The sequence below is a fragment of the Procambarus clarkii genome, chromosome 55, assembly GCF_040958095.1.
Source record: "Procambarus clarkii isolate CNS0578487 chromosome 55, FALCON_Pclarkii_2.0, whole genome shotgun sequence".
Lineage (NCBI taxonomy): Eukaryota > Metazoa > Arthropoda > Malacostraca > Decapoda > Cambaridae > Procambarus > Procambarus clarkii.
Window position 1 is genome coordinate 17,389,552 of NC_091204.1, and position 144,179 is coordinate 17,533,730.

General features: G+C 40.6%; 4 protein-coding genes across 4 annotated transcripts in view; 2 read left to right on the forward strand and 2 right to left on the reverse strand.

Annotated features, from left to right (window-relative positions):
* LOC123756168 (extracellular matrix protein A-like) overlaps nt 1-19,099 on the reverse strand; it is a 34,219-nt gene extending 15,120 nt beyond the window's left edge. The window contains exons 1-17 of the mRNA XM_045739250.2: nt 19,054-19,099; nt 17,230-17,358; nt 16,289-16,417; nt 15,379-15,507; nt 14,771-14,899; nt 14,138-14,266; nt 12,449-12,577; nt 11,483-11,611; nt 10,641-10,769; nt 9,034-9,162; nt 8,076-8,204; nt 6,615-6,743; nt 5,055-5,183; nt 4,111-4,239; nt 2,952-3,080; nt 1,466-1,594; nt 290-418 (exon numbers count right to left, since the gene is read on the reverse strand). Coding sequence (XP_045595206.2) covers nt 290-418; nt 1,466-1,594; nt 2,952-3,080; nt 4,111-4,239; nt 5,055-5,183; nt 6,615-6,743; nt 8,076-8,204; nt 9,034-9,162; nt 10,641-10,769; nt 11,483-11,611; nt 12,449-12,577; nt 14,138-14,266; nt 14,771-14,899; nt 15,379-15,507; nt 16,289-16,417; nt 17,230-17,358; nt 19,054-19,099 — 2,110 coding nt within the window. The remainder of the gene's footprint in view (nt 1-289; nt 419-1,465; nt 1,595-2,951; nt 3,081-4,110; nt 4,240-5,054; nt 5,184-6,614; nt 6,744-8,075; nt 8,205-9,033; nt 9,163-10,640; nt 10,770-11,482; nt 11,612-12,448; nt 12,578-14,137; nt 14,267-14,770; nt 14,900-15,378; nt 15,508-16,288; nt 16,418-17,229; nt 17,359-19,053) is intronic.
* A 3,043-nt stretch (nt 19,100-22,142) lies between these two features.
* Nucleotides 22,143-35,439, reverse strand: LOC123756162 (uncharacterized). The gene is made up of 10 exons (XM_069305616.1): nt 35,311-35,439; nt 33,885-34,013; nt 31,947-32,075; nt 30,405-30,533; nt 28,978-29,106; nt 27,434-27,562; nt 26,250-26,378; nt 24,105-24,233; nt 23,333-23,461; nt 22,143-22,327 (listed from the first exon to the last, which is right to left on the reverse strand). The coding sequence occupies exons 5-10, from the start codon at nt 29,099-29,101 to the stop codon at nt 22,143-22,145; spliced, it is 825 nt and encodes a 274-aa protein (XP_069161717.1). The 5' UTR covers nt 29,102-29,106; nt 30,405-30,533; nt 31,947-32,075; nt 33,885-34,013; nt 35,311-35,439.
* Nucleotides 35,440-68,739: 33,300 nt separating this feature from the next.
* LOC138352823 (uncharacterized) lies at nt 68,740-120,589 on the forward strand. The gene is made up of 3 exons (XM_069305393.1): nt 68,740-69,388; nt 109,084-109,117; nt 118,779-120,589. Exon 3 carries the CDS (start codon nt 118,779-118,781, stop codon nt 119,202-119,204), a length of 426 nt encoding a protein of 141 aa, XP_069161494.1. The 5' UTR covers nt 68,740-69,388; nt 109,084-109,117; the 3' UTR covers nt 119,205-120,589.
* On the forward strand, nt 79,504-84,228 carry LOC138352956 (PWWP domain-containing DNA repair factor 4-like). The gene is made up of 3 exons (XM_069305617.1): nt 79,504-79,518; nt 79,691-80,215; nt 83,200-84,228. Exons 1-3 carry the CDS (start codon nt 79,504-79,506, stop codon nt 84,226-84,228), a joined length of 1,569 nt encoding a protein of 522 aa, XP_069161718.1.
* Nucleotides 120,590-144,179: the final 23,590 nt, after the last annotated feature.

Here is a 144,179-nt window from a genome sequence, read left to right on the forward strand (position 1 = left end):
CCCTTCACCTTCTAGTGTGTGGTCTGGTCAACATACTTTAGCCACGTTATTGTGATTCATTGCCTGCACATTTAGGAGTTGGGTCGATGAAACTGCCGGTGTTGGACATGAACAGTCCAACTGTTGGTTGGACTGTTCATGAACTATTGGTCGGTGAAACATAACAGGGTTGCAGTGATGGAATTTGTATTCATATGTACTCAAATGAATGTTATACATGCCTCGACTACTCATTGGTCTGATCTTTTAGAGCTCATATATAAAAGGAAGAAGTCGAAGTAAAACTTACTTTGAACGCAGCAGGAGCAGTCTGGAGTGTTGCAGAGATTGTCAAATGAATTCTCATTTGCGCCGCATGTGTCACTACAGCGGCCTCTCAGGGCTGTACATGCACTGGTGGGAATGTTGCATGAGGGTTCTGTTGGTTCCCGAAAATATGAACATAAGCAGATGCGGTAAATTATAAAAATAAATTTAGTAAATTATAAATTAAATTTTGTACATTCAATTTAAAATTCAGTTTTCTTTCTAATGACAACTCATAATAATATAATTAAGAAACTGAGGAAATAATGGGTGTTAAAACATATAAATTAAACATCATCATCTGAAACATACAAAAATTATATTTATCATATTTAATCCATAAAGACCGTTACAATAACCAAACAATTTACATACTGAAAGTAATTGATAATCAAAACATCACAGTAAATATAAAAGTCAAGAATTACATAATAAATGACAGACATGCATCCGAACATGAAAATATAATATTTAACAATGATCATGAATAGAGTTGATATATGAACAACTTATTACCAAGTTGTGTGCTAGAAGTGAATAAACTTGAATAACGGGATTGTTTACACCACTACACAAAGTAATTGATAATTACAACATCACAGTTATTGCATAAATCAAGAATAATATGATAAATGGCAGATATGCTGCTGAAACATGAGAATGTAAAATTAAACATGAATCAGAAATAAAGTTGCAGATATGGGCAACTTATCACCAATTAGTGTCATCAAAAGCAAACTTACTTTAAATATTTCTCTTAGTCTGGACAATTTCATAAATGGTATCGTACATATATAAATATCACTATCCATGAACTGAATTTAATCTGTTAAACCGGCTTGAACTACCCAGCAATCACATCTTTTAGAGCACATCTATAAAATTGCGAATTTGGAGTAAGTAAGTAAGTAATTATCAAAAGAAGGCACCAAACCGGGAAGGCTATGTAGCACCATCAAATGCGCAAAATAATCAGAGGACGCTAAATATCACCAAGGATGCCAATACGAGAACAGAAACGCATAAGGCGAACGATATCAAAAGTATCCGAGTCACCTATTGAGGGGACAGGTGACCGCAAGGGGCGGTCGGAATGCAGGACACACGCTCGTCCTGGAAGTCAGGACATTCAAGAAGGAGAATTAGGAGTAAAACTTACTTTGAACGCAGCAGGAGCAGCTTGCAGTGTTGCACAGATTGGAGAGTGGATTCTCATTTATGCCGCATGTGTCGCTACAGTAGCCTCCCTGTGTTGAACACGCCCGGGTGGTAGTTTTGCACGAGGGCTCTGTTGGATCCCATGCCGTTAATTATAATAGCATATTTTGTATATTAAAATATAAGTTTTTAGATCTAATTTAAAACTGACAATTTTCTTACTATTGACAAGACCATCACTCCATTAGCGATCATTCATTTCTAGGTTCCATCGCATCCTATTGGCCAATGGTTAACTGGCCAATTGCATGCTTGTATATCCTTAATATGTACAATAAGTTACTCTTCAGATAGGGTTGATATCAACACAGGCTGTCTGAGCAAGGTTTGAGACTGGGTTCTTGCGGTTAGATTCACTAAACTTTCTATGATGATTGCTATTTCATAGAGAGTATCACATAGAGAGTAATTATGTTCAAATATGTCGTTACAGGGTGAGGTAATTCCTCATATTTCAGTAAGTTTTTATTAATCTTGTAGCGACTGAAGCTTTTCAATTCATCTAAACACTCATGAGGTAAACACCCTCATGAGTGTCCTTGTCATTGAAGAACAACTGCTTACTAGTTAGGTTTAATTTATCATGTATGTTTATCATATTGAATTTAATCTCTTGTACTTAGTTACCATTACTTGGACCACATTTAACGTTATTTTATTGTATATTCATAGATATCAAACCTCTATAATACAAATTGGTGTGTTTATACGAATATTGGCTGTTATAGTTACGGTACTAGGCTCGATTGTGTTCATGTTTAGATCCCTGATTTAAACAGAAGAAGTGTTCAGTTATGGAGCTGAATTTATTCAATCTTATCCTTGTATTAACAATACAAGCTGATGTTGACCAGACCACACACTAGAAGGTGAAGGGACGACGACGTTCCGGTCCGTCCTGGACCATTCTCAATCGACTTGAGAATGGTCCAGGACGGACCGAAACGTCGTCGTCCCTTCACCTTCTAGTGTGTGGTCTGGTCAACATACTTTAGCCACGTTATTGTGACTCATCGCCTGCAATACAAGTTTCATGCCCGAAACGCTTTGCGTAATAGTGGCTTTAGGCATTGTATGTACTAGCTATACCTATAAGTTAAACAATCCTTGTAAATATTTATTGTATGTATGTACCTTACCTAAATAAAATTGTATTGTATTGTATTGTATTGAAGTGTAAAATTGTCTGCAGGTGGACTGTGGATCTTTAATCAACTTCTCAATTCATCCTTCGAGACCCCACCTGCCCCTTACAGCCCACAGTCTGTCGTTAGGAAAGAGGATCTAGGTTTTACGACCCTACCTGGGGACTTTAGTTGAATTAATTTGCATACAGTAATTTTTTAATTTAGTACAGTACAAGTCCCTAGTAGTTCGCCTCTCATATCTATCCCGACAATTTTCATCACAGGGAGAGCAGAACTTACGTTGAACACAGCAGAAGCAGTCTATAGTATTGCAGAGAGAGTAGTGTGGATCCTCATTTACACCACATGTGTTGCTACAGTAGCCTCCCAGGGCTGAACACGCACTGGTGGAATTGCTGCACGATGGCTCTGTGTTCCGGTAAACATGAGCATAAGCAGATGAGGTTAATTATATAAATACATTTTGCAAATGGTAATTATATTTTTTTATATATCCAATTTAAAACTGAGATATTTCTCATTGGTGACAAGTCTCATGATAATAATTAAGAAACATCAAACACTTATTTAATTATTTTCATCTGCAATATATCTATCTCATGGAAGAATTATATTTGTCTTATTTAATCTATAAACGTTTTTTTCGGTAACGATATTATTACGCACATATGCAAAGTAATTGATAATCAGAACAAAGAAGTTAATATATAACTGAAGTATGTGATATATATATATATATATATATATATATATATATATATATATATATATATATATATATATATATATGTCGTACCTAATAGCCAGAACGCACTTCTCAGCCTACTATGCAAGGCCCGATTTGCCTAATAAGCCAAGTTTTCATGAATTAATTGTTTTTCGACTACCTAACCTACTTAACCTAACCTAACCTAACTTTTTCGGCTACCTAACCAAACCTAACCTATAAAGATAGGGTAGGTTAGGTTAGGTAGGGTTGGTTAGGTTCGGTCATATATCTACGTTAATTTTAACTCCAATAAAAAAAAATGACCTCATACATAATGAAATGGGTAGCTTTATCATTTCATAAGAAAAAAATTAGAAAAAATATATTAATTCAGGAAAACTTGGCTTATTAGGCAAATCGGGCCTTGAATAGTAGGCCAAAAAGTGAGTTCTGGCTACTAGGTACGACATATATATATATATATATATATATATATATATATATATATATATATATATATATATATATATATATATATATATATATATATATATATATATATATATATATATATATATATATACATATATATATATATATATATATATAAGCGATCAACCATGGACAATTCAGAAGGCCCAATAGAACTATATATGCATATGAACTCAAATGAATGTTATACTTGCCTCGGCTACTCATGGATCTGATTTGTTAAGAAGTAAAACTTACTTTGAACGCAACAGGAGCAGTCTGCAGTGTTGCAGAGATTTTCAAATGAATTTTCATTTGCTTTGCACGTGTCACTACAGTAGCCTCTTATGGCTGTACACGCGTTGGTGGGGATGTTGCACGAGGGCTCTGTTGGTTCCCGAAAAGATGAACATACGCAGATGCAGTTAATAATAAAAATAAAATTTGTAAATTATAAATTAGTTTTTTTACATTCTATTTAAAATTTACAGTTTTCTTTCTACTGACAACGCATAATAATATAATTAAGAAACTGAGGAAATACTGGCTTAATTCTATTTATATCTAAAATATACAAAAATTATGTTTATCTTATTTAATCCATAAATATTTCAGTAACAAAACTATTTACACACATACTGAAAGTAATTGCTAATCAAAACATTACAGTAAATTTAAAAATCAAGAATTATATAATAAATGACAGACATGCAGCTGAATCTTGAAAACATAATATTAAACAAGGATCATGAACAAGAGTTAATATATGAACAACTTATTACCAAGTAGTGTGCTAAAAGTGAATAAGCTTGAATAACGGCATTGTTTACGCATATACACAAAATAATTGATAATTAGAACATCACAGTTATTGAATAAATCAAAAAGAATATGATAAATGGCAGATCTGCTGCTGAAACATGAGAATGGAAAATTAAACATGGATTAGAAATGAAGTTGCAGATATGAGCAACTTATTACCAACTAGTGTCATCAAAAGCAAACATGCTTTGAATAGTTCTCCTAGTCTGGACAATTTCACAAATGGGAGAGTAGAGATATCCATGAACATTTCAACAGGGCCCCTACAAGACTTTTTATTCATCTGTACTGAATTGAATCGGTTAAACCTGCTGGATCCTCCCAGCAATCACATCTTTTAGAGCACACATATAAAATGGCGAATTAGGAGTAAAACTTACTCTGAACGCAGCAGGAGCAGTTTGCAGTGTTGCACAGATTGGAGAGTGCATTCTGATTTACGTTGCACGAGTCGCTACAGTAGCCTTCCTGGGCTGAACACGCACTAGTGGTAATTCCGCACCAGGGCTCTGTTGGATCCGATGCCGTTAATTATAATAGCATATTTTGTATTAAAAATAATTTTTTTACATATAATTTAAAACTGACAAATTTCTTACTGGTGACAAGACCATCACTCCATCAGCGATCATTCATTCCTAGGTTGCATGGCATTCTAAACTTGTTTGCTCAATAGGTTGATCCACTGGAGATCAGGTTAACTGATCGCATGAAGGCTTAAGGACACAGTCGGCTTCAAGCTCATCCTGCTCGTTATGTGATCTTTACTTAGAGTTAAATAAAGTTTATTCCTGATGATGCAGATAATAACTTATGAAATAAATGGGTCTCTAGGAGCAGATTTATCTGAGCAGAGGAAGGATTACAGCTCCTGCTTGCAGTTTTACCAGGTTACTGTTCCTTATATGATAGTTAATTAGTTTCAAAGAACATTCCAATGAAATAAATGAGTCTCTAGGTGCAGGATTCAGATGAGCTGAAGTAGGATAACAGCTCCTGTTTGCATGTTCATTAGGTTTTTCAATCGACAGCCCTTATGAACCCTAGACTTAATTAAAAAAAAGATTCATGATAATATAATTATTTACAAAACAATATATATATATATATGATTTCATACACAATATATATATCTCATGAAAGAAAAATGTCATTTAATACGTAAACACTGTTTCAATAACTTTATCGCTTACGTACGAAGGCAAAGTAATTGAATATCAGAACATAACAGTAAATTTAAGAACCAAGATATATATTATATATGATAAACATGCTGCTGAGGGATGAGAATATAATGTATCTATCAAACAAAAAACATATTTATCATATTTAAATCATAAACACAGTTTTCAGTAACGATAAAGTTTATGCATATACGCAAAGTAATTGCTAATCAGAATGTTAAAGTAATTTTAAGAATCAAGAATTAAATTGTATATGATAGACATGCTGCCGAAGCATGAAAATATAATATTAAACAATGATCAGAAAAACTGCTTCAGAGAAAAATAACTTATTACCAATTAGTGTTTTCGAAGTAAACTAGCTTGAAAATATAACCAAGTATCCTGGTGTGAACAAATTTACAACTGGGAGAGTGCCGGGCATAAATTGGCCAGCTAGGATAATCCAGATGACCTTTTCAGGACTTTTTATTCATATATTATATAATAAATCTGGTAAACCTGCCTCAAATAATCTGTAAAGTGATACCCAAGTCTTTCCACTATGCATACACTCCATATTCGTTATATGACTGATATCAAAGATATTCTTTTACTTTGATTTTTCTCAATACTCTTTGTTCGATTTCTGAACCTTGATTTTGTACGATGAAAACAAGAATTTACAATTAAACCCACATTCAGATTATCTTTCTTTACAGGGTTCAGATTTAATGAAGCTTGTATATAAAATGTTGAATGGAAAGTAAAACTTACTTGCAACACAGCAGGAGCATTCTTTACTATTGCAGAGAGAGTAGTGTGGATCCTCATTTGGAGTGCATGTGTTGCTACAGTAGCCTCCCAGGGCTTTACACGCACTGGTAATATGGTCGCATGAAGGCTCTGTTGGTTTCGGTAAATATGAGCACAAGCAGATGAGGTTAATTATAAAAATACATTTTGCAAATTATATTTTTCAAATATTAAATTTTAGCTTGAGATTTCTTACTAATGACAAGTCTCATGATAATGTCATTAAAAAAACACAAAATCTTATTTATTTTCATACGCAATATATCTAATTTTTTTATTAACACATTTAGGTACATATGCATTTGGTAGCTACCCTAGACTATATGATGGGGAGTACAGCGAGTTAAAAAACTAGCTACGCGATGGAAAAAAATCTCTCATCACACAGGATGGTCAGTCATACAGAGGCCTGGGATAAGTAGTCTGCACTCGCAGACTCTGAGGTGCATTATGAGGATATCATAAACACAAGAGTGAATAAGGTAATAGTGGTATTGAGTCTTCATCTCACAGAATGGTTAGTCATACAGGGCCATATGTTAAGTGGCCTGCACTGGCAAACTTTGGGTGAATTATGAGGATATCTTCAAGAACACGAGAGTGAATAAAGTAATTGCAAAGCTCAAGGTACCTCATGCCAATGGGTCTGAATAGTCTGATAACTGGGCATTCAGTAATGTAGTGTGGGAGATCATGTCTCAGTTCCTGGTCACAGAGTTTGCACCTGGAGTGCTCCGGATTGGGAGACCCATCACCTATTGCCCGCTGCCACAGGTAACAGTAACCCAATCTGATCGTGGCAACCACTGTGTCGCACAGTCTGGTAGACGTTTTGTGCTGCCCATAAACATAGGTTTCAGATCTATTTATCATAAACTCAGCCATTTATCATAAAAGGAGTGAGTTGGTATGTTGGCACCAGTCAATAGGGTGTTAACAGCACTGAATAATTTGTCTTTGAGCATGGAAAAACTATATTTGACATGTATAATCAATAAACACTTCCGGTAACGATATTATTACGCACATATGCAAAGTAATTGATAATCAAAACATCGAAGTTAATAAAAAAATAAAGAAGTATGTGATATATGGCAGACATACTGCTAAAGCATGAGAATGTAATATTAAATATGGATCAGAAATCGAGTTTTAGATGTAAGTAACTTACTACCAATTACTGTGGCAAAAACAAACTTATATATATATATATATATATATATATATATATATATATATATATATATATATATATATATATATATATATATATATAAGACCAGCCATGAACAATTCAGAAGCCCCCCCAATAGGACTTTATATTCATATGTACTCAAATGAATGTTGTACTTTGCTCAACTACTCATTGGTCTGATCTTTTAGAGCTCATATATAAAAGGAAGAAGTCAAAGTAAAACTTACTTTGAACGCAGCATGAGCAGTCTGGAGTGTTGCAGAGTTTGTCAAATGAATTCTCATTTACGCCGCATGTGTCATTACAGTAGCCTCCCAGGGCTGTACACGCACTAGTGGGAATACTGCACGGAGGCTCTGTTGGTTCCGGAAAAGATGAACATAAGCAAATGCAGTCAATTATAAAAATACATTTTGTAAATTACAAGTTAAATTTTTTACATGCAATATAAAATTTACAGTTTCTTTCTACTGACAAGACTTATAATAATGTAATTAATAAACTGAGGATGTACTGATTTAATTCTATTCATATACAATACAGTATACATAAAACAAACATCATATTTATCATTCAATCCATAAAGACTGTTTCAATAACGAAACTACTTTTGCATATACTGAAAGTAATTGCTAATCTGAACATCACAGTATATTTATCAATCAAGAATTATATTATAAATGACAGACATGCTGCCGAAGCTTGCAAATATAATATTAAACAAGGATCAGAAAAAGAGTTTGTGATATGAGCAACTTATTACCAAGTAGTGTAGTAGAAGTTAATTAGCTTGAATAACGGTATTGTTTACGCATATACACAAATTGATAATTAGAACATCACAGTTATTGTAAGAATCAAGAATTATATAATAAATGGCAGACATGCTCATGATATATGAGAATGTAATATTAAACAGGGATTAGAAATGAAGTTGCAGATATGAGCAACTTATTACCAGTTAATAACATAAAAACAAACTTGCTCTGAATAGTACTCCTAGTCTGGACAATTTCACAAATGGGAGAGTACATATATAAATATCACTACCTATGGATAATTCAGAAGGCCTCCAACGAGGTTTTTCACATCTGTACTGAACTGAATCTGTTATACCTGATGCTATATCCAGCAATCACATCTTCTAGAGCTCATATGTAACTACGAATTAGGAGTAAAACTTACTTTGAACGCAGCATGAACAGGTTGCAGTGTTGCACAGATTGGAGAGTGCATTCTCATTTACGCCGCATGTGTCGCTACAGTAGCCTTCCTGGGCTGAACACGCACTAGTGGTAATGTCGCACGAGGGCTCTGTTGGATCCCATGCCATAGTTATAATACCATATTTTGAATATTAAAAAAATATTTTTATATCTAATTTAAAATTTATAATTTTCACTAATGACAAGACCATCACTCCATCAGCGATCATCATTCCTAGGCTGCATCGCATTCTATACATGTTTGGTCATTAGGTTGATACACGGGAGATCAGGTCAACTGATCACATGAAGGCTCTGGCAGGCAATTGACTCCGGGCTCATCCTGTTCCTTATATGATTGTTACTTAGAGTTAAAGTTTATTCCTGATGATGCTCGAGAAATAAATGGGTCTCTAGGAGCAGGTTTCAACTGAGCTGAGGTCGGATTACAACTCTTGCTTGCTACTTCACCAGGTACCTGTTTCTTATATGATAGTTAGCTAGTTTTAAAGAACATTCTAATAAAATAAATGAGTCGTCTCTAGGAGCAGGCTTCAGATGAGCTGAGGGAGGATAACAGCTCCTGCTTGCACGTTCACTAGGTATTTCAATACCCTAATGAACCCAAGACTAAATTAAAAAAAAGACTCATAACAATATAATAATTTATGAAACAGCAAATAAATATTGAATTCTCATCAGACAATATATCTATCTCATAAAAGAATTATGCCATTTACTCCGTAAACACAGTTTCAATAACTATATTGTTTACTCGTGAACGCAAAGTAATTGGTATTCAGAATATCCCAGTCAATTTAGGAACAAAGAGTTATATTATAAATGATAAACATGCTGCTAAAAGAAGAGAATATAATGCGTCTATCATTATAAAAAATACATTTATCATATTTAATCCATAAAAACAGCTTCAATAACAATAAAGTTTATGCATATACGCAAAGAAATTGCTAATCATAACCTCAAAGTAAATTTAAGAATCAAGAATGATAATATTTTTGAAAGACATTCTGCCGAAGCATAAAATATAATGTTAAACAAGGATCAGAAAAATCATCTTCAGAGGTGACCAACTTACTACCAATTAGTGTTTTAAAAGTAAACTTGCTTGAAAATATAGCGAAGTATTCTAGTCTGTACAAAATCTCAACTGGGAGAGTGCTGGGCATGAATTGACCAGCCAGGATAATGCAGATGACATTTTCAGGACTGTATTCATATGTACTGTACATATGTACAGTAATATTTATATGTATTATATATGTACAGTAATACTTTATACAGTAATAAAGCAATATTCTGGTAAACCCGCCGCAGATACCCTGTAAAGCCATTCCCATTTCTTTCCACTATCCATACACTTAATTTTTATTACATTTTACTGATATCAAAGGAATTTTTTTACTTTGAGTTTTAACAATATTATTTCTTCGTTTTATAATCCTTGTTTTTGTACGATAAAAACGTGAATTTACAATAAAACCGACATTAAAACTACCTTTCGTTTACAGGATTCAGATTTCATGCAGCTCATATATTAAATGTCGAAGAGAGAGCAAAACTTACTTTGAACACAGCAGAAGCAGTCTTGTGTATTGCAGAGAGAGTAGTGTGGATCCTCATTTACATCACATGTGTTGCTACAGTAGCCTCCCAGGGCTGAACACGCACTGGTGGACATAGTGCACGAGGGCTCTGTTGGATCCGGCAAATATGATCATAAGCAGATGAAGTTAATTATAAAAATACATTTTGCAAAGAGAAGGGAGTACCACCTCTGGTTGGAAGAAGGGGGTCCCTTAGCCTCGAAGGAAATCACTCATAACGCATTAGAGGGAATGTATTTTGCATTTTCCAAATTTTCTCTAATATCCATTTTAAAATTGAGAGATTTCTTACAAGTGACAAGTCTCATGATAATATAATAAGAAACAGCAAATATTTATTTATTATTTTCATATGGAATATATCTATCTCAAGGAAAAAAAAAATGTCATATTAATCTATAAACACTGCCTCGGTAACGATACTGTTAACGCATATATGGAAAGTAATTGATAAATCAGAACATCGAAGTAAATATAAAAATAAAAATTATGTAATATATGGCAGACATACTGCTAAAGCATGAAAATTTAATATTAAATATGGAGCAAATCGAGTCGCAGATATGAGTAACTAATTACCAATTAGTGGGGCAAAAAACAAAGTTGGTTATATGTGAAATAGTCTGGACTATTTCACATATTAGAGTACTGATATATATACGACCAGCCATGAACAATTCAGAAGTCCCCTATAGAACTTTACATTCATATTAACTCAAATGAATGTTATAATGACCTCAACTACTCATTGATTTGATCTTTTAGAGCTCACATATCAAATGAAGTCGAAGTAATACTTACTCTCAACACAGCATGAGCAGTCTGGAGTGTTGCAGAGTTTGTCAAATGAATTCTCATTTGCGCCGCATGTGTCATTACAATAGCCTCCCAGGGCTGTACACGCACTGGTGGGAATGCTGCACGAGGGCTCTGTTGGTTCCAGAAAATTTGACCATAAGCCAATGTGGTTAATCATAAAGATACATTTTGTAAATTACAAGTTAAATTGTTAATATCAAATTTAAGATTTCCAGTTTGTTCTTAGTGACAAGACTGATAATAATACAACTAATAAACTGAGGAAATACTGATTTAATTCTATTTATATATATCTAAAACATAAAAATATATATTTATAATATTTAATCCATAAAAACTTTCATTAACGAAACTACTTACGTATATACTGAAAGTAATTGCTAATTAGAACATCACAGTATATTTATGAATCAAAAATTATATCATAAGTTATATCATAAATAACACTCATGCTGCCGAAGCTTGAAAATATAATATTAAATAAGGATCAGAAAAAAGAGGTTTGAGATATGAACAACTTATTACAAAGTAGTGTGTTAGAAATAAGCTTGAATAACGGTATTGTTTACGCATATACACAAATTAATAATCAGAACATCACAGTTACTGCAAGAATCAAGAATTATATAATAAATGGCAGACATTCTCATGATATATGAGAATGGAATATTAAACACGGATTAGAAATAAAGTTGCAGATATGAGCAACTTATTACCAATTAGTGTCATAAATGCAGACTTGTTTTGAATATTTCTCCTAGTTTGAACAATTTCACAAATGTGAGAGTACAGATATTAATATAATTGGCCATAGGTAATTCAGAAGCCCCCTACAACCATTTATACTCATCTCTACTGAACTGAATCGGTTAAACCTGCTGGAACTACCCAGCAATCACATCTTCTAGAGCGCATATATGAAATGACTAAATGAGGAGTAAAACTTACTTTGAACGCAGCAGGAGCAGTTTGCAGTGTTGCACAGATTGTAAAGTGGATTCTCATTTATGAGACATCTCTCGCTACAGTAGCCTCCCTGGGCTGAACACGCACTCGTGGGAATGCTGCACGACGGCTCTGTTGGATCCAATTCAGTTAATTATTATAGCATATTTTGAATATGATTTTTTTTACATCTAATTTTAAATTTACAATTTTCTTATTCGTGACAAGACCATCACTCCATCAACGTTCATTCATTCCTAGGCTTCGCATCTGGGAAATGTTTGCTCGACACGTTGATACACTGCAGATCAGGTTAACTGATCACTTGAAGGCTCTGGGACACGGCTTACATAATAATCATATTTGACTCATTCTGTTCCTTATATGATATTTACTTAGAGTTAAATAAAGTTTATTCTTGATAATGCATATAATAACTCAAGAAATAAATGGGTCTCTAGGCACAGGGTTCAACTTAGCTGAGGAGTGATTACAGCTCATGCAGTTTCACCAGGCACCTGTTCTTTAAATGATAGCTAATAATTTTCAAAGAACATTCTCTTGAAATAAATGAGTCTCTAGGAGCAGGATTTAGATGAGGTGAGGTAGGATAACAACTATTTTTGCAGGTTCACTTGGTACTTCAATCGACAGTCCTAATGAATCATAGCCTAAGTTAAAAAAAAATCATGATAATATAATAATGAAATAAAGCAAATATTTAATTCTTTTCATACACAATATGTATTTCATATATCTCCTAAAAAAATTATGTCATGTAATTTGTAATCACTGTTTCAATAACGAAACTGTTTACGCACGAACGCAAAGTAATTGATAAACAGAACATTACAGTAAATTTAAAAACCAAGAATTATATTATAAAGGATGAACATGCTGCTTAGGAATGAGTAGATAATTAGTTTATCACACAATTTTTTTTAATCACATTTAATCCATAAACAGTTTCAATAACGATACTGTTTAAGAATACACGCAAAGTAATTACAAATCAGAACGTTAAATTTAAGAATAAAGAATTACATTATAAATATACTTTATTTGTTAAATATTTCATTAAAACCGCTTTAGAGACGACCAGGTTATTACCAATTTGTGTTTAGACTTAAACTAGCTTAAAAATATAACCAAGTGTCCCCCCTTTACATCATGCACACACAATCGACTTGAGAATGGTTCAGGACGGACCGAAACGTCGTCGTCTCTTCAGTTTCTAGTGTGTGGATTGGTCAACATACTTCAGCCACGTTATTGTGACTCCTCGTCTGCAAGTGTCCTAGTGTGGACAAATTCACAACTGGGAGAGTGCCAGGCATAAATTGACCAGCCAGGATAATCCAGATGATCTTTCGGGACTCTTTATTCATATGTACTATAATGAATCTGGTAAACCAGCCTCAGATACTCTGTAAAGTGATACCCAATTCTTTCCACTGTGCATACACATCATATTTGTTATATATGACTGATGTAAAAGGGAAATTTTTACTTTAATTTTTGACACTATTATTTGCTCGGGTTATAAACCTTGATTTTTTATGATAGAAACAAGAATTTACAATAAAATCGACAATCAAATTATCATTCGTTTAAAGAGTTTTAAAATTACCTTTTGTTTCGTTTCAGATCAACAGCCCGTATGTAAAATGACGAAGGGAGAGTTAAACTTACTTTGAACACAACAGGAGCAGTCTGCAGTATTGCAGAGAGAGTAGTGTGGATCCTCATTTTCACCGCATGAGATGCTACAGTAGCCTCCGAGGGCTGTACACGCACTAGTGGGAGTATTGCACGAAGGCTCTGTTGGTTCCGGTAAATATGACTATAAGCAGAGGAGGTCAATTATAAAAAATACATTTTGTAAATTAAAAGTTTATTTTTTATATCCAATTTAAAACTGATAAGTTTTAATTTGGATAATATAGTGAGAAGATAATATAATTAATTAGGAAACAGAGCGGGATGATTTAAGTCTTTTTCATGTTTAAGAATCAATAATTATATGATAAATGGCGGACATGCTGCTGAAGCACGAGAATGTAAAGTTAAACATGGATCAGAAATACAGTTGTAGATATAGACAACCTATTTCTGAAGAGTGTATTCAAACAAACTTGTTGAAATATTTGTTCTAGTCTGGAGTATTTATGGCAGAGTACTGACAAAAATACGACCAACATTATAATTCAGAGGGTCCCCTATAAGTGTTTTTATTCACATGATTTGAAATATATCTCTTAAACCTGATTCAATTACCCACCGATCAGCCTATATGTAAAATGACGGTTTAGGAGAAAAATTTACTTTTAACGCAGCAGAAGCAGTTTGGAGTGTTGCAGAGATTCTCAAATGAATTCTCGTCACCGCCGCATGTGTCACTACAGTAGCCCCCCAGAGTTGTACACGCACTGGTCGGAGTGTTGCACGAGGGCTCTGTTGGTTCGGAAAAAATATGAACATAAGCAGATGTAGTGAATTATATAAATACATTTTGTAAATTCAAAGTTAATTTTTTATATCTAATTTATATTTGACAGCTTGCTTATTAGTGATAAGACCTATGACAACATATCTATCTTGTATAATTATTATATTTGTCATATATAATCCATAAACAGTTTTAATAACAATACTGTTTTCGCACATACGCAAAATAATTGATAATCAGAATAACAGGATAAATTTTAGAACCAAAAATTATTTATAAACGACAGAGATTTAACTGAATTTATCTGAGGGCTAATAACACAACTGGCTTCGACGAGGACAAGAAGCCGGCGGCTTGTCAAAGATCCCTACCTTTCCCATTTGTCCAGATGATTGTTTCAAGTTGGATATTAAAATTCACCAGAGTTTTGGCAGTTGCGGTTAGGCAGTTAAATGTAAAATGACGATAGGAGAGTGAAACTTACGTGGAACGCAGCAGGAGCAGTCTACAGTATTGCAGAGATTGTAGAATGGATTCTCATTTCCGGCACATGTTTTGCTGCAATAGCCTCCCTTAGCTGAACACGCACTGGTGGTCATGCTGCATGATGGCTCTGTTGGTTCAGAGTAAAAAAGTAGTATAGACAGTAAAAAATATGCACACACTCATTTCATGTGAGCAGACTTCTCGACATGTCAGAATCTCATGTCAGCTATGTCGCAAGATTATTTATTTGAGTTTTTTATGCAGGAGACGTATTCATAAGTTATTAATAACCAAATTATTAACACAGTGGTAATCTGATATCAATATTGAGAAAATATCAAAATATTACAGCTTGCAGTTTGGTTAGCAACTCAAATGAAAAGCGTGTGAGCTACTGCCTCACACACGTGAAGTCCAGGGTTCGAGACCCATACAGCCCAGGGGCCAGATTCACGAAGCAGTTACGCAAGCACTTACGAACCTGTACATCTTTTCTCAATCTTTGGCGGCTGTGTTTACAATTATTAAACAGTTAATGAGCTCCGAAGCACCAGGAGGCTGTTTATAACAATAACAACAGTTGATTGGCAAGTTTTCATGCTTGTAAACTGTTTAATAAATGTAACCAAAGCCGTCAAAGATTGAGGAAAGATGTACACGTTCGTAAGTGATTGCGTAAATGCTTCGTGAATCTGGCCCCAGGTAAATGGAATGAAATGAAAAGATATGATGTAAGAACTGTATTTTGTTACTTGATGATAATGAGCCATATAATTTATCAAATGAATTTGTATTCTTGTACTTATAAGTTTACTGAAGAAGTGTTTTACTCCAGTGGGATAATGGGGTTAGCAGAAGTTAAGTTGCTTCTGGACTTAAGAACATTGGGAGTGCAGCAGTAAGCTTACGTTGAACACAGCATGAACAGCCTGCAGTGTTGCAGAGATTGTAGATTGGATTCTCATTTGCGCCGCATGTGTCGTTACAGTAACCTCCGATGGTTGTACACGCACTGGTGGGAATGCTGCACGAGGGCTCTGTTGAATTACGAAAATATGAACATTAGAATACTCGTAAAAATTATAAAAATACAGATTGTAAATAGTCTATTTTTTTACATCCAATTTAAAACTTGTTGTTTTTTCACCAGTGATGAGACAATAACATAATTGAGAAAGATAAAATCTTATTTTAATCATTATTATATACAACATATTTCAGAAAAAATAAGTCTAATGTAATCCAGAGATACTGTTTCAAGAGCGTTACAGTAAATGAAAAAATCAAGAACTATATTCGATACATGAAGCTGAGGTATAATATAATGTTAAACACAGATGAGAAATAGCGTTTCAGAAATGAGCAACGTATTGCCAATTAGTGTCATAACTGAATATAAATATATATTTAGCTTGAATGTTAATCATAGCATATTCATAATATTCCTATTCATATTCAGAGTTAATCATAAACAAAAAGGAAGCCTTGTCGAGGACCGGGCCGCGGGGAACGCTAAGCCCCGAAATGATCTCAAGATAACCCTCAAGATAGCCTGGACAAATTCACAAATGAGAGAGAGAATAAGTTAAACCTCCCTGTAAGCGTTTTCAGGACCCTTTATTCATGTGTTCTCTAATGCATCATCTAATTCTGCCTCAGCTATTCTAGAAAGAAATGCCTAATTTTGTTCATAATGCAAAACATATAATATATGTTATATAATTTTTAATAATTTTCTGAGGAATATTTTGCATTTGACTTTTCTCAATATTGGTTTTTCAGTTTATAAACCTTGATGTATTTTGAGTTCGCACTAACATACAATAAATATGACATAAAAATTACTTACTCTGAACGCAGCAGAAGCAGTTTGCAGTGTTGCAGAGATTGGAGAATGGATTTTCATTTACACCACATGTGTCACTACAATGGCCTCCTCTGGCTTTACACGCACTGGTGGGAACGTTGCACAAGGGCTCTGTTGGTAGATGCAATAAAATATACAAATAAAGTTTATGTATTCATGAATAATTCTATATTGATATCCCGTTGAAATCGAGAGTTTTACCCCCTTTCATAATATATTATTGATAACGTAAAGTATGTTTAAAGACATATTAGACGGCCGGAAAGAATGTTAAAGTATGCACATATCTACAGAATACACTCGGCTGTATACTGTAGATATGTATACAGTATACAACCGAGTGCATACTGTAGATATATAGACAACATATTCCTGCATGTATCTGATATTAAGAACTTGCTACGGCTTAAGAATGCATTCAAACTAATGAATGCAGAGGTTCACATACGAGTTTGAGAGTGGGGATTGACTACCTTTCCTAGACGTAAAAGTGTCTGAACGTAATGGAGGCTTTAACACTGCAGTCTACACTAGCAGAGCTAACATGCGAATGTGCCTTAATGCTAATAGCGAGTGTCTTGATAGATACAGAGTGTTGTTGATGCCTCGGTCAACTGCGCCCTTACACAAGGTTTCTACCCGTCCTCCTAAGGTTTCCCAACGTAAAAATACTGTCGTACTAAATTGCCCTCTCCTAACCTACCAGAGGACCCAAAACAGAAGACGGGACAGTATGTCAATTACTCCAGCCGCTATCATTTTCTAGTACGACGATTTATGGCTTTAGGTAGAGTATAAGTTGTCAAGTAATTCCCCATAATAGCAGAGGATACTGCCTCTTCCTACTCACATTCATGTACATCACTCTGCATTTCACCTTTACACGACAGCTGCCCCAGACGATCTTCGGTTTTCGGGCTCACTATAGCCCGTGCTACATGGACATTTCGTTTTGAGTAGCTAAATCTACAACAATAATAACCAGGAGCCAGATTCACGAAGGAGTTACGCAAGCACTTACGAACGTGTCCACCTTTTCTCAATGTTTGGCGGCTTTGTTAACAATTATTAAACAGTTAACGAGCTCCGAAGCACCAGGAGGCTGTTTATAATAATAACAACAGTTGATTGGCAAGTTTTCATGCTTGTAAACTGTTTAATAAATGTAACCAAAGCCGTCAAAGACTGAGGAAAGATGGACACGTTCGTAAGTACTTGCGTAACTGCTTCGTGAATCTGCCCCCAGACGTTCAAGCCAGACATACGTCTGAAATGCACCACCAGTCACCCTCCATCCAGCCACAGAGCCCCAGTCAGGTCTTCCTGTCGGCTTTTGTTATCTGGGTAACTAGTAGTTTCGCTGCCGGCTTCCAGTTCCAAGCCTCAGTGACAAAAGATGGTGACATCACCATTAGGGGTGTAAGTACCCCCTGTCCTCGCTCACCACGGCAGTCTCTTTTGGTGCTCAGGTGCCAGATTCACGAAGCATTTACACGGGCACTTACGAACCTGTACATCTTTCCTCAATCTTTGACGGCTTTGGTTACATTTATTAAACAGTTTACTAACATGAAAACTTCCCAATCAACTGTTGTTATTGTTATAAACAGCCTCCTGGAGCTTCGGTGCTCATTAACTGTTTAATAATTGTAAACAAAGCCGCCAAAGATTGAGAAAAGTTGTACAGGTTCGTAAGTGCTTGCGTAACTGTTTCGTGAATCTGGTTCCTGGTTCTCAACACTGTTCCTCTATACGACGTGTGCCGCCCCGCCCCTTTGCATTCAGGTCTCAGTGTCTTTTAAATACTTTCGCTGTCATCTATATTTTCTTGTATTAAAGTCAGTTTATTCATGTCTTAATGTTATTCTTTTATAAACAAATGCTTTCATGTTTTCTTTTATATAAATCTTTCCTTTATATATATGCTTTCCTTTATATAAATGCTTTCCTTTCATATAAATCCTTTATATTATTCTTTTATGCTTTCTCTTGTTTTAGCCAAGTGTATGTTAATAGGATTCCAGGAATTTTTCATGAGTTCATATTTAACATTAAAGTAAATAGTGTTATTTTTTTATCTGTTTATTCTTTATATCCTGTGCGACTTTCACACTGCAATTGGGCACTTTTTTTGCTTAATGAAATTTGCGAGTCATATTACACCAGCCCAGTACAGCCGCGATACGTCACGTCACAACGTCAAAATGCGACGTTCTATTAGGATGACGGATTGCCACATAGGAGTTACGGGGTGAGTGTGATTTGGAGAAGTTTAGGTGGATGTATATGGCAGGAGACTAAGAGTGGATGTGGGCAGAGATGGGGAGATTATAAAGATTATGGGGATGGAAATGGTGAGGGGTGTGTTTAGGGGGAGATAAGAGAGGGTGAGAGCAGGGGAGAGACCTGGGAGGGTATGTGAAGTGGGAGATAGGGAGGGTGTGTTGTATAAGGTATATTTTGAGAATGGGGAGGATTCTCTAGGGTGTATATGTGAGGGTGTGTGTATATGTGTGTGAGGAGGGGAATGGAGAAGATGTGTGTGAAAGGAGACCTGTAAGGGTGTGTGGGCTAGGCCTGGAGACAGGGTCAAGTTATCTTGAGGTTATCTCGAGATGATTTCGGGGATTAGCGTCCCCGCGGCCCGGTCCTCGACCAGGCCTTCTTTTTGTTGCATCCCCCCCCCCCCCGGGAAGCAGCCCGTAGCAGTTGTCTAACTCCCAGGTGCCTATTTACTGCTAGGTAACAGGGACATCAGGGTGAAAGAAGCATTTTGCCCATTTGTCTCTGCCTCCACCGGGGATCGAACCCGGATCCTCATGACTACGAATCCAAAGCGCTGTCCACCCAGCCGTCAGCCGTCCTACTCGGGCTCTGCCACGGACCCCATCTAATATATATATATATATTTATAAACTAGGTATAGATTAACACATTCTTACCATATACTGCATAATGTTGAAAGGTATAAATTAAGAGCTTCAAGATTGCACTGCATAAAAGGAAACACAAATAAAACTTGCTTTTAACGCAGCAGGAGCATTCTATAGTGTTGCAGAGATTGTAGAATGGATCCTCATCTGCGCCGCATGCGTCGTTACAGTAGCCGCCCTTGGCTGTACACGCACTGGTGGGAATAGTGCACGGAGGCTCTGTTGATTTGTAAACATATGCAAATTAGTAAAGACGATATTTTATATAAATTCTTTTTTTTTAAATGATTTGATATTTTCCCTGTTGAAAATCAACTGTTTATTCACCAGTGACGAGACTCTTGATTACGTAATTAATTGCTGAAAAGAGCAAATATTTTATATTAATTATTTATATTTAAGGTTTAATTTACGACAAACATTCAGTGTTTCTCTGAATAGAAGAGTACTTGTCATCTTCGGTCTATAAACACAGTATCGATACTATTTATGCATGCTAACAATGTAATCGATAATTAGAACATCTAAATGACAATCACTTTAAGAATCAAGAATTAAATAATAAATGAGAGGACGTGTGGCTCAAGCATGTGACAACTTTATCAATAATCATATTTGAATATTGTTTTATAGGAAATTTTCCCTAATGAAAAATGGTTTGATGGTTTGATGGCACGTGGTTTGATGTTAGAGAAATCATCGCGAATTATTCCACTTGAAGACGCTATATCTACTAGCGACAGTAGAGGGTGATATGTTATATATGATAAAATCTGATCCACTGTCAGATCCCTCATGGAGTATGCCTTATCAATTTGGTTATCGTACAAAATTTATGTTGCTTATAACTAAATCATTAAAAAAAATATTCGGAAAGCTAATCACGCATTTAATCAAGCTGTTTTAAGTGACTCAGATTTTGAATTCACGCAAAGAAAAAAGTTGAGAGCATAGAAATGTTATAACTCAAAGAAACTTTGTAATCAGCGGGTAAGAATTCGCTTCTTAAATATTAATATGGAATGCAATGCAAAAGATTCCACAAAAAGAGGAACAGCATAGAATTTAAAATGCAATATTAAACATGAATCAGAAATACGGTTGTAGACATGAGCAACACATTACAAATCAATATTATAAAAACAAAATAGCTTCAATATTTATTAGTCCGGACAAATTCATAATGAGAATGCAGCTATAAATTTGATCTGGCAAAAGGTCTATGGTTTGGTGTTGGGCTTAGTGCCTATCATCCTTTAGAGAGTTATTAAGACCACCATAAATGCTCATTGACCAACCACTAAGAATACAGTAGTCCTGTACATAGTCTGGGACTAAAGCAGTCTCAGTGTATATTCACCGAGAAACTTTATATACCAATCAGTGCATATAACGATCACCAAATACCATTTTTAGGCCCCCCTAAAAGAAGAGAAAGCACAACATATTTCTCATATACAATTATTTCTTAATTTTATAATACTTGATTATTTTGTTTCTCGTGGTAAACTACGAATTTTTAATAACAATTATGTTAAAATTACTCCATTGAATTCTTCTACAGTAAGAATACTTTTCATTTACTACGTTCAGAGTTTCTCCTGTCCATATATAAAATGACGAAAAGGGGAGGGAAAACGTACTCTGAACGCAGCATGTGCAGTTAGCAGTGTTGCAGAGATTGTAGAATGGATTCTCATTTGTGCCACATGTGTTGCTACAGTAGCCCCCTCTAGCAGTACACGCACTGGTGGGAATGTTGCACGAGGGCTCTGTCGGGACGTGTGATATAATATTGAATAAGATATGTTCTTTCATGATTGTCGTGTTCTTAATCTCCCACTGATAATCGAGAGTTTTCGCCCTTGTCGAAATATTCTTACCAACCTAATTTATGTTTGAACAATGCAAAACGTTTTATTATTATTTATTATAACATCTACTACATAAAATTGAAACGTATTAATTAAGAGCTGGAGCCACTTTATATATATAGGTGACATACACATTAACCTTACTTGGAACGCAGCAGGAGCAGTCTGCAGTATTGCAGAGGTTGTAGAGTGGATCCTCAGTTGCACTACACTTGTTGCTACAGTGGCCTCCTTTGGCTGTACATGCAGTGGTGGGAATGCTGCACGAGGGCTCTGTTGGTTCAGCGATATATGAGAATTCGTATAGAGAATATACTTTAAAATACCTTTTTTCAATCATGATTTCTTTTTTTATTGATATATTATTGGATATCGACAATTTTCTTGCTAGGTAATTTCAATTATTTTTGTGTTATTCTGAGAACAAATGTGGAATTTTTGGACAACAATTATTAATGAATAATTATATTATAAGCTCAAAATAAAGGCTTAGTTTAACACACAAACATTATACTGAACTGGATGTCTTATTCATGTGTTTTAAAAAAGTTATTTAAACTAATAATTAGAGGCCTATCGTGATTTTAATTAATATATATATATATATATATATATATATATATATATATATATATATATATATATATATATATATATATAACAAATACTCACAAATTCAGACCAATGGTGTTCGTCTAATATTTATTCCTTTCAATCACAAAATAAGCAAGATTAAGCAATATATCTATACCTGACTCCCCCAGTTACTTGTTTATTGAATGATGAGAAAAATCCTAGTTATCAATTACTTAATTATTCACGAACCCTGGTCTGAAGGTTATCAGATTAGACATACTTCTGAAAATCTCAATCACTTTATACACTTCCAGCAAAGTCCTTTTTCGTTTGAACGATTTTTGGCGGTATCTGACTAACACCTACATGGAGTATCGTTAAGTATTAGTTTAATTTTATGCAAAATTGGTAAAGCAAGTTACGCTCTAGAATCTATAGAATATTAGTAATAGTTCAATTCACACTAAAATTATAATTTCCACAAAAATTTTGACCTATATTCGAAATATGTAGTTTTACTAAAATATCAGTTTGATTAACAATTAACAATTGTAATTTCTTCATACCACGTGATTTGTATATTATATCGCTAAAAACATGAATTTAAATTTATATTAAAAAGTAAATATATAAAATTTGAGAACAATAGATTAAAATTTCTTGATTCCCTTTATAAAATGACGAATGGAGTGCATAACCTACTTTTAACACAGCAGGAGCAGTCTATAGAGTTGCAGAGAAAGTAGAATGAGTCCTCATTTGCTGCACACGTGTAGTTACAGTGGCCGCCCTTGGCTGTACACGCACTGGTGGGCATAGTGCACGAGGGCTCTGTTGGATCAGCATACATACGATATTTAGTAGAGACAATAAATTATAACAACATACTCTTTGTGCATTAATAATTTAACATTTGTTTGTGTTATTGAAATTCGAGAGTTTCTATTGAAAGATTCTATTGGTAGCCGAGGGATATAGCCTCGGCTACCAATGTCTTTTGTACGGTCACGAGTGGTCGAGTGGTTAAGGTACCGGGTACGCCAGCTGCATAGTGCTCCTGGATGTCTGGGTTCGAATCCTTGTGGGGGTGTGGAGTTTTCTGTTATGTATATTAATATATATATATATATATATATATATATATATATATATATATATATATATATATATGTGTGTGTGTGTGTGTGTGTGTGTGTGTGTGTGTGTGTGTGTGTGTGTGTATAAATCACGAAAATTAACCCGTGATAAAAAATGTGACCGTGTCAGACCACGGAGGAAGAATTGAAACAGGAATTTCCCCAAGTACTTTCGAATATTAATACATCTTCAGAAGGAATTCCTTCCGAAGAATTTAGAATCCTCGCCATGGCCTTTGTGGTTTTGTTCACTAAAACATTACTTCTCATTTATTGTATAAAGTTGACATTAAAGCAAAAGTTTCAATAACCTTTGACGAGGGGCGAATAACACTTACTTTGAACGCAGCAGAAACAGAGGTTAGTGCTGCAGAGATTGTAGAATGGATCCTCATTTGAGCTGCATTTGTCGCTACAGCGGCCGCCCTTGGCTGTACACGCACTGGTGGGAGTGTTGCACGAGGGCTCTGTTGGTACAACAATATATGAACAATTAACAGAGGCGATAAACAATAAACTAAATATCAATTGGCTTCAACCATTATTGGATTTAATTGTTTACTTTTCCATTGTATTTCGACGGCTTTCATATAAGACATGATAAAATAATTGCTGGATGGACAATACTAAGTTTTTATTAACTTTGTATTGTATAGGTTTATTATTTTCAGTCAACAGACACTTTAATCATCAAAACCAGCCAAACTAGTTACTTATATTCATAAAATTAGCGATAATCTGAACATCCACTATCGCATTTATTAAGGAATCAAGAGTTATTTATCTATTGTCGACGTGTATCTGAAGCTAACTTACTACATATGAGAATGTTTTCTTAAGTAATATTTTTAAAATGACGAGTTTGATGCCGAGGAACTCATAAAAAATTCTCGAAATGCGACTATTTATTTATATAAACGGGCAGAATAATAATAAATGCATATACTGGATTTAACATTCAATAAGCTAGGTGTGAAGATGACTAAAGAGGTTTTTCCGTAAGCAAAGAAGATATATTTGTAAAAATTGTAAGATAAGTACAGGCAATAAATACCAAGAAATTCAGAAAAAAGAAGTCGGTCACTCAGTAAACAGATTTTTCTTTTTCTTCGTATGTAAACAATCTGAAAAACTTCTACGAGTTAAATTGCTCGATTTCGGCCAAATCGATAAAAACATTCAGGTTAAAAAAAAAATTAATACTGGGTGAAAAAAAGAAAACTGGAAATCTCGAACTGGGTATTCCCAGACACGCTCCTGTGGATTTGTTCATTGATTTATGACGATAATGTGAGTTTTCTGTTTAGATAAGATAATTTTATGGAATAAAATCTAAATCCAAACTTAATCTAATAGTAACTTTGCCGGCAGGAAGGTGTTGATCCAGCGAGTTCTTCTACGTGGTGGATTATTGTTATTTTAGATTCAGCTACTTGGAACAAAAGTTCCAAGTAGCACGGGCTATGGTGAGTAGCCCGTCCTCCAAACAAAGACCCGAAAGTGTTTCCATGCACCCGCCAAACCCCCTGTTTATGAATGAAAAACGACTCACAACTGATTACGTTTGAACATTTCCGGAACAAGTGCTTCACTGACGAATTTTTTCGAACCACAACGCTATAAATGCTTCACCCACGTACTACAAATACAAATAATCGCCAACAGAACCTAAACACCTACCCCTAACCTATGCCTATATAGGCACAGTATGCTAATTTATTATAATATTAATTTATATTTGAGAAAATTTCCGTTTTGAATGAACAGCAAGTAAAAATTTACGAACGCGTCTGTGGGGTCGACCGCTGGATGGAATGGACTTGAGTCGAGAACGGGTTGATGGTGAGCCCGTCTACACTGAGCATCCATATTATATGTTGAGGTCTGCGTATTCTACTTGCCAGCTAACGCTTTCAAATTACAAATTGAAAACTATAGTTTAGAATTTAAACAGTCCAGTGATCATATATCAATTAAATAACTATAAATAGGAACAAATTTTGATTTACCCAGGGGTAATAAATTAAATATCTAAATCAGCTCTGAGTCTAAGCTTAACACACAGAACGGTCTAAATATTAATTAAATGATGGCATTAAACAAACACGATTTAATTTGTGGCGAAACTAAACAAAATGTAATACTTCATACAATCTGTTCTCTACTAATTAAACAAACAATAATAATTTCCCCACACTCGCAGAGCTACACAATCACAGAGCCACATACTTAAAAACACACATTCATAGTCCCATAGACACTTTCACTCACAGACACAGAACTATACACGACCGCTAAAAATTGTAAGAAGTTTAATTTGAGTTGAAAAATGGCCGAAGTAAACACTTTTTTACTAAATTAGTGTTCTTACAATTATAGATGTTTAACAACACGATAATTCTCGCCGAAAATGTAAAGTTGACAAGTACAAAATGAGACCATTTAGAACCCTGTCTAACTTTATGAAATCGAAAAACACTTACTTGTTACGCAGCAAGAACAATTGCTGCTCATGCAAAGATTCGGAAATGCATTCTCATTTGAGCCACATGTATTGCTACAGTAGCCCCCCTTGAGGGTACAGGCGGTGGTCGGAAGGCTGCACAAGGCCTCTGCCAGATTAGTGCGAAATCAAGATGAGTAAAGCGAAAATATGCTTCATTGAGCTTACAGTAAATTGATTTGCCAATGAATTTCAAGTAAAATAAAACAAAGAATTTAAATTGATGTTAAATTATAAAACTGGACTTAGTTTACTGAGAAAAATTTATTTACCATCTATAGATAGTTTGCATTCATCACTAGTGTAGATGCACTCGGTACAAATATTAAATAGAGAGTAAGAGAGATTTACAGACCTTGCCGAAACACAATTTTGTTTCACATTGTAGAGGGAATCACATTTAAATTACTCCCGACGGGAACATTTCCCCTCATGTCATACCCGGGAGGTGATTTACGGAGCGGCCGTAAACATTACATCAGAAAATGAAGAAATGACGTTTCTGTTGACCAAACCACACACTAGAAATTTAATCGACTTGAGAATGGTTTAGGACGGACCGAAACGTCGTCTTCTCTTCAATTTCTAGTGTGTGGTTTGTTCAACATTTTTTAGCCACGTTATTGTGACTTTTCACCTGCAAATTACGTTTCGGTCCAGGACGGACCGAAACGTCGTCACTCATTTTCTGATGTGTAGTTTGGTCACCATATTGTGAAATTTAAAAACGCATGCATTGGTCATTCAGTAAACTACAATATATTTTCATTTAATCGATTTGCCCTAAAATCTAATCTCCTCCTACAATTCTTATCATTAAGCAATGATTCGGTTTCCTGCAAACTTTGCGAAGCCACTGAAGCTTTAAACTAGAGTAATAATACAGACCGACAGACTCGTAGGCTCAGAGATGCGAAATACTAAATTGTATTATTTATGCTAAACAATGATAATCTTGTTTACTAAACTATCACCGTTTTTCACACAACAAATATGTTTGTTAACACTTCGTTTGGAAATTATCACACTGAAAACATTAATTCACATTAAAAATATAACTTCGTGTAGACCGTTTTGCATTCTTAGAATACCAATCTTTCATTGCATAAATTTAAAAAATATAACTCAAGAGCTAGATTTCTTGTATAAAACTCCGAAACTCACTTGGAACGCAGCAGGAGCAGACGCTAGACGAACAGAGATTGAAGAATGCATCCTCATTTGGGCCACATGTGTTGCTACAGTAGCCGCCCTTGGCATTACATGCATTGCTGGGAGTGCTGCATGATGGCTCTGTCGAATCAATAATAAATAAAAATTAGTCAAGGTGATATAAAAGAATAAAGTTATCAAAAGTGCAGAGACTATTGATAACTTTATTATTTAGCTCAATAGAGCAGAAGATTCTCTAATTATTATTGAACAATTAATATTTAGAATGCCAAAAGATTTTTTCAGATTAGAAGTATTATCATTAATCGAAAGACATTGCTTCACTAACTTCACTGTTAATGTCTTCTGAACTCAATTTAGTTGTATTGCTTCACTGGGCTTCTTTTTTGTATTTATAGCTATAGGATTAATCTCGACTTCTCATCGCAAACAGTTACGAATAATTATCTATAATCTTACCAAATCACATCAAACAAGTGGTACGTAAACTCTAAGCAAAGACGTTCGTGCAATAATTGGTTAAATGTAGATAAGCATATGAAGCTTTGTCCCTATGCATGTCTTCATAAATTTAGGTTTACTTAATAGTGAGAATGCTAAATAAAGACTAGATTAATCTCACAAGCAGCTGTGATGAACTAATTATTGGATAGAATTCAGCAATGTGAATACGATAACAGAAAATGTGAATCTCTCTTACAATTCAATTTAGATACACGTTAACGTTATCTTATAAAGACACTTCTATAATTTGAAGATTTTTTTTATCTTAGATACACGAGAAAAACAGTGTGATGGTTCCTTCAGGCTTCAAGATATTAAATACAAAAAGGTGATAAAAATTCTGATTAGTTTAATTAAGCAAAACCTAGTAACACTATATTTGTCAAAAATAAAATCATGACAAATGCATAAATTGTTTAGTACAATAATTACTTATTGGTAAATGTGTATAATTCATTAGGTATATTACTGGAATACCGCCTAGAATATTAATGTGGGTTTTGATTACCAAATTCAAAGAATATGAAATAAAAAAGAATATATAAAAGTGATATATAAAAGAATATATAAAAGAATATATAAAAGAATATATAAAAGTGATATAGTACCTCCAGTCTATCAAATACTACTGGCCTGAAGCTAATCTAGGATAGTTTTAATTTCTTCGCAATTTCAGGCAATTTTATACACTAACTTTTGGAAAATTCAGATAAAAAAAGTATATATTTGCTCTCTTGGTAAACAGCTTTTACTTTTGCCGGATTGTCTCCGATATTTATCACAGGAAAACATTTTTTGTTATCAATTTAGTTTTCTGCAAGTTCGTTTACACCGATAAAATTCTAAAGTGATGCCTCAGGCATTCTCAGTCACTAAACATAATAAGTATTATTTAACATCAAACATACATTTACATAAAGTCAATGTGTAACTTCAGACAGTAACAATATTTCTAATTTGCTGTAAAAATTTGAGAAGTTCAGATTAAAATTTAGATCAAATGTTTTTTACGAAAGCGAAATAAAATTTACTTGGAACGCAGCAGGAGCAGTCTATAGTATTGCAGAGATTGTAGTAAGGAACCTCATTAATGGTACATGTGTTGCTACAGTGGCCGCCCTTGGCTGTACACGCACTGGTGGGAAGGCTGCACATTGGCTCTGTTGGTTCAGCGATACATAAAAATTAATATTAGTGACACTAAAAGCTAAGCAATGATGATGTTATAATAGTTGTTAAATATCGATTTAAAACTAAACTAAATGAAGCTCATTTTCTGCACTTGACATTTCAACTTTCCCTTTAATGAAGGGTGAAAATGTTTCATTGATGCTTTAGACCGATCTCACAAGCAGCTTTAGTATAAAAATTAGTTGACAGAATGCACGCATAATGTGTGAGATAACGGAAAATTTATAAACTCTGTACACTTTTGCTGAAAAATTTTGAGGCGTCTCCAGCAAAGCCAAAAGTAACCTAAAATTAAATTTTGTATTATTACTGAAGAAGTTTATGTTCAAAATTTGAAATATTTATAAATTTAAAAGTCCACTGGAATTTGTTGACCAAACCACACACTAGAAATTGAAGAGACGACGACGTTTCGGTCCGTCCTGGACCATTCTCAAGTCGATTGTGATAATGGACTTGATATTGATCCAGGACGGACCGAAACGTCGTCGTCTCTTCAATTTCAAGTATATGGTTTGGTCAAAATTTTTCAGCCACGTTATTGTGATTCTTCATCTCCACTAGAAATTATTAAAATTTTATTAGATCTAATTCAAGCACTATAAATTGAACGAACGTAGACAAATCATAAATTATATATTATGAATTGACCCTTCTAAATAATGGTCGGAGATAATTTAGTGAGTCTGAAAGCATATGATAAACAACGTGCCAAAATTATTCTAAATTTTCATAAATAACATACAAAAATTTTCTAGAAATATAGACGATAATACGAACTTGTCTCTCAGTTGGCTTGATTTAATTTTGCCCTATTTTTATATATTTATTTTAGCAGCAACTGTCAATCTTAACGAAAAATAAAACTTTAAAAATCTTCGAAATTGATATAGCCGTCTAAAATCTAGTGATAACAGACTCTGTAATGCTAAATGAATCACAGGCACACAAACATAAGAAAGGATATATAGTGTTTTTTTCATGTTGAACGTTAATCGATATATGTATTTTACAAAAAAATATCAGGGTTTCTTTTTCATTTATATTTCATCAGTTTATAACACCTATATATATTTTCAATTAATAAAAATATAAATTTACTTGAAAAATTAAGTGCGAAACTTTGGCACGATAAAATCTCACATTATATGCTGCCTAAAGTTAAGTATACATTGAGAGCGTATAGATTCTCTTTTAAACAAACCTAAACAACCCTTTTAAAAAAACATAAATAACCCTTTTAAACAAACTAAGCCAAAAAACCTACTTTTAACGCAGCAAGAGCAGTTTGCACTGTTGCAGAGATTGTACAGTGCATTCTCGTTTGTGGTACATGTGTCGCTACAGTAGCCGCCCTTGGCTGTACAAGCACTGGTGGGCGTGTTGCACGAGGGCTCTGTTGGTTCAGAGATATATGAAAATTAGTATTAGTGATACTAAAAGCTAAACAATGATGATCTTATAATTGTTAAATATCGATTTAGAACTACACTAAATGAAGCTCAATTTCTGCCTTTGACATTTAACTTAACGCTTAATGAAAGGTGATAATATTACTTTAATGCTCTAGACCGATCTCACAAGCAGCTTTAGTATAAAAATTAATTGGTATGATGCACGCGGAATGCGTGAGATAACGGAATACTGATAACATTCTGTACATTTTGCTGAAACTTTTGAGGCATCTAACTTATCCAAGACTTTTCTAGCAAAGCCAATAATAACCTAAACTGAAATTTTGTATGATTACTGAAGAATTCTATTATAAGATTTCGATAAATATATAAGTTTATAACTCTACTGGAAGTGATTAGAGAGTAAAATATCATGAAGAACTCTCCAGACACCAAACAGAGCGCCTTGAAAGACACCAACGTCGTCTATGCCTTCACATGCCCACTTGGGGACTGTCAGCCCCAAAGATCTCAGTATATAGGCAAGACAACAACGTCTCTTTCTTGGCGATTAACAATGCACAAACAACAGGGCTCCATCAAGGAGCATATAATCTTCTCACACAACCAGGCCATCACCAGAGAAATCTTAACAAACAACACAGAAATTATCGATAGATACAACGACAGCAGGCGGCTCGACATCAGCGAGGCCCTACACATCAAAAAGTCAACACCAGCAATCAACAGTCAATTAATGCACAACTATATTCTACCCACTTCAAGACCCCGAACCAACACAGAAGCAAGAAGAGAAAATACGCAATAATTCGTGTTCTGACTATGTACAATTATCTTCACCCCATGATTACCCATTGGTTCGTGTTTTATCACCTCACCCAAAAACATTTATGTTATATCACCTCACCCAAAACCAAATATAAGCATGAAATGGAGTACATAAAAATTTGTCTTTGAAAATGTGAGAAGTCTCTTACGGAACGTTTCTTGGCGTCAGACCATAAATAAAAATGTGAAAATGAACTTTGGAGAGTTAATTTTTCAATTACCCCCGACAGTGAAGAAAAACGTAAGAATCGAATCTAACACGATAAGATTAGTGTTAGAATCATTAATCTGGCCCTTTCGGTCATATGCAACAATATATACATATATATATATATATATATATATATATATATATATATATATATATATATATATATATATATATATATATATATATATATATATATATATATACTTAATAGCTTGGTTTAGTGTTAGGTGATAATTAAATAATATATTGGAAAAAATTTAAAGGTATTTTATTGCAGTAAGTTGAAAGGATAATTTAGTTACTATTAACAACAAAATCCACCATTTTGAATTGATTACAGAGGAGTAAAACTTACTTGCAACGCAGCAGGCGCAGTCTTTAGTGTTGCAGAGATTGTAGAACGTATTCTCATTGACGGCACATGTGTTGCTACAGTAGCCGCCCTTGGCGGTACACGCACTGGTGGGAGTGTTGCACGATCCCTCTGTTGGTTCACCCAGATAGGAAAACTAGTAAAGACGATTATATACAAATATTCGCTTTCTACATTCATGATTAATTCTGCTTCTATTAATCATCGAGGAAGACATTAATCATCACATGAGGATAATTTTGTGTGTATACAATGTAATTGTATGCAATTATTACAACCAAATGAGCACACATTCTCCTCTCATCGGTCCCACATGGGCTAAACAATATATTTTGTAGCACACTGATCAACATATTCGGTTCTCAACCGAACGGTCGCGGATTGGGGATTCCTGCACAGGAACGCGTCCTCTGACTTGATCCCTCTGTTTACCAAGCAGAAAGCAGATGCCCGGAGTTGGAGACCTGCTGTGGGTTGCATCTTTGGGAAGCTCAGTCGTACGCCTTAGATAGGGGAGGGAAGAGGTAGACTTTGAAAGCCTAACAGTCTTTCTGTTAATGGGAAACCAAACAAGGGAAAACGTCGAGATGTGTTGGACGACACTTCACAGGGTCAAAAGTGCGTGCAAATTTTTGAGATAGTGACAGGGTAATTCTTCAGCCTGTACTTATGATATAAGCTTCAGGTGGGAAGTGGTTTTCCTAAAAAGGAATCGTTCCAACCTAAGAACTTACCTTACCATATAGAGGACACAACCTAGCCTCTCACTAACAACCAGTCCTCTTACGAAATGCATTGAAATTTTAATGCTCTCGACCACAGCTTAAAAATTCGGGTATATTAGGGAAATTAAGAGTACAGAAAAACTAAACGCTTTCTGAGTGATAGAGAGAGAAAGAGAGAGAGAGAGAGAGAGAGAGAGAGAGAGAGAGAGAGAGAGAGAGAGAGAGAGAGAGAGAGAGAGAGAGAGAGAGAGAGAGAGAAAGAGAGAGAGAGAGAGAGAGAGAGAGAGACAGAGACAGAGACAGAGAGAGAGAGAGAGAGAGAGATGGAAAAAAATCCCCAGAAATAAATATTTGAAAAACCTTCGGTATTTTGTTCCCATCGATGACACTAAAGATTATAGTCTTCAGGTAAATTCAGGTAAATCATAATCCATTTCGAGAGTGTGATTCAAACCATATTTACAGAACAAAGCTGATAAATATATAAAATGAATTGATCTTTTTAATAGAGCTCTGTAACCTAGGAAGTTTTTCGAGGAATTGACTATTTTCCTAAAATTTTATAATGTTTATACTAACAAAACTATATATTTTAATTGACCTCTCATTAAAGTGTCATAGTCTAACCACCATCTTAATCTTGTAATTAAGAAAATATTTTTTTTTTCCACGAATAGTAAACCCTTCAGGGTCTGTAATTATCTCAGACTCACTCTTACCCACGTACTCACTTTGACCCACGGACTCATAAACTCAGATTCATAAGGTCAAAAACGCAATTAGGGAATTGATAACTCGTTCGCTTTATCTGTTACAATTAAATCTACAATTAAATCTACAATTAAAATTTGTATTCATAATAAAATATAAGTTTGTCCCAGAATGGTATTTTTTTATATATAACATCGATATATTTTCTTGGATGCAAAGAATGTTTAATTTACAATGAGGATTTTGCAATGTAACTCCCTCACGAAAACATAAATAGCTCTCACTGCAAAAAGTTAAGAAGCATAAATTAAGAACTTTCAGATCTATACTCAGAGAAATCACATTAACTTGTAACCTGTAGACCACCCTGTATGAAAGAGGTTTACAATGGCTACGAGGACTTGTAGATGTTCTAACATGTAGTTAGAACATCTGTATGAAATCCGGTCCCTATATGAAAACAGGAGAGGCGAGTTAAACATACTTCGTACGCAACAGGTGCAGTCTTTCCCCAAGCAGAGGCTATAGACTGGCTCTTCATCAATGTGACACGATAAGCAGCAGTGTCCGCCCTTAGCTGTACAGGCGCTGGTCTGAAGATCACACAAAGATCCTGAATATTCAGAAAAGTTAGACGATTAGTCAAGTGAATCAATTAATCAAATGAATAAAGTTAAATACACTCTCATAAGTGCTCGGTTTCTTGAAATATAATTGTATATCGACAGTTTTCTTGCTGTGAGGGTTTTTTTCTTTGAAAATTTATTCTGAAAACAACGTGCATTGTGAAGTTATTGGTAACCTAATTATTAATCTACAGTTATGTTCTGTGCTCCAGGAGGTATAAAGTGTTTCAATGTATAATACTATAACAATTATTGCAATTTGGTTAAGCAAAATAGCTCGGAGTAACTATGTTATAATAATTATGTACTGTAATTTAACTGCAATTAACCATATGGTAATGAGGTAGGTGGTCTGCAGGCGAGGAGTCACAATAACGTGGCTGAAGTATGTTGACCAGACCACACATTAGAAAGTGAAGGGGCAACGACATTTCGGTCCGTCCTGGACCATTCTCAAGTCGTTCGTCTTGAGAATGGTCCAGGACGCTTAATTTATGGATTGGACGCATCCAACCCAACCATTGGACGCATCGAAATATCCTTGACCATTCTCAATCGACTTGAGAATGGTCCAGGACGGACCGAAACGTCCTCGACCCTTCACTTTCTAGTGTGTGGTCTGATCAACAGGTAGGTGGTTTGTTAACTTAAAATTGGACATTTGATGCACCTCACTTTGGAGGCTATCAACATCAGTGTACACGTTGCCAAGCGGGACTAGCTGGGCTCCCAAGGCAATCTGTACCCGGTGTTCATTTTCCAGCTTTTGGAAGCTTAGAAATAGTTAACATTCATGTAACTTGGGTAAATAAATGAGCAAAAATTTAAGTTTCATGGCGTTTTCCAACTTTCTAATGAATCTATATTGAGTAATAATTTTGAAATAATTTTTTAATGATAATAAGAAACTAATAATAACAAAAAGGTGGCAATTATAAAAAATATATAATAATAAGGTAACTATACTATATAACAGAAGTAAATAAACACTAGAGTATTGACTATGAGTCACAATAACGTGGCTAAAGATATAATGACCAAACCACACTCCAGAAGATGGAGAGAGGACGACGTTTCGGTCCGCCATGGACCATTATCAAGTTGATTGTGTTCAGTGTGATTGATTGTGCACAATCGACTCTATAATGGTCCAGGACGGACCGAAACGTCATCATTTCTCTATTTTTTTTGTTCTGTGATTGGGTCATCACGTTAGATTTTTATTACATAAGATATCAAAGACACGTAAGAGAGGAGAAAACAGACAAGGTATCAATCAATTACCAGAATACAAGCTTCTCTGAGAAGGAAGACTGCAGCAGACTTGGTTGTCGGGGCAAGGGGGCGATAGGGCAGCTTCTGAGGGGCACTGGTCGACCTCCACACACTCTCCACCACCGACCACACACTCACTAGGGCTCTCAATGCTGATCTGTAGTCATACCGTCCAAGCATTGAAGTGTCACAGATTCTGATATAAATTCGTATGAGAACACTATTAAGTATTTCAGGGACTCTAAAATATACGAGATAGAATGAAGATTTATACAAAATATATATAATTTCATTTTCCAAAGTTTCTTATTTTGTGAAGAAAGTCGAAACCGTTTCTTGACTGTTTTTTGACAGTTTCTTGACGTTGGGAAATCTCAGGATGACGGACTGAACGAACATTCTGGAGTAGCTGGGTTACGTCTGCATTTTCACACGACTTAAGGCCTTTCTAAGGTTATAACTGTTGTTTTTGGAGTCTAAAATTTATCATTCGTCAATCATTATAACTGACATGTGCATATTGAGCCGACAGTTTGACAGTATGTGGGCACTCTAAGTTTTTTTTTTTTAGCGTGGGGGATAAAGAGGGGACTTGAAAGCTGTTGCTGCGTGAGTGTTGATTGTTGGTCAACACAGCATTCACTGATCACATCTTCACATAATATTAAGATGAAAAGAACACTTGTACCAGCGAGGTTCAGTTAGACGAACTCATCACTGAACAGAAGGAGGAGCATACATTGGAAATGGTATTCTACCAGAGATATGGTGGTAATGAGTCAGTGAGGGATGAAGATGAAGATGATGAATTAGTGAACGAGAGAAAACGTGTAGCCAGAAGAGGAGTTCTTACCCCAGCAGCAGCTGAGATCATCATAAGCACAAATATATTCATGGTCTTCATGTTGATATCATCGGCCGTAGGCCTCCGGGACGCTGGTGTCTTAGCCTGTGTGAGGAGAATTTATTGTGCATAAGTTCATTACCTAATAACATTTATAATAACAAATGAATCTAATCTAACAAATGAATGAATTAATCTAACAAATGAGGGACCCATAGTCTCAGAGAGGAAAATAAAGAGTATTCAGAGAAGACCTTGTGGATTCTCACTGAACACTTAAATATTTTATTCTCTTGCCATCCTCATTCTTTTGTATATATATACATGTGTATTTGTTTTATTTAAATTTGGTTACAACAATGGAGTTATATATATGGTACAAAGATAATTATCATAAGTTGTCGAGTTCCTCCAGCTCCTCAGATGGCGGGCAGGAACCCTGAATGCAGTGTGTATTTCCTCTCTGTATCGCCACGCTGAGACGCTGGAAAAGGAAGCTGGCAGCTCTAGGATATCTTGTTGTTTCAATTAGCCTATAACCCAATTCCTTCAAAAAACTGGTGGCACTCACCCTAGGCGCCTAGTGTCTCAGAAGCAATGGGGACAAAATTGTAGTGGTGATCCAGTTCTCTGGACTTACGGGATTTGGCTGATTCCCTGTGGGTGGCAGCGCAACCTGGTTATACAACACTGAAGCCAATGTAGGTGTTAGCCAGGGTTGATACGCACGTGTAGTCCCATACCAACTGCTTGCCATCCTTCCAGGGGTTCACTGTGATACTATCCGGGCGACCAATAAAATCATCAGAGTTACGGGGAGTTAGGTAACGGGGCTCTCTTTCAGCTGGGCATCCAGCTGTGGTGAGGCTCCTCTTGATGATGTCGTTAACTTTACTGTGCCTCGAGTGCCATCCCCCTGTGCTTTGGCAGAGTAGGCCATGGTGGCCATAGCTGTCAGCCATCACCTCGCCGCAAATACACCTATAATTGGTGTGGATTGGGGCAGCAAGGCGGAGGGCCACAGCAATTCGGAGGGCGTGTGGTGTGAGACGCGTGCCAGTTGCCGACATTGGGGTTGCTAACAATAAATCCCTTGCATGTGGGGCTGCTACTGCTGTGAGGCGAGCAATGTCGTGTTGTGTTGTTGAAGCATCCAAGCACTCTGCAGCAACTTGGTCTACAATGGGGCCATCCCACCTGGATTGCTTGTGAGCTTTTGAGGATGGTGGTAGAGGTATATATATATATATATATTATATATATATATATATATATATATATATATATATATATATATATATATATATATATATATATATATATATATATATATATATATATATGCATGCAACTGAAAACTCGACACCCCAGAGGGATTCGAACCCAGACAGACAGGAGCACTATGCACCTTGGCGTACCTGATACCTTAAAACCGACTTTAATTTAGTAAGCCGTACCTGGTAGTGATTAAGGTACCATGTACGCCAAGGTGCATAGTGCTCCTGGCTGTCAGGGTTCGAATCTTTCTGGGGTGTGGAGCTTTCAGTTGCATATATATATAATGATCACACAAAACCGTATCGTTGATCTATGTTGCATTAACAATATAATCTAAAAGTAATACTTTAACCTACAAAATAAGGTTTGTAGGCTGGATGCAGCAAGCTTGGCTGAGATGCTCAACTGGATGGTTGGTCAGGTGACTGTGACAGGGACAGCTTTCTGAATCCAAGTGACCGAGCAACTGTGAGGACCGATCAACTTAAGTAGACTGCTACAAGGCCACCTTCGACAGGTGGTGCGTATGTTAATGAGGTACCTAACTTCGGGTGATTAAACTGTTATTTCAATTACTTGCGGAGTAAGGAGTGGCCAATGAGGCTCTTTCAAGTTTTTATTATTAGTATTATTGGACAAATCCACAAGAGCTTTGATGGGGGGTTCGAATTATTACGCTTCAAATTATCTGAACCCTCATCAAGACCTTTGTGGATTTGTTCATTTGATATGTCATGTAATTATGTTTTTTGTGTGTATTAGTATTATTGATATGAACTCAGCGATGCTTTTGGTATTATGCGTACACGCTTATAGAAACACTCATAGATACATATATATATATATACTCACACTTATAGAAAACACACACATACACACAGATAAGTAGTTTTAAACACACACACACACACACACACACACACACACGGAAGGATCCAACTAGGAGTGGAGAAGTAAGGACCGAGCAATGGCGACAAAGATATTGGAGGATCTGGATATGGTACAGGCTAATGGCAGCATAGAGAAGGTTTTCAGGCTGGGAAGCTACAAGAAGGAAAGGAAACGACTGGTAAAGTTATTGCTCACGAACGAGGCAACAAAAGAGGAAATCCTGTCCAGGAAGCGTAAACTTATGAGACTAGGGGAATACAAAAACGTTTTTCTGCAGAGGGACATGACGAGGGATGAAAGAAGGAAGGCTGCAGAAGCAAGGGGAGGGATGAGAACGGGGGAGCCGTTCAAGACAGGACTCGGCTCCGTATCTCTAGTAAACGCAGAGGGGAGTGGGAATCCCCTCACCAGCAGGCCAGCGTCCCAAGGGAGGAAAATAACAGAATCCTCCCACTATCCCACGACTATTTCACCCCCCCCCCCCAATCACCTGCACCTTCCCGAACAGTAGAGACCCTCTCCAGATCATCCCCTCCCCCTGCTCTCTTACCCCAGGTCTCCCATGCCCTTCTTCCCCAACCCCTTCCCCCACCCCAGGCCCTTCCTATTCCCACACTCCATTTTTTCCCCCCTGTTTCTCCAACCCATGCCCTCCCCAATACCCCTACCCCAAGCTATCCTCCTTCCTACCACACCTCCCTCCCTCCCTGCCCTCCCAACTCTAGGCTCTCCTTCCCTCCCCAACCCCTGACTTACAGGCTCCCCTTCATTCCCCAACCAATGCTCCCTAATTCCCCTCCCCCCCACTTCCACATGCCCCTCCTGCTCCCCCACCCCATGCCCTAATTGACCCCCAACCCCAGACCCTCCCAGCTACACCACTCCAGACCTTCCTAACTTCCCCATACCGGATCCTCCAAGCCCCTTCCCACCCTCAGACACCCCTTGTCCCCCTCATTCCAGTGGAATCAACAGAAACCGAGGATGATAAGAAGAGGGTCAGTTTCAAGGTAATGTACTCGAACATAGATGGGATTACAAGCAAAGCAAGTGATCTTAGGGAAAGAGCACAAGGAGGGAACCCGGATGAAATTGGACTCACGGAAACAAAACTCACAGGAATCATAACGAATGCTTTGTTTCCTGAGGACTACACTGTAATTATGAAAGAAAGGGATGGAAGGAGAGGAGGAGGAGTGGCTCTACTGATAAAAAAAGGAATGGAGTTTCGAGATGGTTATCCCGGGCTGCGAGGGGTTCAGAGACTACATAACAGGCACCATAACGATGGGAGGACCAAGAGTAGTAGTAGCAGTGATATATAACCCTCCACCAAACAGCAGAAGACCCAGGCAAGAGTATGACAGAAACAACATGGCAGTTAACACTATAATTGAGAGGGCAGCTTCTGCCGCCTGTTGAAATAGACCCCATCTACTCCTCAAAGGGGACTTCAATCATGGAAGGATAGACTGGGAAAATAAGGAACCACACGGAGGTGAGGAAACATGGGGAGCTAAACTATTAGAAGTGGCGACAAGAAACGTTTTAGTCAGCATGTCAGGGGGGGACCCACAAGAATGAGAGGAAACGATGAACCAGCGAGACTCGACCTAGTCTTTACTCTGAATGACTCCGACAAAAGGGAAATCGGTTTCGAAGCCCCGTGGGAATTAGTGATCACAGTGTACTGATGTTTGAGTGGTCAACGTAGGGTTAAGGTACCATGCAAGACGATGGAGAAAATTGTGCAAAAAAAACTTGAACATCTGGATCTAAAGAACTTTGAAACATAACATAAGCATGGGTTCAGGGATAGTAAATCATGCCTCACAAGATTAAATGTATTCTATGACCAGGCAACAAACATCAGACAAGAAAGAGATGGGCTGGACAGACTGCATATTTTTGAATTGCCAGAAAACTTTTAACACAGTACCACACAAGAAACTAGTGTACAAGCTGGTGATGCAGACAGGAGTGAAAGGGAAGGTATTCCACTGGATAAGGGAGTACCTAAGCAACAGAAGACAGGGAGTCACTGTGAGGGGGTGAGGCCTCGAAGTGGCGAGGCGCCACCAGCGAAGTCTCACAGTGATGAGTCCTTGAACCTATACTGTTCCTGATATATGTAAGTGATCTCTCACAGGGAAGAGATTCGTTCCTCTCAATATTTGCTGATGATGCAAAAATTATGAGGAGGATTAAGACAGAGGAAGATAGTATAAGGCTACAAGATGACCTAGACAAACTGAAGAAATGGTTCAACAAATGGTTACTAAAGTTCAACCCAAGTAAATGTAAGGAAGTGAAACCAGATGGAAAAAATAAAAGGCCAGACACTGGATACCGAATGGGAGGTGAAGTCCTTCACGAAACGGACAGAGAAAGATCTAGGAGTTGATATTACACCAAACCTGTCTCTTGAAGCCTACACCAAAAGAATAACATCGGCGGCGTATGCGAGGGTGACTAACATCAGAACTGCCTTCAGAAACCTGAACCTGCACCTATATACAACCCGTTCTCCTAATAGTATGTCGTATATATACTATACATATATATATACATATATATGTCGTATATATATATATATATATATATATATATATATATATATATATATATATATATATATACATATATGTCGTATATATACTTCACATATACTCTACCTATGGCCAAAAATTGGCGTAATAGAAAATAGCACGGCTCGCGAAAATGACATACTGTCCTGGGTCGTTTGGTAGGTTAGGATATGGGCACTTTAGTACGACAATTTCATGACGTTGGAAAACCTTAGAAGGACGGGCTGCCATGTAAGATGTTCCGCTTGCGTTCTGAATATCCAGTCGTCAATAAAATGTTCCAAGAAAGTAGATTTGCGATAAGAAACGACTGATTATGGGTCGGACTCTGTATACAGACCTGGACACACCAAGTACTAATGTGTTCCCTGAAAGTCAGCAGAGGCAGACTGGCAAGAGGAAGTGAATTAACAGAAATCAAGAATAACGCAGGCGATGAGTCACAATAACGTGGCTGAAGTATGTTGACCAGACCACACACTAGAAAATGAAGGGACGACGACGTTTCGGTCCGTCCTGGACCATTCTCAAGTCGATTGTGATGGTCGAGAATGGTCCAGGACGGACCGAAACGTCGTCGTCCCTTCAACTTCTAGTGTGTGGTCTGGTCAAAATCAAGAATAACGTTGGCTATTCAGGGCCCTCTCTTCCAGTTATAACTCTACCATGCAGTAACGCATATCAGTATCTCCAGTAACCTCAGAAGGGAGTGGGAATCCCCGCACCAGCAGGCCAGCATCCCCAAGGACGAATATAACAGAAATCTCCCACCATCCCACGACCATTCCCCCCCTCCAAGAAATACACCAGAGTTGTGTTGAAAATAAAAAACAGCACACTGAAATGAGGGAAAGCAGTCAGGCCAGCTGACAGTAGTGACATTAAGAAAGTAAATGAATGATTGGACTCCATATCCCCCATTCCATTCCGACTCGGGTCCCTGCTAACTGCCGATCCTGCAGTTGACGTTCGTGAATTGCATTCAGTCGGTACGGATATTGTCATCATATAGATAGGGATACAAGGCTTCACATATTCGGACAAAAGCTCTGACAAAGGGGAAAACTTTAGGATCTGATTCTGCCGTTGTGAGCCCCTGTGAAGGAATGGTGCCCGGCCACTTTGGAAGCGTGAAGGAATGGTGCCTGGCCACTTTGGAAGCGTGAAGGAATGGTGCCCGGCCACTTTGGAAGCGTGAAGGAATGGTGCCTGGCCACTTTGGAAGCGTGAAGGAATGGTGCCCGGCCACTTTGAAAGCGTGAAGGAATGGTGCCCGGCCACTTTGGAAGCGTGAAGGAATGGTGCCCAACCACTTTGGAAGCGTGAAGGAATGGTACCCAACCACTTTATAAGCGTGAAAAGTGTGGTGTGTCGTGAGCCACGATCCAAGGATGGCCTGCTGCACCTGCTTGCATTCTCGACTTGACTCATCGCAAGAGGCCCCGAAACACGTGGGTTTAAGCAGTAATTAGTACCCCATAACATAACTCTGATACATAGCGAGGAGTGTGAAATATCGTAAAATAGCGAAACCTCTCGTTCAGGCTCACATTCCATTAGCGAACGCCTGCTTAACATGGTTATTTCGGCACGGAGAGTTTTAAGCTCGTGAATAATACGGCCATTCCTGTCACACATAATATGCGACGTTTATTTTGTAATCAAGATGCCTGAATATTTTGGGAATACTGTGAATTTAAGATGAATTATACCTATTGTATACACGAATTACACCATTGAAAATGGGGATACAACAAAATACACGAATTCCACCATTGAAAATGGGAATACAACAAAATACACGAATTCCACCATTGAAAATGGGGATACAACAAAATACACGAATTCCACCATTGAAAATGGGAATACAACAAAATACACGAATTCCACCATTGAAAATGGGAATATAACAAAATACACGAATTCCCCCATTGAAAATAGCTTCATAAAGAGGTAGTACAGAAACCTTATTTTCAGCAATAACATTCTCTGTGACCATCAATCCTTACTAGTTTTGGTAGCGTAAAGTTAGAGTATTAAAGCGAGTGAATGTCTGATAAACAAGATAAATTTCAAAACTGAGAAAGTAAGGGGCATAGATACATAGGCTCCGCAGGAAGAAGGAGGAGGCAAGAAGGAGGATAGAAAGAAGAAAAAAATGGAATGTACGTACCTCCTTTCCTCTCCCACTTCTTTCATCTCTACCCATCCTTCCCCCTTTCTCCAATATCTTTCCCCCCTTTCTTTCTCGTATCTCCTTCTTTTTTCAATTTCCCGCTCTTACACTATCACTGTATGACTACTTCACACATCCGTTTCATCAACACACACAAACCATGAAGTTAAGGGGAAAATATATCATACAAATTTTGGGGTTTAATCCTTGGATTAAATATATCATACTTCTCTATAAGCGTTTAAGTGATTTTATGTCTATTCGATGGCACGGAGGCCAGAGGTAAAATTCATACTCTAAATGAGGCTTAACTAGGGGCAAGATATTAGTAATCTTATTGCTATCACTTCGATAAATAAATCCCATTATTCTATTTACTTTATTCGCTTCACTTATGCAATGGCTTAAGATCTATTCTAATCATGGCACCCGGATTTATTTCCCATTCAAATTTCACAATTTCAATATTGTCCAACTGATATCTGGTAACTGTGTTATCTTTACCTAAGATAACAACCCAACATTTTTTCAGCATTAAAATACATTTGGTAGTTATGAACAAACCTGTCAAGATCATTTTGTAGCGGGTTTGAGTTTACTAAATTGATTTCTTGCCTGAATACGGAGGGGTGTACTAGTGTACACAGAGTGTACCAGTGTACCGAGGGGTGTACTAATGTACCGATAGTGTACCAGTGTGCTTAGCTACCATGCATTGAATCCCTGTATTTTTAAGTCTGTTATTATGGAACAAAATATGTTGATGATCAATGCTCTGATTGCTAACGCATGATATACCAGTTATCTGAGTGACATTGCATTGAGTGCTCATTGGGTTTGCATGTTTTTGGACCAGATATACGTGGTAATGAGTCCATGGGAATATCTTTCTATGAACACTTGTTGAAAGCTCTCAAGGCATAATTACAAACTTGACAAAGTATCTCGTTAATCCTTCAGCATTATTGGTTTTTGGAGGCAGGTGGGTAATTTAGGGTACAAGATGTATCGTTTTCCAGGCGGCCACCCATGCAACAACCACCCATTTTGTAGTATGGGTGCGGGTGTTGCAAACACCCTTTATGCAACATGCTGTCACCCATCACTCAGCATACCTCGTGTGTCACTGGTAGCAAAATGGTCATCATTCGTCCCTTCACGGTTCTGTCATAACAATAATCTGTTTCATCAAGTACATTCTGCCGTTAAATCAACTTTTGATGAGCTTGTGTAGATACGTATCTTAATGACACATATCCTAACGACATCTTAATGAGACATTAGTCTTCACTTGCTCTCTCTCTCTCTCTCTCTCTCTCTCTCTCTGACTCCTTCCGTATACTGATCCGATTTAAACTCTGAAAGCCCCAATGGCAACGAGGCTTTTTCTATATTTTGTTCTGTTTCCTCGTGTGTTACACGACGATAAAACAACGTCTAGACACGTTAGCTTACGTGGGCCAGACGGTGAGGCATGCTTGCTAATCTATCTTCGGTCTATGTCACAGGTAACATGCTGCGAAGCCATCAATCTTTGTCTAATATTGTCTTCCCTTGCAATGTGTGCCATTCCTCACCTTTCCTCTTTCTATTTTACTCTTGTTTAAAAATATTCAACGATAAGGGTGAGGACTGGACGTCCTCTAGAGAACGTCCAGTCAATATCTTGCGTCTTGCTGCGCCAAGAAACACCATGTGAAAACGGCACAGGTATATATACCATATGGAAACAATATACAGGTATACAAGACTAAGAAACCCGAAGCTCAGCCCTCCCCAAGCACAACTAGGTGAGCATATATGTGGGATTCTGACAATAGCCTTTATGTTTGGGTCCAGATAAATGTATGCAACCCAACCATCTCTTTCTGTAAAATCTTTGTGGCTCTATCAAAGAGACTAAGTCAAGGCGATGAGTCACAATAACGTGGCTAAAGTATGATGACCAGACCACACACTAGAAGGTGAAGGGACGCCGACGTTTCGGTCCGTCCTGGACCATTCTCAAGTCGACTTGAGAATGGTCCAGGACGGACCGAAAGGTCGTCGTCCCTTCACATTCTAGTGTGTGGTCTGGTCATCGAGACTAAGTCAACTTCTTATACAGGATCTTTCTGTTGGAAAACCATCTTGTCTCTTCCTTTAGTGTTTCAAAACATTTCCTTTTTATTCCTCGCGAATCTTTTTTAACCATATTCAGCCTCGGGATTTGATCCTTAACCTGCAATTTGCTTTTGATTAATATATAGCATAGGCCTGTTCTGTTTTACATCTTCCCACTATCTCTTTCTCAAAATGTCTTTCTGCCTCTCTTCTCACTGAAGTGTAGATAGCTGGTTTTTATTGCTGGTATGTTTGAGTGTTAGGCCTCTTATTGTATTGATTCCATTTTTGGGGGAATTTTCATTCCAAAAATTTATACAGTTTAATATTTTTTAACTGGAATAATTAATATAGGTGGCATAAGTTTTGTGTGCTGTCGACACACATCTCATAAAATTTGGCTATATCTCTATTTACTTATTTTCATAAAAAAAAATTCCAAATTCATTTAAGATCTAAGTTTCACCCTAGTGTGTACTCACCTAGTTGTACTCACCTAGTTGTGTTTGCGGGGGTTGAGCTCTGGCTCTTTGGTCCCGCCTCTCAACCGTCAATCAACAGGTGTACAGATTCCTGAGCCTATCGGGCTCTGTCATATCTACACTTGAAACTGTGTATGGAGTGAGCTTCCACCACATCACCCCCTAATGCATTCCATTTGTCAACCACTCTGACACTAAAAAAGTTCTTTCTAATATCTCTGTGGCTCATTTGGGCACTCAGTTTCCACCTGTGTCCCCTTGTGCGTGTTCCCCTTGTGTTAAATAGACTGTCTTTATCTACCCTATCAATCCCCTTCAGAATCTTGAATGTGGTGATCATGTCCCCCCTAACTCTTCTGTCTTCCAGCGAAGTGAGGTTTAATTCCCGTAGTCTCTCCTCGTAGCTCATACCTCTCAGCTCGGGTACTAGTCTGGTGGCAAACCTTTGAACCTTTTCCAGTTTAGTCTTATCCTTGACTAGATATGGACTCCATGCTGGGGCTGCATACTCCAGGATTGGCCTGACATATGTGGTATACAAAGTTCTGAATGATTCTTTACACAAGTTTCTGAATGCCGTTCGTATGTTGGCCAGCCTGGCATATGCCGCTGATGTTATCCGCTTGATATGTGCTGCAGGAGACAGGTCTGGCGTGATATCAACCCCCAAGTCTTTTTCCTTCTCTGACTCCTGAAGAATTTCCTCTCCCAGAAATGTGTGTGTGTGTGTGTGTGTGTGTGTGTGTGTGTGTGTGTGTGTGTGTGTGTGTGTGTGTGTGTGTGTGTGTGTGTGTGTTTGTGTGTGTGTGTGTGTGTGTGTGTGTGTGTGTACTCACCTAGCTGTATTCACCTAGCTGTGCTTACGGGGGTTTAGCTCTGGCTCTTTGGTCCCGCCTCTCAACTGTCAATCAAGTAATAAACAGGTTCCTGAGCCTACTGGGCTCTATCATATCTACACTTGAAGCTGTGTATGGAGTCAGCCTCCACCACATCACTGCCTAATAAGTGATGTGTGTGTGTATGTGTGTGTGTGTGTGTGTGTGTGTGTGTGTGTGTGTGTGTGTGTGTGTGTGTGTGTGTGTGTGTGTGTGTGTGTGTGTGTGTGTGTGCGTGTGTTGCTAAATATGTTTGAAAGGGTTAGATTAATTTTAAGAACGAATTTCCTATAAATTCCTTATGATCCTCACCTGGAAGAAGTTGAACATTGATCTCTCAGAAGTGACTGTATATTTTATGTAGGATGAGAAGAGGTGTTATATATGTTGACGAGAAAACTGAGTACTGTTGTCCTGTGTTCTTACTGGTCGCTGGGGCAGTAAGTGGGGTGTAAAGAGGCAGTTCTGTCTTGCACTTGTAGATGGTAAGATTTACGGAAGTATAAGCTACTTCCCAATCCAATCTTTGTCGGTTTAATCAATATATATAATGTTCTGCTGCTATGCTACAAAAACAAGGCACTATATCAAGACACTTCCACTGTATTTGTTCATAATATGCCTATAGAATGGTGTGCACAAAAACATGACAAGTGCAGAGGTGCCAAACATTCATGGTATGACATGTTATGAACCTCCCTCTATGGTACTATATTTGTGTCATGCATTGACACGAAACACCCTGAGGTTGGCCCGCTTCCGGTTGCCAGTTGGTGGACTGTCTTGTGAGAAGTGTCATCTCATAGATATTCAGATCGTGTCGTGTGGTCCGGAAGTGCATTTGCGACCTCACCGTCGACAAGGCCGAATTCACGTGTGTGTGTGTGTGAGTGTACTCACCTAGTTGTGTTTGCGGGGGTTGCGCCTCTCAACCGTCAATCAACAGATGTACAGATTCCTGAGCCTATCGGGCTCTGTCATATCTACACTTGAAACTGTGTATGGAGTCAGCCTCCACCACATCATCCCCTAATGCATTCCATTTGTCAACCACTCTGACACTAAAAAAGTTCTTTCTAATATCTCTGTGGCTCATTTGGGCACTCAGTTTCCACCTGTGTCCCCTTGTGCGTGTTCCCATTGTGTTAAATAGACTGTCTTTATCTACCCTATATTAAATAGACTATCTTTATCTAGTGTGTGTGTGTGTGTATGTGTATGTGTGTGTGTGTGTGTGTGTGTGTGTGTGTGTGTGTGTGTGTGTGTGTGTGTGTGTGTGTGTGTGTATGTGTGTGTGTATGTGTGTGTGTGTGTGTATGTGTGTGTGTATGTGTGATATTTCTGGAGCAACTGATACAGTAAATCATACAAAACCACGTGAAATGTTGGCTTCTCTCCGGTCTGGGAGCTATGCGGATTACATGGGCATTCAGGAAAATCAAATACACCTACAGTCTAAGTGAATGGAATGGGAAGGCATCCAGGACTAAAAAATAAATGAGGTTAAAAAAACCGATTCTTGAACCTCATCATCGGGTTCCTCATGCATTCGTAGGAACTCATCTGCATATACTTTTTTTGTCTATTAAGTGATATTCGAATTATAGTCTAAAACTGCTGCAGGTTTCGACAGAGAACTTCAACACTATTATGCTCCACGCTCCTAAAATCAACGAGACCTTCCCTGTGTACTGTAATGGGCAGAGTTCCACAACTTATATTTTGCTAGTTAATAGCTGCAAAAAATCCATTATTTATTGTGAAAGCTGTGAGTATGTTAGGCTGTGCACTATGCTCAGTATATAGGCAAGACCACAACGTCTCTCTCTCTAAGCGATTAACACATGCACAAGCAACAGGGCTCCATCAAGGAGCATACATAATCTCCTCACACAACCAAATCATCACCAGAGACATCTTAACAAGCAACACTGAAATAATCGATAAGTATAACGACATCAGAAGACTAGACATCAGTGAGGCCCTACACATCAAAAAGTCAAGACCAATAATCAACAGCCACTTAACACATAATTACATCCTACCCACTTCAAGACCCCGAGCCAATGCAGAGACAGGATTTAATAACACTGCCTTAGAAACATAAGCAGCCGTAAGAACATAAACTGCCCCATGTTGATACATTTAATTCTCTATTAATATCCCCCTAAGTTATGCCATTCATCCACATGTTTCATTCACTTGTTCTGTACCACTTTAACCCAAAGGGAATATAAGCCTGTGCAAAAGCATGATAAATTTTACGCACTATTCATGCCCGTGCAGCTGGTTACCTCAATCTTAATCAATCAATCATGGTAAATTAGTTTTTGAGAATGTAAGGAGTGACCTTGCGAAACGCATCCCTAGGTGTCAGACAAAAAAAAAGTGTGAAAATGAACGTTGGAGAGTTAATTTTGCAACTTCCCTCGACAGTGAAGAAAAATATAAGAAATATTGAGAAGATTCGTATTAGAATCATTATTGATGTATCAATGAGAAAATCTGTAGGAGCCATGAGGATATTTCGAACCCCTGGTTATGCATCAGTAGATGCCTCAAGACCGCCAAAAGATTCAGTTGAATCTTACGTTGCAATGCTTTTTACAATGTCGTGGTGTAGTAGTCCAGGGCGTGGACTTGGTCGAACCCAACGTGTGGGGGGTTCGACTCCTCCTCACGACTCCAGGTTAACAAGTTACGAGGGTGAGAAGATGAGAGGCGTTGAAGACAAGCTAACAATGTTAATCAACATTCTTCACAGCGAGGGGGCGCGTTAGGTGACTCTCCGTTGCCTTTGTGCTTTTGTTATATAAGATATAATTTGTTATATCTCTTGATATATGAGATAACTCCCCGTTACCATGGAGCCTCACTGAAATCCAAGCATCAACAGTATTATGTGGCAGGAGAAAACCTTTATATATTTAGAAATTGTATGAAATATATTCGATTTTTGTTTTCCAAATTGAGGGGGTTTAAAAGATTGTTCATTTATTAAGAGGAAAAACTTGGTGTTAAGTTTCACTTACGAGATGGAGAGTGATGGGAAATTGCCCTTTCTAGATGTAACTGCCTTTCTAGAAAGTTATCTTCCTTTCCAGAAAGGAACCTGCCCCTTCTAGTCGCGGAAAGGAACGGAGGCTTTCATACTGCAGTCTACACTTACGAAACTAACATAGTAATGTGCCTTAATATTATCTATACTAGAAAAAAATTATAACACATGTGTGTTGCTCAAGAAAGGGAAAACTTCTGCTTCTGTAGAGCCACAGGAACATATACCCTGACGGTGTACCATATTTCTCAGTTTACATACATAGAGTTTACTTCAGTCCCACGTCCAAGAGCAGAGTAAGAAATTCTGGTGATCTTAATAACCCTCCAGGCCGCAAGACCGAGCGAAGAATGCATGAAAGAAGAGGAAAAATTAAAGTGATAACAAGAGAGAGGGGAGATTGAGCTTATGGTGAGGGAGGACAGAGGGGAGATTGAGCTTATGGTGAGGGAGGACAGAGGGGAGATTGAGCTTATGGTGAGGGAGGACAGAGGGAAAATTGAGCTTATGGTGAGGGAGGACAGAGGGGAGATTGAGCTTATGGTGAGGGAGGACAGAGGGGAGATTGAGCTTATGGTGAGGGAGGACAGAGGGAAAATTGAGCTTATGGTGAGGGAGGACAGAGGGGAGATTGAGCTTATGGTGAGGGAGGACAGAGGGGAGATTGAGCTTATGGTGAGGGAGGACAGAGGAAAAATTGAGCTTATGCTGAGGGAGGACAGAGGGGAGATTGAGCTTATGGTGAGGGAGGACAGAGGGAAAATTGAGCTTATGGTGAGGGAGGACAGAGGGGAGATTGAGCTTATGGTGAGGGAGGACAGAGGGAAAATTGAGCTTATGGTGAGGGAGGACAGAGGGGAGATTGAGCTAATGGTGAGGGAGGACAGAGGGAAAATTGAGCTTATGGTGAGGGAGGACAGAGGGAAATTTGAGCTTATGGTGAGGGAGGACAGAGGGGAGATTGAGCTTATGGTGAGGGAGGACAGAGGGGAGATTGAGCTTATGGTGAGGGAGGACAGAGGGAAAATTGAGCTTATGGTGAGGGAGGACAGAGGAAAAATTGAGCTTATGGTGAGGGAGGACAGAGGGGAGATTGAGCTTATGGTGAGGGAGGACAGAGGGAAAATTGAGCTTATGGTGAGGGAGGACAGAGGAAAAATTGAGCTTATGGTGAGGGAGGACAGAGGGAAAATTGAGCTTATGGTGAGGCAGGACAGAGGGAAAATTGAGCTTATGGTGAGGGAGGACAGAGGGGAGATTGAGCTTATGGTGAGGGAGGACAGAGGGAAAATTGAGCTTATAGTGAGGGAGGACAGAGGGGGGGGGGCAAATTAATCATTGTGGGAGGAAAACAAACTCCACTTATTAATTGGTCATCAAGCTAATGTCACAGAGTTAATAACCCTCGTACTCTTGTTAGGTTATCTTGAGGTTATCTTGAGATGATTTCGGGGCTTTAGTGTCCCCGCGGCCCGGTCTTCGACCATGGACCATGTTAGATCTTCAGTCCAACACCAAATTGTTAAGACACTAACTCGATGAAGGGGTTTAAGTCCTTAATATTTGTTTATGGTTTTAGTGTGAATTTCTGGTTTAACATGAAAGGAAGTGGCAGTTAATGTGAGGTACAGCTGCTGTGTTAGCTGCTGGGTCAGCTGCTGCGTCAGCTGCTGCGTCAGCTGCTAGGTCAGCTGCTGAGGTCAGCTGCTGGGGTCAGCTGCTAGGTCAGCTGGTAGGTCAGCTGCTGGGGTCAGCTGCTGGGTCAGCTGCTAGGTCAGCTGCTGAGGTCAGCTGCTGGGGTCAGCTGGTAGGTCAGCTGCTAGGTCAGCTGCTGGGTCAGCTGCTAGGTCAGCTGCTGAGGTCAGCTGCTGGGGTCAGCTGCTGGGGTCAGCTGCTGGGGTCAGCTGCTGCGTCAGCTGCTAGGTCAGCTGGTAGGTCAGCTGGTAGGTCAGCTGCTAGGTCAGCTGCTAGGTCAGCTGCTGCGTCAGCTGCTAGGTCAGCTGTTGCATCTGCTGCTAGGTCAGCTGCTAGGTCAGCTGTACCTGTATGCAACATTTTTCCCGGCAAAATATAGTGTTTTTTAACTCAACGATAAACAAAAATATCAAATTAATCTTTGATTTATTTGAAACTAATAACAACTCGCCAAGAGAGAAAAAAAACACATGAAAATGACTTAATTTAAAAAATAAAAATGTGTACGACATATGGAAGAGGCACGACATTTTGTAATTTACTGACCATTAAGAATAACTTTTATTATCTCACTGTGTAGTGGTGCTGCCGTGGCCCCCATGGCTTGGCCCTCATGGCTTGGCCCTCATGGTGTGGCCCTCATGGTGTGGCCCTCATTAACCGTAACTGCTGCTCTCGTTAAGCAGAGTGATAACATGTTTTGTTAACGAGGATTAGTGAGTGACCCGAGCCGCAGCTGGGGGCTTCCTGCCCTGGGGTAGTGAGGACTCTCACTGTGAGGGAAACAAGATTAAGGCTGTCAGGCTGCTCACAGAAGGCTGTCAGGCTGCTCACAGAAGGCTGTCAGGCTGCTCACAGAAGGCTGCCAGGCTACTCACAGAAGGCTGCCAGGCTGCTCACAGAAGGTTGCCAGGCTACTCACAGAAGGCTGTCAGGCTGCTCACAGAAGGCTGCCAGGCTGCTCACAGAAGGCTGTCAGGCTGCTCACAGAAGGCTGCCAGGCTACTCACAGAAGGCTGCCAGGCTGCTCACAGAAGGCTGCCAGGCTGCTCACAGAAGGTTGCCAGGCTACTCACAGAAGGCTGTCAGGCTGCTCACAGAAGGCTGCCAGGCTGCTCACAGAAGGCTGTCAGGCTGCTCACAGAAGGCTGCCAGGCTACTCACAGAAGGCTGCCAGGCTGCTCACAGAAGACAGCCAGGCTGCTCACAGAAGACAGCCAGGCTGCTCACAGAAGGCTGTCAGGCTGCTCACAGAAGGCTGTCAGGCTGCTCACAGAAAGCTGCCAGGCTGCTCACAGAAGACAGCCAGGCTACTCACAGAAGACAGCCAGGCTGCTCACAGAAGACATCCAGGCTGCTCACAGAAGACAGCCAGGCTGCTCACAGAAGGCTGTCAGGCTGCTCACAGAAAGCTGCCAGGCTGCTCACAGAAAGCTGCCAGGCTGCTCACAGAAAGCTGCCAGGCTGCTCACAGAAAGCTGCCAGGTCTACGTGAGAACCAAACCTTTCCTCACAGAAGTTTATTCTAAACCTATTAACATTGAAAGTTTTTTCTCATATATATAAGACAAAGAGCGTGAATGGTTCCTAAGCCATAAATTACTAAGATCCCTATGACCCGACCAGGAATCGAACCTGCTTAGCCAAACCTTACCCCTTCCCCTTCCTTAGTGTACATAGTACTGGAACGTCACAAGCAGCCAAGAGGTGAGCTCTGGAATGCCGGTTCAAGTTCTGATCGTGTCATAGACTTCTTTTAATGAATATACTTATATATTTACACGATAGAGACAGAAAGAGATAGTTATTCAGAGAGAGGGAGAGACAGATGATGAACAGAGAGTTGGAAAATATATTAATAAAAACTGTTAATAATTAGTGTATACAGGAAACTAACATGTTCCACCCGAGCTGCTCAAAGACTCTTGCTAAAAAAACCTGGAAGTACTGCACTTGTTTCTAGACCTTCCCAACCTTTCCAGCTAACTTGACTAGAACGAGACACGGAATACCTGGGATGCTGTGATGTGGTCTCAGGCCCAAGCCTTGACGACTTATCCTCCCGGGTGATTTTAGTCTTATGTGCTTCCTTATGGCTGGTTTATATTTCACCTCAAACTTTCTTTGCTTCAGAATGGCCCACAACAGCTAAAATGTGGTGACGTTACGAGCAAGGGGTTTACTGCCCCCCCTCTAGAGGACAGGCTAGAGGCTCGTGCTGTTGCTGCTCTTGTAGCCTCATTTGTGTCCTCTATGTGTCTGTGTCCTCCGTTCGTATAATTCTTACTAGAAAATTGTAACCCAAAGTTTGCGTCTCTGTACATACAAAACACACACGTGAACACATAAGTGTAAAACACACATGTACACAAACATTTGCTGCGCACATACTCTCTAACTTTTCTAACAAAACATTAGTCGCATTTTTGCACAGTCACACACACACACACAAACTTTCCCAGTTAATATTACACCCGGCTCTCTCAACAACGTCCCTCTCACCCCCGGAGTAATGCTCGGCCTCCATTGAGTTCCTAACTTCAAAAACCTTGCCTCGAAAGGCTGTAGGAAGCGAGGTGGGGAGTATTCTGACGTTGCCTTCCTCTCTCGTACCTCATCTTTACGACTGCTAGATGAAACGGGATCTTTTGTGGTGGGCTGAAGCACCGTTATCCCCATCTATTGCATCTTATTCCCATATATTGCATCCAAGACATTCTGGCCGTTTGGCTTTAATATTCGACTTAATAACACGCATGACAGTTTTATGTGGGGTAATTTTAATGGTAATTGTTATTGGTGCATCTTGTGGGTAAATCTGTACGACTGGGAGTTACCTGTTAACTTATAGGGTGTTGTCTTTGTATGGGAGTACTGTGAATCGTTCTATTCAGCCTCCTAAAATGACAGAGCTTATAATAATTGTGTGGGCGAAAAAACATCTCGTTTTATACTATTGATTTTATAGTCTGTGGGGAAAAATACTAAAAACCAAACTTAAACATTCTTAGGCTTACTATAGTACATATATATGTACTATATTAGGCCTAAGATATCGTGTATTAGGCCTAGAATTGCTTGCCGAAGTCTGGGTTCTTTAGTTTCATTTCCGATTGAATAGAATGGCATTTGGACTAATTTAATAATACATAACATGAATTATTGGAGTTCCAACAGTACAAACTGGTATCTTGGACCCAAATACAAGTACTACAAGTACTGTCCTTATACGAGAACTAGCTGGGATCTTCACACCATATCCGCGCCAGTGGGGGCTCCCCTCCTGAAATATTTCTGCGAAGCTGAAGCAACAAGCAACTTTTTACAGAAGATTTCCTCCATCGGAATGAATTTGTGGTACTTTATAGCGAGATACATGTTCCTCTTCCATGGACAAAATAGAAGGAACTTATCTCGCGTTTAACATGGATAAATTGATAAAACCTCAACGCAAACGAAGGGCTAAATCAATATAGATATTTCGATAAAAGGAAAAACTGCAAAAATATACAGCCAAAAAAGCACACAATAATTGTTAAAATTTACCATGGGGGCAATATATAAGGAAATAGTTCTTTAATGCATAAAGTTCTCCGAGCGAGTTCTAACAGCTATCGTAAACCTTCCACGTTTCTAGTTATTGAAAGTCTTGTTACAGAAAAAAAAAAAAATTCTGAATATCCCTTTCAAGTCCTGAGTGCACTTTTGAGTGCTCTGTTTCTACTGGTATCGCAGAGATCTTTCTTTTTCTCTTGCTCTGTCACGACTTGATAAGGGTTCGAGACGACTTGATAACGATCCAAGTCGACTTGATAACTGTCTTAGATGACTTAATAACGATCCAAGAACGACCAAAATGTCGTCACTTTCAGTTGATGTCATATGTGGGGATTATTTCCTTTCATCCTCATCATTGTAGCTTAATTTCTGCGAGCAAAGATGTATTAGGGTGATGAGTCACAATAACGTGGCTGAAGTATGTTGACCAGACCACACACTAGAAATTGAAGGGACGACGACGTTTCGGTCCGTCCTGGACCATTCTCAAGGTCATTCTCAAGACAATCGACTTGAGAATGGTCCAGGACGGACCGAAACGTCGTCGTCCCTTCAATTTCTAGTGTGTGGTCTGGTCAAGATGTATTAGGGTAATCATTTATATGTAAGATGAAAGCTCAACCTCCTTTAAACTGTCATTGTAGAACATTGTAGAACAGCTTTCACCCAAGGAAGAGATTTGATCTTAATTAGCCAGACGTTACATGTTTTCCAACATTAAACTAAGGCCCTTAACTGGTTGAAATAACTACATCAAAAATACAATGAAAAGTAACGAGGATAATGACAAAATTACATTATAAAGAAGGGGGAATGTCAGCATAATTTGATGTAATTATGGAAGCATTCAGATAGCGTGTAGCTATCTCTTACGGGTCCTAATTTCAATGCTTGAAACAAGTGCAAAATTATGATTTGAAATTACAATATTGTGTAAGTTACCGCATATTATTTTTTGTTTTTGTATAATAAACGAAAAAAATGTGTTTATTGGCATCAGTTAACAAGTCGAGTAAATCTGAAGTTATATAACAAAAACAATAAGAAAATACAAAAATTGTCAGTGGCAACATAGTGGGGAATTTATTGATTCATGGATAAAGAATGATGTTAACAAGGAACACACGCACACACACACACACACGCACACACACACACACACACACACACACAGTAGTGTTAGTGTGTGTGTGTGTGTGTACTCACCTAGTTGTACTCACCTAGTTGTGTTTGCGGGGGTTGAGCTCTGGCTCTTTGGTCCCGCCTCTCAATCGTCAATCAACAGGTGCAGTGTGTGTGTGTGTGTGTGTGTGTGTGTGTGTGTGTGTGTGTGTGTGTGTGTGTGTGTGTGTGTGTGTGTGTGTGTGTGTGTGGATTAAAAAGAGAAGAGCCATGGAAACTGCTAAGGCATTCGGCGACTGAAAGATGAGGGCCAGGGAGATGAAGCTCGACCTGTAAGCACGTATAGGTGAGTAAACACAGACACCAACACACACACCATGAAGAACAAATGAAAGAAAGACTCATTTCGCAGAAAAAAAATAACTGATTCTTATCTAAAAAATTATGACCAAAATTTACATGAGGATAACTATTGACCAAAGGTCATTTTGAGGAACCAAAAGTCGCCAGTCAATTGTTTATTTTGACCAATACTTTTAAATTCAACTATTGCGGCTATATTGACCTGCGCCTTCCTTACTGTGGGCTTCAAGTCAACAGATCTTTCATTAAAGTGTTTTCAAGTTTCATTTCAAGAACGTATTGATCACTCCAACGAATCGTGCCTGACCTACTTCGTCATACTGACCTGGACAACACAGTTCTGCAGGTCTTGTGTTCTCCACACACAAGACCTGCAAGTTCTTCATGGTTGCAAACCTGAAACTTAAAGAAATTGACGGAAGGGCACCACCAGGAGTGGAGCCTGCGGCTTAATTTGAGTCTACATTTATTTGAGTCTACATTAATTTGAGTCTACATTAATTTGAGTCTACATTAATTTGAGTCTACATTAATTTGAGTCTACATTTATAATACATTTGATCTGTCTCGACTACAAAACCATTCAAGTCTCATATGTCTTTTCATCTAATGCAGCTGTTCACTTAACAGTAAATATGTTCTTCCTTGGAGTTAGACAACGTTTTGTACGGTTGTATCCAGGGGATGACCAATAGTTCGTCCTTGGGAAAACTTCGATATATAATCCTAATGAATATTATATGATTATATATACTGTTGCAAAGTTTCTTGCTGCATAAAATGTATCCTAAGATGAGGTGAAGGTGAAGCCCCTCAATTATAGGTCCATAAGTGATCACTTGAGAATGAACCATGAAGGTTCGAAACGTCGTGTAATTTTATAATAAATGTAATAGTTACACTACAGTTATTTATTTTCTTCTCCTCGAACGATGCTGGTTTTTAGAGAAATCCTCTTCCAATTAAACCAAGATGCAAGAGCACTAGTCAGAGAGACAGAAGCCCTAAACAAGAAAATAATTAATATAGAACATGCAGACATATTCAATGAAACATGTATAAAGGATAGTATACACCTGCCAGTATACACCTACATATATATCTATATATCTATTTATATGACAATGTCAGACCACGGAGGAAAAATGAAACAGGAAATTTCCTTAAGTACTTTCGTATATTAAATACATCTTCAGAAGGTCCCTTCTGAAGATGTATTTAATATACGAAAGTACTTAAGGAAATTTCCTGTTTCATTTTTCCTCCGTGGTCTGACATTGTCACATTCTTAATCACGTGTTTATTTTCGTGATATACACACATCTATTTATATATATAGGACGCTATTTAAGGAGATATATTTATAAACGCGAAATACAGAGAGTGGGAACTGCAAGGATCGGCTGAGTTGATATTGGGAGACATGTTGGGCTGCGGTGATAAAGAACACTAGTAAATTATGGCCATGGCCGCAAAAGATTTATGCACAGACGTGAATGCACACACACACACACCAGATTTTTACTGCGTTCCTGCAAAGATGCTGCTCCTGAGAGGCAATTTCCTCTCGTTGTTTATGTCTGCGTTTTGGGGGGGCAACGTTTCTGGCAATCCGGATACCGAGACGGGCCATCGCAATCCGAGGCGCTTCGTTGTAGATACACAAACGCTGATAAGTGGTTAATGGGGGATGAGGGGAGCCCATGGCTGGTGTGAGACATGAGGTGAGGAGAAAGATAAGTGCTCCCAAAGCCTTAGATAAATCAGGAAATATATCTTCACACTGAGAAGAGTTGGTGTTGAGTATAATCTTCACATGTGTCTGTGCAGGTGTGACAACAGGTGTGACAACAGGGGTAACAGCAGGGGTGACAGCAAGGGTGACAGCAGGTGTGGCTCAGAGTCTCTGAAGGCTCATGAAATAAATTCACTTCAATTCACAAACTTCAAAAATGTTTGTACATTTATAATTGAGTATTCACAAAATTATAATACAATATTACCAAAGAAAAAGTCATAATAATAGCACAAGATATAATGCTTATAATTATGTACACAATATTCTACAGTTCGAGTAACTTGTTGAAGTTTTATCAATCAGTAACTTATAAAAACCATTATATATGTGACTGGAGTGTATACATGTGACTGGAGTGTATACATATGACTAGAGTTTATATATGTGGCTTGAGTGTATACATGTGGCTAGAGTGAACAGGTGAACACTCGTTTTTTTCAGATTTTGAGTAAAAAAAGAGAAAGGATTAGGGAGAAGATGCTCCACATCTGCTTCGTGTATCTCTAATGGATTGGGTTAAGGCTTTACAGGTTAGAGATCATTTTCGGTAAAGTCAGCCATCAACTTACATATGTATCTACATGTAGGTATGTATCTATATCTGCTCCTATATTTTTTCCTTGTAATATTTTAGGTAAATTAGTATCCAGTTTTATATAATTAGTGTAAATTAGTTAGACATGTTATTTTGCGTGTGGGTTAGTGTGTGTGTGAAAACCTGTTTGTGTTCTAGAATCTCAGTGCAAATTCTAATGTTGTTAGTGTGTGGTGGAGCTATAAGAGTGATGGAGAGTCGCAGCTTGCCGAAGACACAGATCGTACGCCATTTCCTGTCTACCTGTCACGCCTGGGAAGCCCCACAATACTTCCACTTTAAGACAACACTTTTTAAAACTCACCACAGAGGAACTCAACAACTCGGCTTCAACTACATAAAAGATTCAATCTAGATCTGCTTCCAAACTATTTAATATGAATACCATATAAATGCGCTACAATACTGAGCTCTGGGCAAAAGATATTGGATATCCGCACGTAAATCTCTTCGCGGCACCACCCAATTTGAGATATGGTATCATCGAGGTTGAAATGTAGCGACGTGTATCAGAAATGAGGCGCATTTATCATCAAATGAGGAATACAGTGAGTAGATGGAAATTGGAACAACATTAATAATAAAATGTTGTAAGGCGTGGGACAGCTTTTATAAATGGAAGCCTCTCTCTCTCTCTCTCTCTCTCTCTCTCTCTCTCTCTCTCTCTCTCTCTCTCTCTCTCTCTCTCTCTCTCTCTCTCTCTCTCTCTCCCTCTCTCTCTCTCTCTCCCTCTCCCTCTCTCTCTCTCTCTCTCTCTCTCTCTCTCTCTCTCTCTCTCTCTCTCTCTCTCTCTCTCTCTCTCTCTCTCTCTCTCTCTCTCTCTCTCTCTCTCTCTCTCTCTCTCGTTCTCTCTTGCTATAGAATTATACAAAATATATTGACCTTTCCATGTCTCATATCTGAATACATGTTAATATTAATGTTACAAATAAGAATTTGAATATACCTAAGCACGATCCCCTCCCCCTCCCCCCACCTCCCTGTTTCCGTCCTTGAATGATTTGTAAGAGATCAATATGTTGCATAATTTTAATTAATTGATCATAATCTCTCATATGTACCAACGTTACATAAGACCTCTTGCGACCTTCTTGAATGCTATAAACATGTTCCTTAATCCTTTCCTTTTCCACAGCCGCTGTTAGGCACTTGTGAGTTCATTAATAAAGAAAGATTATGATCTATTAAGTAAAATTATGCAATTTTTTTTATCTCTTACAGATCATTCATGGACAGAAACATAGTATAATCGAGTTCAATCCAATTTAATGATTATAAACACAATCGACTTGAGAATGGTCTAGGACGGACCGAAACGTCGTCGTCCCTTCACCTTCTAGTGTGTGGTCTGGTCAACATACTTCAGCCACGTTATTGTGACTCATCGTTTACATAATAAACACCCAACCCTCTCATCTGAAAATATTGAAAATGACGACGTATCAGTCCTTCCTGGACCATTATTAAGTCTTGTCAAGGATGTTTGGTGGTTAATTTTCAACCCCCGTTACTGTGACTTATTTTCTGCATTGCAATTGCTCTAAACATTAGTTGAGGATTATTTAACTTAGATGCATTCATTGTGAGGTAAAATTACTAGAATTAATGAAAGGATTAATGTGTTCTATCAGCCATCAATGCTGGGATCAGGCACTTGAGTTTGGAGTCACGTCACATCCTAAATACAACAGTTAGAGTCGTCATCACACCTGTTACTATCACAACCTAATCTAACCTATTACCATCACCATCACAACCTAACCTATTACCATAAAAACGACTGAATGCAAGACCTGAATATTTTCACATCTCGCAAACATTGCATAAAATTTTCTAATTACCAATCATTAATAAACACTAAGGACTAAACATTTATAATAATATTAATAATTATTTTTATTATTATTTACATAAATGTACATACATGCAAAATGAGTTACAAGCAAAATGATGGATTTCTAGATAAAACAAGTATATACAATGCCTTAAACCACCAATACGTACACCATTTCGGGAAATCTCAGTACAGTACATTAAGCAAATCTTATAAATTAAATACCGAACATGATATTTTACTTTATTTGAGTAACCGGGATACGATGAAAATAGAAGATTCTTGTAACACGTTAACATAACAGTACAAATTAAAACAATAATATTGGAACTCGGCGAACAAACAGGGTGTGGTGGATGTGTGGCTCACTGGTAAACAGGGTGTGGTGGAGGTGTGGCTCACTGGTAAACAGGGTGTGGTGGAGGTGTGGCTCACTGGTAAACAGGGTGTGGTGGAGGTGTGGCTCACTGGTAAACAGGGTGTGGTGGAGGTGTGGCTCACTGGTAAACAAACAGGGTGTGGTGGATGTGTGGCTCACTGGTAAACAGGGTGTGGTGGAGGTGTGGCTCACTGGTAAACAGGGTGTGGTGGAGGTGTGGCTCACTGGTAAACAGGGTGTGGTGGAGGTGTGGCTCACTGGTAAACAGGGTGTGGTGGAGGTGTGGCTCACTGGTAAACAAACAGGGTGTGGTGGTGGTGTGGCTCACTGGTAAACAGGGTGTGGTGGAGGTGTGGCTCACTGGTAAACAGGGTGTGGTGGAGGTGTGGCTCACTGGTAAACAGGGTGTGGTGGAGGTGTGGCTCACTGGTAAACAAACAGGGTGTGGTGGAGGTGTGGCTCACTGGAAAACAAACAGGGTGTGGTGGAGGTGTGGCTCACTGGTAAACAAACAGGGTGTGGTCAGGGAGAGCAACCCGTTCTCGCAAATTCGTATAGTCAATATTGACTTATTAACTACGTGCATAGGTGATATACTAAACATAATAGATACCCTTAAAAAGCTTCATAGAAAACACCGACCTTACCTAACCTTGTTAGTATCTTAAGATAAGCATCTTATTGCTTCATAATTACAATTATTACTTAACCTATACCTATTATAGGTTAGGTAATAATTGTAATTACGAAGCTATAAGATGCTTATCTTAAGATACTAACAAGGTTAGGTAAGGTTGGTGTTTTCTATGAAGCTTTTAAGGGTATCTATTATGTTCAGTATGTCACCTATGCACTTATTTAATAAGTCAATATTGACTTTACGAATTTGCGAGAACGGGTTGGGGAGAGAAGCGAACGTCAAGGAAACTTTTGCCTAGTGTGGCTTGACGCTGTCCCAATACGATTGTCGTTCTTCACCCTTACAATACCCCCTACATCTAACAGTCACGTGTATCCGGTCCCTGTTGCTGGTGTGTAGAGGGGGGTCATATGTGTAGAGTTAAATACATCAGGAGATACAATATACAGTATAAATCCATAAATAACTTTACCAGAAAAATCTCATATACACTGATGTGTAAACCGGGTACCTCATATAGCTATATCCTATATTTTGTATCATATTTCCAGTATAGTGAGTTATGTGATTTACTTTTTCAAAATTTCAACATTTAAAAATAAGATACATTAAATTTATTTATATAGTTTAAATGTTTTCATTCGGCTCTATTTTAATTTCCGTTTTGTGTGTAAACTGACGAAGCTTTCTCAGTACAGCTTGTGTGGTACAGAGACTTGTTGTTGTTGTTGTTAAAGATTCGCTACTTGGAACAAACAGTTCTAAGTAGCACGGGCTATGGTGAGCCCGTGTTAGAGACTTGAGTTATAGGTTATAACATTATAAGTATAATTATTCTTCATTATATGTACAAGCTATGTGAAATATTCACTATGTTTAGGACGAAATAACGCATCTATTGTTATTAACGTTATTCCTTCTCTTGCAAATAGTCCCGTTCCCTCTACTGCCCTTCATCACATCTACAAGTGCAGCATCCTCCACTTCATCTCCTGCTGTTCATCACACAAAGTGCAGCATCCTTCACTTCATCTCCTGCTGTTCATCACACAAAGTGCAGCATCCTCCACTTCATCTCCTGCTATTCCCCACAACAAGTGCAGCATCCTCCACTTTATCCAAAACTATTCACTACACCAATAAGTAAATAATATAACCCTCAATTCTTTCCTTACGAACATTAAAACCAATGTAAAATCGTTCATATCATCCTTCTCGGATCTCGCAAACAACCTTGATTGAATGTTGGCGCATAAAAAACGTCGTGTTTGATGGGAATTCCTTTAATCTTGCATAAATATGTCGTTATTGCCACTTACCCGCATCTGCCAGGATACGGAACCCCATCGATCAACCACAGCGCCCGTTTTCCAAGGATTTATCTTATATTCACTACTCTCCTCCTCTTTCCAGCAACTGGATCTTTATTGAGCGTGTAGGTCCATTCACGTGACTGAGTTCGATCTCGTGAGTTCGAAGGTTTAATGTCTTTAACTGGACGCTTTCGCCTCTTGTGTGTAATTATTTGCGACCTTACGTGCGAAGCGTAAACCAATGGTGTACAGGTTTCAGGTCTCAGCTTAGTGTTTACTCACGGTTTACAGCTTAGTTGATCTTGTCTGGCAAATCTGGGGCCAGGTCCATGAAGCAGTTTCGCAAATACTTGCGAACGTGTACATCTTTCCTCAATCTTTGACGGCTTTGGTTACATTTATTAAACAGTTTACAAGCAAGAAAACTTCCCAATCAACTGTTTTTATTGTTATAAACAGTCTTCTGTTGCGTCGGAGCTCATTAACTGTTTAATAATTGTAAACAAAGCCGTCAAAGATTTAGGAAAGATGTACAGGTTCGTAAGTGCTTACGAAACTGCTTCGTGAATATAGCCCCATCCTTCTTCGCCTGTGAATTCGAGGTCATGGACACCAATAACAATAATGATGTTGACTCTCTTGAATTTAGTAAGGCCTTCGGACTCGCACCCAACTTGAGGGTGATTATGAATGATGAGGAACACGAGAGTGGACGGAGGATTCTCAACTGAGTAGAGTTGCTCAGCAAGCAGGCATGAAGCTCTGCAATTACACTGTAGTGGAACCCTCAGTGATCATCAGGGGGAGAACGTGGTGGAACTGGATGCAACAAGTTCCAATTAATATTAAAACTGAAGAATAACATTAATTTTATTGCTAATACTTCTTATAAAGAATCTTAGAATTCTATTGGCTTTATTTACAACATTTATTTATTCCTCGGTTTAAGAACCCTACTAATGTTACCAACACCCACATCTCTCATAACTCGAGCAATATCCAGCTGATATATGGTAACTTTATTACACACAGAGATCACAATAGCGTGATGCATCAAATGAACAAATCCACAAGGGCCGTGACTAGGATTCGAACCTACGTCCGAGAGCATCCCAGACGTTGCCTTAGGTTCGAATCCTCGTCACGGCCCTTGTGGATTTGTTCATGGTAACTTTCTTATCTTACATCGAGCTCGGAACCCTGTTTTTGTCAGCATACAAGACAAATCTAACAATGTCTCGATTGCGAGGGACCCACGAGGGGCCCTTGTGGGTGCAGAAGCCCTCCAGGTTGCCATTCTTTTGACCATGTCATGGTGCAGTTGACTAGAGCGTGTCCGGGTGCATAGGTTCGAACCCTTATGAAGGCTTCTGTGGATTTGTTCATTGATATATCAAGTTGTTTCTCTGTGTGATCTCTCAATCATTATAAAGTTTTACTATGTAGTCGTGTACCAATGGAGAGTCCTCTATGGTAATTTAATCGGAAAATATGCCAATAGTGCTCTTCAAATCGTGTCTAAATTGTTTATATGTAGGTAAACAGGAGAGGTTGACCAGACCACACACACTAGAAGGCGAAGGGACGACGACGTTTCGGTCCGTCCTGGACCATTCTCATCGACTTGAGAATGGTCCAGGACGGACCGAAACGTCGTCGTCCCTTCACCTTCTACTGTGTGGTCTGGTCAACTTACTTTAGCCACGTTATTGTGACTCATCGCCTGCAAACAAAAGAGGGACCAATGGCAGAGTCTGTTCTTAATTCTCTTGTATATTGTTTCCATTTTTGTCCGATGAGGTTCTGTAGTCCAACAGGTCCCCCATTTTGGTTCTTTGTTGTTATTCGTTGTAAACAATTTACATTTTATGATCCGGTCCGGGTCTTTATTAGTCGATCAAGCTGTCGAGTCCTCCCCTGAAGCATCTGGTTTCTCAGTCATGTTCCACCCGTCTCCTCCTCTTTTCCAAGCGTTGATAGCTCTAATTTTCTCAGGTTTTCATCGTGTTCCATTTCTCTAAACTAACTCACTCGCCTCACACCTCTCCGCTGCCATCTCCTGCCTCCCTCCCCCCCCCCCCACACACACCCCTCGCTCTCACCCTCACATTCCATCCTACCATCCCCTACACCTATCCCTCCTTGCTGCTCTCTCTCAACCCCAATCCTTCAGCTGCCATCCACCGTCCCCTCTCAATCCCACCAAACTCAAATCTATTCTTTTCCAAGTTTTTTCTCTCCCCATCTGATTAGACAAGATGGTTCAGTGAAATTACTGCTGCGATATTTTGGGTTTTACGCAAGCCCATCATAAGGAAGGTTACCCCTTTACCACCCATCGTGTTCTACTCCCAGCGGCTCATCTGATTGGCTAGAACACTCCTGCATTATGAGTCTCCTCCACTCAGGAGCTCCCAGCCTAGGTATACCGCCCTTCAGTACTCATCCACACCAAGGATTTGATTTATTTACATAATTGTACAAAATTGTGAATAACTTTCATTTTAACTGCCTTGTGTCCTCATGTGAGAAGCCTTGTTATGTATGATTTTGTTACGTATGATTTTTGTTACTCAACTCTAGTCTTAGTTGTGACAATTTGTTTAATATTTTGCTGATTATGAAGCAAACTGTTAATTATAAAATGTCTTGATAGTGATTTGGAAATCTTGTATGCAACGAAATTTCTTTGTATGTAAAGAAGAGAATGAGTATACCGGTGTTACCAGACTGAAGCAAGAGGCTTCGGGGATTTGTTGTGTATTCTGAAAATGTATTATTGACCTCTGGAGACGCTGTTCTCACTCATGGTGAGTTTATTGAAAGTCTGTCATAAATAGTTCGAAACAGAGCATTGTCGGAGAAGTCAAGGGTATAACACAAGGCATATTACTGAGGTGTTAAACACATGAATGCAAAATAAAACACGAATGAATGGAAATAAAATTAAATAAGTTTAGATTTAATAAAGACCAGGGTAAATAATGGTTTAAAAACAGGGGTTGTTAATTTGTGGAACAGATTAGAGGGTGACATTAATAGACGGGGGGTCGTTGGGTTGTTTCAAGCTTAGGCTAGACATATATAAATGAGTGTGGGTGGGGTATAAACACCCACTCACGGGTTCTTACGGGCTATTCATGCCCGTGTCACCTCTTGGCTGGCTTAATCTTCACCAATCAGTCGGGTTACCTGGTACCTGGTTGATGGGGTTCTGGGAGTTCTTCTACTCCCCAAGCCCGGCCCGAGGCCAGGCTTGACTTGTGAGAGATTGGTCCACCAGACTGTTGCTTGGAGCGGCCCGCAGGCCCACATACCCACCACAGCCCGGTTGGTCCGGCACTCCTTGGAGGAATAAATCTAGTTTCCTCTTGAAAATGTCCACGGTTGTTCCGGCAATATTTCTTATGCTTGCTGGGAGGACGTTGAACAACCGCGGACCTCTGATGTTTATACAGTGTTCTCTGATTGTGCCTATGGCACCTCTGCTCTTCACTGGTTCTATTCTACATTTTCTTCCATATCGTTCACTGCAGTACGTTGTTATTTTACTGTGTAGATTTGGTACTTGGCCCTCCAGTATCTTCCAGGTGTATATTATTATATAAATATATTATTATCGTGGACGATATTCTATAAATTCTCAAAATCGCAATTTCCGCGGAAAATTGCACTCATAATGTGCAAGGCTAAGGAAAAGCTCTGCATACCTTTGATCATACTAGTTCCCCATACTTCACCCCTCTCACCCCCACCATGATGCCCTCTCTGTCATCTCATCTCCCCATGATGCTCTCTCATCTCCTCATGATGCTCTCTCATCTCCTCATGATGCTCTCTCATCTCCTCATGATGCTCTCTCATCTCCTCATGATGCTCTCTCATCTCCTCTCATGACAACCACTCTCCCCTCTCACACATCACCCAGCAGTCCAAGAGTTGTAATCGGCTACGTAGCCATACAAGAATGCGAAATAATGATGAGAGCCACTGTTACAGCCCCCGCTACTCTGCTGGGTAAATCCACTCCGGGCTCACCATAGCCCGTGCTACTTGGAACATTTTGTTGCAAGTAAGTAAATCTGAAACTACAGCAACATAACAGATAAACGAACGTTCCTACCACCAGATACTTATGACTCATGAATGTAGAGATAATATTGAAGAACAAGAAAGTGCATATTATATATATATATATATATATATATATATATATATATATATATATATATATATATATATATATATATATATATATATATATACCGTGAAGTGGAATGCGTATCTTTCTATACACATGCCCGAAATCACTAATAGTCTGCTAATAACAAAGTAGATAATATAGCAGGTAATAAAGTAATAAAGTAGGTAATAAATTATTAAAGTAGGTAATAAAGTAGGTGATCTTCTTTACCCCTTTTACGGATGGCGTGGCGTATATCACACTTAAACCTTCGATGGGAAACACACTTTGTATTTCTCGATAATATTCGTCTCCAGTCCCGGTTCCCCGGCCTCTGTATATAGTCGTCTCTCAGAACCCAATTCTGTTTTACTGTATTTTTGGGGCGTCGGAGTTATGAAGAAAGTCTCTTCAAAACCAGACGCTTCAGTGGCCTCTCTGTTTACTGACCACCTCCATCAGCATAGCTACTATCCCCTCTATCCTAAACCAGCACAGCTACTATCCCCTCTATTCTCCATCAGCACAGCTACTATCCCCTCTATTCTCCATCAGCACAGCCACTATCCCCTCTATCCTCCACCACTACAATCACATCAACTACCACTACCACCATCATTATTTCTCCGATCCATCACCACTAATTCCCCCCTTCACTATCCTCTATCCTCCTTCCATTCTCACACACCCACGTCCCTCGCTTCAGTAGAACTCGCTGCTTAATACATTTCCTCCTGCAAATAATAGTTTAATATTTAGATGAAACGCTCATTCATCAACAGTAAGTCATCAGAATGATGCCATTCCAGTGGACAAAGCAAAGTCTGGAGTTTATAGACCAATATACACAGAGAGATGTGGCCCCATTTCTCGGTGTAGATACACTAAAAGTTTACTATAGTCATATAAACTTTGTACACAACTATGGTATACTATTTATTTGATCAGTAAGATATTGTTAGCGACGATAACTCTACTGTGGTTGATTGGCCCTATAAGTTATCACCAGACCGGCAAATTCTGTCTCCATACGCAAACGATGAGTCACAATAACGTGGTTTAAATATGTTGACCAAACCACACACTAGAAAGTGAAGGGACGACGACGTTTCGGTCCGTCCTGGACCATTCACAATCGACTTGAGAATGATCCAGGACGGACCGAAACGCTGTCGTCCCTTCATTTTCTAGTGTGTGGTTTGGTCAACATGTCCCCATATGTTTCACTGCTAGTGTGTCCTCATAAGTCTCGCTACTAGTATCTTAGCTACATTTCAACGACAAATCCTCTTCATCAGAGAATAACTATTGCTAATACTAGCTTCTCCATACGGTCGTTATATGACAGAAAGGTGTGGGCAAGTCACATCAACAGGAAGCGTGGCATAACTCCCATCTTTCAGTTCCAGGTCATTGTGTACAGATATTTGACAGCTCAATCGCCACTGGTGTGCGTTAAGTCTGAGAAAATGCACGATAATGTCCGGAAATCTCTGACGTATCGGCTTTCAAGCTGTAAATTATCGAGAAATATATATTTGGGGATGTTTTAAAGATGACAGGATTACGGGATCAAGTTTTCAAGCTGTGGTATTCTGCAGCAGCAAGAGTGGTCGTGAGGTCGCGAGCAGAAGCAGACCAGTTGTGTTGGAGACGCGGGTGGGAAAGGCGTGCGCTGTCTGAGGCTCTCCAGGCGTGGGGGAAAGAGAGAGAGAGAGCCACAGTGCTTGTCTAGACACGGGCCAACACACACGCCCGCCTCTGGATGTGCCGAACTGGTCTCTACAATCGGCTATAACACGCTCTCCTGGGACGTACTCCTCACGGACCTCAGACTACAGTTGACTACGACCTCCACTGTAGCTGACTACGATCTCTTCTGTAGCTGACTGTTCCTGCTTTTGTTATATTTGGTTTTTACTTCGGTTGATGAGAACTTCACGTGCTACTGTTGTCAGCGTGTGTGACTGTGGGCAGTGATGCCATTATAAGGCCGCCAGACAACTAAATACACTTCTTTTTTACTGTTGCTCAAACTTCTTGCTTCTTGCTGCGACTTTCTCCTCCGGCACTGAAGTTGATAGTTCAGTCATGCAACTGCTGGTGCAATAGCTACTGTTGCTTGTTGTTGCTACTAACAAGAGTGCTGCTACTGCTGTTATCTCTACTACTTCCTAATACAATTACTGTTGCTACCGTTGCTACTACAATTGCTACCTGCACTACCACAACTCCGGGCATCTTAAGCATACGCACCGATGTAGCCAAGATCGAGACACCATCGACCACCACACAGCCAAGGCTCTCAAAAGGTAAGATCTTGAACCTTATCTCCAAGAAAACTACTACCCCCACTTTTACTACATGTATGAAAGCTGTTTATGGTATTTGAGATTATTATACACCAAATTTATATTATATATATTTATATATTAGCCCTGGGCGCCTGGGGTAAATGTGCACCTAAGTTCCTAAAGGAGGTGGGTGAGGAAGTTACCTGACAAACTAAAGACTCAAGAGTGGTCAGTTTCCTGTTCCAGCGCCTCAGTGTCGTGATCCAGAGAGGAAATGTTTCTGTATCTTAGGTACGCACCCAATCTGCCAAGAGATGGACGAGGTCTTTGAACAGTGATTGTTATATATGTGTTTTCTGTAAACTGTAGCAATGTAATAAAATAAAATTAATAAAAAAAAGAATAGGGGTAGCAGGAGAAGAAAAAATTAAAGTGTTCAGTGAGAACCTCACAAGGTCTTCTCTGAATACTCTTTATTTTCTTCTTCGAGGCTATGGGTCCCTACAATTGCACCAGAAGTGGTACCCCTATATATATATATATATATATATATATATATATATATATATATATATATATATATATATATATATATATATATATATATATATATATATATATATATATATATATATATATAGTCACCCTGCTACTCGGGACGGTCAACTAATTTAGAGCAATTAACACGGGCAGGTTTCAAGGCCGAGCTCTCAATACTTGGGAGGGAATGATGGAGTGTGTGGTCGGTGGAGGCGGACAGGGGGGAGGGGAAGTGAAGGTGGGAAGAACGGAGGGAGGGGAGAGGAAGAAGAGGGAGGGAGGAGAGAAAGTAAGAGGTGAGAGGCGAGAGGAAGCAATGGAAAAACAGGAGAATAAATAATGGAAGGGAAGAAAGAGAGAGAGAGAGAGAGAGAGAGAGAGAGAGAGAGAGAGAGAGAGAGAGAGAGAGAGAGAGAGAGAGAGAGAGAGAGAGAGAGAGAGAGAGAGAGGGAGAGAGGGAGAGAGGGAGAGAGAGAGAGAGAGAGAGAGAGAGAGAGAGAGAGAGAGAGAGAGAGAGAGAGAGAGAGAGAGAGAGAGAGAGAGAGAGAGAGAAAGAGAGAGAGAGAGAGAGAGAGAGAGAGAGAGAGAGAGAGAGAGAGAGAGAGAGAGAGAGAGAGAGAGAGAGAGAGAGAGAGAGAGAGAGAGAGTTAATTCTTCTATCTACCTGTCGCGCTTGGATTGAACGTTCATTATAGCTTCCAGTCACGCAATGATTGGACGTTTAATTTAGCTTCCTGTCACGCATGGATTGGACGTTTAATTTAGCTTCCTGTCACGCATGGATTAGACGTTCATTATAGCCTCCTGTAACGCATGGATTGAACGTTCATTATAGCTTTCAGTGACGCATGGATGAGGCAGTGATTCAATGCCTCCACCTCTCACCAATGAATCAGACACGCATTGCTTCTTCATGCTACGAACATCTTAATCATCTTCATGCTCGAACGTCATCTTAATGTGTTGTCAATAGTTTAACTTGGATAATGTATAATCCATTAAAAGTTGTTAGATTTAAAAACTAAAAATAGTCTCAGCTAAAAATAAGAAAGTTTAAGCCAACCATTAGAACATAATAGTCTTTGACGTTCTGACTTGATACAGAAAGACTTAAATATTGCACCATATTGATGCTGATTACAAGAGTTAATGATCTTGCTGTATATTCACTGTATTTTATGGATGCTCAACATGTGAGAGCTTAACTCATTCACTGTTGCTGTAACGGGGAATTTGAACCTGTTTGCTGAGTGGTTTAGGGCCATTTCAGCTGAGGGTCTTCCTTGTTTGTCTTGTATTCGGGTCTTCGAGGTTATGGGACCTTGAACCATTTCCAGAGGTGGTTTTCTTTACTTCCTCTTACATGTTTAGTACTGTAGTTCCAGCCTACTGTGTATTTCTATGAGCATTGTCCTTCATGTCACTGCTTCCCCCTCTTTAAGTGCAATGTTTCCCAGTCAATATGACTATGATTGAAATCTCCTATAACTAGCAGCTTTGCTTTTAGTCTCCGGGGATTTTTAGAAGTTCCTAAAAAATGCCAAAGCATTTTTTCACCGTCATTCTCTCACTATTGCACTTTATGAGAACAGAAAAAGAATCTCCTTTTCCTCTATATTCTTGTCTCTTTGTATTACACTACATTTTGAGGTAAACTTTGCATCAGTTATTATTCTAATTATTTTGATATCAACAATTGCACTTTAATTGGGATTAAACGTAATTATTTCTTTTGAGTTCATATAGTCTATTTGAGTCTATGAGCATTACTATGTGTGTGTGTGTGTGTGTGTGTGTGTGTGTGTGTGTGTGTGTGTGTGTGTGTGTGTGTGTGTGTGTGTGTGTGTGTGTGTGTGTGTGTAAACAGAAAACTCAGTAACCTGGAGCATAATTAATCGTAACTAAGCACTACAAGGCTTCAATGGACAGTGATGTATTACATTTCACACGAAAGAGTAAAATAAGAGTATGTTTTTATACGTAATAAATTCTCACGTGGCATAGGGGCCAGAGGTGCATTTGCATCTAATGTCTCTCTGATTCTCTGAATCCCTTTCTATCTTTCTATTTCTATCCAACCCCCTTCCCCCCCCCCCTCTCTCTCTCTCACTCTTTGTCTCTGCTTGCTTACTCTAGCTTTCCTTACTACCTCTCTTTCTCCTCCCATACATTCTCTCTCTCTCTCTCTCTCTCTCTCTCTCTCTCTCTCTCTCTCTCTCTCTCTCTCATTCTCCTTCCCTTACTTCTCGTCTCTATTCTTATTACCCCCTTCCACTTACTCAATCCCTTTACACGTTTCGATCTCATTAAATTTTGTTCTCAGTATTATCCATTACCTCCCACATCTCCAGCACTTCTGTTCTCTATTCCCTGGTCATTTTAATTTAGTTTCAATCCCTTATATCCTCTTTCAAACAGATTTGGAGGTGATCCAATCCCGTATGATAATAGAGTTCCGCACGGGTTATGGAGAGTTAACTCGACTGCAAAAATAACACGATCGATGGATTTCCTCTATTTTTGGGAATCATGTCATGACCTAATGCATATTTTAGTGGTGTTCTTTCATGATATTGATAACAGACATCCTAGTTTAAGGTGACTTAGAGAAAGGAAACCTTTGTCGCAAGACTGAGGTTAGAACAGCGAACTAATTAACCATTGGTCCTATGTTGGATTCCTGGGTAGAATGTGACATTTGATCCTGTTTTCTAACACCTGGTGTTAGAACACACCAGTGTTAGAAAAGTTCCAGCCTGGGGAATGACCTGGGGGGGATTACAGGAGCCTCGATGAGACTAACAGGCTCCTAGGAGCTCCTGATAATGGGAAACTGAAACAATTTAATACAATAAAAAATAATTTCAGTGTGTAATTTCCTCTAGCGGTGAAAGCAGGTATATGTGTTAATTTTAAATTACCTAGATTAATTGAATTAGTTATTTAAATTAAAATGTGTTAATATATGGTTAAATTTTAAATTTAAACTTTCAAGTAAAATTCATGTTATTTGATGGATATATGTGAACAGTATTTTGTGTTGTCTCAGCATCTGGAGAAACCAAATTCCTGACAAATATGAATGAATAAATACCATATATGAAATGCATATATGAAAAAAAATAGCGGAGCAAACTTGTTCTGATATAAACAAACTTATGGAAGTTTTTTCTAAGGGAAACGTAGACGAAAATGGAAACCACTTTTCTGTATTCATATAAATGAATCGTAGAGTACACAATACAGGTAGTTCTGAAATGATCTGTAATTATATTACAAACAATACCAGAGATTAGTAAAAACCAATTCTGTGTCGTGATAACGTTCTGAATGGTACAACGTTGTCACGGAAATTTGTTATGTTAACCTCATAAAAATTTCATAATGAGCCCAAACTAATTCTTACTATTAAGCCAAAGCTTACTTGACACAGTTCCTTCACTTTACAAACTCAACGTACATTTTATTTCTAAGAATATTGTTGGGAAAAATAGGGGATTTTTTCCCCTATTTTTTCCCCTATTCCCCCTATTTAAGCTATTTAATAGCTTAAAAATAGTCCAAAAACCGATGATATATATATATATATATATATATATATATATATATATTATATATATATATATATATATATATATATATATATATATATATATATATATATATATATATATATATATATATATGCGAACAAGCCTGAATGGTCCCCAGGACAATATGCAACTGAAAACTCACACCCCAGAAGTGACTCGAGTATGGGAGTATGGGAGTATCCTGGGAGTATGGGTTCGAGTCACTTCTGGGGTGTGAGTTTTCAGTTATATATATATATATATAAAGTTCTTCTTGATTTATGAATATTTTATATGCTTGTGCACTATTGCTTATTCTTTCAAAAGCTGACCTATCAACTTATTTTTGTAATGTATTTTGTAACATTATCAGTACGGTTATCTTCGAAGAGGAAGACATGGAGTCTGCACGATAATAAAGTTCTTAATTCCATCGGCTATTGGAATCGAAATATGGATTGGAGGCAGAATTATTGCCAAACTCCTCCTGGCTTGCACAGTTTGCCTAATCCAGCTTGAGGTAGAGTTATTATAAAAATGCGCACCCTATCTCGTCCATTGCTCTGACCCGGCCTAAGACTGTAGCATAAATTTAACCACATCGGAATCGAATTGTCTTATGAATCCAAGTAGCAGACGAAAAAAGCAATCGTGCGAGAGATTGTCACTATATAAACTTTTACTGACTCTTGGGGCATTCCAGTACCAGGAGCCTCACCGGTAACTACTGTGTGTGTAAGAGACTTCGTCAGATGGAGCGACAATTTGGCCTAATCAAATATTTTCAATTGCAAAATAAACAGAAAACAACATTGTGTTGTTAATACGAAGTATTACACCAAGAGTTAATTCTCCGCTAAGGATCAAAGTCTAGTGCCATAAGACATACGCAAAAGTCATGTATGTTCAGCGTAAGTGAGGTCTTCAGCCCCACCCAACCACTTGGAATGGACGGTAGAACGACGGCCCCGGTTCTTGCAGATCGAAGCTCCATTCCCGATCGTCCAAGTAATTGGGCACCATTCCTTCCCCCCCCCCCCCCCCGTCCCATCACAAATTCGTATCCTCATATCCCTTCCAAGTACTAGATAGTCATAATAGCCTAGAGCTTTCAAAATATAATTACCGTACATTCGAGACGCCTATTATACGGCAACCCGTTCTCGCACTTGTTTTTAGTCAATATTGGCTTATTTAATAAGTGCATATATGACATACTAATTGATTGACTAAGACATACTAAGAAGGTTAGGTGAGGTCGGTTTTTTCTATGAAGCTTTTCAAGGTAAACTAAAATATTCACAATCAATTAGTATGACACATATGCACTTATTAAATAAGCCAATATTGAATATAAGCAAGTGCGAGAACGGGTTGTATACGGTATATATATTTATCAATCACGGAACGAGACCTTCAACATTTATCAATACTCAGCCAGCAAAGATTCTAAAGGTGAGTAAGCAAGCTGTTCTACGAGCTTTGAAGTATGAAACACACTAAGTACAGGACACGCTGCCCGACTGCTCAGTCAGAGAAGCATGAAGCAACCTCTCATATAGTGTGGCATACGGTACCTCCTTAGTCAGTGTGGCACGAAACATCTCTCTAAGGACCTTCGTCGCCAGACCACCAACACCCAACACTAGGTTGCAATCAGATGTTAAATTAAAAAACAAAAAACAAAAAAAACAGCAAATACATGTCATAGAATCAAGAGGACTTAGTAACGATGTTAAAAATTTAACAACACCTGTAGGTAGACCAACACATCTGTAGATAGACCACAACACCTGTAGAAAGGCCAACACACCTGTAGATAGACCACAACACCTGTAGATAGATCAACACGCCTGTAGAAAGGCCAACACACCTGTAGATAGACCAACACACCTGTAGATAGACCAACACCTGTAGATAGACCAACACACCTGTAGATAGACCAACACACCTGTAGATAGACCAACACACACCTGTAGATAGACCAACACACACCTGTAGATAGAGTAACACACATGTAGATATATCAACACATCTGTAGACAGACCAGCATATCTGTAGATAGACCAACACATCTGTAGATAGTCCAACACACCTGTAGGTAGACGAACACACCTGTAGATAGACCAAGACACCTGTAGATAGACCAACACACCTGTAGATAGACCAACACACCTGTAGATAGATCAACACACACCTGTAGATAAATTATGGGTGGGTTGCGAGCCTATTACATCTAACTTAGTCCAATACAATATTTTATTAACCATTTAATTACACAACCACACACATACACACAGATATACACACACATACACACGTATTCCACCTATTAAATATAATGTCCGTTTGTGTGATCAAGTTTGGAGGCCAAACACTTGTGGTAAACCCCGTTAAACTTAGCAGGATTAAACTTGATTAATCACGTTGCAATTAAACCGGATTAATCAACATTTAATCCGTTGCAGACTTAAATGTGGAGTGTTACAAGTGGTTCTGGTGGGGCTATATGCCCGTTGAAGGAACGTCGGGTATAGGAACTCGTTGAAGGGACGTCGGGTATAGGAACCCGTTGAAGGGACGTCGGGTATAGGAACCCGTTGAAGGGACGTCGGGTATAGGAACCCGTTGAAGGGACGTCGGGTATAGGAACCCGTTGAAGGGACGTCGGGTATAGGAACCCGTTGAAGGGACGTCGGGTATAAGAACCCATCCTTCTAATAGTACGTCCGATTTTGACGTATTCTCTACCTAAGGCCAAAAACTGTCGTACTAGAAAATGGTATAATGGCTCGCGAAATTGACAGTCTGTCTCGTTTTCTGTTCGTGGGTCTTCTGGTAGGTTAGGATAAGGGTACTTTAGTACGACAGTTTATTGATGTTGGGAACGCTGGGGAGAACGGGCTGTCTACACACACGGTTCATTTATGGAGACCGTTCGGTTGATGTGAAATGTGGTGTACCACTTCCATAGACTTTTAACTTATTATATATTTGTGTATTCAAATATTATTTGAATACACAAATATTAGAATATTTGTGTATTTAAATATTAACCTATAAAACACTCTATTCAGATGAAAGATTTGCATTCTGAGTAAATTAAACCTATTGAATTGCCGTGCTGCAGGTTAAGGCAAGGAAGGGGTGTGGATTCGAGTCCTTGCGGGAGCAACAACAAATTGGCAACGTTTCCTTTCGCCTCATGACTCTGTTCAACTAATAGTAAATATAAGTACTTTTGGAGTTAGTCTCTGGGGGGCTACATCCTAGGGATAGTTAGTAGTTAGCCAAAAAGTCACACACACCCACACATACACACACACACACACACACACACACACCTGACTCCCTAGCAAACACCTGGGAAAGTTTCCCTGACAACCATTCCATTATTGTTTGCTCCCAAAACAGGGAACCAACTTGATAAACAAATTGACAGACAACAAAAGTGAAGCCTGATCGAGGACCGGGCCGCGGGGACGCTAAGCCCCGATATCATCTCAAGATAACCTCAAGATAACCTCCCCTGTTGACTCAGCAGTAGTTGGGTACCTGGAAGTAAAACCAATTGTGTGTTCCAAGGAATAGTGAGTAGGTTAAGGGTTACCCATGACCCATGGGTAGGGAGAGCTCTATGCGTGCTAACAGGAGTGGAAAGGTTTATACTCCTGTAAAAGAGAGTCAAAGATAGACATCGAGAGACAGGCATACATCGGTAGCGGGACAGAGAGAGAGAGAGAGAGAGAGAGAGAGAGAGAGAGAGAGAGAGAGAGAGAGAGAGAGAGAGAGAGAGAGAGAGAGAGAGAGAGAGAAAGACCGGGTTGATTCGGGCGCCGCTGCAGACTCCATCTTACATATATATATATATATATATATATATATATATATATATATATATATATATATATATATATATATATATATATATATATATATATATATATATATATATATATGTATATAAGCCAATATATATATATTGGGTCTAATAAATATGCATATATGAAATCCTGGGCCTGTGGGACTCGATATATTATAAAATGCTGACCTCAATCAGAGGAACCTAAAACTTTTTATTAACTCCCTTTCCTTCCCCTCTCTCTCGTCTGACCTGTCCTCTTCTCCCCTCTTCCCTTCATTCATTCCTCCCTCCTCACTAATTGAAGTTTTATCCGTAAAAGACTACTACCCATTCTGTCCTCAATCTTTTCTCGTGGTAAAATCCTTACTGTACTGTCCATCATTTGCTGTAAAGGTTTTCTTTGTGTACACACTTCCTGCCCAGGCCCCCAACACACACACACACACTAGCACACACTTTAGGAACTGGAATGAACCAATATAAATGACTGTAGATTGAGGCAGCTTCAACGACAGGTATCATCACTTAACAGCAGATGACAGCGGCAGAAAACAAAACAGTGAAGGTACTCATGTTAGGCCGGTGCACGAATGAAAAAAAACGACTGGTAAAGTTAATGTTTGTAAACAAGACAATAAGAGCCTAAATTCTAGGAAATAAAAACAAATTTCATGTGCTGAGCTACAGGCAAGATTTTTAGAGAAAAATGTGACCTTTATATACTCTATAAAAAGGACAACTTGTTTTCAAGTGTATTGAGCTCTGGCAGATATTTTTTAGAATATTATGCCAACAACAATGTAAAGTTCGGCATAACTAATATTTTAATGTATTTAGTTAGAACTATGTAAAGAGTTATGTTATATATATATATATATATATATATATATATATATATATATATATATATATATATATATATATATATATATATATATATATATATATATATATATAGAGGGGGAATCAACTATTGCAAAAAGAACAAAGACAGGGAATTCAATAACACATAAAAAGATAAGAAGTCAAAAACAAAAGCCGAGTGCAGGCAGGTAAAATGAGATATACCCGGGCGGACAGAAAGACAGACACATAAAAATCGGATAAAAGGGAAAAAGCGAAGTCATAAACTTTATCCTCTGCTGAAATGATCCTTTGTGAAGACATAATGCGACTCATTCCTCAACCTGCTGTCCACACCAACCCTCTCAGGAGGGAGGGAGGGGTTTAAGGGAAGTGAGGGGGGGTTGTAATGACTCCAGATCTCCCTCAGCATCCATCCTCCCCCACTTACGACACCACCGAGATGACAAGAGAAGCGGCTCGGATGCTGGAAAGATCTCCTAGCTATTCACACTGAAAGGTGATGCAGACCGTTTACGACCACCAGGAAGAAAGTTGTGGCATGTGGTGGATAACTGGATGATATAGAGACGTCGTGACGAGAGATAACACAGCCGGCAGGGACATGGTGATGAGAGATAACACAGCCAACAGGGACATGGTGATGAGAGATAACACAGCCAGCAGGGACGTCGTGACGAGAGATAACACACCAACAGGGACGTCGTGAGGAGAGATAAACGTCTCTCTCTCTACATATATATAAACAGACCGACAATATGACAACAAAATGTCCAAAAAAAACGCAGTCCCGACTCACCAGGAGGACGGGGGACCCAGAGCTACACACACCCGAAGGTCTCCACGAATGACGGTCCCCAGAACCGGTTTTCACGTGGAAAAAAATAGTATTCAAGCAACCTTACAGAAGCTGAACTTACGACGAGCTCCTCTGATCGAAGCCTTTAAGACACGAACTTCATCGGTTTCGATCGTCATAATTCTGCCAACCTCAAGCCTCAACAGCCTACTTAATCAAAACTACTTATACAAAGTAACTACTCAAACGCCAAATTCTCCAAACAATAACACCAACGCGATCTCGGTTTCCGACCGAGGACCCAGAGTTCGGTCCCCTAGCGAGGACAGATGTGGTCCAGCATATTTCCTTTTACCTGATACCTCTCTTCACCTAGCAGTAAATAAGTACTCGAGAGTTAGACAACTATTAAGGGATATACCCTTGACAAAAGTCATCAGTAGTTAGTCAAATAGGACCTAAATAGCCCCTAATAGACTATCTTTCCACAATTATGAGACCTCAGAAGGTGAATCAAACCCATTATTGACGCCCCATTAAACTGTACCTACCTTCTCCCCCATTCATCCACCTCCCACATCCTAAGCTTCCGCCTCTGTGCTGTCTCTCAACACCATCCTGTCTCCCTTACTAGACCTCATTATCTGGAAGCGAATCCTTTAAACCCCGTGCGTTAACAGGGAGGTTATTGCCAGGAGGCCCTGGGTGTGGCTTACCTCCTTGCTGGCACCCAGCAGACGCCCACTGCCATCTATGGTGGCACCCAGCAGACGCCCACTGCCATCTATGGTGGCACCCAGCAGACGCCCACTGCCATCTATGGTGGCACCCAGCAGACGCCCACTGCCATCTATGGTGGCACCCAGCAGACGCCCACTGTCATCTATGGTGGCACACAGCAGACGCCCACTGCCATCTATGGTGGCACCCAGCAGACGCCCACTGCCATCTATGGTGGCACCCAGCAGACGCCCACTGCCATTTATGGTGGCACCCAGCAGACGCCCACTACTATTCTTGGTGGCACCCAGCAGACGCCCACTGCTATTCTTGGTGGCACCCACCAAACGCCTACTGCTATTCTTGGTGGCACCCAGCAGACGCCCACTGCCATTCTTGGTGGCACCTTGGACACGCCCACTGCCATCCCTGGTGGCACCCAGCAGACGCTCAGTGCCATCCTTCCTCCACAGGAACCACTCAACGTTTCTCTCTAGGTCACTCCTCCATCTCTGGTATTCTACAATACTTCATCACACAGACGCGACTTATCTCTGAGTCTTTGTTTCTGTAATATTTCCTCTATCACCACAACCATTTCTCTCTCTTTCTCTCTCCTCCAACACCTTCTTCTCCCTCCATATTGTGCTGCTGCTCCTCCTCCTCCTCCGGCCATAATCACCCACAGTGGTTATCTCTGTTAATATTCATAATGATTACTCCTGCACCGCACCATCACCTGTCTTCTTTGTTCTTCATCTCCTGCCTCACTCATTCTCCCCTCTAGTATTATGGCTGAATCTCTTCATTTTTACTTTGTCTCTTTTTACACTCTCTCTCTCTTCGTCCCCCCCCCTCCCTCTCTCTGTCCCCACTCTCTCTCTTCTCTCTCTCTCTCTCTCTCTCTCTCTCTCTCTCTCTCTCTCTCTCTCTCTCTCTCTCTCTCTCTCTCTCTCTCTTTCTCTCTATCTTAACATGCCTTTATCACACAACCATTGTTCTCGTCTCCGTTTCTTTGTCCACCATCGCCCCAGCTGAAGGACCAACTCGTTCTTATGTAATACATCGTAATTGTTTGCGGTTTAACGGAAGCAATTAATCCGTTATATATGAGATGTATTTGTAAACATGTAAACATTTCTTATATATAGTTAAATATGACCGCAATGCTAGCGTTGTTGATCTTATAATGTAAGCGAATGTTCCAGCTAAATATAAGTTTAATGTGATAAACTAATATATATATACGCAGAGCCCACATATCGTTCTGACAGGCATAACATACATAAAGAACTGGAGAGAAGCCTTCAAGTATTAATAAACAACGGATACACAAATAGAAAACTCGACAGTCATATCATAAGATATTAAGAAAAAATTGGTACAACAGAGAGCAGCACTCGCCACAGCAAGCGACCCTCTCTCATGAAACTGTTACAAATCCATCAGGATTTCACAGAATTAAACAAAATAATAAACTATACAAAATATTATTTAAAATAGAGGGAAACTCTCTGCCATACTCGCCAAAAATAGACTTCATTATTTACTACAACCCCAATAAACAGTAAATAAACAATAAACAAGCCTCTCCAACAACAAAAAATAGTATAGCAATTTACATGTTCCAATGAAGGATGTCACCGATCAATCTCTATTGGAATGACTTTCGAGAAAACTGACTTGCTACCTACAAGTTGGTTAGAAACCCTAGGCAAAGTGAACAAAAACACGACGTTCTAGGATAATAATAGTAGATAATTCAGATATCCTGGAATCTACCACTGACCAAAGAAGATTGCAAGTCCTGGGAGCTATACTTATAAGAGAGAGAAAAACAACACCCTGAGTTCTGATTTATGAGCTAAGGTATATCTAAATGTAAGCTAGCTGTTGAAAGCTGAATGAGAGTATTTAATATATAGTGCCTCGGCTATGTCTAATCTTCCGTTATCATTGTGTCTGCCGATTTATTTCGGTGTTGTTGTTAAGGATATCTCTGGTGATGGTCTGCCATCAGCAGACATGGGGCTATTGTAGTCTGTCTACCATCAGCAGACACAAGGCTATGGTAGTCTGTCTACCATCAGCAGACATGGGGCTATAGTGCCCTGTCTACCACCAGCAGACATGGGGCTATAGTGCCCTGTCTACCACCAGCAGACATGGGGCTATGGTGCTCTGTCTACCATCAGTAACGATGTCAGTTCCCATTACATATGACATGAGAGCTAAACATTCAAATGGGTTACTGACCAAGTTACAAGGATGCTTTACGTGTTCCAGAATTAGAAAGATTGTCCCCTTGTGCAGACTCCACCATCATTGACGCAAAGATCGACACGTCAGCTTTTCAGACTCCACCATCATTGACGCAAAGATCAACACGTCAGCTTTTCAGACTCCACCATCATTGACGCAAAGATCAACACGTCAGCTTTCAGACTCCACCATCATTGACGCAAAGATCAACACGTCAGCTTTTCAAAACTCGCCTCAAATATTTTATCACTATTTCCAATTTCTCCTTCACTGCCTCCCCCCTTCTCTTCTGTTTCTCTATCTCTCCTCTTCCTCCTGAACATTCCTCTCATTAATGTAACACTCGAGAAGCAGAGATAAGCTAGAAATAGCATCTCGTTGCATCTCACGACTTGGAGGATGGCAAAATTAAACTAATTTTTAATTTGCGTTTTTTTTACAAATTTTCGCTAAAAAAAATAGTTCTATTTAAATAGTCTATTTCTAATAGACTATTTAACAACTATTGGTCATGTCTGGGGCTACTACCAATACCTACTTGTCGTTTACCAGACTACTAACAACTAGCAACAGGGCTTAATATAGGAAGACATACAGGGCTCAATGAACTAAATCTATCACCACTATAGGAAGGAAGACCCAGAGGGAATATTAATAAGAATATACACATATACGGGAGATCGCAAGAGTAGCGCAAGATGCCGTGCTCATCGTAAGATCCTGTGTTCATCGTAAGATGTGTTCATCGTAAGATGTTGTGTCTTCGTAAGATATTGTGTTCTTCGTATGATGTTATGTTCATCATAAGATGTTGTGCTCATCGTAAGATGTATTGTTCGTCGTAAGATGTTGTGCTCATCGTACGATGCAGTGTTTAACAAAATTAACACTAGGCGCAAATGGGCCAAATCGTCAGGAATTTAATCTCCTTAAAAGACGTAAATAAATTGAACAGCCTCGAATGACAGGAAGTTGAAACTAACTCGACTGAATTGTATGTAATCCAATTCGACGAGGAGCTATGACTGAAGAGTATAAAATGACTACCTAGAATGGCAGGGCCAAGGATCTAGCACTCAACCCTGCAGGCACATCAACATAAGTACGAAAACAGCTTCAGCCGTAGAGGACGCTATCACCAACCAGCTTTTCCTATGCAGCTGAGCTTACAAGATTCAGCCCTTCCGGAAAACCTCTATCCGTCCAGGAGCCGAGGGACTGTGAACACACACGGAGGGCCCCGCGCCAGGGTGCTCAGGCTGGAGACCGCGGGAGTATCCCAGCCTTAAAGGGCCCTTGCCAGGGTGCTCAGGCTGGGGACCGCAGCAGTATCCCAGCCTTAGAGGGCCCTTGCCAGGGTGCTCAGGCTGGAGACCGCGGGAGTATCTCAGCCTTAGAGGGCCCTTGCCAGGGTGCTCAGGCTGGGGACCGCGGGAGTATCCCAGCCTTAGAGGGCCCTTGCCAGGGTGCTCAGGCTGGGGACCGCGGGAGTATCCCAGCCTTAGAGGGCCCTTGCCAGGGTGCTCAGGCTGGGGACCGCGGGAGTATCCCAGCCTTAGAGGGCCCTTGCCAGGGTGCTCAGGCTGGGGACCGCGGGAGTATCCCAGCCTTAGAGGGCCCTTGCCAGGGTGCTCAGGCTGGGGATCGTGGCAGTATCTCAGCCTTAGAGGGCCCTTGCCAGGGTGCTCAGGCTGGGGACCGCAGCAGTATCCCAGCCTTAGAGGGCCCTTGCCAGGGTGCTCAGGCTGGGGATCGTGGCAGTATCTCAGCCTTAGAGGGCCCTTGCCAGGGTGCTCAGGCTGGGGACCGCGGGAGTATCCCAGCCTTAGAGGGCCCTTGCCAGGGTGCTCAGGCTGGGGACCGCGGGAGTATCCCAGCCTTAGAGGGCCCTTGCCAGGGTGCTCAGGCTGGGGACCGCGGGAGTATCCCAGCCTTAGAGGGCCCTTGCCAGGGTGCTCAGGCTGGGGACCGCAGCAGTATCCCAGCCTTAGAGGGCCCTTGCCAGGGTGCTCAGGCTGGGGACCGCAGCAGTATCCCAGCCTTAGAGGGCCCTTGCCAGGGAGCTCAGGGTGGGGACCGCAGCAGTATCTCAGCCTTAGAGGGCCCTTGCCAGGGTGCTCAGGCTGGGGACCGCAGCAGTATCCCAACCTTAGAGGGCCCTTGCCAGGGTGCTCAGGCTGGGGACCGCAGCAGTTTTCCAGGCTTAAGAACTCTGCTTATAGTAGCAAGTTATTAACGTCTGCCTTCACTGGAGCCTCATGCTGTAGAACTCCATTAAGCTTGGAGTCTGTCTATTAATATGCGAAAATTATAGTAGTTTCTGTTCTTTGCGAATACTAATTATCTGATTTGATTAAAAAATATATATACATATTATATATATATATATATATATATATATATATATATATATATATATATATATATATATATATATATATATAAATATATATATATATATACATATATATATATATATATATATATATATATATATATATATATATATATATATATATATATATATATATATATATATATATATATATTTATATATTATAGAGATGCAAGGGATACACCCCGGAATATTTAAGATTTAAGTGATTGAAAATCACTTTGGTAGTGGAATCCTTATGTATTTTTTAGAGTAAAACTTAACGTTTTCTAGTTTTATAAACAGTCTTGTTGCGGGAACAGGGAGCTTAAGACCAATTCCAGGTGCCCAAGGCCTAGCCCACCCCTATGTAGTGGTGTCCCAAGAACCTAATGCACACTCTAATTAAGCCCAAACTAATATGGCTTAATACTTCGATCAATATCCATTAGCTTAGCACACCATTAGTCAGCTGGGTGCCAGGCCTTGGGAACCTGGAATGGAGCTTACGTTAAGTGCCATGTTCCCTCACCGCTTGGTGCCTTCTGTTGATAATTGTTTCCTCAACACTCACACTCTTCACAGACTCTTGAAACTTTCAATGCTTATCCCAGAATCATGAGAGCTTTGTGAGGATGTATTCCAATTTTGGAATAAGAAGGACGCCATAACTCATAAGCACATCAGATTACACTATGTCCTATATATATATATATATATATATATATATATATATATATATATATATATATATGACAATGTCAGACCACGGAGGAAAATGAAACAGGAATTTCCTTAAGTACTTTTGTATATTAAATACATCTTCAGAAGGAATGAAGATGTATTTAATTCATTCATTCCTTCTGAAGATGTATTTAATATACGAAAGTACTTAAGGAAATTTCTGTTTCATTTTCCTCCGTGGTCTGACATTGTCACATTCTTAATCACGTGTATTTTCGTGATTTACACACACACACACACACACATATATATATATATATATATATATATATATATATATATATATATATATATATATATATATATATATATATATATATATATATATATATATATATATATATATTTGCGGGGCTCGTGATAAGTGTCTCTCCCACCAACCATCCATTCCACCACTCTGATATCTCTCGCTCCTCCTACATCCACTCGATACCTTTTCTCTCTCCCAATTCCCCTCTCCCCTCTTCCCCATTTCCTCCTCTCTCCCCCATTTATCTTCCTTTCCTCCCTCCACTTCTCGCTTTTCTACCCCAGTTCCCCTTTTGGCCTCCAGCCTCGAATAGACAGGTATTTCCTTTTTATATATATTGAAAGGGGTACCCGGCCGCACCCGGGTCTCTTTCCCACTCTTTGTGATGGGTTTTGTATGACTTGCGTCATACAATACACATTGTACTCAGAGACAACTCTTGCGTCATACAATACACATTGTACCCAGAGACAAACTTGTGTCATATAATTAGCACGAGAAAGCACAACGAGGTTCACAAATATACACAGGTTTAATTATATGAATGGTGAAATAGTAAAGAAACTGTTCATGACTTTTGTGAGACCAAAATTGGAATATGCAGCAGTTGTATGGTGTCCAAATCTCAAGAAGCACATCAAGAAACTGGGAAAGGTGAAGTGGCATGCTAAAAAAAATGGAGCTAATCTCACACAAATTTCCAAGAGGAATGGTCCAAGGTACGGGGCAAACATAGGCTCGTCTGGGTCGACTCTCTTTTTCTCTTTCTTACTCATAGAGAGAGAGAGAGAGAGAGAGAGAGAGAGAGAGAGAGAGAGAGAGAGAGAGAGAGAGAGAGAGAGAGAGAGAGAGAGATACACACAGACTTAGACAGATTGAGAGATTGAGAGAGAGAGAGAATGAGAATATAGTGAGGTAAAAACACAGTTTCCAACCTAGGTGGAGGTTTTCCATTGTGTGGGAAACGAAGCTTAGTGTGCCACGGATAGTCCAAGATTGACTTGTGCCTCAAGGCTTGGCTTATTGGACACTCAGAGGCTGTTGACGAGTCTACCCACGGCAATAGATGTGCTTCTGAAGTCACCGATTGCACACCTGATGAGTTGAGATCGGTATAATAGGTCCATCTCCATCCCTACTGTCTGCATATTTTTGTACACAGGTGGGAACAGGAACAGACGACTGCTGACTCCTGTTAGCAGGCTGAGAGCTTCCCCATCCCATAGTTCATGGTAAGCTTGACCCACTAGTTTCCCCTGGAATACGACCCGCCAATCGTTTAACGACCAGGTAACCAATCACTGCTGGGCGAACCGAGGCATACAGCTAACGATTGGCGCCTAGTGAATCCTCCCCGGACAGGATACGATCCTAAGCCAAATTGCTCGCGAAGAGCGGGCCGAGTGCGTTACCACTGCACCACGGGGATCTCTGTGAACCGGTACCGCCTTTACGACATGTCGTTGGGTATATATATCACTGCTCTGGACTGTCAGAATCGAGTAACGTTGTCAGCATGTAGAATCAAGCGAATTCGGTAAGTCTATGGATTGCGGCCGAAGTGGAGAGTTGGGTCGTCGGCAGCACCAATAGTGAAGATGTTGAAACATCTTCGGCGTCTCCTGGAGTAATGTTGTACCGATTACTGCGCCACATACAGGGAAGAGTTGGCCCCGTAGCAACATAAGCTTGGAGAAATAAAAAGTGATATCGTCCATGTATGCTCCAATTCCATACAACAACATATACAGTGTAATATGTATATGTAATTTGTAAACTCAACCCAGAATAATCAACAAATTATTCAGGAATATGAATGGTAAATATTGGACGTTAGTTAACAAAACTTCGCCATCAGTCATTAGAGAATATGTGACTGTAGCCTCGGGTTCTGATCAGAATTTATAAAACTAGAAGCTCTCCAATATTGTATTTGGAATAAGGAAAATAGTATTGAAATCTGGTACAACGGGACCGTAGACTTTCACGTATTTTCAGGTATAAATAAAAATCTTAATTTAATAGTACAGTATAAAGCAATCAGTGCAGATACATTATATACTGTACACATACATTATATATACACATTATATATATATATATATATATATATATATATATATATATATATATATATATATATATATATATATACACGCACAGAGAGAGAGAGAGAGCGTTCACATATCAGAAATTGTTCACGATTCGACAAGCGTCAAATTTTAAATGGAATTCCATTCCTAAAATTTTTTTTGGACCCTATCGTCAATATTGAGGTATTATTCATTTCAATAATACGCATTTCAATAATACGCAAAAAAAGCTGGATCCGATAGGGAAAACAATATGGTTTATTAAGTGAGAAGACAGGATAGAGAGGGATACATGTACTGTGTATATGTATCCTATAATAGGAGACACAGATGATCGTTCATAACTGGTTTACAAGTTAGCCTAATCGGGAGAGTGACGGCCTTGCTTTTTAAATGGTCGACGTTCGATTGCTGATGGTCCAAGAGGATGGGTACCGATTGTACCAATCGGTACCCAAGAGGATGGGTACCGATTGTTGTTGTTGTTCAAGATTCGCTACCTGGAACAAAAAGTTCACAGTAGCACGGGCTATGGTGAGCCCGTAGTGGGTCACTCCTGCTCACATATCTTTAGTGCTGTCTCCAAAAACTCGCCTACCTAACTTTATTCAAACTTACAAGTGTCCATTTCCTGTTATGTACTTAAAATCAAATTCTGAAAATGTTTATAAATACAATAATTATTGTATACTAATCATCTACAATGATTTTAAATATAGAAAGATATAAATGTATATTAATAATGTATAATATAATGTAAACTAATCTACTCTTAGCTTACATTGGTGTACTAAAGTATTAAGAGCATTTAATACTATTTCACAAAAATTCAAGCTAATTAATGAAGACGAGTTTCACTTGATATATAGTATATTCCTTCCTGAGCAGCAGCAGGAGCTGGCTATCTATTTTTTTTCACCTTCCCGCCTGCCGCTCCTCTGACGCAGCCCCACCCCGCTGCCTGCCGCCCCTCTGACGCAGCCCCACCCCGCTGCCTGCCGCCTCTCTGACGCAGCCCCACCCCGCTGCCTGCCGCCCCTCTGACGCAGCCCCACCCCGCTGCCTGCCGTCCCTCTGACGCAGCCCCACCCCGCTGCCTGCCGTCCCTCTGACGCAGCCCCCACCCCGCTGCCAGCCGCCCCTCTGACGCAGCCCCACCCCGCTGCCTGCCGCCCCTCTGACGCAGCCCCACCCCGCTGCCTGCCGCCCCTCTGACGCAGCCTCACCCCGCTGCCTGCCGCTCCTCTGACGCAGCCCCACCCCGCTGCCTGCAGCCTCTCTGACGCAGCCCCACCCCGCTGCCTGCCGCCTCTCTGACGCAGCCCCACCCCGCTGCCTGCCGCCTCTCTGACGCAGCCCCACCCCGCTGCCTGCCGCCTCTCTGACGCAGCCCCACCCCGCTGCCTGCCGCCCCTCTGACGCAGCCCCACCCCGCTGCCTGCCGCCCCTCTGACGCAGCCCCACCCCGCTGCCTGCCGCCCCTCTGACGCAGCCCCACCCCGCTGCCTGCCGCTCCTCTGACGCAGCCCCACCCCGCTGCCTGCCGCTCCTCTGACGCAGCCCCACCCCGCTGCCTGCCGCTCCTCTGACGCAGCCTCACCCCGCTGCCTGCCGCCCCTCTGACGCAGCCCCACCCCGCTGACGCAGCCCACCCCGCTGCCTGCTGCCCCTCTGACGCAGCCCACCCCGCTGCCTGCCGCCCCTCTGACGCAGCCCCACCCCGCTGATGCAGCCCACCCCGCTGCCTGCCGCCCCTCTGACGCAGCCCACCCCGCTCACTTTCGCCCCTCTGACGCAGCCCCACCCCGCTGCCTGCCGCCCCTCTGACGTAGCCCCACCCCGCTGCCAGCCGCCCCTCTGACGCAGCCCCACCCCGCTGCCTGCCGCCCCTCTGACGCAGCCCCACCCCGCTGCCTGCCGCCCCTCTGACGCAGCCCCACCCCGCTGACGCAGCCCACCCCGCTGCCTGCCGCCCCTCTGACGCAGCCCCACCCCGCTGCCTGCCGCCCCTCTGACGCAGCCCCACCCCGCTGACGCAGCCCACCCCGCTGCCAGCCGCCCCTCTGACGCAGCCCCACCCCGCTGCCTGCCGCCCCTCTGACGCAGCCCCACCCCGCTGCCTGCCGCCCCTCTGACGCAGCCCCACCCCGCTGACGCAGCCCACCCCGCTGCCAGCCGCCCCTCTGACGCAGCCCCACCCCGCTGCCTGCCGCCCCTCTGACGCAGCCCCACCCCGCTGCCTGCCGCCTCTCTGACAGTCCCACCATCGACAGAATCATCAAATAAATCAGTCTCTGGATTTCGTCCTAGAAGGGAAATTTATTTGTCATAATATTTGTCGTTGACAAGCGAGGTCTGCTGACAATCTTGCCTCGCCTGACTGGCGCTGACTGACAGGTCTTGACGGCCATTCTCAGGAGCCCCGACTTGTCACATCTTGGGGACCCCGAGGACCCGTCATGGGGGCCCCCGTCACCGCCCCTTGGGTGGGGGAGGGGAGGGTAGGACTGCTGGAGTTGCTCCCAGAGGGAGGGAGATAATTTGTGGAGGAGTGACATGACTTATGTGGCGGATACGAGATAGCTGTTGTAGGCGCTCTCACAAGGCGTGATTTATACACGCTGGCACGCACGCACACGCCCACACACACACACGTCCACACGCGCACACACACACACACACACACACACACACACACACACACACACACACACACACACACACACACAGTCCAGACTTCAAGTAGACCTGGAGAAACTGAAGGAATGGTCCAACAAATGATTGTTGGAGTTTAACTCAAGCAAATGTAATGTATTGAAGATAGGTGTAGGGAGCAGGAGACCAGATACAAGGTGTCATCTGGCAGATGAAATACTTCAAGAATCAGAAAGAGAGAATGGCCTGGGGGTTGATATCACGCCAGACCTGTCCCCTGAAGCTCTTATCAAGAGGATAACATTAGCGGCATATGCTAGGTTGGCCAACATAAGAACAGCCTTGAAAAACTTGTGTTAGGAATAATTCAGAACTTTGTATACCACATATGTCAGACCAATCCTGGAGTATGCAGCTCTAGCATGGAGTTCATATCTAGTCAAGCATAAGACTAAACTAGAAAAGGTTCAAAGGTTTGCCACCAAACTAGTACCCTAACTGAGGGGCTGTGGGCTACGAGGAGAGACTACGGGAATTAAACCTCACGTCTCTGGAAGAAAGAAGAGTTAGTGGGGACATGATTATCGCATACAAGATTCTCAAATTAATAGGGTAGATAATAACAAACTATTTATCTCAAGGGGCACACACACACTAAGGGACACAGGTGGAAACTGAGTACCCAAATGAGCCATAGAGACATTGGAAAACAAAATTTCAGTGTCGGAGTAGTTGACAAATGGAATGCATTAGGCAGTAATGTGATGGAGGCTGACTCCATACACAGTTTCAAGTGTAGATATGATAGAGCCCAATTGGCTCAGGAACCTGTATACATCAGTTGATTGACAGTAGAATGGCGGGACCAAAGAGCCAGAGCTCAACCCCCGCAAGCATAACTAGTTGAATTCACACACACACACACACACACACACACACACACACACACACACACACACACACACACACACACACACACACACACACACACACATACACACACAGGCATATGTACAGCTTACAGAGACGTTCATATTGAGAAGTTTAATACATTATCTCCTCTCTCTTCCGTAAAACAACTTCCCCCTGTGCTCCCGGGCCACAGAATTTCCCGTCCCAACTCTGAATATTGCAGCAGCGACTTCCGCCCGGGCCGGCGTGTCTCCCCTCCGGCCGGAGACTGGCTCCGGTAACATCTACTTTACCACTCACTTAAGCGTGTATTTTAAGTTAAACTTCACCTCTCAGGATGGAACACACAGTTCACTGCTCTGATGCCCTAAGATTGAGAAGTAGTGAGAATTTAAAATTATTGTTTTGAGGAAATGTTTATATTTTTTTGTAGAACTTGATGGAGGGAATGTACTATGATTTTTGTCCAGACATTGTTTATATAACAAAAGAAAACAAAATCACATTTGTAGTTATATAATATATGCTGAAAACTTTCCAGTGGATTTTCAGCGTCTATAAAGCATTTTAAAACATTTTTTTCACCTACGTTTTGATCCCTTTATGTATGATTTTCTCTCTAGTTAATGTAGCTTTCAATTCTTTATTGTTTGATCGGGTTATCCACCTATAAGCTCACCAAAACTTTAACACATGTTTCCAAAATAATATTTATAATATTAATAATATAAATAATAATAATAATAATAATAATAATAATAATAATAATAATAATAATGATAATAATTTTATTCACAAGAAGGTACAATGGGTTTGTGAGTTATCATAAGTTTGGTATTTTGACATTCTTGCAAAACCACTAACACGCATAGCAATTCGGGCAATGAAAAAACCTTCGGAAATCTTCAAACAACAATGGTAAATGCAATATTTGGAAAGCAATGCAATGAAAATGGCCAAACTGAAAATGCAATTCACAATACAATAATATTTTAACACATTCTGAAAAAAGCAAAATTCCAATTTAGCCATTGAGGTTTTACTTAATTACAAAACGATGGCATAAATTGAGTAGCATAGCGATATTATTCGAATATATCAATTAATGTCAAAAACAATTTTGTGAATTGAGTAGCATAGCGATATTATTCGAATATATCAATTAATGTCAAAAACAATTTTGTGTTATCATTCCCTCCATCGATAACTGGGAAAAAATAACCTTACGGCCAATATGTTATAAATTTCATAACATCAACTGGGGAAACGTAGACTCCAATTTTCAGAATTGCGACGGCCAGCAAGGTTGGGAGAGGCGGAAATCTATATAGTATCTCAGTTATTAGGAAGGCGGATCTGCGTACAAATTCCGACTTGACGAGAAGTTGAAGTTTTGATAAGGTCAGAGGCTGGTATGACTGGCGTGGTATGAAGCATGTCTGGTGAGGTATGAGGCATGTTTGGCGAGGTATGAAGCATGTTTGGTGAGGTATGAGGCATGTCTGGCGAGATATGAGGCATGTTTGGCGAGGTATGAAGCATGTTTGGTGAGGTATGAGGCCTGTTTGGCGAGGTATGAGGCATGTTTAGTGAGGTATGAGGCCTGTTTGGTGAGGTATGAGGCATGTTTGGTGAGGTATGAGGCCTGTTTGGCGAGGTATGAAGCATGTTTGGTGAGGTATGAAGCATGTTTGGTGAGGTATGAGGCATGTCTGGCGAGGTATGAGGCATGTTTGGTGAGGTATGAGGCCTGTCTGGTGAGGTATGAGGCATGTTTGGCGAGGTATGAGGCATATCTGGCGAGGTATGAGGAATGTCTGGCGAGGTATAAGGAATGTCTGGTGACAGATGGTAGACTCCTCTATCTACCTCTAGGCAGATCTCTGTCTAAATATAGACAGACCTCTGTCTATCTCTGCCTTCTTCTAGGCAAGGTACAAAATGTCTTCTAATTAAATATTCCAAATGCTTTCAAAGTGGAATGGCGCTACGCAGTATGGCCCAACGGTGCACCCACTGCATCCTACTGCGAAACTACACTACATGATTGTGTGTAAAATTGTGAAGAACTTTTGTATGTATATGTATCACCGTTAATTACAGCATCAATTACCAATTATTATGTTAATCCAACAGATGTTTGTCTTTCTTGTTTCAGAAATCAACTGTATGATTCCCATTTTCATATCAAAGATCACTACAACTTTTACAAATTATAAGTTGATGATTTTGACACTAGTGATGATGGATGGTCTGTGATGATGAGCCATCGTCTGGCCAATCAATCACTAAGTGTCGGGGCGTGAAAGAATCTATATCATACCGCATCGAGAAGCCCAACCATAACACAACTCTTAAAAGCATTTTCACTAAAAGGTTGGAAGACAGAATTTAAAGAAACATCAGCCATGAGCTGTCTGTCTAGTGCCCGACGAAGCAAACACAGAACCTCTGAAATTTGTGAGCGAAATAGGTATTAAAATGTCATTGTTTTTCGAATAATTTTTTTACACAGTAATGAATTGAATACCTGGCGCCAAGCTGCTGTTCTGTAAGCCTTTGTGAGGGGGATTAAATAGCAATACAATATTAATAACATGTTACTCTCCAATTGGAATCGAAAGCTTGTTAGTTCACGTCCACATCAGTAACATATACGCTATGACAAGATAGGACAATTCAGATTGCTGTTTGGGAACCCCTTGTCTTCATTAACGGAGGTAACCAGTCCAGTCTGATGTCACACCTTAGACAAATTATAATTCAGAAAATCCACTAGGGCGAACCTACGACCCCATCATTGCCAAGCCGTCTTCTCTACCACTAGATCTTAACTTTTACTTTCTTTAACACCACTGACACACTACCACTACTGATATTTCTATTCATTACTACTTTCACTTCCAATCATAACTGATTATATGATTTACCTATTTTTTTAATTATTGAAAAGAAGAAGAGGCTCTAACAGTGTTTACATAGCTAAAAATACTGCAACAAATTGCGATGACAATTTACATTGGTGCGTTTCACAGCAACAATTACTGTTACGCCAGAGGCAGAAAAATACTAAATTCAGATTTACACTTCCATTACTAAAGGTGAAGGTTGGCAACCCTCGTCATACAGTAGAACGGATACAGTGGGACAGATACAGTGGAACAGATACAGTGGGACAGATACAGTGAGACAGATACAGTGTGCTGGTTGATTGGTACACTGACAGAGCAAACCTGCTTTCTTAGTGTCCAATCCTCTTTTGCCCCCAGCTCATAGTTCCGTCTGTCTCTCTCTGTCCCTCTCTATCATTCTCTCAGTGTCTCTGTCCTCTGGTATATTCTTAGCGCTCTTATTCTTTCATCGATTCTCTGTTGTTACTCCCATGCACTCGGAAACACCATCTTGGTCACGGATTCTTCCTGACTTTACCGATTATTTCACTGAGTCGTACGATAGTTTGGCCTGCCTTGTTAGATCAAGGCGCCGTTTAGTCGTGACGAGTTCGATTTCGATGATATTTGAGGGTTTAACGTATCTCTGTTTCCTGTGATCTTCATATTTGCGTTATGCACTCGTTCTGTTTGCTTCCTGTGTCCGGCACTCGTGATATGCACTCGTCCTGTTGTTTGTGTCTCTCTCAGATGTCTCTACAGACATGCACTCATTTAATATACAGTTCTGACACGCGTCTGAAGCGTTGGTCTCCCCCTCTGGGACTTCCTCTGACATTTGGGTCATGCACTCACTCACGCACTCACGCACTCACCCCCCTTCCCCACCCCACGTATTCCCCACCTTCCCAGCACCCCTCCCTGACCATTCATTACAGCCCTTGACGTTACAACCATCCATTACAGCAATTTACTCCTTTGGTCCTGCTGATTCTACGCTATATACCATGATATCTCAAACGTTTATCTTGAAGCTCCCCTTGTTTTGTACCGGACCTGTTCTGCTCCTCCTATGAAGACTTATATTCAGTTTGTGACTTTGGCTGCAAATGGAGGAATTCCTTCACTCATTTTCAGGAAATCTGTGACGGAGGTTTGTAACATGTACGGAGGTATGGTATATGTGAGTAGATTAATAACTCTTGTGAGTATTAACTGAGTTTTGAGCATTTTCCTGCATCCAAGTTGTTTCTGAGTATCAACCATTGTTTTTTATATGTATAATTTTCTTGTGACGCTAGGTAATTATGAGTTACGAGTTAAAGTTTCATATTTTAGAATTTAGCTATTAAAAAAGGATGCCAGGAAGGTGTGGCAGCCTGGGTATTTGGATTTGGGAAATCTTTCGACTACCCTAATCATATTTAAGTTTGCAACAAAGCCTTTAGGCAGCAAAGCCCAAACAACAGAGGTACAGCCTTCAGGCAAGTAAACCAAGATCCTCTGAGACTTGCCCAGTCGCTCAAAATACTTGAGTCTTCACATGGTAAAGGCTGACATTATTGAGGTCTCTATAATTTTCTCTTTAATGTGCACATTACTTAGGAAGCAAGCGGACCGCGCCATAGTAATATTCTGGAACTTTTCTGTATTTCTTTCTAGTAATACAGAATTTAGAGATACGCTACATCTAGGTATTTAGATGTACTATTAAAAAGTTAATTCAACAGTCAGGATAATTTATTTGTTTACATCGCCAAAGTAATGATAATATTTAACCATGAATAAAAAATGGGCGATAAATCATTAACCGAGAAACAAAAGGAGAGTTACTCTTGAGTCTACAGTATCATATGGACCCGGGAGTCTAAGAGAAGAGATCCCTTTTGAGGTCTACGAGAGAAGAACCACCTTGGAGTCTACATGAAGAGAGGTAAAATTTGGATCATCAAGAGGATAGTGACATGAAAACCACATGTGGAGTAACACTTCAAGAGTACCACCTAAGGAGTACCACCTACAAGTGACGAAGCACCCGGAGAGTAGAGTCTTGTAGTAATAATTGTTTACGATAAACAACTAAAAATCAATATCGCTTTCCTATCAAGCGTTAATTACACCCTCACTAAGATATACAACACCCTACTTACACATTCACTAAGATACTCAACACCCTAGTTACACATTCACTAAGATACACAACTCACTAGTTACTCACTAAGATACACAACTCACTAGTTACTCACTCACTAACATACACAACACACTAGTTACTCACTATGATACACAACACACTAGTTACTCACTAACATACACAGCTCACTAGTTACACACTCACTAACATACACAACACACTAGTTACTCACTCACTAAGATACACAACACACTAGTTACACACTATCACACACAACACATTTCTGGTCCCCAAAGTACTCACAAACAGAAGATATGCTACAATGTGCAAAGAAGAGACCAAATACGAGATTAAGAAGAGTCACTAACAAAACATAATCTCTTAAAAAAACGCAGATCCCAACAAGACTTGATTCTCATCAATACTAAACAAACTTAAAACAACAAACAATACACAAAGTTTGTTGTAAACAAGTAATCCATCAACGAGAAATAAGAGTGTTAACATATTTATCATCTGGAGGATATACTCAAAACATATTATATATTAAAAATCTTGTTGCAGGTTCACGCCTCCAAGATGCAGCTCCAAGGGAAATATGTCGGGGGGAAAAACGTTCATCTTTACTATCCGGATTATACTCGATATATTTTTACCTCACTCCCATATTCTTCAGAAAATATAATGTATCTCTTCATTTTATTTTTTTATATTTATTTTCCTTAAACGTTTCTGTATATTTCTGTATTAATTTATCTTATGTAAATAAGAAAAAATAATATGACTGGTATACCTAAGTTGATTAGTATACCTAAGTTGATTGGTATACCAGTGGTAAGTGGCGGGGTGGTGGTGAATAGCGCCCTCGTCACATTATTATTGTAGCGTGGGACTTCCCAGCGCATACATTCGAAGCTACATCACGGCTCCGGTGAATTTTCTCAATAAACACTGTATTTTACACGCGTGGGGCTTCACCGATAACTTGGTCTTGTAGCTGTGAACGTAATCAGAGGACTAGGCACAGCACTGGAAGCTTCGTTATTGCATCTTCTCCTTCGATATTGCATCTTGTCCTTGGGGTCTCATTAGACACAGCTTATACTGGCCTTACTGACGGGGGTTAATGACAGAACTGCCTGAGTTTGTACACAGCGGCTCTTCAACACCCACGAGGCGACAAACGAAGTCTTTCTCAAACGAAGTCCACTTGTCTTGTTACAAAGGAGTTTCCTTGTACTTCGCGATAGGCGCCGACAATGGGTATGGAAGTTCCATTATCGTCTCCCTCTTTATCTCTTCACTTGAGACCCTCAGCCTCGACCATAGAAGCTTCCCTTCCTCACTCTAAACACATTTATAGTCAAGCACTTGAGCGTAAAACGTAACAGAAGGAACGTTATTAAAGAGGGATAGATGTGGTGAGACACTTCGAAGACTAGCGTAGGAAGGTTTCTTAAAATGTCCAGCATTTAAAGAAGCAGTAAGGGACATGGAACACCCATTAAAGTCATTACTCACTATGCAACCTGCGAATACCTTGGGAAAGCTACCTTCTTCCACGACTTTAAGGCCAGATATAATACAAGAAATCGAACGTCTGGATAGGTAAATTGTGACGCAACAGGTACAACAGGGCTGGTAGGCGGGGTATGAGGAGCTAGAGTTCACTTCCCTGTAGTCCTTCATAGGTGAGTGAGCTTGCGAAGGGCGAGCGGGCAGTGGCTGTGGGATGGTGGACAGTGGCTGTGGTATGGTGGACAGTGGCTGTGGGATGGTGGACAGTGACTGTGGGATGGTGGACAGTGGCTGTGGTATGGTGGACAGTGACTGTGGGATGGTGGACAGTGGCTGTGGGATGGTGGACAGTGGCTGTGGTATGGTGGACAGTGACTGTGGGATGGTGGACAGTGGCTGTGGGATGGTGGACAGTGGCTGTGGTATGGTGGACAGTGACTGTGGGATGGTGGACAGTGGCTGTGGTATGGTGGACAGTGACTGTGGTATGGTGGACAGTGACTGTGGGATGGTGGACAGTGGCTGTGGTATGGTGGACAGTGACTGTGGGATGGTGGACAGTTGCTGTGGGATGGTGGACAGTGGCTGTGGGATGGTGGACAGTGGCTGTGGTATGGTGGACAGTGACTGTGGTATGGTGGACAGTGACTGTGGGATGGTGGACAGTGACTGTGGGATGGTGGACAGTGACTGTGGGATGGTGGACAGTGACTGTGGGATGGTGGACAGTGACTGTGGGATGGTGGACAGTGACTGTGGGATGGTGGACAGTGACTGTGGGATGGTGGACAGTGACTGTGGGATGGTGGACAGTGACTGTGGGATGGTGGACAGTGGCTGTGGGATGGTGGACAGTGACTGTGGGATGGTGGACAGTGACTGTGGGATGGTGGACAGTGACTGTGGGATGGTGGACAGTGACTGTGGGATGGTGGACAGTGGCTGTGGTATGGTGGACAGTGGCTGTGGTATGGTGGACAGTGACTGTGGGATGGTGGACAGTGACTGTGGGATGGTGGACAGTGGCTGTGGTATGGTGGACAGTGGCTGTGGTATGGTGGACAGTGACTGTGGTATGGTGGACAGTGACTGTGGGATGGTGGACAGTGGCTGTGGTATGGTGGACAGTGACTGTGGTATGGTGGACAGTGACTGTGGGATGGTGGACAGTGACTGTGGGATGGTGGACAGTGACTGTGGGATGGTGGACAGTGGCTGTGGGATGGTGGACAGTGGCTGTGGTATGGTGGACAGTGACTGTGGGATGGTGGACAGTGGCTGTGGTATGGTGGACAGTGACTGTGGTATGGTGGACAGTGACTGTGGTATGGTGGACAGTGACTGTGGGATGGTGGACAGTGACTGTGGGATGGTGGACAGTGACTGTGGGATGGTGGACAGTGACTGTGGGATGGTGGACAGTGACTGTGGGATGGTGGACAGTGGCTGTGGGATGGTGGACAGTGACTGTGGGATGGTGGACAGTGGCTGTGGGATGGTGGACAGTGGCTGTGGTATGGTGGACAGTGACTGTGGTATGGTGGACAGTGACTGTGGGATGGTGGACAGTGGCTGTGGTATGGTGGACAGTGACTGTGGGATGGTGGACAGTGACTGTGGGATGGTGGACAGTGACTGTGGGATGGTGGACAGTGGCTGTGGGATGGTGGACAGTGACTGTGGGATGGTGGACAGTGACTGTGGGATGGTGGACAGTGGCTGTGGGATGGTGGACAGTGGCTGTGGTATGGTGGACAGTGGCTGTGGGATGAGGTATGGCTACATAAAAAAGAAATACTATTCTGCATCATAGGAGAGCATATTACCCTAGTGGAACTATCTTCACCCCCCCCCCAACCTCCCTTCACCCCATAAACCTTTCGCAATTCTCCTCTTCCTTTATTACCCCATTTCTTCCTTTTTCCCTCCTCCACTCCCTTCTCCTTCCTTCCTTCTTCTCTTCCTCCTCCCAGACGAGCGATTATCCCACAACTCGTAACGCTTAGTTAGTAAAAAAGTTTAAACTTTTTATTGCTATTTTACATTTTATATTTTAAATCACCCTTACGAACTTTTATTGCAGTTGCCAACTCAACATGTCCTAAATATCAAGCAGCTTGAAGAAAATTCTTGCAAATATTTTGTTGCCTAAGTTTTGAGAGACGCGAGAGTGTATTGCCTCGCGTATTATATATATATATATATATATATATATATATATATATATATATATATATATATATATATATATATATATATACTACCTTCTAGTGTTCCTTGAAGGTAGTTCTAGGAACACCTAAACCTTGAAGACTAAGCCACACCATTGCTATCACTACGCAATACGACCCGACCTGCACGAGAGGTCCTTGCAAGTATTAATACAACGTCTTAATCCTTGCACTGTAGAGGCCCCTGTTATAATCTCCTATTTATAAATATCAAATCTTTACGAAAATAGTTTGCAATGAGCTCGTCTCATAAGAACCATTTTCGCTCCTTTCCCACAAGTTCAAATATGAAAATGAATGCATCAACGACATTCTCATTACCCTCGCAGTATTGTCGTACCGTCGTGGATATTCTCGATGACGATTGTAGCTCCACGACACAAAATGGACGCCGTGGTCGTGTTTGAAATTCACTCTCACAGTGTTAATATTGGTATCCGCATCCTCCATGGTGACGTCACCTTTAGCGTTACGGGCTTCTGCAGCAGCAGAGTCTGCAGCAGCAGAGTCTCCAGCAGCAGAGTCTCCAGCAGCAGAGCCTCCAACAGAAGTTTCTCCAACAGCAGACCCTCCAACAGCAGTTTCTCCAACAGCAGACCCTTCAACAGCAGTTTCTCCAACAGCAGACCCTCCAACAGCAGTTTCTCCAACTGCAGACCCTCCAACAGCAGTTTCTCCAACACAAGAGGCTCACAGACCAAGAGAATTATCTCAGTAAGGCTCAGCTATGACCTCTGAGACGTGTATAAGAGTCCCCCTGGTGCTCAGAGAACTCTCTCAACTTCCGATTTATTCCACCATATTACCATAAGGGTTAAGCAAATTGCGGTGAACGAGAGCTGTTTTCATACTACCATGTGAGTGCCTGGGGAATCCAGGAACGCGAGTTCGATCCCATTTAATCGTAGATAAATGTGGTTGTCCAAATTATCCATGTATAATCACTCATATTATATATATATATATATATATATATATATATATATATATATATATATATATATATAGTGAGGAGTGGTGTAGTATTCTATCAAGATCAAAAATTGGTAGCAATTGGAAAGAACAATATTTTAGCTCTAAAAAACAATTGTTTAATATTTACATATACAATTATATTCCCAACTGTTAAAATACAAATAAAAATGGAAATATACATGTACAAAATTTTATAGTTATAGAGCGCAGTTGTTCTTAAAGTAAATTAACAAATTTGAACAAATACTTTGAAGAAATCTGGAGCTATGAATTGTAAACATGAAGGCTGGAGTAGTGTGGAGTTATTATGGTAAAGAGGAGCTCAGTTATTATGGTAAAGAGGAGCTCAGTTATTATGGTAAAGAGGAGCTCAGTTATTATGGTAAGAGGAGCTCAGTTATTATGGTAAAGAGGAGCTCAGTTATTATGGTAAGAGGAGCTCAGTTATTATGGTAAAGAGGAGCTCAGTGTGTTTGCTGTGTTTGTGTGTTTGGAGAGGCGGAGCCACAGCAGGAGTCTTGTGTTTATTGGGCTCTTGTGGATGTGTTTTTCCATCCATGTCTGCTATCTCTGTGTGGTTAAGAATGTTTGCTTTTTATGGCCTCGTTGGTGGGTTAATGTACGCTCCTGGTTGTACTCGTGTAGTTGTGCTAGCTGGGAGGTTGTGCTTTGGCTCTTTAGTCCCGCTTCATAACTGTCAATCAACTGGTGTACAGATTCCTGAGCCTCCTGGGCTCTATTATATCTACATTTGAAACTGTGTATGGAGTCTGCCTCCACCACATCACTGCCTAATGCATTCCATTTACTAACTACTCTGACATTGAAAAAAAAATCCTAATGGTTCTGTGGTTTATTTGGTACTCAGTTTACACTTGTGTGGAAACTTGTTTCTCTTGCCCATGTGGGGGGGGGGGGTCTCCTGCCCATGCGGGGGGTCTCTTGCCTATGTGGGGGGAGTCTCTCGCCCATTTGGGAGGTCTCTCACCCGTTTGGGGGTCTCTTAACACGTGTGATATATTGCCTGGGTCATTCATCACCCAAATTACTGATCGTATAAGTTGATCTATCTAGGGAGTGCTGGGCCGCGTACAGAAAACTCGACAAAATTTTCCACCGTTGCTGACCTGTGGGCAAAGATACCCAAAGGTCTTGATGGTGGAGAGCTGCGGTCAGAGATCAGAAGCAACTGACCCGTCGCCTATGGCAGTTTAGGAACGATCTTGCTGCCATAAAGACGGCAGTAAACTTTTGCCCCGTGGAAAGGCTTGCCATGGCGACCAGCGAGTCTAGATTTTGTACCATTTTTTCATAACAATGGGAAAGTTGACAAAGCTAGCTCTTGGTCAGGGCAGAGCGACGTAAACCTTTCACTCAAGGAACAGCGAGTAAACCTCCTTCTCACTCAAGACATAGCGATAACATTGTCGATAACAACATCTCAAGTGGGACCTCAGCGTGATGAGTTACGACTTCTACCGAAATGATAACTATAATGTGTTATCTTGCGAGATATATTCCATTAATATTCCCCCCTTTAAACCTCCGCCTTATAACTGCAGGTGTAAAACAAATCTCTGAAGATATCAGTGACAAACACACACAAGCTGCTTATCTTTAATCATTCAAGCGAGTTGAATTCGAGTGAATGTCACGATGACAAGTACAAATTTAGTCGGTACAGTCGATAGTAGTGTTATTAATCTCTGTACTTTCCTAGCAGATAATCTGGTCATGAAGGAGAATAGATCGTGTTCTATTCTCGTCTGTGTGGGGTCAACACCCTACTGAATAACAGGGTTGATTTATAACGCACGCAATCAACCTCAAACAAGGTTGAGTTCTGCCGGATCGGAACGGAAACAAATGACGCAGTTTTGATGTGTGTGTGCCTCTGTTAGGGAGCCGGTCGGCCGAGCGGACAGCACGCTGGACTTGTGATCCTGTGGTCCTGGGTTCAATCCCCGGCGAGAAACAATGGGCAGAGTTTCTTTCACCCTATGCCCCTTTTACCTAGTAGTAAAATAGGTTCCTGGGAGTTAGTCAGCTGTCACGGGCTGCTTCCTGGAGGTGGAGGCCTGGTCGAGGACCGGGCCGCGGGGACACTAAAAAACCCCGAAATCATTTCAAGATAACCTCAAGAGAAGATAGCACGGGCTATGGTGAGCCCGTAGGGGAGTTACCTGTCACCGGAGCGGGACTGCAACTGAGTGAAAAGTCTGTTCTTGATATACCACATCATATCTCCTATAATATAATTCAAACACACGATCACACCTGCTAAAGAAGCTGCTTATATATGTTATTATATCGCAGTGATCTGATCAGCGTTCCTATATTAGTCAGCGATCTGATTGCTTCAGAAAGCCGATGAAATTGGACGGCCGGCCAGGGTGACACAAATGATGAACCGACAAGTCGGAAGTAACTCGCAAGTTGGACGAACGCCAGAACATTTTGTCGGGAATTGAGCGTCGGGAGACGTCCTGGGTGTAGTTAGCGTCCTCCAGCTTGTGTTAATGGCCCATAAACGGTCCGGGGGAACCGGAGGGTCTAAGACTACCTAATCTTTCCTGTTCCAGACAAGGAGCAAACTATGATTTTCTCTAACTTGGTAGTTTTGTTGCGTGTAATATTCCTCTTAATTAAACCGGTTTTTTAATGCGTATTTATCTAATCAATATTTGTTTAACGCAATTTTTGTCTATTGGCAATTAAAAGTTTGTCTATTGGCAATTAAAAGTTTGTCTATTGACAATTAAAAGTTCCAAATTTCAAATTGGAACGTGTACGTTCTTGCTTGTATAAAATTGTGAACATTATTTATAATATTTGTTGATCCCATTTACGGAGACAGGAAGCCTGAAAGGTATTTTGATATCCACCTTTACAAACGACTGATCTCGCAACATGCTAAGACCACTGACAATCTATTGTCAAGCCAAGCGGGGCTAGTCACATGTGCTTTCTGGAGCCACACGCGCGCGCACACACACACACACACACACGTCCCCCATTGATAACACAAGATAACGTAGGCTTCACTGTTTATCAAGAGCTTCACTTCTAAAAGCTTTCTGTACCTAAACTATGGATCCACTCGCAAGATAAAATTTCACAATCTATGTTTTTTTCCGGCTGTTGTGTATTCCAGGGGAGAGTAACAGACTATGTGTTGGTGTTTGTGTACTAACCGGAGTGCTTGGCAACCCACACATATTGTCATCCAAACACGGGTATACAATATCTTAATATAAGCGAGACTCGTTGTATATGATAAATTATTGTCATGTTATCTTTTAACGATGCCCTTTGTCATAAAGTAAAATAATAATTTGCCTAGATGTATTTTAAATGTAATTAATGTTTCAATTCTTTACATGAAACGAAAGCGGAAATATTCGTTGGAATTACATTAAAAGTTATAGAAAAACCAGCACATAAAGAGAGAGAGAGAGAGAGAGAGAGAGAGAGAGAGAGAGAGAGAGAGAGAGAGAGAGAGAGAGAGAGAGAGAGAGAGAGAGAGAGAGAGAGAGAGAGACGGTAAAAAGAGCTGACATATAGAACACTACCCTGCAAGAGGAAGCTTAGATAGAGATTGTATGTTGGGTTGATGGGCCAGGGAGGAGGGCAAGGTATAGCTCTACATCCCCAACTTCTGCACCATCACCGGACGTTGTGTTCCGTAAGGAAGGAACGATGGTTGCTCAATTTGGGGTCGTGCAAGAATATGTACAAACGGAGCAGGTTGAGGTGGTGAGGAGGTAGGGAAGGTGAAGGGAGGGGAAGATGGTGAGGGGAAGTAGGGAGGGTTGTGGTGGGTAGGGAAGGTGGTGAAGGGTAGGGGAAGGTGGTGAAGAGTAACCATTATAACAATCACAGGCATTTTTTAGTACCAACTTACCCATATAAATTGGTACAGCAATATAACACAAACTTAGTTTTTTTAGACAAATAACTTTTGTTTTAATTGTGAGATAAATACATATTCGTTAAACACTGTGTAGTTACAGTGAGAAGAGCAACATAAACACACAACATAACTGACGCTATGATTCCCTTGTTACAACTAGTAATAAAGTTGTTACATCTTGTTATAACGTTTTTATGGCGTACTATAAAACGTTGTTACAACTTGCTAAATTAGTTTTTACAACTTGTTAGGTGTTAAACCTTGTTCAAACGATGTAGCAACATTGCAGTTTCGTCACGTGTTATAGTACCAACGGCACTATATAACACATTTTGATATATAGTACCAACACCAGTCCAAGATGGTACTGATACTAATGTATGCGAACTTAGCCAAGCACAGGATAACAGCTACAATTAACATCAGTGTAAGTGTTCACAATCCTTTATATCACACCTCAAGAAGCATCTATACATCTTAAACAGTTTATGAGCTCCTAAGCCAAACAAGGTTGTTTATAACAACAATCTTGCATTGTTAAGTTCTGAAACTTATATACCATTTTGTAAAATATTTACAAAGCTGCCATGATTAAGGAAAGATGTAAATGTTTGGTAAATGACTGTGTAAATAATCGATGAATCCTGACTCGGTAGTGGGGAAAATTAATTCAAACCAGAATTCAATATATTCTGTATCCTAAAAGATAGTAATTATTTATGAAGGACTCGGAAATAAACAGAGAACGAGGCAGCTGTAACAAGGCAATAAAACTTTAAACAAATGACCAATTCGCCTTTAACCAGTTATATGTTTTTTTTTTTTACAATTAGTTTGTATTGGCGTTCAGGTGTATATGTGTGTGTGTGTGTGTGTGTGTGTGTGTGTGTGTGTGTGTGCGTTCTCGCCCAGGGTGTGTGTGTGTGTGTGTGTTTATTCACCTAGTTGTGCTTGCGTGGGTTGAGCTCTGCTCTTTCAGCCCGCCTCTCAACTGTCAGTCAACTGCTACTAACTACTATTTTTTCCCCCTCACACACACACACCCAGGAAGCAGCCCGAGACAGCTGTCTAACTCCCAGGTACCTATTTACTGCTAGGTAGCAGGAGCATCAGAGTGAACGAAACTCTGCTCACCTGTTTCCGCTGGGTGCGGGGATCGAACCCCGGTCCCTAGGTCCACGAGTCTAGAGTGCTGTACACTCAGCCGCCAGCCCCATGTGTATGTGTGTATGTGTATGTATGTGTGTGTGTGTTATGAGTATATGTATACACTGTACACATCATCCTCGCCAGCCTGCATCGATCTGCTCCAGACTTACGAAAAAGTCTTCTCACGTTAGTGGGTTAAAAATGGCTTCATAAGAGAGAGTTGCATGTCATGTTTAATTATGCAGCTGCATTGTATAGGCGGGTTCACTGTGCATCATGGTGAAGGCGGGTCCACTGTACCTCCCCCCACGGCTCATCATACTTTCTGTATGATGTCAACGTATAAGGTTGAAAGGTATGCCACTAGACTGCTCCCAGAACCTAGAGGCATGAGTTATGAGGAATTGCTGCATGAATACCACCTCACGCCGCTGGAAGAGCTCGAGGAGACATAATCACCACATACATGATTCTCAGGGGAATTGATAGGGTAGACACAGACGGATTAACACGCGTGGCACACGCACAAAGGAACACAGGTGGAAGCTGAGTACCCAAGTGAGCCACAGAGACATTAAGAAGAATTTATTCAGTGTCAGAGTAGTTAGTAAATGGAATACAATAAGCAGTGATGTGGTGGAGGCTGACTCCATACACAGCTTCAAATGTAGATATGATAGAGTCTAATAAGTTCAGGAACCTGTACACCGGTTGACGGTTAAGAGGTGGGACCAAAGAGCCAGAGCTCAACCCCCCGCAAGCACAACTAGATGAGTACACAACACACCCACTACACCACACAACACACCCGGTCACTACACTACACAACAGCTGCACCAAGTTTGACGAAACTATTTGACCAAACAATACAACTATAAACCCTGAATTTAATAGCTCCTAAATCCCTCGACTAGTTAGACCCACACGTACACATACACCCCTGAATACAACGACACACACACATGTATATTAATTAATGCTGCGCTCTCTCTAAACTAAATTGTTAGGTTTGAGCTGGTCTGGAATACCCAACCCATGCTCAGGTTGATGAGCATGCTCAACCCATGCTCAGGCCATGATGGTCCAAGCTGAGCCCCTCTCCAAGGATGTACATTCATCCAATTTAACTTTTATGTATTTCAAATCTGTATTTTCTTAAATATAAATTCATTTTGTTATGTGTATTAGAAGTGTGTGTATAGTTAGGCCGAGGTTTGGATAGGTTACAGTGGTCTAGGTTAGGTTACAGTAGGTTAGGTTACAGTGGGTTAGGTTAGGTTAAGTTACAGTAGGTTAGGTTAAGGTACAGTAGGTTGGGTTAAGTTACACTAGGTTAGGTGTTTAGATTCTGTTGACAATTATTTGTATTTCCAGCTCGTGGGTGAAGCTTTAATGAAGCTGCGATTCGATCATAAGGCGTGAGTGAAACAGTATTCGTGAAAAGTTTAAGAGTAATCAGTTTTGAGTCTTTTTGTGTTTCATAAACACGGGGTTTGGCGACTGCATTGAATAAACACTGGCACTTGTTGATAAGGACGACTCCACAACTCATGCCATTCTAACTTTTCTCGAACAGTGCTTCGCTGACGATCACTGCTCGAATAGCAACTCCGTAAATGCTTCATGCACGTAATATAAATACAAACATATGCCTACAGGGGCCTCGTAGCCTGGTGGATAGCGCGCAGGACTTGTAATTCTGTGGCGCGGGTTCGATTCCCGCACGAGGCAGAAACAAATGGGCAAAGTTTCTTTCACCCTGAATGCCCCTGTTACCTACCAGTAAATAGGTACCTGGGAGTTAGTCAGCTGTCACGGGCTGCTTCCTGGGGGTGGAGGCCTGGTCGAGGACCGGGCCGCGGGGACACTAAAGCCCCGAAATCATCTCAAAATAACCTCAAGATAACCTACAGAACCTAAACTCCGACACTAAGCAATGCCTTAATATACACAATATGCTAATATTTAATATCACAATATTATGCAATAATATTGTGTGTAATATTCGTCTATATTTGAGAAAATTCCGATTTGGGATGAACAGCATGTTAAGAATTGATGAATGAGTCTTTGGGGTCGACCGCTGGATGGAATATCTCACTTTTATAGAAGAACAGGAGTACAAACTTGATTTAAAAAGTAGTTGGTAAGACACAAATCGTGTGAGAGAAAATGGTTGTTTGCCTCCATACTGTTGGCTTCAGTAACAACTATGAAGATCTTTTTGGTACTGGGTTTAAGATCTACCAGCTACAAGTGGGTTGTTAAAGCCACCCCCCACTGTGGCTTGCTGACCAACCAGCAGGTATACTTTGTCCTGAACATAATCCAGAGCTATATTCGACTTGACTTTCGACTTCACAGTCGACTTGAGAATGGTCCAGGACGGACCGAAACGTCGTCGTCCCTTCGCTTTCTAGTGTGTGGTTTGGTCAACATATTTCAGCCACGTTATTGTGACTCCTCGTCTGCATAATCCAGAGCTATACTTGTTGGATAAGTTGATGAGTGCCGTATTGAAGAGGGTGTTGAGGAGCCTCTTGAGTGTGGTGTGTTGAACGAAATGTCCATGTAGCACGGGCTATGGTGAGCCCGTAATTGAGTTCGGTTATTCGCGATAACCTTGTTACTCTGATATTTGGGTCAAAGTATTAAATGGAAAATCTTGATCTGTTGTTGTTTCAAATTTAGTTACTCAGAACGAAGTGTCCATGTAGCACGGGCTATGGTGAGCCCGTAACCCGTCTTGATCTACACAGATGTCTTAATATACTTCATGAACAGTGAAGTGTAATTAAGACGGCCGGGATGACCACTCACCAAGTAACTGTCTCACGCTCCCGTCCAAAAGATTCGAGAAACTGTACTTGCTTAAAATCTTGGACAGTAAAGATAAATGTATCGTTTATCCATTAAGCTAATATGATAAAGCCCTCGTGATAGGCCAATTAAGTATCCATTGCCATGAATAATACATTACCCTTATGGCGGTCGAGTATTAATTCATTATTCACTCCCTTTTAAATACTGGCTCTAAAAATATTTATAGTCTTAGATAAGAAACTGGGGGATATCATATCACTAAATTCCCTATAAACATGCATTAGAAATAGTGATTGATGTCAGAGTCCTGGAACAACTAACTCGTATACATGTATGTATATGATTATTCTGAGTAGGTATAGGCTAATTGTACCCAACTGTACCTGTTAATTGTACCCATTAATTAATACAGATTCCATTATATTCCAGGCTTGGAACACCTGGAGACAGGAACGCTTACAGGGTAGGCACTTTATTTGACTTTATTTCCGTATTTAAATTGTTTCTTTTAAGATTACATCTACTTTCTTCTTGTCTATCTGTTTGCCAACAGATCAGTTGATTCCTTTGTATGCCGTTCTGTTTTTCTTAAGGCTTCCTCCATGTGAATATATCTAACTTGGAAGCTTGTTTAATATAGTTAGTGTCCTAGTTGAAACGTGTTTTCTAGTATAGCTTGAGCTATACTTTAATATACTTGAGCTATACTTTAATATACTTGAGCTATACTTTAATATACTTGAGCTATACTTTAATATACTTGAGCTATACTTTAATATACTTGAGCTATACTTTAATATACTTGAGCTATACTTTAATATACTTGAGCTATACTTTAATATACTTGAGCTATACTTTAATATACTTGAGCTATACTTTAATATACTTGAGCTATACTTTAATATACTTGAGCTATACTTTAATATACTTGAGCTATACTTTAATATACTTGAGCTATACTTTAATATACTTGAGCTATACTTTAATATACTTGAGCTATACTTTAATATACTTGAGCTATACTTTAATATACTTGAGCTATACTTTAATATACTTGAGCTATACTTTAATATACTTGAGCTATACTTTAATATACTTGAGCTATACTTTAATATACTTGAGCTATACTTTAATATACTTGAGCTATACTTTAATATACTTGAGCTATACTTTAATATACTTGAGCTATACTTTAATATACTTGAGCTATACTTTGTACCATCTAACTTTGAAGCTTGTTTAATACAGTGTCCTAGTTGAAGTTCGTTTTCTAGTATAGTCTGCTTGTTTTATAAGGACCAAAAACAGGGATTTTTTTCGTTTGTTAAACTTCTGATCCCTTGCCTTCCTTTCCACCATTGATGATCCTACCCAGGATCATCAATGTCGTCGTCTCTTCAATTTCTTCAAACGACGTCGTCTCTTCAATTTCTTCAAACGACGTCGTCTCTTCAATTTCTTCAAACGACGTCGTCTCCTCAATTTCTAGTGTGTGGTTTGGCCAACATCTTACCCAAATGGGGAACATGTGCATCCCTCTGTATAGCTGTCTGTGTGTGTGTTGTGTTGGCCCGTCTTCCTGCATGTTCTTCCTCTTGTGAGACAGATTTGCAATCTGTTCTTCTTATTGAAGAACAGATTGCAAATCGAAAAAGTCAGATTTAAAAAAAAAATCTTCTTCTTGCTTTTGAAAGACTTTGTATTTTTGTTTACCAGATGATAAACATCTAGGAAAGCAGATGTGAAGAGAGACAGTCCAGAACAATTGACAAATAGATGATAGATAGTCTAGATGAACAAATAACAAACAGCCCTGAAGAACCAATAAGAGACAATCTAGATGAACAGATGATAGGCCAGAAGAACATATCATAGACATGAAAATACATAGATAAAAATGAAATTGAACCTTATAAGAAAGAGGGCAGATGTTCAGATAATGTCTTATAATGAACGGCATGAGGTAGAATATGAGAACATCAGAGTACCCTGCCCTTGACGGCACAGTTCATCCTCATCAACACAGCCCGTCCTCATCAACACAGCCCGTCCTCATCAACACAGCCCGTCCTCATCAACACAGCCCGTCCTCATCAACACAGCCAGTCCTCATCAGCACAGCCCGTCCTCATCAACACAGACCGTCCTCATCAACACAGCCCGTTCTCATCAACACAGCCCGTCCTCATCAACACAGACCGTCCTCATCAACACAGACCGTCCTCATCAACACAACCTGACCTTATCAACACAGCCTGACCTCATCAACACAACCTGACCTTATCAACACAGCCTGACCTCATCAACACAACCTGACCTCATCAGCACAGCCTGACCTCATCAACACAGCCTGACCTCATCAACACAACCTGACCTCATCAACACAGCCCGTCCTCATCAACACAGGCCGTCCTCATCAACACAGCCCGTTCTCATCAACACATCCCGTCCTCATCAACACAGCCCGTCCTCATCAACACAGCCCGTCCTCATCAACACAGCCCGTCCTCATCAACACAACCCGTCCTCATCAACACAGCCCGTCCTCATCAACACAACCCGTCCTCATCAACACAACCCGTCCTCATCAACACAGCCCGTCCTCATCAACACAGCCCGTCCTCATCAACACAACCCGTCCTCATCAACACAGCCCGTCCTCATCAACACAACCCGTCCTCATCAACACAACCCGTCCTCATCAACACAGCCCGTCCTCATCAACACAACCCGTCCTCATCAACAATTAAGGCCATTTACCCTTTAATCCAGCCACCAAACCCCGTGTTTATGAATGAAAAGCACTTTCCTCATGACTCACAACTGATAACGTTCGAACTTTTATCGAACGGTGCTTTGCTGACGACTTCTGTTCGAACCACAACTCTGTTATTGCTTCACTCACGTACTACAAATATAAATAATCGCCAACAGAACCTAAACACCTAACCTAACCAATGTCTAAATATGCATGGTATGCTAATATGTAACACTATTAATTCATATTTGAGAAAATTCATTTATTGAATGAATAGCATGTTAAAACTGAAGAATGCGTCTTTAGGGTCGACCGCTGGATGGAATGGACGTGGTCTGAGGACTAGGTTATATAGTAGTGCTATACTGCTATATATAAGTAACGGTGCTATATAGTAGTAGGACGGTGCTATATAGTTGTAACGGTTTGGCACTTTTTTCTGATAATTCAGTTCCCTTACTGCGAAATGTTGAGAAGTATAAGACTATCCTTCGTTTGGAAGGTATAAAAATAATCTTCACTTGAAGGCAACAATTTTTGCTTTTGCTTTGCAATATCTGTGACGTGTCCAAGACCCCATGACGAGATAACAGTACAGAAAATTGCAAGACATATTTGCAACAGATTACCAAATGCAATGTTCCCAGAAGTCCCTACTGTTGATAAAGGGATTAATATGCAGTGTTTCAAGAATTTACTGTGTGTCATATTTTAATTAATAGTATGGCTTGTGATGTAGATATGAGAAGAATGTGTCGCAGCGTAATGAAACATTTCATTCAGTGGCTTCCCATTATAGGTTATGTCTCTACTTCTCCTTCAAATTAGAGTTCTGAAATAGATCTAAGGCATGATAACATCAGCCATTTTGCATTTAATTTGTATTGTGAAATGCAATAAAAACTGGACCTATTTGTTTTTTTGTTTTTTTTATGGGCTTACGTTTAATTAATACAGCTGATATTTATTCAATCTAATGTATTCACTGTTTGGCCTAATGTATTTATTGAGTGCAATGTCTTTATTAAACTAATTTATTGTTAGATATAATAACTTTTATATTGAGCTGAATGTTCATACTGTTGTTCAATGTTCAGAAGGAGGCTGTTCTCTGGTTTCCAAGATGTCAGAGGCTTCAGAGGCCTGGGATTGGTGGAGGGAGAGCAGGACTTTACCCAGTGACGGGATACAACCTTTAGGGGCCTGACGGCTAAGTGGACAGCGCTCGGGATTCGTAGTCCTTCGGTTCAAGGTTCAATCCCCGGTGGAGGCGGAAACAAATGTTCAGTTTCTATCACCCTGATGCCCCCCTGTTCACCTAGCAGTAAATAGGTACCTGTGAGTTAGACAGCTGCCGCGGACTGCTGACGCTGTCGGAGGAGCGACCCAGGCCAACATTTCTCCGTAATCTCGTTTCTCTCAGAAAGTTGTAAATAATATATGACAGCAGCGCTCTCTCCCAGGCGTCTTGGCTGAAAGCCTCGACGCATTGTAAAGCATCTGTGTGTGTGTGTGTGTGTGTGTGTGTGTGTGTGTGTGTGTGTGTGTGTGTGTGTGTGTGTGTGTGTGTGTGTGTGTGAGTGTGTGTGTGTGTGTGTGTGTGAACATCCGCTTTTCGGTTATGCTTTCCCAGTTGTCGGTCTTCTAAATCAATGATTCCTGACCCCTCTAGATCTCTATCATATCAACATTGACACATATATTTAGAATAAGTGAAAACTTAGTCAAATATTTAGAAAAAGTGAACAGTCAGAAGGAACAAGAGGTCAGAGAACAACTATGAAAGATTAAACAAAAAGCCTCATTGAACAAACACGTAATATTTGATTATAATACTGTATTGAGACTTGAGACATTGTAACCTCCCTATCAGAGTTTTGACTTAAACTATTGTGCAATATTGTAATTAAAAATGAGTCAAGTTGACCTATTTTTAAGTTACAATATTGCACAACAGTTTAAGAAAAAAATGGATTACAGATTATTTATATTACAAAATTATTGCAACTCCAATTTAAACGTTACGAATATGCATTCACAGGATACCTCTTCCAGACAAAATGAATTAAATGAATTATGAATGAATAAGAGCTGCCTTTTGGGCAAGAAAGGGCTTTAGGGGAAGCTTAGGCACCACACATGTAACAGCAAGAGGGCTGAACCTCACACACACACAACCTGCTAGATGTTATTGTTGTTGTTTCAGATTTAGCTACTCAGAACGAAGTGTCCATGTAGCACCGGCTATGGTGAGCCCTGCTAGAGTTTTCTGGGCTCTTTTATACCTCCCCAGACACCCAGTCACAGAAAATGGAAAAGGGCAAGTGAGGAAATTTGGTAATGTGTGTGAGAGAGAGAGAGAGAGAGAGAGAGAGAGAGACGTTGAAGGGAATGAGACGAAGGAAGGGAATGAGACGAAGGAAGGGAATGAGACGAAGGAAGGGAATGAGACGAAGGAAGGGAATGAGACGAAGGAAGGGAATGAGACGAAGGAAGGGAATGAGAGAGAAGCAGGAAAGAAGTGAGACAGATGCAGGAAGGAAGACACAGGGAGTAAACTGCTTGAAAGAAAACCAGGAAGACAATGAAAGAATGAGAGTATGGGAAAGAAAAAGCCAAGAGGAATAAACAAGACAGATAACCAGTTATCCTATCTTTCTCTCCCTGCATTTTCTCCCCCCCCCCACCCCATCCGCCCTCTGTTTCATTCGACCACGGGAAACCAGCCAGCCCATCCTACAGAACTGCCACAACGGGCAAAATAAGGGGTACTAAATCGCGCGAACCATCGACACCCACCTAAAGAAACCACCCAGATTCACCATAATTGGCTATCCGATGTGACAACATTATTCGCCACCCACCTCATCCACTTAATAAGCATTCAACATTAATCTAAGAATTTCATCTCCACCTAAAAGTATTACCTGATCGAGTTAGAAACCCTTCTATCTTGTGTCAAACGACAAGATTTTTCTCTGAGTGCTCTTTATTTCCTTCTCTGAGGTTATGGGTCCCCACACTTGCACCAGAGGTGGTATCTCATATATACACACACACCTACCAGTTCCCTTTCTTTTCCTCCCTCCCGCCCTTCCCACACACCCATCCCCCTGCAAAGTCCCACACGCAAAGTAACCAATAAACATGAGGAATTGACCGTCATAAAGGGAAAGAATGGTTGCGACTCGTGCAATGGAAGCTTTATGACAATGGTCCTTTTATATTCTGAAATTTCATAGATTTTCAATTACACCAAAACGACCGTGGTTATGGAGGGAATGTGTGTGTGTGTGTGTGTGTGAGTGTGTGTGTGTGTGTGTGTGTGTGTGTGTGTGTGTGTGTGTGTGTGTGTGTGTGTGTGTGTGTTAAATCATGATAAAGACATAAATATACATTCCAATTCAACTGAAAAATCTACATGATCTCCATTTAATGGCCTTTATTTACATAATTCGAGAGATTTAAATCAGCTGAGCTATTTTTATGTAATTTAAATGATGTTCAACTATCGCAATACAGGACAAACTAATCAATGATTCCATATTATGAATGTGTTATCTGAAATGCGATTAGCTTGTGTGTCGAGGTTAACCTGAGCAGAGTAAACTGTTTTGTGTTAAACACCTCTGGTGTTTACCTCTAGATCACACACACACACACACACACACACACACACACACTCACACACAAACACAAACACACACTCACTTAAGTGTGTGTTTAAACCTCACTTCGCTGGAAGACAAGAGTTAGGGGGGACATGATCACCACATTCAAGATTCTGAAGGGGATTGATAGGGTAGATAAAGACAGTCTATTTAACACAAGGGGCACACGTACTAGGGGACACAGGTGGAAACTGAGTGCCCAAATGAGCCACAGAGATATTAGAAAGAACTTTTTTAGTGTCAGAGTGGTTGACAAATGGAATGCATTAGGAAGTGATGTGGTGGAGGCTGACTCCATACACAGTTTCAAGTGTAGATATGACAGAGCCCGATAGGCTCAGGAATCTGTACACCTGTTGATTGACGGTTGAGAGGCGGGACCAAAGAGCCAGAGCTCAACCCCCGCAAACACAACTAGGTGAGTACAACTAGGTGAGTACACTCACACACACTATTTAACACAAGGGGCACACGCACAACAGGACACAGATGGAAATTGAGGGCCCAAATGAGCCACAGAGATATTAGAAAGAACTTTTTTAGTGTCAGAGTAGTTGATAAATGGAATGTATTAGGCAGTGATGTGGTGGAGGCTGACTCCATACACAGTTTCAAGTGTAGATATGATAGAGCCCAATAGGCTCATGAATCTGTACACCAGTTGATTGACAGTTGAGAGGCGGGACCAAAGAGCCAGAACACAACTCCCGCAAGCACAACCTAGTGATTACATACAATACACACACACACACACGTGTATGTAAATGAGAAACTAGTAAGACAATATATCCATTGGAAGGGATGAGGGATAAGGATTTAAGATAGAACAACCAAGACCTGAGAAAGCCAAGAGACTAACAAACAGCCAGATCATCACCTCTCTAGGAAAAAGAGATGTGAAGATCTACAAGGCTCTACAAGCTCTATATAGCTCCTGACGGTGAAGCCGCCGCAGCTACAAGCGTCCATAGCACGCAATTTATAGCTTCCATTTCACCCCCCAGCGCCTGAGGCTGTGAACCGCCGCCTGGCCTCATATTTCCTACTTATCCACCAGCCGCACTCCGTTGTCTCCTCCGGTTCACTCAGGAGTGAAGCATAAGGCCTCCTCGACGTGATACTCAAATCGTTGTTACTCAGGAGTCATTTGTTGTCCTCAATGAGGATCTTGCTACATGATGTGAGTGGGAGATGAGAAGGGGGGCAAGAGCTCCCTCATGGTTAAGAGGTCGAGGGAAGAGTTATGAGTGGGTAAGGACAGGCCATAATGAGGTCGAGGACAAGCAACCAATCAGTTAAGAACGTCTCGTGGTGGTAAGCTAATTGAAAACGGACTAAAATATGGATAATACTTCCTTTTGTCGTGGTGTTGATTGGTGAGGCTCGTTCATGGTGTCCTGTCATGAAGTCAATTTTTGTCATGAAGTCAATTTTTGTCATGAAGTCAATTTTGTCATGACGTCAATTTTACCCATGACGCTCGCATGCAGCCCAGTGTGTGTATTCACCTAGTTGTACTTGCGGGGGTTGAGATCTCTTTCGGGCCGCCTCTCAACTGTCAATCAACTTTACTAACAATTAACTAATGTTTTTTTTCACACACACACACCCAGGAAGCAGCCCGTAACAGCTGTCTAACTCTCAGGTACCTATTTACTGCTAGGTAACAGGGGCATCAGGGTGAATGAAACTCTGCCCATTTGTCTCTGCCGGCGCCGCCAGGAATCGAACCCGGGGCACAGGATTACGAGTCCAGCGCACTGTCCACTCAGCTACCAGACCCCTGGTCTGTGTGTGTGTGTGTGTGTGTGTGTGTGTGTGTACATGTGCGCATGTGCTTGTATATATTTAATATTTACTATCTGATCTTACAAAATTGAGATATTAACTCTTGAACCCCGACTTTATATCCGATCTATATTTACGTGTATTGTGTCTACTACATATATTTTCTCTCTAACACACACACACGCGCACACACACACACACACACACACACACACACACACACACACACACACACACACACACACGCGCGCGCACACACACACACACACACACACACACACACACACACACACACACACACACACACACACTCACTGTTTAGGAAGTGATGTGGTAGAGGCTGACTCCATACACAGTTTCAAGTGTAGATATAATAGAGCCCAGTAGGCTCAGGAATCTGTACACCTGTTGATTGACGGTTGAGAGGCGGGACCAAAGAGCCAGAGCTCAACCCCCGCAAACACAACTAGGTGAGTACACACATACACACACACACAAAGGTATGCCACTAGACTAGTCCCAGAACTAAGAGGCAAGAGTTACGAGGAAAGGCTGCGGGAAATGCACCTTACGACACTGAAAGACAGAAGAGTAAGGGGAGACATGATCACAACCTACAAAATCCTCAGGAGAATCGACCGGGTAAACAAAGATAAACTATTCAACACTGGTGGTACGGGAACAAGGGGGACACAGGTGGAGACTGAGTACCCACATGAGCCACAGAGATGTTAGAAAGAACTTTTTCAGTGTCAGTGTAGTTAACAGGTGGAATGCATTAGGCAGTAATGTGGTGGAGGCTGACTCCATACACAGTTTCAAATGTAGATTTGATGAAGCCCAGTAGGCTCAGGAACCTGTACACCAGTTGATCGACAGATGAGAGGCGGGACCAAAGAGCCCAAGCACAACTAGGTGAATTCAACTAGGTTAGTACAACTAGGTAAGTACATATGAACACACACACACATTAACACACACACACATGAACACACACACACATTAACACACACACACATTAACACACACACACATTAACACACACACACACATTAACACACACACACATGAACACTCACACACATTAACACACACACACATTAACACACACACACACATTAACACACACACACATGAACACACACACACACACATGAACACACATACACATACACACACACACACACATTAACACACACACACACATTAACACACACACACATGAACACACACACACACACATGAACACACATACACATACACACACACACACACATTAACACACACACACACATTAACACACACACACATGAACACACACACACACACATGAACACACATACACATACACACACACACACATTAACACACACACACACATTAACACACACACACATGAACACACACACACACACATGAACACACATACACATACACACACACACACACACACACACACACACACACACACACACACACACACACACACACACACACACACACACACATACACACACACACACATACACACACACACACACACACACACACACACACACACACACACACACACACACATGCGTGAAAGAGACCTGATAATCACACCAAACTGATAATCGCTCTTAAATGCATCCAGTGCCATTTAAGGTAATTAAATGGCAATCAAGAACCAAACTTCCTAGTTTCTATTTGCTTCTTGATCCTGCAATGTTAAACAAGAGTTTATTCCACTGTCTCCATTGCAAGAAAATACAATTAAAGGTCATTTAATTAGTGTTGAGTATGGGTGATTGGTGAGTGATGAGTGTGTGGATGCTGGATGAGTTCTGAGTTCGTGGTGACGGTGGAGTGTTAAAAAAAAATACATATTCATAAAATTAACACTTCATGAAATTTTAATGTTTCAGATGTCTGGGGTGTCGCTGGGGGATCTATGGTGCGAGTGCCAAGGAAATGCCAGTGCCACGCCCCACAGACTGCTAATCCTCAAGCAGATGAGTAAGATGCACGCCGCGGCCCAGCGACACGCCGTGTGGTACGTCTGTGTGGTGCTAACCCTCTACCTGCTGGGTCTAGTCATCATCATCAGGAGATCGGGACGCACTGAGCGCCACACCGCGGTCACAGCGCTCTCCTTCTGTTTTTCCCGCGCGGCCGCCGCCGTGGCCAGCCGCAGGAGGAAGAGATCCAGCAGCGACCACCATAGCCGAGCGCCCGGCAGCCCGCCAGCGGAGCCTCGTCAACACATGGCCGGGCCTTCACTTCAGGTGCATCTAGTGGTCCCTGACGATGACGATGAAATGGAAATATCTATGGTGACGACGGTGGCCTAGCCGAGGGCCGCTGGTGAGGCCCCATGCGCCTGGTGATAGTGGTCATCTGATCCAAAGGTCACTCGCCACCTGTGACTGCAAGTGTGTTTACTGAAAGTGACCTAGCGCTTAGTGGGCTTCACAGAGAGTGATTTCACAATGGGATTGAAGCCAGGAGTTCGCCGTCACTCTTGGTGGCTTTAGTAGCAATGACTATATCTTGGGAACCTGTCGGTGGTGAGGTCCAAGACACTCATATTTTCGCCACATTTAAGCAAAAATGCAGCATTTGGCTCTTAGTCTAAATACTGCTTTTTAATTGTATAATAATTTTAATTATACTTGTAGATATATTTTGTTTCAATTACTCGTGAATTCATGACATTTGTACTTATAGTTAGAAATGGCTTTCGCATAAACTACATTTTTTCTCTGAATAAATGTAACTTTTCCTGGATTATATTTCATGGTGAAAATATGGTTCATGAAATGGATCTGGTAATCATAAAATGAAGAAGTATTGAAGTTAATCTCAAATGAAGGAAGTTAAATCATTATATTTGAATGGATAACCGGAGATTCGAACTCGGGCCATTATAGTGTACTCTACCAACCAGGCCATAAATGCTGACAACCAGAGTAAATGAAAGTGTCGGCGGTCAATCCTGGACCGTCCAAACGGTTGGGCACCAATCCTTCTCCCCCCCGTCCCATCCCAAATCCTTATCCTGACCCCTTCCCAGTGTTATATAGTCGCAATGGCTTGGCGCTTTACCCCCACCCTGATAGTTCCCTTCCCTTCCCTTCGCGGTATTGTGGATTGCATCTTATTAAATAATTTATTGAGACTTTTTAGAATCCTCAAAACACAATTCAAGAAAAACATATATGAGGTTAAGGGAAACTTGACAATTTCAGAGTTAACACAAAATTACCTGAATAGTTCATATAAGGTTATTCTTCAGTTACAACCATATCAGAATGAAACATCTGTTTAGGAAAACAAATATTATATACACTTTGTTTGAATTAAAAATAAATAACATTTTCTTGAAATTATTTAATTGGTGATTTAAGAGCAGAAGACAAGAAGAGATGGAAACATCTCTGTCAATCATATATATATAAAAAGCAGACAAAAACATATACTAATATGCAATGGAAAAACATGGACAATGTAAAACAAAAAATAGGAAATAAATAGAGTAAGATCTCAATTAATTAAACGCCAGGAAATGTCAGTCAAGCATTCAACTAAACAAATATATCAGTATATGATAGTGAAGCCTATAGGCAGACTAATACTAGCCCAAACTACAGGTAGACTAATATGTCACTATATACACAAGCTAGACCAACACATCACATAAGAGTCAAGCCTTCATCTGGATGATTATGTATTTAAAATCTCTTGGATATATATATATATATATATATATATATATATATATATATATATATATATATATATATATATATATATATATATATATATATGTCCATTCTCGTGCGTAGCTGTTGTAAGCACTTCAGTGTTAGTCACCAACGAATAGACCAAGCAAGGGAATATAGATTGCAGCGAATTAGTCAAACTAACGGTTGAAGCACATAACCCAACCTTCACATGAACAGCCCAGCCTCCTAAAACGAAAGTACTTAGAGTAGCTGTGTGGTCGAGAGTACAAATATCTCGTGATGGTCCACCAGAAGGTTTTGTTGTACTGAATTTGGACAAACGGGAAAGATTTTATATTCATGTTGCCAATAAAACGTAACCTAACCAATCCAAGGACTATAACCTGCTATTTGAGGCCTAATATAGTACATACATGTACTATACTAGGCCTAGGAATATTTAAGTTTGGAGTTTAGCTTTTTTTCTGGACTCAATATAAAAAAAGAGGAACAAAAAGTGGTTTACTGGGGTTCCAATACGACATATCAGAACGATCGACAACATACTAACCAAAAAGTACCATCAAAAGAGGAGAATGGGTCAGCCAGCTAAAATGAATCTGTTACTAACTCCTCATTGTCACGATTTGATAAAGGTCATAACCCAGCGTCCTGAAGGTCATCCCTGACCGTCCTACTCCAATGATTTGCTTACAGATACTTCACGAAATTGTGATTCCATTGCGTATTTGACGAGAGCGTTTGGCGGAGAGCTCCATTATCCAGACCGGAATGCACGTGGAGTTACACGTAAAAAATTGGATTGGCTATCAGCCAATCGATATCTCCAGGCTCGTATAACGACTCCGGGCGGACTCCAGGCTGTGTAACTTTTACCAAATCGTAGTCCATGGGTTAAGGCGCTCGTTTGGGGATACCCAGGACGCTAGTTCGATCCCGTGCTGCTCCAAAGACATATATATATATGACCAAGGCGACCTTTCCAGCTCCTCGTACTAACAAAAATAGTCACAAAACTATTGAAAATATGCCATGTCTCTGCATCAAAGCTTGTTTACTGAAGCGTTCGATTAACCTCTTAAAGATGAAATATTTTACAGAAGACGGGAATACGTGTAAGATCATAACTGTACTGAATAGAGAGCATCTGCTTTACTATTGGGAAAATCTGTATATATGTAGAAAATGTGCTTTTTAATCATGTTAACTTTTAATAAGGGGTGAATGATAGGGGTGGAGTATGATGGTGGAGAAGTGGTTCACTGTACCACCAGGCGTGCTGGCTCACTGTACCACCAGGCGTTATAGTTCACTGTACCACCAGGCGTTATAGTTCACTGTACCACCAGGCGTTATAGTACACTGTACCACCAGGCGTTATAGTTCACTGTACCACCAGGCATGCTGGTTCACGGTCAAAATGTTCTTTTAACCATCAACGAAACACAGCAATTAACACGATGACAGACATTCCTAAATCCGCTCCTGTTCCCTTGTATGAAGATCACGCATTTTGCCATCATTGTCTACCGCCTCCACGATCTGAGATGGAGTCAATGCTCCACCAGTTCCGTACGTGTGTTTCGAGTCAATGCTCCACCAGTTCCGTACGTGTGTCTGGAGTCAATGCTCCACCAGTTCCGTACGTGAGTCTGGAGTCAATGCTCCACCAGTTCCGTACGTGAGTCTCGAGTCAATGCTCCACCAGTTCCGTACGTGAGTCTATTCAGTGATTCCTAACCGGTGTTCCTCGAGCTACCGTTTAAGAGAAAATGTTTGTCTTTCCAAAATGTGAGGTAGTTAAGACGCTTGGGGCTAACCTCACCCAAATTTGCAGGGGGACTGGTCTGGGGTACAGGATAGACATAGGCTGGTCAGGTTCAAGCTTAAGTTAAATGCTTTAGGATATATCAGTCTTAAATCCCTAACCCTATCATCCCTCCCCCATCCCCACGTGTGATTTTCATGACATCAGAGATGTAAACGAGATGAAATCGGGGATGTGATGTCCGTAGACTTTGTCGCTCAAAAACTATGTAAATAGCAAAGTCAAATTATCAAATATTCTAGAGAGAAATAGAAATACAGAGATAGCGATTCAGAGTTGAAAAGGGATAAGGAGAGATATATAGAGGTTGAGAGAAATACATAGAGACTGAGAGATAGAAAGAGGGTGAGACCAACATACAAACAGACCCGGGCAACGCCGGCGACACCCCCCACAAATAAATTTATGAAATGCAATTACACTAACCAAAAATCATTACAAACTATTTATTCAATGTTTGTAACCAGCTCGCTAAACGTTCAGTGAATATGTTTCACATCTTTTATTAACAATAATTAGTAAATATAAACCGACAATAAATTCTCATGTAATATTTATTTCAATAGTATGAGTTATTAATTAATCCGGCTACTATACACGTCTATAGTGTAATTTTCCCATGTCGAACTAAATTGTGTCGGCCAGGTCTGGGTTCCCTGTCGAACTTAATGTGTGTCGAACAGTAAAAGCTTCCCTGTCGAACTTAGTGTGTGTCGATCAGGTAAGGCTTCCCTGTTGAACTTAGTGTGTGTCGATCAGGTAAGGCTTCCCTGTTGAACTTAGTGTGTGTCGATCAGGTAAGGCTTCCCTGTTGAACTTAGTGTGTGTTGGCCAGGTAAGGGCTCCCTTTCGAATTTAATGTGTGTCGAACAGCTAAGGGCTCCTTGTAGAAATTAATGTGTGTCGACCAGATAAATGCTCCTTGTCGAACTTAATGTGTATGTCGATCGGGTAAGGGGTCCCTGTCGAACTTAGTGTGTGTCGACCGGGTAGAGCCTCCTTGTCGAACTTAGTGTATGTTGGCTAGATTGGGGCTCCCCGAAATATATCAAGAGTTCTTCGAAACAAAATAGGTCTGGGAATCACTAGTCTCTGTATGCTGTGGTGGTGCAGGAGTGCCCTAATAGTCACCACTTATGTTGTATTTCCGTATACAACAATGAGTTATATTATGAGAGTATGAGTATATATCCGCTCACCACATAATGCTGGCGCAAGGCACTCCAGTTTTGACTTAATTAACAGTATTTTTATGTCTGTTTTAGTCTGTGAGAAGTTATTCATTTCCACTGTAAATATTTTCAATAAAAGAATAAACCGTGTTTAAAACTGAATTTTTATTGTCTTAACTGATCGCTCTGTCATCATTATCGAAATACAAAACATTCAATGTTACAGAAGTTGAGTTACACGTGCTGTATTTCAGTGGGTTTCAGGTGTTACCTAATAGTTCTGTGTATTAAATATTACAGAGGGATAGGAAAAGTATTTCCTCTCACAATTTGTTTAGTAAAATAGAATATGCACATTTGGCAGTAACTATAGTTTTAAAGTCTAAAAGCTCTAGCTATAGTTCTAAAGTCTGAAAGCTGTAGCAGTAATTCTAAAGTCTAAAGGTAAGTCATGCTAATCCTAAAGGCAAAATGGTAATTACAAAGAAGAGAATAGATCCATTGTATAGAAATGTTATACAATTCTAATATTGAAAGTCTTAGTTATTTGAGCTTGTGTACTTTTATGTGGGTAGAGCAGGGAACCCACTGTGGAATGCAACAATAAATGTAGAGCAGGGAACCCACTGTGGAGTGCACCACTACATGTAGAGCAGGGAGCCCACTGTGGAGTGCACCACTACATGTAGAGCAGGGAGCCCACTGTGGAGTGCACCACTACATGTAGAGCAGGGAACCCACTGTGGAGTGCACCACTACATGACGAGCAGGGAGCCCACTGTGGAGTGCACCACTACATGTAGAGCAGGGAACCCACTGTGGAATACAACAATACATGTAGAGCAGGGAACCCACTGTGGAGTGCACCACTACATGTAGAGCAGGGAACCCACTGTGGAATGCTAAACTACAGATAGAGCAAATTAAACCCACTAAGGGTGTGCTGCAGGTAAGGCAAGGAAAAACCCCAATGCTAAGAGTCACACTGCAGTTACAGAACGCTACAAACCCACTGTGGGCAGTTGTAGCGTGAGTGTTTGAGGAGACAACCCACTTTGTGCAGCCCCAATGTGGGTTTAGTACATCAAAGAGGAAATTTGCCGTGTTTCCTGTGGCACTCTATGAAAGTCAACACACTGAGCTCTCTAAACGTGAAATAGAGTTAACAACGCAAATATATATATATTAAAAACACTTTTTCCCGGGAAAAAACAAATATTTTATTCCAACAAAATAATTGAGTAAATGAATACCTCATGAATAAAAATATTAAAACAAATAGCGGAGCTCCCCGAAATATTATATATATATATATATATATATATATATATATATATATATATATATATATATATATATATATATATATATATATATATATATATATATGTGTGTGTGTGTGCTAGTGTGTGTGTGTTAAATACAAATATACTAACGAACTAACGTTCTCACGAATCTGTCACGAATCGTAAATGTAAATTGCTGTAAATCCAGCTATACTTGTTTGCTAAGAATAAAGTTCTAAATTCTAATTACAAACACCGAGACGTGTGTATACAGTTAGGTGATTCGTCCCCGCATTTGGTCTGTCAGGTTAAGCCCGATTATCCTGGACAGTAACTGGACAGGTGAGAGCGCGGACAGACAAGCCCTCGGGTGAGTTAAGACTCTCCATAGCCTTAACAGCATATCACAAAAAACACAAATCATCAATCAAAACAGAAACAGGCAGAAAATGGAAAACTTGAATATTATTTTCAACATTTTCCTGTCGGGATTCGGAGCTCTTGGCTTCAAAAACGGGGAGATAAGCTTCAGTAAGAGGAAGCCGAGACGATAAGATAAAGTGAGAGAAGCTTAACAGAGAGGCAGGGATGGTTGGATAGTTGGGGAGAGGCAGGCAGGAAGAGGGGGGGGTGAATGTAGGGAGGGGGTAGAGAGAAAGTGGGGGTAGAGGGGTGAGGAGAGGCGGAGAGGAGAGGAGAGAGGAGTAGAGAAGGGAAGATGGGTGTAGATGTAGAGAGGAATGAAGGGACAGAGAGAACTAGGGAGACAGGGAATAAATATATATATATATATATATATATATATATATATATATATATATATATATATATATATATATATATATATATAATCTCATTTTCAATTTTTTTCGTAATCAGTTTTTGATAACTATTTGTTTTTCATTGATGGATACATTCAATTAAACACTAATAACACGCATTTTGTATATTCTGACCCAAAATTTACTTTACAAAGCCCGATATTGGAAAAAAAAGAGTTAAATTAAATAACATTCAAAACAGAAATAAAAATAATCAATAAATGTCACAGCATTCCATGGCGGCGCTGTTGTGCTATTCCCTGGTGTAGACTGATTGGTCTGAGTGACACACATCTCTCTGTCATTCTTTAATTGGATTTCAACCTTTATTTTTGGGGGATATCTCGTTTTTCCTATTCTTCTTTTTACCCATCTTCCTTTATTCACGGTTTCAAGATCTATTCAACCTCGTATTGGCGTTTGCCTTTCCATTGGAGACTTTCGGCGCCGTGGAGAGGTAGAGGGGGGGTAGGACCTGCTGCATGGGTGACAGCTTCTCCTCCGTATCAACCTACCCTGGCTTTGTGCCCTGGAGAGGCCACTCCAGACTGAGAACCAGAGCGCAACTCCATAGTCTCCTGAGACTGATGGATGCCCACTACTAATATTTTTTGTTTTCGTGTATGTGTACTCTCGTAGTTGTGCTTGCGGGGGTTGAGTTTTGGTTCTTTGGTCCCGCCTCTCAACCGGCAATCAACAGGTGTACAGGTTCCTGAGCCTATTGGGCTCTATCATATCTACACTTGAAACTGTGAGTGTGTGTGTGTGTGTGTGTGTGTGTGTGTGTGTGTGTGTGTGTGTGTGTGTGTGTGTGTGTGTGTGTGTGTGTGTGTGCGCGTGTGTGTGTGTGTATTTACTATTTGTGTGTGCAGAATCGAGCTATTAGCTCTTGGACCCCACCTTTCTAACCAATCTATTTTTCCTCTATGATATCTACTACATATATTTTTCTCTAACACACGGACACATCCTCAGAAAGCAGCCCGTAGCAGCTGTCTAACTCCCAAGTATGTAGAGAGACATGAACAGGCGCACCAGGGAGAAAGAAACTCTGCCCATTTGTTTCTGCCTCTGCCGGGAATCGAACCCGGGCTCATAGTCCTACAACCCCAGAGCGCTGTCGCCTATGCCTCACCCCGTATAGGAATTAGGCAAAGCCATGTTCTCCAACTCATTCCCTAACCAATCAAGTCGGGCTGAAAAATAACCACGCAGCCTCACTGAGCTAAAAAATATTTCATCAAAACACTTTTTATCAAGAGCCTTCCCCCTTGAGGTTATCTTGAGATGATTTCGGGGCTTTTAGTGTCCCCGCGGCCCGGTCCTCGACCAGGCCTCCACCCCCAGGAAGCAGCCCGTGACAGCTGACTAACACCCAGGTACCTATTTACTGCTAGGTAACAGGGGCATAGGGTGAAAGAAACTCTGCCCATTGTTTCTCGCCGGCGCCTGGGATCGAACCCAGGAACACAGGATCACAAGTCCAGCGTGCTGTCCGCTCGGCCGACCGGCTCCCCCTTCCCCCTACCATTATAACTTTCACCAAAGAAGACCAGATAACTAGAAAACTCTGTTCACAACATCGCTCTAAAAATACGAACTCTCCGAAGAGTTCAGGAGAAGTTTGCTAAACATCTCATCTCACGCACCAAGTGGTTCAAAGCTCCTAAACTATTAATACGAAAATATTACGCTGTAAAAACCCAAGGCGGCAGGATATATACCGATAGGATATATACATTCTCAAGAATCGACTTGAGAATGGTCCAGGACGGACCGAAACGTCGTCGTCCCTTCATCTTCTAGTGTGTGGTCTGGTCAACATACTTCAGCCACGTTATTGTGACTCATCGCCTGCATATACCGACCATTGACGCGTGTGTCCTTAATCATGGCGGCTTTAGTTACGTGTATTAACCGGATTTATGACCTCCGAACCGGATTTATGACCTCCGAACCGGATTTATGACCTCCGAACCGGATTTATGACCTCCGAACCGGATTTATGACCTCCGAACCGGATTTATGACCTCCGAACCGGATTTATGACCTCCGAACCGGATTTATGACCTCCGAACCGGATTTATGACCTCCGAACCGGATTTATGACCTCCGAACCGGATTTATGACCTCCGAACCGGATTTATGACCTCCGAAACACTACGAAGGGAAGGGAACTATCAGGGGGAAAGCGCCAAGCCATTACTAATATATAGCCCTGGGAAGGGGTTAGGATAAGGATTTGGGATGGGACGGGGGGAAGGAATGGTGGCCCAACCACTTAGACGGTCGGTGATCGTAACACTACGAGGTTCTTTTATAACGATAAAAGCGTTGGATTGTGATGTTTGGAGGTTCTTGAATTGTTTAACAAATCATCAACAAACCTTTTGTTATAAAGGAGTGATGTAGAGGTTTCGTAAGTTGTATAGCTGCTTGATGTCCCCTGCTGAGGTGGAGAAAAGGCAGAGAAATTACCATACATGGAAACGAGACAGGATATATACTTAACAACTAGATTGGATTGGACCCTCGACGCCCAGTCAGGCTTGAATCTCGAGGAAACTTTCGCACATTCAACTTTCCTGACTCATACGTCAGGCTGCGAGCAGCCGCGTCCAACAGCCTGGTTGATCAGTCCAGCAACCAGGAGGCCTGGTCGACGACCGGGCCGCGGGGACGCTAAGCCCCGGAAGCACCTCAAGGTAACCTCAAGGTAACCTTCCTTCTGGTAGCCTTTGGCTATTTAATTTTATAGACACCTGAGGCTATGAGCGAGAAGTCAGGTGTTCACATTGGATTCGTCAGACCCTGGGGAAGGATGCTTAACAGAGAGCGATAGCGATAGCGATATAATCAAGAAGGGGGAAGGGAATTATTAGGGGGAAAGCGCCAAGCCATCACGACTATATAGCACTGGGAAGGGGTCAGGATAAGTATTTGGGATGGGACGGGGGGAAGGAATGGTGCCCAACCACTTGTGGACGGTCGGGGGAACAAGACTCCATTGCTTAACAAGAGAGATGCATATTTGCCAGCGACTAAAACGCACTTAAAATTAATAGCCAGAAGAGTTTGATTCCACCTAGAAATCACAATAGCGTGATGCATCAGATGAACAAATCCACAAGGGCCGTGGCGAGGATTTGAACCTACGTCCGAGAGCATCCCAGACGTTGCCTTTTTCAAAGGGCCTCGTCAAGGCCCTTGTGGATTTGTTCAGTTTGATTCCATTTCTAGTTCCATGCCTAAGCGTTCTCAAGTCATTCCCAGAAACCCAACTTGGGAACAAACAACTGGTTAAGAAAACTGTCACCTGGGAGCTATATACTTCATAACCTTCAATAGATTGGTTTTGTTTTATGACGATTCTTATATATAATAAGTTTCATTCCAATGAAAACATCACACCATCAATATGTATTATGTTTAATTAACCAAGAAAACTATTTCACGTGATTAAGGCGTCCACTTCCGTCGTTCTTGAAATATTTAAACGTTTGCAGGAAATTTTAATTAGTTGGAACATTGTCTCAACATTTCACAGCGTCTTAAGCCCTTCCCTGGACATAAAATTTTAATTTCTTCTTAACACTGACAAGGCATTAATATAGGAGCCTTAACATGTATACATAGGAGCCTTAACATGTATATATAGGAGCCTTAACATGTATATATAGGAGCCTTAACATGTATATATAGGAGCCTTAACATGTATATATAGGAGCCTTAACATGTATATATAGGAGCCTTAACATGTATATATAGGAGCCTTAACATGTATATATAGGAGCCTTAACATGTATATATAGGAGCCTTATATAATAACATACGAGGTAATATAGGAGACTATATTACTATAAGCTCCTGTATTACATATATTCCATAATAATAGTACATTTTTTCTCATTCTCGAGTGTTATAAGTTTTAAATCAAAGGCAAAAATCATTCCTTCCTTTCATAGAAAATTACGTAAATAATAATAATAAATTATTTTTATTATTATTATTGACTTGTAGATAATAATGTTTGAAAAAAACGCAGATGTTAATACGAAAAAAGACCAAAAAAGCATTAAAAAACATATAAATATAATTAAAAAAGCAGGACACAGAGTGTTGAGTCAGGTGGGAGAGTGGAGGCGTGATCCAGTGTGTGTGTTTTACGACAGGATTCTAGAGGTGACTAAGGCAAGTTTCCCAGGATCAAGATCCGGAAGATGGAGTCATCAAACTCCTGTTTACGACTCCTGGAAGAGCCTGAAGGTACCTCTGCCACGTCCCTTACCTCCTGGTGGTGGGAGGGGGTGCTGCTGAAGCCCGACTCACCAGTGAGGAACACGGAGGTCGACAAGAGGATGCTGCTGGAGGTGCAGTTTTGGCCAGGTCTTCTGCAGCCTCGAGGGAGAGGGACGTAATGCGAGTCTCTCCACAACAGGGTCGGGAACGACCGACTTACACCTCATACCCAGGGTCTGAGGGCACGGAGGAACCTTGCTGGATTGTCAATAAGCTGAGGCCAGGGAGGAGCATGGTGGATTATACTACTCTGAGTATAGAGATAGCTTAATTTTTATTTAATTGAGAAACTTAATGGAAGATTAATACATAAACCTGTATAATAGATCACGGTGTCTCTTAATGAAAAACTGATATTTCAAATTATATTTAAATACCCCCAAAATTTATGGTGATTGTCGAGTATTTAATGTCACGAATATTTTAAGAATCATTTCTTTTTCTGAATAGCGAGAACCTTTAGTAACTAGGCTGACTGTTTACATCTGAGAGTTGGTGGTGGCGTCCACATCCTGGTGTGTGAGGCGCGCTTCAGGGTGTCGCTTAGGGGAGAACCTTCCAAATCTGTGTTGTGTAGAGATCGTGAAGTTTAGCCAAGAGCCGCCGCAGCCATGCCAAATGTCGAAGAGAAAGAGGTGACATTCAGACAGGAGAGAGACAGCATCAGAGGAGCGAGAAGAGAATGCGAGACTATAAGGAGAGGACTAAAGGTAAGTCAGATAACGTTGGTTAAGAATGAACACTGACCTTTGTACTTAGAAAAGAGAAGAGTCAACAGCAACAATGCCAGGACCAAGGTCCATGTTAGGCAGGTTGTGTATGAGAACTGATTCATCAAATGAAGAGTTAGCGAAGAGTAGTCGCAAGAAAGATTATTTTGGAGACCAATCCATAGGATGATTAGAGTCCCTAATATGACAGAAGACAGTATTGTTTGTGTCTCCTAACTTAACAACAAATCCTATGTTCTTTCATTCTGACATTTAACTTCTTTACAAGTCGTTATCTCGCTTTGGTTATCCCTTAAATTGTATTAATTGTCCCTCTTTCAAGCTAGAAAGAGTTTTCTTTCACCCTAAAAACTCTTCCAACACTATGAACACTACTATTCCTTCCCTTCATATCTAAACCAGAAAATTTCACTAATACCTTTCGTCCTCTTGATATAAAATTCGTCTTTCGATAAACTAACTCACTTTGTATTAATCTGGTACACACTGTGCCGCCTCCTCCTTAATCCCTTTCCCTCCCCTCTCTATTCAATCCTTTATCACTAACCCCTCTTCTCACTCTCCCTCTCTAACCCACTCAGTCCCTTTCTCTAACCCTTTCTCATTGTCCTCCCTCCTCTCTTGCCTATTTTGCTCTCTGCAATCCCACCCAACACCCCCCCTCTCGCCACCCTATTCTCTCCCCTATTCAACACCCTTCTCCCTCCCCCTTGTCTTTACGATACTGGACATGGGACACAAATTAATCCCTTTTTGTTTACCAACAAAGTGCACTTGTATGAGACGAGACTCTGCTCATCTGAATAATTGATAATCTTCAGAACACGTTCATAATATTCTGATAATCTTTATCAAAGTGTAGAGGGCATTCGAGGCCTTTTCCAATCCCTCTTTCTCTCTCCTACCGCCCTCATTTTCTTCCTCCTTTCTCTTGTCATCTGTTTTTCTTCCCTTTCATCTCTTCCTCCTCCTCTCCGCCCTCCCATTACAGAGCGGAGCTAACCTTTTATGTCGGTTCACACTCAAACATTAAGGAGGGCCGCGTTTTACACAATTTAAACTCTGAAAAGTTTTTCTCCCTGTGAACACAACACATTATTTCCTATTTTGTAAGCTGTTGTGTTGGGCTTTATCGCTTTCCCCATGCATCAAATAATTATAATATGTGTGTATATATATATATATATATATATATATATATATATATATATATATATATATATATATATATATATATATATATATATATATATATATATATATATATATATATTACACACACACACACACTTTACGATCAACTATTTGCAGTTATTAATGTTTTGTGCATTCATTATTGTTTTCAAAAAATGCTGTTGAAATAATATGTTTTATGGTGAAGCAAATATCTATCAGGTTATCTTTTGAGACAAAGCAATAGACATATAACCTTACCCCCCGGGATTAGAATAACTACTATAATAAATAACTACGTCTTATAACTACACTGAACTGTGATAGATCGGAACTTGTAGGCTTGTATATAAATTCTAAACAGCTGTGTTGAGTTCACTTAAGATAATCCTAGAAATATCTTTGCTGAATAACACTGAAGTCAGTATAGTTAACAAATGGGATTCATTAGGTTGTGATGTGGTGGAGGCAGACTCCACACACACACATATTGAAATGTAGATATGATAGAGTCCATTAGGTACACCAGTTGAGTTGAGAGGCGGGACCATAGAGCCGAAGCTAAGCACCCCCAAAAGGTCAGTGCATTCACAGTCCCTCGAGAGGAACACCACAGAATACCTCATGAATACCTCATGAATGCCTCATGAATACCACATGAATACCTCATGAATACCTCATGAATGTCTCATGAATGCCTCATGAATACCTCATGAATACCTCATGAATGCCTCATGAATACCTCATGAATACCTCATGAATGCCTCATGAATACTCATGAATACCTCATGAATACCTCATGAATACCACATGAATGCCTCATGAATACCACATGAATACCTCATGAATACCTCATGAATACCTCATGAATGATGCACTTGAGAACCAAATTAGAAACTCAAGGTATTTGCATAACTACTTAAGCATGAGTTTGAGAGCAACAGATGAATCTTAAACCCCCCAACTGAGTGAATATTGAGGACATGTGATGGAATCGAACCCCCGTCCTTTGATTAAGATACACTTGCTCCAGTCGGTAGTTCGTGTGTCTGGCGAATCCGTGGACATGAGTTCGATCCCCTTACACTGCCTCAATATTATATCATAGACTCACCATCTTGAGGTTATCTTGAGATGATTTCGGGGCTTTAGTGTCCCCGCGGCCCGGTCCTCGACCAGGCCTCCACCCCCAGGAAGCAGCCCGTGACAGCTGACTAACTCCCAGGTACCTATTTACTGCTAGGTAACAGGGGCATTCAGGGTGAAAGAAACTTTGCCCGTTTGTTTCTGCCTCGTGCGGGAATCGAACCCGCGCCACAGAATTACGAGTCCTGCACGCTATCCACCAGGCTACGAGGCCACCCATGGGCAAAGATTCACCACAGTAGCGAGAGAGATACCTCAAGATTGATTGTTGAGGCGGGGGTCGAACCCAGATGTGATGACGGGGATCCAGAATCATTATCCGTTACTCCACTGCTCGAAAGAATTTAAATTTGGAATATTTTCCTTATTTTTTGTAAACATTGTTTCTCTACTGCCGTTGAAGTATTACTCAACAGATTGTCATAATACAATGATGTAAATTATTGCTGGATTATTCGTCCCAAAAAACTTTGTCTTGTCCCAAAATCTAAGCCCAGTTTCACATGCCCAGCTCCACATATGTAATTCCCCACGTGCAGGTTCACATGTACAGATCCAGATCCATGCGCAGCTCCCCCATGCACATGTTGTTTAAGATTCGCTACCCCGGAACAAAAAGTTCCAAGTAGCACGGGCTATGGTGAGCCCGTAGTCTCTCCCCATGCACAGTTTGACATGCGCAAAACAGATAACGAACCCGTGTCTCTAGGGCAAATGATTTGTATGTTCCCGTTGTCCCAGCCTCCATAACCAGATGTCCGTTATTGGTCACAGCATCCTGCCTAACAGCAACATTAAGGCAGCTGTTACGAGGGTTAATTATCTGTAATTACCTCATTAGCGGCGGAGGCCAGTGGTCCAGGTGTGTGTTGTCCTCAATCCTCCACCACAACCTCGAGGGAGGTTCGAATCCCTCCCAAACAGGCCCCTGAAAAAAAACTAAATTTACATATAGATAACAAAAGCAGGTACAATCCAAATATCTAAAACCATTAAAGTTTACACAGTTTGTGGCTGAAAATATGTAACTCAACTCACATATGAAAGCGACGAGATGTGGGCCGCGTCCTGGGTAATTATTAAGTCACAACGGAGATATATAAGGGTCCGGAATCCATTATAAAGGAGAGATGAAAGTGGAAACAAATAAATCACGAAAAAAAACGGAGCTAAAGGCTGCATAAAAAAGAGGCAGCTCCCCTGGGTTGACAAAAGAGGCCCTGGGTGACAAAAAGCCAGCACTCTGGGTGACAAAAGAGGCCCTGGGTGACAAAAAAGCCAGCACGCTGGGTGACAAAAGAGGCCCTGGGTGACAAAAGAGGCCCTGGGTGACAAAAGATACCCTGGATAACAAAAGAGGCCCTGGATGACAAAAAGCCAGCACCCTGGATGACAAAAGAGGCCCTGGATGACAAAAAGCAAGCACCCTGGATGACAAAAGAGGCCCTGGGTGACAAAATAGGCCCTGGGTGACAAAAGACGCCCTGGGTGACAAAAAAGCCAGCACCCTGGGTGACAAAAGAGGCCCTGGGTGACAAAAGACGCCCTGGGTGACAAAAAAGCCAGCACCCTGGGTGACAAAATAGGCCCTGGGTGACAAAAGACGCCCTGGGTGACAAAAAAGCCAGCACCCTGGGTGACAAAATAGGCCCTGGGTGACAAAAGACGCCCTGGGTGACAAAAAAGCCAGCACCCTGGGTGACAAAATAGGCCCTGGGTGACAAAAGACGCCCTGGGTGACAAAAAGCCAGCACCCTGGATGACAAAAGAGGCCCTGGACGACAAAAAGCAAGCACCCTGGATGACAAAAGAGGCCCTGGGTGACAAAATAGGCCCTGGGTGACAAAAGAGGCCCTGGATGACAAAAAAGCCAGCACCCTGGGTGACAAAAGACGCCCTGGGTGACAAAAAAGCCAGCACCCTGGGTGACAAAAGACGCCCTGGGTGACAAAAAAGCCAGCACCCTGGGTGACAAAAGAGGCCCTGGGTGACAAAAAGCCAGCACCCTGGGTGACAAAAGACGCCCTGGGTGACAAAAAAGCCAGCACCCTTGGTGACAAAAGACGCCCTGGGTGACAAAAAAGCCAGCACCCTGGGTGACAAAAGAGGCCCTGGGTGACAAAAAGCCAGCACCCTGGGTGACAAAAGAGGCCCTGGGTGACAAAAAAGCCAGCACCCTGGGTGACAAAAAAGGCAGCGCCTTCGATAAAAAGAATCTTAACAAAGTAGGTAAAGCAATGACTTTTCCCCCGTCCTAAACACTCAAATATTTTTATCTGAAAATATTTTGTATATTTACACAGACGAACAAATAATTGTCCGATTCCTCACTCCAATATTATTTTCGCTACCGTCAGGAAAAATGGTTAATCCTCCTCATATTACGTGACTAAGAATGTGTCACGAGTGTCACGAGCCATATAGACATTCTTAACACTAAGAATGTGTTAAGAATGTCTATATGGCTCATAGCTTATCACATGTAGAGTCCTCTGGAAGACTGTAAGGTCTGAGACACGAGTCCTCTTTTAGGTCGTAAGGTTAGAGAGATGAGTCCTCTTTTAGGTCGTAACGTCAGAGAGATAAGTCCTCTTCCACGTCGTAAGGTGAACTTAAGCGAAGAATGATATGAAAAAAATTCAAACATCATCAGTTGTAAGTCGCAGTCCGTTCTCATCAACACAGCCCGTCCTCATCAACACAGCCCGTCCTCATCAACACAGCCCGTCCTCATCAACACAGCCCGTCCTCATCAACACAACCCGTCCTCATCAACACAGCCCGTCCTCATCAACACAGCCCGTCCTCATCAACACAGCCCGTCCTCATCAACACAGCCCGTCCTCATCAACACAGCCCGTCCTCATCAACACAGCCCGTCCTCATCAACACAGCCCGTCCTCATCAACACAGCCCGTCCTCATCAACAAAGCCCGTCCTCATCAACAATGGCCAAATGCTCGTCACTCCAGATACCAAACTACCTGTTTAACAGTGAAAATCACTTTACACACGACTCACAACTGATGACGTTCGAACATTTCTTGAACGGTGCTTCACTGACGTCCTCTGTTCGAACCACAACGCTGTAAATGCTTCACTCACGTACTACAAATACAAATAATCGCCAAGAGACCCTATACACCTAACCTAACCTCCACCTAACAATACAATTAAGTTTAATATATGATAATATCAATTTATATATACAAACTTATATTTAATACACAACACGTAAGAATTGATGACTGCATCTTGGCGGCCTACCGCCGTTTTAACGAACCTGGCCTGAGGACTGATTGTGGGAGTCGAGTCGGGTGTTTTTCATTCGTAAACAGTGCGTTTGGCGGCTGGAGTAAAAGCATTTGGTCACTGTTAACGAGGAGGAGCTGCTTCTAGGTCAGTAGGAAAGGCAAGGGAGAGTAATATAAAGAATGGAAGAGAATGGGAAAGGGGGTTGAGAAAGGGCCTGAATAGAGGGGGAAGATAAAGGGATGAATAGAGAGCGGGGACGGAAGAGGTATGAACTGAATAGACGGGATATAAATAAATTGAAAATAGGACAGAGTATGGGATTAAAAGTGGAGTTATAGAAAGGAATTGAATAGATAATTGAGGGTTAAGATGAATCAATGGATCAGCATCTTAAACAGTGAGTAGTAGTTCAGTTTTAAAATGTCAAATACTTAAGAGGACTATAAACCTCTTGGGTAAACGCAACGATAATTAAAATCACTGAAATAACTGATATAACGTTATTGCACACACACACACACACACACACACACACACACACACACACACACACACACACCTCTTCCACTAATCCATACTGAAGATAAAGCTGTAAGATGAAAAGATTATCAAGCATCAGCCGACGAGGAGTCACAATAACGTGGCTGAAATATGTTGACCAGACAACACACTAGAAAGTGAAGGGACGACGACGTTTCGGTCCGTCCTGGTCCATTCTCAAGTTCATTGTGAATGGACTTGAGAATGGTCCAGGACGGACCGAAACGTCGTCGTCCCTTCACTTTCTAGTGTGTAGTCTGGTCACCATATCAAGCATCATTTCCCGGTCTTGAACTCCGCGCGAGGAGAATGCAAGAAAGACACTCTCATGTCTCCAGCTTCGTAAATAAATCCCCCACAAAATAGGTAATGAGTTATCCCAGAGAGGCTTCAGTCGTCGTCAAAACTGAACCAGACATGTTCTAACCTTTTTCTCAACTCCTTAATGTGATCTGATTCTCATTTGTTCATTGTCTTTTAAAGTATCACACAGTCTGGGGAAAAAGGAGGATTCAGTAGAGAACTTCCGGGTCACCTTAATGCTCACGACAACAATAGCATTACCAAGAGGATTCTGGCATGACTGCTTCGGCTTTAAACTGAACTTGACAATCTCTACACAACACAGATTTGGAAGCTTGTCTCCGAGGCGACAAGTTGATGGTATCTCTCTCACACACCAGGATGTCGACGCCACCACAGACTCTCAGATGTAAACATGTAGCATAGTTACTGTGGACTCATGATATAAGACAAAATTATCTATTGTATATAAGTTTTTTTTCGTGGTGTAAAATTTCATCAGTTATTATAATACAATTTCGTAAATGTCTCATATCTGATATCACATTTCCATCAATAGATACCATGACATACTACAGAGGTACATGTGTTTGTTTTCATGTTTGTTCATGAAGAAAATCATGAAAATGTAAACTAATTAGTTAATTAAAAAATAAACATTCTACATCCCTGTTCTCAGACCAGTGATAATCCACCAAGCTCCTCCCTGCCCCCAGCTTGGAGGAGCTGAGCTGCCCACCAAACCTAATTTACTGATGCACAGCAAACGTTAATATTCGTAATATGGATATGGTTTACTAGAACGTGCAAAATATGACGTACTAGTTTAGAGGCCGGGCTGTTTCATCTCGTAAGAAGAGCTAAGAACATAATTTCTCTCGGGCGCTTTTCTTAAGAAATAGAGAGCGTTCCACGTCAGTTTCCTGCGAGAGTTAATTTGTCAGCTGCCTTACTTAAGTGAAGAGCCTACATAAGAGAGATGAAAATTCGAGGTAGAATTAATATTTAGTATCCTTTTGGATATCACACATATACACACGCACTCACGCATACACGCACAGGATGGATCATTTAACACGGGTGATACACGAACAAGGGGACACAGGTCGAAGCCGAATACCGAAATGAGCCACAGAGACATTAGAAAGAACGTTTTCAGTATCAGAGTAGTTAGTAAATGGAATTCATTAGGCAGTGATGTGGTGGAGGCTGACTCCATACACAGTTTCAAAATTAGATATGATAGAGCCCAGTAGGCTCAGGAATCTGTACACCAGTTGCCTGACAGTTGAAAGGCCGGACTAAAGAGCCAGGGCTCAACCCCCGCAAGTACAACTAGGCGAACTTGGTGAGTACATCTGTACAATGATCACAATTCCCTCATCATCAGGAGGGGTACAATGAGCCAATGACACAGGACTACCATAAATGAGCTTCACTCGATACGGTCAATACTCCTGAGGCTTCATTAGCCCGCGAGAGATGAGAGGGTTACTACATCGTGGCGCTAATGTCTCTAGCATCATGTTCTCCTCCTTTGTGAAAGGAACCATTAATTCTATGGTCAATATTTTAACTGACTGAATTGTCATTAATGAAAGCCAATTAATATTAATTATATGTAAGAGTGATATGATTAAAGTAATTGTAACAATATTGACAAATAAAATCTGGAATATCCAGAAATGTCACTCTGGTTGTTAATGTTAGTATATCCTTAAATTATTGCTAAAATATGCTTCTCTCTCTCTCTCTCTCTCTCTCTCTCTCTCTCTCTCTCTCTCTCTCTCTCTCTCTCTCTCTCTCTCTCTCTCTCTCTCTCACACACACAACACTCCATAAAGCTGAAAACAAAAGAATTGCCATTTCCGTCCATCAAGGACCATTATAACAGTAAATATAACTCAGTTAATAACAGTTAATATGCATTACGAAAGGACTCAAAGTAACTCCCTAAATTTAAATATGGCTAAATAAGGCAACTTAAAATTTAATAGCATAAAAGACGCAAATTTTGATAATGTATTAAATATAATCACATAAAAGGCTAGGGTGGGGATAGATGATAGAATAAGGATAGAAATAGAGCAAAAAGAGTATGATTGACTTGTATATGTTGATAGATGTTGCAAAAGCAATCCCTAAGGATAGAGAGTAATATTTGTAGTCGTGTAAGATCTTTACTCAGTCCTTTTCCGAATAAGGGTATTGAGAGGTGTGTATTCCAGAGAGAAAGTAATAGAAAGCTGGATACAACTGTAAACGAATGTGAATTCAGAACCGATATATATTTCATTACACACAGAAATCACAATAGCGTGATGCATAAAATCAACAATTCCACAAGGCGCGGATTTAGGATCTTCTCGCACATAGGTTCGAACCTTCGTCACGGCCCTTGGTAGATTTGTTCGGTATATATTTAATTCAGAAACCGGAATATATTTTAGCGACGAGACGATGAAAGCTGTAGAACACTTATGTGTGATTTCAAAGTTGATGAAAAGGGTGGAAAGAGAGAGCGGAATAATGCATAGTTCTGTGATAATTGTTAGCAAGAAGAGGCAATTAAGTAAGGAGTTTGGGAAGAACTTGTATAAGTTGATGTTGACCAGACCACACACTAGAAATTGAAGGGACGACGACGTTTCGGTCCGTCCTGGACCATTCTCAAGTCGATTGAGAATATACTTCAGCCACGTTATTGTGACTCATCGCTTGTATAAGTTACTATTGATATGAAAACTCACTTTGCAGAAGGGTTAGAGGCAGTCGTCAACGTCAACGAGACATCCTAAACGAGAATCTATGATCAATAATATTTCCAATATGATATTATTATCCCTTAATACTTTTCCCCCTAGTTTCCCTTACTCTTGCGATCTCAAGGAAGAAAACCATCTTATATCACAATAGTGAATTGTTAATTGTGTGAAACCCCGATTGGGCTTCAGTGGAAGCCTCGGGTGTAGTAGCACTTCAGGTTGCAATTCTTTTGACCATGTCATGATACAGTTGACTCGAACGCGTCTGGGAATATCCAGCGCATAGGTTCGAACCCTCATTAAGGGCCTTGTCGATTTGTTCAGTAATAGGAATACCAGTAGTGGTGTACAAGAGGCCCAAACGCTTCGGTCACACGGCCTCGGCCATCGGAGCAGGACACTTCTGCAGCTCACGACGAGGAGGGAACGTCAGCTCGCAGGTATAAGTGTGGGATTTCTTTTTATAAATCCAGGAGGCGCCTGGCCCATATTGTGAAGACATTGTGTAGGTCCAGAGAGACAGCCAGAGTAACGAGGGACACAGGAGAGGCTGAACAATATTCCCAGCAGGTAGTGGACAATATTACCAGCAGGGAGTGGACAATATTACCAGCAGGGAGTGGACAATATTACCAGCAGGTAGGGAGTGGACAATATTACCAGCAGGGAGTGGACAATATTACCAGCAGGGAGTGGACAATATTACCAGCAGGGAGTGGACAATATTACCAGCAGGGAGTGGACAATATTACCAGCAGGAAGTGGACAATATTACCAGCAGGGAGTGGCCAATATTACCAGCAGGGAGTGGACAATATTACCAGCAGGTAGGGAGTGGACACTATTACCAGCAGGGAGTGGACAATATTACCAGCAGGTAGGGAGTGGACAATATTACCAGCAGGTAGGGAGTGGACAATATTACCAGCAAGGAGTGGACAATATTACCAGCAGGTAGGGAGTGGACAATATTACCAGCAGGGAGTGGACAATATTACCAGTAGGGAGTGGACAATATTACCAGCAGGGAGTGGACAATATTACCAGCAGGTAGGGAGTGGACAATATTACCAGCAGGGAGGAATTCAACTGAAAATCAGACTGTAAAAGGTAGCTGGATTGTTATTTTTAATCTCATTATAAATTAAATCACTAATGCAGATTATAAACTTAGTTTAAATATGTCTCTGACAGTATGATAATGTATGTAGAGAACATTACCCCTCTTAAAAATGGGAAAGTAAGCCGCTTAACCAATTAGCCAATTTGCACGAGACAATATAAGATATACATCATACATTATACAGAAAAGTCTACTGATTCAATATGTGACAGGTGGGATTTAACTTTATATATAAACAAAAAATGCAGTAGAACCCATATAGGTTAGTAGATATCGAATCATGCTAGCAATGCTGCTTTGCATAGACTATCTATTTTCCGAAGTGCAAACATGTGATTGGTTCCTTTAACATTCATGTATAGCAGCCAATGTCTCAATCTTTATCCTGCTGCATGGGCAAGGAAGTAACAGTCAAGAGACATACATTTTTTAAGGGTTTGATTTCTTTGTTTTCTGGATAACTGAGTTTTGATAACGTTGACCAGGACTTCATGGTGTATTTGTGTGTGTGTGTGTGTGTGTGTGTGCGTGTGTGTGCTATTTAGCTCTTGGACCCCGCCTTTCTAGCCAACCTATGTGCAGGCGATGAGTCACAATAACGTGGCTGAAGTATGTTGACCAGACCACACACTAGAAATTGAAGGGACGACGACGTTTCGGTCCGTCCTGGACCATTCTCAAGTCGATTCACAATCGACTTGAGAATGGTCCAGGACGGACCGAAACGTCGTCGTCCCTTCAATTTCTAGTGTGTGGTCTGGTCAACATAGCCAACCTATCTTTCCTCAATAATGTCTACTACATATATTTCATTCACACACACGAACACACATCCCCAGGAAGCAGTCCGCAGCAGCTGTCTAACTCCCAGGTACTTATTTACTGCAAGGTGAACTGCAGTTCTTTCATCAGGGTGACAGAAACTCTGCCCATTTGTTTCCGCCTACACCGGGAATCGAACCCGGGTCATTCGGACTACTACCCCCGAGTGCAATCCACTCAGCCGCGAGGCCCTCTATGTGTGCGTGCATCGTGTAAGACATTTCCTCTTTTAAATCGCTTACAAAAATAAAGAATTATAACTTATCGATTTCTGTTGTAAAATGATTGGTGTGAATCAGAACTACTGGCACCCAGAACTGTGGACGATGGCACTAACTTTAGTTTATGGCACCGAGGGACAGTCTGGCCAAGACCAGCAATATACCATCTCCTGCTGCTCACCCTAAATTGGGTGTTATGTCACATTTGTCAAATAAAAACACTCACATGTTCGCCATCACTGACTGGATACACACACACACACACACACACACACACACACACACACACACACACACACACACAGGGGCCTCGTAGCCTGGTGGATAACGCGCAGGACTCGTAATTCTGTGGCGCGGGTTCGATTCCCGCACCAGGCAGAAACAAATGGGCAAAGTTTCTTTCACCCTAAGTGCCCCTGTTACCTAGCAGTAAATAGGTACCTGGGAGTTAGTCAGCTGTCACGGGCTGCTTCCTGGGGTGTGTGTGTGTGTGTGGTGTGGGAAAAAAAAAGAGTAGTTAGTAAACAGTTGATTGACAGTTGAGAGGCGGGCCGAAAGAGCAAAGCTCAACCCCCGTAAAAACACAACTAGTAAACACAACTAGTAAACACACACACACACACACTCACACACACACACACACACACACACACACACACACACACACACACACACACATGTGGTGGAGGCTGACTCCATACACAGTTTCAAGTGTAGATATGATAGAGCCCAATAGGCTCAGGAACCTGTACACCAGTTGATTGACAGTTGAGAAGCGGGACCAAAGAGCCAAAGCTCAACCCCCGCAAGCACAAATAGGTGAGTACACACACACAAACACACACAAGATACCATATGGTAGATACAAGGTATCATTTGGGAGATGAAATTCTTCTTGAATCAGAGAAAGACCTGGGGGGGGGGGGTTGATATCATGCCAAGACCTGTCCATCCGAAGCTCACATCAAGAGGATAACATCAGCGGCATATGCCAGGTTGGCCAACATAAGAACGACCTTTAGAAACGTGTATAAATAATCATTCAGAACCTTCTACACCATTTACACTATGACAGACATTTACAGATTTACAGGCCTCAGATAACCTGTCGTGTTGTAAATGCAGAGTTAGACACAGTTATTTTTTTACAGTCATCGATTTCTTACTTTAAGTATTTAGAGAATAATCAGTCAAGATTAACAATTATTTCTTTACATACAGAGAGGGAGCAGAGCACCGCGAGTGAATGATACAGCTTCATGAGTTAAACTGTATTACTTGAAGCAGTCTCGTCTATGAAGCTGGAGCAGTGAAGATATGACAGAGACACTCTTGCAATACTTCGTCATGAAAATCATGAAAATCATGAAAATCGGAGCCATGAGGTGATTCAGAGTCACTGTGTATTACCTCGTACACTCATTATCACTCATGAGGATCACCTCATTTTAATTAAATCTTATCTGCGTACTCTTAATGCTCTAAATATAATATAGAATGCGTTAAATTGTGCCGCTAGGATAAAATATAGGAAAATCTTTAGCAGCATCCTGAAATTTTTATAAGATCCAGTGAGAGGTGACGCACAATGCACTTCACTTCCCGCTCTACTCAGCAAGACACATTAGAGTAATGAGCTTCGAGCCTTAAACTCACTCTAGCAAATACGGAAATATTCTTAAACCCCGTTCTGCACGAAAGAGCTTTCCTCTCTCCCTCTTTTAAGCCTTCCATTAAACGTTTGAATACACGTTTCCCAACCCCGAATAGACAGTATTGCACAAGTCGTGAGGGACTCACCTTCCGTCTCTCTGTTCTTCCCATTACTGTCATTTTCATGCATCTTTATGCCTCAATACTCACTGATACATCTACTGTCATTTTCACAATATTTTCTCCTTTATTATTTAATGGCTTCACTTCTCTACTGTATTTTAAGTCACTATCTTAATTAATTCTGCCTATATTCCTATTCCTCACTGTTAAAGTCATTTCCAGGTAATCCATCCAGGCAGTGCTCACCCGCCTTGCTGTTCTACTGCTCCATATTCATGCCTCTTGCGTCCCCTAAAGCCACGGTGCAGCTGAGCTGTGT

What these genes read in the sequence shown, in the direction of transcription:
- LOC123756162 (XM_069305616.1), bottom strand. Translation starts at nt 29,101, where the DNA reads ATGTGCAGCCTTCCCACCAGTGCGTGTACAGCCAAGGGCGGCCACTGT. An exon ending in TTGTTCTTGCTGCGTAACAA is followed by an intron (nt 24,234 to 26,249) that starts GTAAGTGTTTTT and finishes TTGTACCAACAG; the next exon opens with AGCCCTCGTGCAACACTCCC. An exon ending in CTGTTTCTGCTGCGTTCAAA is followed by an intron (nt 23,462 to 24,104) that starts GTAAGTGTTATT and finishes CTGATCCAACAG; the next exon opens with AGCCCTCGTGCACTATGCCC.
- LOC138352956 (XM_069305617.1), top strand. An exon ending in CTCCACAGGAACCACTCAAC is followed by an intron (nt 80,216 to 83,199) that starts GTTTCTCTCTAG and finishes CTATCCGTCCAG; the next exon opens with GAGCCGAGGGACTGTGAACA.
- LOC138352823 (XM_069305393.1), top strand. Translation starts at nt 118,779, where the DNA reads ATGTCTGGGGTGTCGCTGGGGGATCTATGGTGCGAGTGCCAAGGAAAT.